The sequence below is a fragment of the Cucumis sativus genome, chromosome 3, assembly GCF_000004075.3.
Source record: "Cucumis sativus cultivar 9930 chromosome 3, Cucumber_9930_V3, whole genome shotgun sequence".
In the NCBI taxonomy this organism is placed as follows: domain Eukaryota; kingdom Viridiplantae; phylum Streptophyta; class Magnoliopsida; order Cucurbitales; family Cucurbitaceae; genus Cucumis; species Cucumis sativus.
The window spans coordinates 5,785,239-5,929,417 of NC_026657.2; the positions used below are offsets into that span (position 1 = coordinate 5,785,239).

General features: G+C 32.8%; 9 protein-coding genes and 1 non-coding gene across 15 annotated transcripts in view; 7 read left to right on the top strand and 3 right to left on the bottom strand.

The window, feature by feature from the left end:
- The first annotated feature begins 5,192 nt into the window (after positions 1-5,192).
- LOC101216050 (zinc finger CCCH domain-containing protein 5) lies at positions 5,193-13,409 on the top strand. Of its 3 annotated transcripts, none has more exons than XM_031882215.1 (9): positions 5,193-5,767; positions 6,046-6,195; positions 6,336-6,470; positions 6,601-6,759; positions 9,380-9,508; positions 9,658-9,774; positions 10,675-10,749; positions 10,849-11,072; positions 11,768-13,409. In XM_031882215.1, exons 1-9 carry the CDS (start codon positions 5,405-5,407, stop codon positions 13,053-13,055), a joined length of 2,640 nt encoding a protein of 879 aa, XP_031738075.1. In that variant the 5' UTR covers positions 5,193-5,404; the 3' UTR covers positions 13,056-13,409. The 3 variants fall into 3 exon arrangements, with proteins under 3 accessions (XP_031738075.1, XP_004134259.1, XP_031738076.1); XM_004134211.3 differs by having other exon boundaries at positions 9,380-9,472; XM_031882216.1 differs by having other exon boundaries at positions 9,380-9,472; positions 9,767-9,774; positions 10,704-10,749.
- Positions 7,970-8,108, top strand: LOC116402990. The gene has a single exon (XR_004215721.1). It is a non-coding gene; the product is annotated as a small nucleolar RNA snoR136 (small nucleolar RNA).
- A 22,262-nt stretch (positions 13,410-35,671) lies between the features above and the next one.
- LOC101210886 (protein NRT1/ PTR FAMILY 4.3) lies at positions 35,672-40,555 on the top strand. The gene is made up of 5 exons (XM_004133686.3): positions 35,672-35,914; positions 36,598-36,815; positions 37,592-38,047; positions 39,073-39,197; positions 39,402-40,555. The coding sequence occupies exons 1-5, from the start codon at positions 35,770-35,772 to the stop codon at positions 40,297-40,299; spliced, it is 1,842 nt and encodes a 613-aa protein (XP_004133734.1). The 5' UTR covers positions 35,672-35,769; the 3' UTR covers positions 40,300-40,555.
- Positions 40,556-42,240: 1,685 nt separating this feature from the next.
- On the bottom strand, positions 42,241-77,498 carry LOC101211136 (cullin-associated NEDD8-dissociated protein 1). 2 transcript variants are annotated; one of them, XM_004133687.3, is made up of 29 exons: positions 77,339-77,498; positions 76,861-76,959; positions 76,579-76,748; positions 76,094-76,304; positions 72,001-72,166; positions 68,007-68,136; positions 61,539-61,653; positions 61,274-61,431; positions 60,811-60,934; positions 60,466-60,516; positions 60,308-60,390; positions 58,801-58,885; positions 58,627-58,728; positions 58,402-58,500; positions 53,801-53,911; positions 52,129-52,212; positions 51,656-51,796; positions 49,572-49,664; positions 49,326-49,447; positions 49,059-49,221; positions 48,732-48,971; positions 46,410-46,658; positions 46,152-46,328; positions 45,916-46,062; positions 45,658-45,774; positions 45,077-45,245; positions 44,665-44,742; positions 44,446-44,584; positions 42,241-42,972 (listed from the first exon to the last, which is right to left on the bottom strand). In XM_004133687.3, the coding sequence occupies exons 2-29, from the start codon at positions 76,894-76,896 to the stop codon at positions 42,876-42,878; spliced, it is 3,657 nt and encodes a 1,218-aa protein (XP_004133735.1). In that variant the 5' UTR covers positions 76,897-76,959; positions 77,339-77,498; the 3' UTR covers positions 42,241-42,875. The 2 variants fall into 2 exon arrangements, with proteins under 2 accessions (XP_004133735.1, XP_011650579.1); XM_011652277.2 differs by having other exon boundaries at positions 76,861-76,917; positions 77,339-77,449.
- Positions 77,499-84,510: 7,012 nt separating this feature from the next.
- LOC105434798 (60S ribosomal protein L15-1) lies at positions 84,511-86,587 on the top strand. Its single transcript, XM_011652278.2, has 4 exons — positions 84,511-84,679; positions 85,540-85,706; positions 85,870-86,067; positions 86,142-86,587. The coding sequence occupies exons 1-4, from the start codon at positions 84,676-84,678 to the stop codon at positions 86,385-86,387; spliced, it is 615 nt and encodes a 204-aa protein (XP_011650580.1). The 5' UTR covers positions 84,511-84,675; the 3' UTR covers positions 86,388-86,587.
- A 4,319-nt stretch (positions 86,588-90,906) lies between these two features.
- Positions 90,907-92,965, top strand: LOC105434799 (60S ribosomal protein L15-1). Its single transcript, XM_011652280.2, has 4 exons — positions 90,907-91,088; positions 91,919-92,085; positions 92,250-92,447; positions 92,522-92,965. The coding sequence occupies exons 1-4, from the start codon at positions 91,085-91,087 to the stop codon at positions 92,765-92,767; spliced, it is 615 nt and encodes a 204-aa protein (XP_011650582.1). The 5' UTR covers positions 90,907-91,084; the 3' UTR covers positions 92,768-92,965.
- A 9,750-nt stretch (positions 92,966-102,715) lies between these two features.
- On the top strand, positions 102,716-118,766 carry LOC101216287 (hypothetical protein). 3 transcript variants are annotated; one of them, XM_031882942.1, is made up of 13 exons: positions 102,716-103,015; positions 106,008-106,064; positions 106,271-106,640; positions 109,680-109,779; positions 109,909-110,191; positions 111,151-111,344; positions 112,563-112,733; positions 114,176-114,490; positions 116,224-116,382; positions 116,640-116,789; positions 116,875-117,081; positions 117,207-117,245; positions 117,369-118,766. In XM_031882942.1, the coding sequence occupies exons 3-13, from the start codon at positions 106,292-106,294 to the stop codon at positions 118,414-118,416; spliced, it is 3,015 nt and encodes a 1,004-aa protein (XP_031738802.1). In that variant the 5' UTR covers positions 102,716-103,015; positions 106,008-106,064; positions 106,271-106,291; the 3' UTR covers positions 118,417-118,766. The 3 variants fall into 3 exon arrangements, with proteins under 3 accessions (XP_031738802.1, XP_011650585.1, XP_011650584.1); XM_011652283.2 differs by lacking the exon at positions 106,008-106,064 and having other exon boundaries at positions 102,716-103,019; XM_011652282.2 differs by lacking the exon at positions 106,008-106,064 and having other exon boundaries at positions 102,717-103,015.
- Positions 118,767-124,373: 5,607 nt separating this feature from the next.
- Positions 124,374-131,757, top strand: LOC101211385 (protein root UVB sensitive 6). The gene is made up of 13 exons (XM_004133688.3): positions 124,374-124,920; positions 125,335-125,433; positions 125,910-126,023; positions 127,339-127,410; positions 127,514-127,624; positions 127,696-127,815; positions 129,153-129,254; positions 129,345-129,417; positions 129,596-129,679; positions 129,891-129,955; positions 130,041-130,142; positions 130,222-130,401; positions 131,046-131,757. The coding sequence occupies exons 1-13, from the start codon at positions 124,579-124,581 to the stop codon at positions 131,103-131,105; spliced, it is 1,524 nt and encodes a 507-aa protein (XP_004133736.1). The 5' UTR covers positions 124,374-124,578; the 3' UTR covers positions 131,106-131,757.
- A 5,025-nt stretch (positions 131,758-136,782) lies between these two features.
- On the bottom strand, positions 136,783-137,861 carry LOC101211633 (22.0 kDa class IV heat shock protein). Its single transcript, XM_004133689.3, has one exon. The coding sequence runs from the start codon at positions 137,534-137,536 to the stop codon at positions 136,955-136,957; it is 582 nt and encodes a 193-aa protein (XP_004133737.1). The 5' UTR covers positions 137,537-137,861; the 3' UTR covers positions 136,783-136,954.
- Positions 137,862-141,533: 3,672 nt separating this feature from the next.
- The window catches only part of LOC101211867 (methionine S-methyltransferase), an 8,062-nt gene continuing 5,416 nt past the window's right edge, over positions 141,534-144,179 (bottom strand). Inside the window, exons 11-12 of the mRNA XM_004133690.3 lie at positions 142,772-143,743; positions 141,534-142,137 (exon numbers count right to left, since the gene is read on the bottom strand). Coding sequence (XP_004133738.1) covers positions 141,838-142,137; positions 142,772-143,743 — 1,272 coding nt within the window. The 3' untranslated portion in view covers positions 141,534-141,837. The remainder of the gene's footprint in view (positions 142,138-142,771; positions 143,744-144,179) is intronic.

Here is a 144,179-nt window from a genome sequence, read left to right on the forward strand (position 1 = left end):
GAAGTACAAGGACTCATACAATATTTTAACCTAAAATTTATCGTATGTGGTAGAGATTTGTACACAACATTAAAACATTGTGTAGCCATAAAATATTATGTAAGATCTAAAGTGTAGCCTATAGAACTCTGTTATTAAATATAGTAGACAATATATTGAGGCAAGTGATAGATGAAACTATAGCTGAAGATGTGTGGAAATGATTACGAGCCTTATATGTAAGGAATGATGTTTCTAACAAGGTTTATCTAAAAGAAAAACTATTCTCATTCAAGATGATTGCTGCAAAAACAATGGATGAGAATCTATATGAATTTAAAAGATTTGACTTCCGAGATCATTAAAAAAAGTAGAAGTTAGGGAAAGAAAGTGAAGCTACTATCCTTCTAAATTATCTGCCAGATATTTATAAAGATGTAAAAATTGCTATGAAGTAAGGAAGAGATAGTTTATCTACAAACTCGGTAATTATTGTCATGAAGTGTAAAGAACTAGAATTAAAATCAGAAAACAAGACATCAGTTAGACCTTGTTTTCAAAAGGAAAAAGCAGTCACTTCAAGAAGAATAAATTTATCAAGGGGTAGAGGTTTCACGAACAAAAACCAGCATTTAAATGTTATCACTGCCATAAAAGAAGACCACATTAAAAGAAACTAACTTTATAAAAAGATCTTTAGATCAAGGGAACATGGAAAGGCAAATTTCTCGGGCAAATTTCTCTACTGGAGATAATACATTTGCTTATTCAGAAACCCTAGCTACAACTGATGGGAAGACCATGAATAAGACAATCGAGGATCAGGAAAACTGGGTAATTGACTCAGATTGTACCTTTCATATGACTTCTAACAAGAAGTGGTTCATATCTTATAAAGAATGAGATGGAAGCTCTGTGTTCATGGAAAATAATCATGGATGTAAAGTTATGGGAATAGGAATTGTGATGATAAAATTACAAGACAAAAAAGAAATATTTTGCTGAAGAGTGTAAGACATGTTTCAGAGATCAGAAGAAACTTAATTTTTGTGGGAATGCTTGATGATGTTTGTTGTATAGTTACTGTGAACGAAGGTTGTCTTAGAGTTCTAAGAAAATCAAGAATAGTAATTAAAACACCAAATTGTAATGGCTCGTACATTGTGAAGATTGTTCATCCTCTAGACCATGCTTTGTTAGCTCGATGTAGAGAAGATGAAGGGCTAGAGTTATGGCATAAAAGACTGTCTCATATCTGTGAAATGACTTTAATGAACTTCTAAAGCAAAGAGTAATCAAAACTAGAGGTACAAAGAGACTCAACTTTTGTGAACACCGTGTTAAAGTCAGAAGGTTGAAATTCACAAAAGGAGAACATACCACCAAGAACATCTTGGAATATGTGCATGCTTACTTATCGAGGCCCTCTAGAACTCCTCTTGTCCTTAATTAATGATTATTCAAGGAAAGTATGGACTTATATACTTAAATCAAAGGATCAAACAATTGAAAGATTCAAAGATTGAAAAATAAAAATAGAAAATTAGATAGAAAAAAGGGTGAAACAACTCATAACAAATAACGAGTTTTAGTTCCTTGGTGGCTCATTTAATCAGTTTTGTACTGAAAATGGAATTAGTAGACACATAATAACTCCTTATACTCTTCCGCATAAAGGAGTGGCTGAAAGATGAACAGAACAATATTAGAAAGAGTAAGATGCATGTTATCAAAAACCAACTTGCCTTGTGACTTTGGGGCAGAAGTTGTAGCTACTGCAACATACACGATCAATGGACACTACAAAAAAATGAGTATTTTTCAACGTACAGCACGAACGTTTGGATAAAAGACGTCGAAAGAAAAAGTTTCTTCCGACGTTATAGAAGCTTCATCGAAAAAGGTTGACAATTCTGACGCCATGCATAACGGCGTCGTGAAACATTTAAAATTAAAAAAATTTCAACCTTTTCCCGATGCCGTTAGTGAAACATCGAGAATGGAGGATACTTTTTCTGACGTTGTACTTTACAACGTTGGAAATAAGTAGATCATTTGACATTCACGAAGTGCTTCGGAAGATACCCTACGTATGTGAGTTTTGTATTCACAAAACACAGAACTCAAGTTGAAAGAAAAAGATGAAAAGACCGAGAAAGAGAGAGATTGTCCGCTCTGTCCGCCGTCGCCACTCCCTCCGTTTTCATCTCTTTCACAACTTCTTGGTTGGAGGTAATTCAAAGTTCCAAATTTTACATATAAACCCCTTTGAGTTTTTTCTTAATTTCCTTTTCTATCATTGGGTTTCTTTTATTCACGTATCCGAATATTTCTTGTTGATTTCTGTTTTTGTTATATTCAACAGTTTGTAATGTGTTGTAATTGCTCTTTATGTTCTTGGCAACCATGGTGAGTTTAGAAGGTAAAATATGATTTTATTTTTCTTATTGTTTACTTACTGTTTAGTGTGTCTTCATGGTTTGAACTTTTGCATATGTTTGTTTGCACTCAGCAGCTGCAAAAGAGGAGGAAGTTGAAGAAGATGATCAAATAGATGGTTACCAAAGCAGAAAGATGATGACGATGGAAATGTATTTTTTTTTAAAAAAATAGAGGATATCCCGTGCGTCGGTATGTCGAGGGTCTGCGGGGTAGAAATACAAGTTATTATAACCATTTTAAATAGAATGATGAGACCAAAATGCGTAGTAAATGTTCCAAAATGCGTAGCTTATGTTGTAAATTCATAAATATCCAAAAATACATTTTACATAAGCATCCATGCCTATTTCACTATGTTTTTAGTGTCTTAGCACAAGATTTGAACAAAAGAAGAAGTTAGCGAATTGTTGAGGAACTCGCATGAAGACTATGCAAGAAGACCTTATCAGCATGCGAGAAGAGGTTTACTAGAAGACAAAAGTGGTAGATGAAGTTGATGTGACTTGACACAGGCAGCTTTCAGCGCTGACATGTTCAGGAGAATAGAAGTTTCTCACCTGAATTTACGTATAAAAGGGACTCCATTCTCACCAAGAAAGGGAGGTCGACTTTGAGAGAAGCCAGATGAATGAACTGGTCATACACCTGAATGGGCCAAACCATAGAGAGAGGTGGAAAGAAACACCTTTCTACTGTTTGTAAAGTCTTCCTTCCTCTTCTCCGGTTAGTCATTGAGTGAAAGCTTGAGCTCGGAGTGAAGAAGATCCATCTCGTTCCATGTCCCCCTAATTTGTATTATTCATCTTTATTCTTTCCATTTTTATATTTCACTGTAATGTATTTGCTCATATTGTACAGTGGCCTAAGGCCTATATTCTTAACATTGCATATTTATACATTTTCAATCCACCATGTCTTTACTATTAATTTATTAATGTGTTATTTGTAGTTTAAGATCTATGATAGATTTCTGATAAGAAGCTTAGCTTATAATCTTATCGTGTTAGCTGAGCTATATTCATCGTCTGGCCAATGTTTATCGTCAACTACCCAAGAGGGCAAGTAACAAGGATATGGCTAATGCACGCGAGGAGAAGTTTGGAGACAAACTCCACCTTGGCGAGATAACTTTCATCATTTGTGTTCCAAAAGAAGAATAAGTATGAGTGTTTTGTGATCACCCTTAAAAGAGAAGCTCTATAAGTTTTGTAAATAAATTCTTCTAGATATACCTTGCTTGACTAAGCTTAGTCATTTAGATCCCAAGAGGTGAGCAAGTGTGGCGTTTAAAGACACTGAGACTGTGCTTGCCTTAATCATTAGCTAGTTAAGTAACTTATATCGCATCTAGACTTTTATATTGCTTAATCGCTTTGTAATGCATAGACATTCTTCACCCCTTTCTTACATACAAGTTAGTTCACAGATCCATTTCGCCTCCATCTTTACAGATTCTCTAGTGTAGATAAGTAGATATGGTTTAACTTACATTTACTTATACTGTATAGGTATTCTTTTATACCACCCAATTGAAGAGTAGACCCTAGAACTAAGATTTTGATATCAATTCTCTATGCTCGACCTTAGATTACCTAGAAAACCTATTGTTTTGCTTACACTTGGGCAAACAATGAGAAAACTTTACTTAACGAGCACTTAGTAATTACATGATGAAGACGTACATAGTGAGAATCTAGCATGCGATGACCTTGATCAACGACTCATCATGTAGAATTAAATACCAACATATGCAACAACATTATTTCCTAAGTGTGAAGTTAACCAACCAAGTCAAGTTTTTTGGTGCGGTTGAGTTGATTTCCCCACAACCAGTTGCAAGGAAGAAGTCCTTTGAATTGATTTTGGTTACAAGAGGCATGCAAAACACAAAAAGTTGAACAAAATAAGTATTTTGTGCGTTAATCTCGGGGCACTCTCGATCGAGATTACATGAATAAGCAATAGAACTTGGGCAATATTGCACCGAGATGCCGCTGGATTAAGGTTTTGCATGCATTCTGTACGGTAATCTCGATCCCAATCTTAGGCAAAATTGGTTTCGAGAATGCCTTACAAAATGCATGAGAAACTCATATGATCTTGAGACTTTTTCAACGAATCTTGGAAAAAATTCATGAATCTCGATTGAGATTCATCATTTGCACTTACCAAGATTCATGAAAAAATTGAAATTTTTGAAGGAGTTCATGATAAACAATAACATAAACTCATATTAACTCAACATCTCAATAATAACTACATCAGATTTCTATCCATCTTAGATTCCAAACTAAAAATCTAAAAACATAAATTAAACAACTAAGAACATAAACTAAAAAACTAAAAACAAAGTGACTAAACTTGACCGATTTGAATTTGAGGATGACTTCTTCAAATTTGGAGAAGCAAGAATCAGTAGAATTCAAAAGATTTTGGGAGTATTCTCGCCTAGTTCTCGGTCGAAATGGGAAAAGTTTTGCGGGTTTGGTTCATTTTGTGAGAATATCAAACCGTTAGTATTCTAGAAGTATTTCAGTCATTTGCTATATTCTTTTATTTTGAAATTTTTAATAAAAAACACATTATTCGGGTGACACACTCGATCCAGATAGATCGAGAAATTTCATTAAAATAGTTTATTAAAATTTGAAAAGAATCTCGGAGTCAAACTTGTTCGAGATTAATCGAAAAACAAAATTACATTGTTTTCAAAATTCTACTCATTTTCAAATATAAAATCAAAACGGTGCATTTTGTCAATTTCGGAAGAGTTCCCATTAATTAGTTCTCATCAATTGTAAAACAAAAGTGTTCCGAAATTTTTCATCACCATCGACGCTAGCAAGGTAGTCTCCACGGAGAGTGCTGGATAAATTGGAAGTTCCATCAACGAACACCCAATCAACACAACACAGCGATTGAATTCCTTCGAGGCGCCCTTTCGTTGCTCTGCTTTGATTTAGAGCTCCATTTTGTGAGCGTAATGGAGGAACTTGAACTCATAGGAGAAGAAGAAGAAGAAGTTAAGCCATGTTCGGTGGAGAATCTATGCAGGAAGGAGAAGAGGAAAGCGTTGAAGAAGATTAAACGGAAGCAATTAAGAAAAGAGTTGGCGCTAAAAAGGCTACAGGAAGAGGAGGTTCGGTTGAACGACCCTGAAGAGCAGAGAAGGATTCAGTTGATGGAGCTGGAGGAGGAGGAGAGGTCGGAGAGGGAGAGGAAGCTCTTTGAGGAGCGTGAAAGGGCTTGGATGGAAGCTATGGAGTTGAAGAAGAAGAAGATGGCTGAGGAGGAAGAAGAAGAGCAGCAAAGGAGAGCGCTGGAAGAAGAATCGACGCCGCGGGAGGTTTTCCATTCCTTTCCTTTCCTTTCTTGTGATTGATTCTCTGGTGGCTTTGTACTAGAACACTACTCATAGCCTGTTGATAGATTTCTAGTTAGATTTCAGCTTTATAATGCACTATACTGATTCAGTTTCTATCAATACATAAAAAAACATCATTTGAATTTTTTGTAAGGGAAACTGCAATCGCTTTCTATTACTATTTTATGGGTCAACATATCTCTTTTTGTTTAAGCTGGGGAAAATTGCTCACTCCACCAGTTTTCAACCTTCTTTTGTAGGCTGAAAATGAAAACGAGTTTAATGAGGAAGATGGTTGGGAATACATAGAAGGGCCTGCAGAAATCATTTGGAAAGGAGAAGAGATAATTTTGAAGAAGAAACTAATCAAGGTTCCTAAGAAGAGTGTTGAACCTGAGAAAAGCTTTGAGGTATTCATTCTGCAACCAGGCCAGGCTATTGCCATTGTTGTTTGCTAGATCATCGGTGTTTATGTTAAAAAATTCTTTTCCTGGAACACGTTGGAACCAAAATTATTACGATCATAGATATATTCATATTCATGGTGTAGGATGCTCATAGACCTACATCAAATCCTCTTCCTCCACAATCTGAAGCTTTTACAGATTATAAGAATACTCCCATTTCAACTAAACAAGTGATTGAGGATGTTGCAAGCCAAGTGCCAAACTTTGGAACGGAACAGGCATTTTTCCTTTTCTTCCTTTGTATATTTACTATCTGTACATACTTATTCCTTCTCCAGTAGTTTTATGGTTAATCAATTTTCATCTTAATAAATAACCTTTACCTCTTTTGTTTATTTATTACGACAGGATAAATCACATTGTCCGTTCCATCTTAAAACTGGAGCTTGTCGATTTGGTCAACGTTGTAGCAGAATTCACTTCTACCCTGAAAAATCGTGTACATTGCTTATCAAGAACATGTATAATGGTCCAGGCCTTGCTTGGGAGCAAGACGAGGGGCTGGAGGTCTGTTAATGATGCTCATACAATTATTGTATCCTCAAAATATCTTTGAATTAATTATCTCTGAAATTGTTTTGAAAGGTCTCAGTCTCATTTAGGAGACACCTAAATGTTTACCTGTATATATGCCTATTTAGGTATAATTTGTTTGAAAATGTCTATAATAATTTTTATGGTTGGATTAATGAGCATTAATGATTAGAATTAGATTAACTTGTTCTGGAACATTTTCTGACTCGAGAATCCACCAAACTCGATATAATGCTGTTACTTTTTTGGTCTTCACATGTTCATGTTTGAGTCATAGAAAAGAGAACAGGAGACTTGAGTTAGGAAAGAGAACATGAGACTTGAGTTAGGAGAGAGAACACGAGACTTGAGTTATCATCCTTTTACTGGTGTTCTTGGGTTAATATATTGTTCCTTTGTGAAAACATTTTGATTGAAGCTGTTAAAATTAAGAATGGATCTATCAGTTTATTGCAAACCTTGTATCCTAAATGGATTGACAAAATAACTGATGAAGCTTAGTTCTTGGCAGTTTGGCGACTGAAAAAATTTATCCTTAGAGTCGATTGCTTCCTTAGATGCCCAGTGCAACCATTATACTGAGATTCACCATGTTGTGATTGTTGGTGGTATTGATATTTAATATCCTCCATTTATTTTTATTTTGAATTTCTTGACCTACTTTATATCAGACTTACTGCGAGAATTGTGTCAATTTGTCATGGAGGGTTACAGTCCTGCTCTTGAGTCCCTTTGGAGTTGATAATACGAAAAACAAATTGTATCCTACTTGCATTATCTTTTTAACCATCACATGTAAATTCTTTTACTTGCAAGCTTGTTGTTAGTAATAGCATATTGCATTTTTCTTTTGCTACTCATCCCATTCTTTTTCTGTTGAAGGAGAAGTAGTCATTCTTATTTATTTTTATTATTTTTGCGAAATATATACATAAATACACACACGTTCTTTTCCGCATGGAGTCTGACATTTAACTTTAATTGCCGTACATTTTTTATGAACCAGAACAAGTTCCCAGTTTAGTTTTTCCCCAGAGCACTTGTTTTGCCCCAAATTACAAAGGACCTCCCACCCATACTATGGATGGCTATAATCTCTACTGTATCTGTGTGGGGTTTATTTTTTGGAGCTGGTGTGACTGTCAAAATTCGAAGGCTAATACTAACATTGTTCTGTTGCGCATCAGTTTCTGAACATTAATTTTGTATCTAATTTTACATTCAATGAAGTTTGATCCCATTGGGAGGCCTGCAGTTACATTCTCCTTGCTATCCAGAGTTTCATTTAACATGATCCATTTGGACGTCAGAAAACTACAGTTTTTCTTCTTTCAATGTTCAACTAACCCATTGTTGTGTGGTCATTCTTCAAGTGGAAAGCTAAGTTTGGGTGTGCTATAAGAGCCATCTTGTGGGTTCTTTGGAAGGAATGATAAATTAGCGTTTTAAAGATAAACATAGCACCTTTGTGGGTATCTGGTGTTCATATTACATCTTGGGGCCAGCCCTGGTGTTCTTTAGCCAGTAGTTTGTAGTTACTCTATGTCTTGATTCGGGCCAACTGAAGCGGTTGTTATGTAAGTTCTTTAGGTTGAGTTGGATGGTGGTTCATCTTCCTATCGTTTGAACATTTTTGTGCTTGATTGGGTGTTAGTTTCCTGAAAGAAAAGCCTAGAAATAAGCTTGACTGAAGTGGCAGTGGAGAACTCACTCTGAGATGAAAAAAGCCCATTGCATTACTTGAAATTTCTGTTTAACTTTACTTTTAAGTTCATGGCAAACTCTGGTTGCCCAAAGGAACAGTCATTCTCCTCAAATGTCACACAGGAGATACCTTAATCTGTAAAGAGCGATATTTAGATGTATGTGAAGAAAAATATCGTTCTTCTTAAACCACCCACACCTAGGCCTCCTATATTTGTGGCAGTGACTGCTTTCCAATTATCTAATTAGCTTTCTCTTTTGCTCCTTCCCAGATGAAATCCTTGATATTTATCTTTTTGTCAATGATCAAGCTCACTTTGCTAGGGATTCTGAAAATGGAGTGAAAGTATAAGAGATAACAGTTGAAGCCATTAGCATAGCAACACTCATTTTTTTACCGTTATAAGGGAAAATAAAAAATGATGAAAGAAGCCTACTTTTTGTTCACATATATTTTTATTTGTTCCTTTTCCTCCATCCGATGAATTTAAACAATTCTATGCACTTTGGTAGGATCTTCAAATCTCAATTGGTCATGCCACTCTTGTTTCTTATTTTTATGAATAAAACTAGAGATATATGGAATTTTTTTCAACAGTCTGGATGGACTGTTTAAATTCGTATTTCTTCCCTAGATATTTAAACTTTACGTTACCTTATTACATCTAGACTTTACTAAGCTCAGGTAGTGAGACACCATAATATGACCTATTTGGAGTGATCATGGATGGCATCTGGATTTGACATAGCATGTTTCATTTGGAGTTGTAGGGGGTTCTGAAATGGAAATTGATGGACTAAGATTTGACTTTTTCCCCTTACAATTATCTAATTGGAATTTCTCATAGTGAAGTGCATTCTAGATTGACTTTCCTATACCTTTTTTCAGTTTACAGATGAGGAAGTTGAACGCTGCTATGAAGAATTTTATGACGATGTGCATACTGAGTTTTTGAAGTACGGGGAAATTGTTAATTTCAAGGTCTCCTGCATTTGGTACCTTGTTTGTATGGTTTATGTATGCTTTTGCTTTGTTGTCATTTCTTTATCTAAGTAGTGAAAAAAATTCTAAACCTGAGTTTGGTTTTTGATATTTAACCTCAAATTGCATTTGCTTACAGCAAAGACTAGTTTATCATCAATCCTAAATATGGTATTTTTATTCAGGTGTGTAAAAATGGTTCTTTTCACTTAAGGGGGAACCTTTATGTGCACTATAAGTCAGTGGATTCAGCTGTGCTTGCTTATAATGCCAACAATGGCCGTTTCTATGCAGGGAAACAGGTACTGATTTTCTCAATTATCCTCACTAAGACTAAGAGTCAATGACTAGACGAAAGATATCTGTCCACAGTCCAAAACCTCCTTGCATATATTATCCGGTTGAAAGCAAGATATTTTGAACTTTTGTATTGTTTTCAAGTTATGAAGCTTACCACTGGCCTCGTTTTAGGTCAGAGCAAAGAAAGTTTTCTTGAGAGCAACCCAATTTTATTTAGACTTGTAAATAAGAATAAGATCGACTTCCTGTGGCCCTCATGGTGTTCTCAATCCAAAGCTTTTGCGAATTATTCTAATCAAAACATTTGTTTGAATTAGAGTGCTTTTATTTCCCAGGTTTAGTTATTGTATTACTTTTCTTTTGTTATGGTGCCTTGTATTTTTTAGCATCAAACTCCTTTCACTATAAAAATGAAAGTTTTGTTTCCTTTTTAGAAAAAAAAATCAAAAGTGGAGCCCATGGCTATAATACCAAGAATGGTAAGGAAATTCTGAAGTCATGAGCTTAAATTAATCCAGATCCTCCACGTTGTCATTGATTCAAAGAATTATGCCTTGAACGTGGGGTGCTCAATAAGCTTTATTTGACTGAGAAGATTATTAGGCTTGGTTGCGAACTAAAATTTTATGTGCAAATAACGAACGAACAAACAAGACTTCCCAATTCACGTTTATGGTTGCCCAATGACAAAATTATAAAACTGTTCTTCCAGATATCATTTTTGGATAGTATTGCGCGTAGCTCTGTTAGTAATTTCTCCTCCATCCTCCTACAATCTACAGTCTTCACTGTTGGTCTTTTGTTTGATTTTTTTTCTGTCTGGCTCACTTTGGTTCCCCCCCTTTCCAGCTGACTTTGAAGTGGTGTTTTGTTGTTCATTCTGGGGATTTTCTCTATGACAGATAATATGTGAATTCATAAATGTTACCAGATGGAAGATCGCTATATGTGGGGAATTTATGAAGACAAGGTACAAGGTAAGGAACTACAACCTTTTCCACTCCTTTAAAACTATTATCTTCATTGAAGTTCTTGTCACGATGCTGATGTTGATGGTTCCCATTGCTTCCTCTCAGACATGTTCTCATGGAACCGCTTGTAATTTCATTCATTGTTTTCGAAATCCTGGTGGGGATTATGAATGGGCTGACAGTGACAAATCACCCCCACGATATTGGTTGAAAAAGATGACTTCTCTGTTTGGTTATTTAGATGAATATGAGAATGAAACACATTCAGAGCTTGAACACTGGAACAAGTTTGGAAAATCTAGCAAGTCAATGACAATAGATGTCGACAGGTAATCATCTGGACTGACAATGTCTCTTCTTTTAACTGCCTTTCCGTTTTCTTAATTTTCAATTTTTACAAATCCTGCTGTTTACAATCATTCATTTTGATAACGTTTGAACGACTAATGGCCCGTTTCGTAATCTATTCATTTTTAATATTTTAAAATAGGGGTATGTTGGTAACTAATTCAAATTTTTTTTTAATAAACAAGAATTTGACAACAGGATTTAAAAGACAGAAAAAACAACAACTAAAAACTAAAATGGTTACCAAACTCCGCCTAAGTTTTCGTGTTAGCAAATTTTGTCCAGACAATTTCATCCCTTATAACTTGTGAACTTTAAAAGGGGTTAGCCTTTTGATCACTCATTGTTTAGGCTAACTATTATCATGTGCTGTAGTGTCTAGAGCAGTTCTTTCAGTTTTAGTTTTTCTCAATGAAAGTATTTTCTATAAAAAGAAAGTGTCTTGGTAGTACCAGAGATTCTTTTTCTTCACAAGCTGAAACATTTTATATTAACTAGAATGCCTGAGTTTCAGATTGAGACAATTTATCCATATCTCTGGGATAAAAAAATTGATGTACTTCTGTATTTTTATGTATATATATAAAATTTGTCACCATCACCAATAGTTTCATTTAGAGTACCATTATTGGAGGTTCTATCTCTTATCACTTCAATTTCTGATTCTTCATGATAGTTATCGTTCAAGAAGATCTAAATCTAGAAGTCTGGATCATGGCTCTAGAAGAAGTGACAACAACGAAAATGACTATAGATGGATCAGGCACTCTCGTAGGGAAAAAGTTCATGAGAAGCAGCAAAGTTTGGACAAAGAGGAATATGAGAAGAAAAAATATGACCAACAGAAAAAAAACAGATCTAATGATACAGATTCTGATGAATCTGTGGATAAGTTTGGAGAGAGAAGCAAAGATAGAAATCGTAGTAGGGAGAAGGAAAAGTATGATCGATGGCGAAAAAACAGATCTAATGATACAGATTCTGACGAATCAGTGGATGAGTTTGAAGAGAGAAGCAAAGATAGAGACCGTAGTAGGAGATCATCAAGACGGCCTAGAAAGCAGGAGAGCAACTGGAAAACTGATGGTCGAAATGTAGATCGTGATGACAATAAGAATGCAGCAAATGAAACTGATGAAGACTGGTCAAGTGGTGATGGGGACAAAGATGGACATCAACACAAAAGAAGGAAAAGCAATAGTCGTGCTTCTGAGACTTCTAGAAGCACAGATGTTTATCCAAGCAACAGCGTAATTAAGGATCGTGATACACATGAAGTTTCTTCTGAAAGAAACAAGGAAAGGCGTCTTACATATGGTGGGAAACCCAAGAAACACTGGGATGAGGTTACCAAAGACTCAGACGACCATTTGGAAAAGAAGTCTAACTTGAAGACTGATTACGAAAGCAAGAAGCCCAGCGCCGGAAAGTCCAGTAGTCATTACTTTGAATCAAGTTCTAGGGACGTGAACACAGAGGACGGTTACAGCATTGATTCCTTACATAATGATGTATTAGATGAGCGTTGGGAGCCGTCTTTTTCAGATAGATGTATTGAGAGATTCAAACCATTGGATCCTGACAAAGAACATTGTAACGAGCACAGCGACAAGGAAGGGCGATGGGATCCTGAAAGAAGTTATGATAAATTTGAGAAATGTAGGGAGACTGCAAGTGCCATGTGCTGTGAATCTGGCAGCTCTGTTTCCCAAATTGAAAGAAGTAAATCAGATGTTCTAGGTGCATTGAATAATCCTGTTCACAAAGTTAACAAGCGAAATCGTAGGAAACTTGGAAGTAATAATTCATATGAACACCAAAAATCTCGAAGAAAGTCTTCTCGGCACGACGATGATCAGGATTTCAGTGATTTAAAATCTGAGAAAACGAATTCTGAGGATGGTTATCTTCCTAAAAGTCATGACAAAGAGGCACAGACATGGCCAAGAGGAGGAAACCACTAGGAAAAATTCCATGTGATCAATTAGGACCTTTCATGTCATACAACATATGTTTACAAAAGCATGAACATATTTGGATAGAAGTTGATTGTATCTCGCACAAGGCTCACAAAAGAATTCAACTTGAAATGCTGGCTATTATCTATATGCTTATTGTAAAAAACAGAACTTGCTTCAGCATTTTCTTGAAAAGAACTGAAGAACTGTTGGGATATGTTCACTTAGAAATTATAATCAGGAATTGTTGATTCAAATGACATAGAAAAGGATGATGAAGAGAATTATGGAACTTGAACCAGGCTTTTGTTTGCCCTTTTCATATTGTCAAGTGTTTGTTAAAAGTCCATATTTTCCCTATGCATGTTCTTTGTTAGGCTCATGTTTGCAATATTTATGGGTCCATTTTTAGCATTTATAAGCATTGTGCAGAGTTTCAAATTGTTCGATAAAATTTAAGCTCAAAATTTCCTATTTACTTTACAGAGAAAAAAAAATAACTAATAGGTTTTTTTCACTAAAAGAATAAATTGATGAATGTATGTAGCCTAAAAAAGATGCTTACTATACCTTTTAACTTCAAACCAAAAGTTGCAATACTTTGTTCTTATGTCAACATTTTCAGCATTCAATATACGCTCTACTTGATCTTGAGAGACCAAAGCTATTATAACCCAAGTTCTTACACATCGGCTTAAAAGTATGTGTATGTTTGCAATGTAAAATTCTAAGCTCATATATTACATGTTAAAAAAGTCAAATTTTAGGGATTGGGTAAAAGGGTCTTTCTAGAAAGTAAATTTGAGAAAGGCAAACCATCCCATGAGAAATAAATCAACAATAACCCAATAAAAAAAAAAAGTGATGTGATTTGTATGAAAAAAACGGGACTAATTTGGCCTCATTTCATGGGCTATAATAATTGAGGAAAAGCAAGTTTTTGGCAGTCATTTCAAAGGGTCATATTACTCAAATTAGTGTTATCAAATCCCAAAATTCTAAAGGTAAGTGTATAATAATTCAATGGTTTTGTGTAAAAGACTAAAACCAAACGGAAAAAAAGGGAAGAGAGAATGAAGGGGAAAAAAGCATTGGTAGAGCGTAGTTTGGGCTTAGAGGGATTGATGATTAAACCTTAAAAAAGAAAAAGAAGAATGAGGAAGAAAAAAAGGTCAATTTATATGAAAAGTTTGAAACAGTGGTTCGTGGACATACGTTTATCAACCACCAACACTTTCCCTTCCTTTCCCTCACTCATATCCCTATAGCTATTTTAATATTCTCTATGTTGTAGGAATCTCATTATTTCCTTTCATTATCCTTTAATTTTGTAAGACTTCCTATTTGTTCCAACAATTATTTTAATAGATACGTATAAGTTGTTTATCTTTGTCTATCATGGTTTATTATAGACCACGTTTGAAAATAACTTTATTTGTTTTTTCATTATTTCGTATAAATCTTATAATTTCGTTTGAATTGGTGGACTGAGTTATTATAGCCTATTGGAGCTTCCAAAATACAGTAGTTGTGTTTGTCGTTGTTTAGTGAGATCTTCTCACTAATAGAATACTAAAAACCTTTTTTTGTTATAATATTTACTATTTTTCATTCATCTTTTACTTTTGTTACCGTGTTTACTATTTTTTACCTATACTAAAATAGTTTGCTCACAAATACAAACTCTTAGAATTCATATACTAAAATAATCTACAATCCAACCTAAACTAATATAATTCACAAACTAGGATAACTAACTCAATGCCTCGAATATCCCTTCTAGATAAGTTCCTAATATAGAAACAAGTTCTTAAAAAACCACCGTCTTTAGTTTTTATAGCTTGGTTAAGATCTAAAAAACACAGTTAAAATGTAGACAACCAAAACAAAAAATCAATAAACATATTGAAAGCTTAATTTTTAAGAAAAAATTGAACCAATAACTTCTTGGTTCTCGATACATTCATATACAAGTTGAGCTAAATTATTGTTTGACAAAGCTAATTTATTTCAATCTGGTGTTTAGAATTTAGAAAGTTTCATTCAAATCCATTGAACCTTCTCTCATTTTTTTTTTCCTTTAACTATTCGTCGATTTAACCTTTGTATATACTTTACACTTGTTGTCAATCACATCTCATCTGTTTGTCACATATACATAAAAAAATGTGGCATACAATATCTCAAACTTAGGATTTGGACTAAGATTTGAGATTCAAATTTGACATTTGACATCTTTGCCCTTTAGCCAACGTGGTCATTACTTGTCTTGACCTACTTCTAAAAGTGAAGACTGTCCCTTATAAACTGATGTGAATTCTTTCGACATATACTCTATCAACTTTTATATTCTTAAAATCATTCTCATTTAGATGCGCTCTCTGTTCATTTATAATCATTTTCTAACTATCAACCCATTATTAACATATTCTAAGAATCAAGAATTAAGATTCAATCATCTAACTTAAAATTATAGGTTTATATGAGGTTGAAATATGTTAATTGCAAAATGGAAATCCAACTATAGTTTGTCTATTTTAGAAGAGTCTCCTATCTCTCACTCATGTGTATGTGCATGGATGATGATGGAAAATGGTCATATATATTGGAAGAATTGAAGAGCATATAATAGCACTAGAAATCCCATGGCCTATTGGGAACCATTCAAGTAGCTCAAGGTGGACATGTCATCTCCACCATATTACAAAATATACACACACAAAAAAAGGAAAACAAAAAACTATTTGAAACCATTTTATTTGTTCAAAAAACACTTTCTATTCATTACTCACACTTACTATTCAAGTCTACGCCATCAATTGTACTACCCTTCTGAAAAGAGTCATTTTCATATTAACAAAATTACTTTATCATTTTCAAAACCATTCCAAACATATTCACACTCTCCAAATTTGACTCTTACTCCGACTCTCCAAATATTGATATGGATTGAGGTTGAAAGTGAATTAATTTGAAAACACAGCAGCACCAAATGAAGGTATATATTGAGTAGAAAGGTAATAATTTGAAAAGAAACATAAGAGTTTGGGTATTAGTGATGAAGAATTGTTCAAAAGTGGTGTACTTGGGGCTTAGTAAAGTAGATGTTGGAATAGTCCACATCCAATCAAATATATATAAATCTATTTCATTATTCCTAGTAGATCTCAGTGTCTCAATTCAATTCCCTATAACTAATTGCTACAATTTTGATTCAATTATTTATTTATTTCTGTCTTGTCTACATCAACCTAAGATTTCAAATAGTTTCCTATGCCTATGGGAAAGATTTCAAATTGCTCTCTCTCTCCCTTTGTTTATATCTTTTAAAACTTTAGACGTCACATAAAGATTTTAATAGTTTCTCATATGCCTACCAAAAGATTTCAATTGCTATCTCATCATCATCATCATCCTTATTATTGTTATTACATTTACAAGTTTTAGAATCTTTTATCTCATTTTAATTTCTTTGTGCGTATGGTATGCATAACATACACGTATGAATATACAAAATTTCATAAGTTAATCTTTAATTTTGTAGATAAAATTAGTAGTGTCTACCCTTGCTTGTATGAAAACGCACACACACATAATCAATCACACTTACATTTTAGGCTTGTCGAATTCATTTATATATAATGATTATTGATTGACATACCACACTTTCTAGGTTGTATTTTGTTTAAGGAAGATTGTACAACAATAAGTCATGCATGAATCATATTTAGTGGCATTTCCACTCATGGAATTGTTTGTCAATATAGATAAGAAAGATTGACATATCTGGTGAAAATCTAAACAAAGATCATATCAATTTTTATTGTGATTCATTTACCTATGTATATATGTTCAAATATAACAATAACTAAAGTTAGAATATGGAAAAATTAAAAAGATACGTAGTTGAAGTATCTTACCAAAACAGATGCAAATTAGGATATGATGTATATATATGTTTATATATATGTATAAATGTGACTATGGAGGAGGATTAGTTTCCTCTGTTACTTATCTTTTGGAACACAATTGTATTGATGGAGAGATGTTAGAATAGTAGAGGTGCAATTTTTTAACCAATGAGACTTAATTTTTTAACAAATTTATTAACTCTCCAAAATACAAAATAAATTTAAAGAAATATAAAAATTAAAATATGTGTCAAATCTAACTCAATTTCGTTGTTATTTGACTAAAATCAAACGTAACTCATTTAGATTGAAGAAACTAAAAATTTAACTTTTAAATTGGCTACATTTACAATTTAGAAGATATAATGATATGGGTCCTATGGAAAATTTAGTGGCATGAACCCTATGGAAAATATATTTTTCCAATTTAGAAAATATAGAGACAAGGTTTTCCTAAAACTATCACCATGGAAGGGAGTGATCAGGTTTGGAAGGAAGAGAAACTAAGTCCAAGGTATATAGCACCTTATGAGATTCTAGCACGCATGAGACTAGTAACTTATAAACTTGTGTGCAGAGTTGTCTGAGATTCATAACATCTTCCATGTTTTATTTGAAAACTTGATTAGATTGACTGCTAGGCATCGGGCTAATTTTATTTGAAAATGACAACATATAACCCTTGCATCAGTAGGTCGACGATTGATTTGACATTGTTGTCCATCCGAATCTAGGATAAGGATTTGGCAGAGATACACGACGCCTTGTAGTTGGATGTGAGACCCTAATCATGAATTATCTTACACAATATGACTCTACATGACGAAGTTGGCCTATGTGATAAAGAGACTATGCGAGGAACCCTTGTTGCGATATAAGCCTACTTCGTGAAGAAGTAATGATGTCCTTGCTCACGTAAGGAAGGCGATCAATGATTTGACCTTACCCCCCAATCTGAATCTGAGATATGGATATGGCAACGACACTCGGAGTTTTAGTATTTGACCTTTTATTGCCGTCGACAGAAGTAATCATTTCGACATGGAAAGACTTTAATAAAAAAAAGACTAAATTGAGGAATTTTAATAATTTTGAAGTGGTTTTGGCCCTTAGCTTCAATAAAAGAAAAAATAGAAGACTTCCACTTTTTAGAGGCCTGAAACTAGCAAAGATTGCAAGAAAGTACAAGGAAACTCTTGGCTAAGGGCTAGGTAGAAAAGCAAGCTAATTGTGATAGATAAGTGATTATTCTTATTAAATGCTTTCAAATAACAAAAATTTCCGAAGTATGTTTGAACTCTTAAATGTACTTTTATCGATACTATAACCTATATGATTTCTCGTATGTTTTCCAATTTGAAAATGCATAACTTATAAGTAAACTAAGCATTATGAACTGATATTTGATAAGGTTGAAGCAAGATAACCGTACAATGTGATATAAGTATGTGTTCAAAAAAACACATGATATTTGATAAGGTTGAAGCGAGATAACCGTACAATGTGATTTGAATTATAGCCAATGATTTAAAAAAATTACTTCATGAATGACTTTCTAAATAAAAAAAAGAGTGCTTTGGGGCGGGGCATGACAATCTCTCATCTTCTTTTTTTTCTTCTTGGTGCAAGATCTAAACTCTATCCCAGATAGATAAAGATAGACCACTATCACTAATAAATTGTTTAGATATGTTACAAGATCATTTAGATTTGATACAAGTTCGTTTAAATTGGGTACAATGGTACAAGACCGTTTAGATTGAGTACAAGGGTACGTAGAAGATTGTCTAAACTGAGTACAAGGGTACTAATAGACATGGTACAAGGATCGTTTATACTGGGTACAAAATTGTTTTTCACGTGTGTTTGACCGATTAATCACGAGATATTTTTGTTATTTCTCTTGTGACTTGTGTACTTTTTTCTTTTTCAAAATTGTTCTATATGGTGTAAATATTTTCGAATTCTAACTTTTTTAATATCATAGTTAAGAAAGTATGAAGTAATATAAATTAATCACAATAAATAATTAACTTGTTTTAAATGTTATATAAAGAAAAATTGTCAAAAGTAGAAAAAATGGCAAAATATTTACCCCTCATAGAAAAATTTTCAAGTATAATGAATTTTATCTTTGAGTATTTTTTTTTCCTATAGAGGGTAGGAAGTTTTTTTTTTTTTTTTTTTTTTTTTTGAAAAGACCCCTTATTAATCCAAAATTATTATGACTTTTTTCAAACAATAGAACAAAGCGTAAAAATATTTTCACCGTACAGAACAATTTTTAAAAAGGAAAAAACTCACAACGTGAAGTAACAAAAATACACCAACGATTAATCAGTCACACACGCGTGAAAAAATGATTTTCTACCCAATCAAAACAATCTCGTAGCAAGCTTAAATGATCTTGTATCATTGTACTTAGTCTAAACAATTTTGTACCCTTGTACACAGTCTAACCGATTTTGTACCAAATCAAAATGATCTAATAGTGACAACAATCTACCTTTATCTATCTGGAATAGATAATTGATCGCTTAGATATTGATACACGATCGTTTAGATTCAGTACCAAGAAGAAAAAGAAAAGAGAAATGAAGAAGAAGAAAGAAATTTTGGAATAAGGAATGAAGAAATGATAAATATTTACATAAATAACCATAATATTGTAAAATGAAGAAAGCAATAATAAGAAGAAATTAATAATACGAAGAGGATGATGAATAAATTGCAAAAAAAAAAAAAAAAGAAGAAAAAGAAGTGAAAAATCGTCAATATTATACAATGACAAATTTGAAATTTATAAAAATATTATGAACTTTTATTTTGAAAGTGTTATGCTATATTTATGAAAATTAACCCAGTTATTATTACGTGTTTCTATTAAATAATCAAATAAAAATTAATCTCAATAATTAATTGGTTGATTATTAAAAGATAAATTAACAAATTATTACTGAAAAACGAACTTTTTACTAACTAAATTTTCCAAATATTAGTTTACTAATAAAATATATTTAAGATATTATTAGGTATTTTAAGACATTATTAACTAATTAATTAATATTAGGCATTTAAGTTATTACAAGCTAATTAATTAATTAATAATAGGTAAAAAAAGTAATGACATGAATTTAATAACTTTTAATTGTAAAAGTTAGTTAACAAAAAAATATTTATATATATTATTATTGATTTATTAAAATAAACATTTACATTAATTTTGTTAAATCAAGATTTAATAATTAATTATTTTCCAAGTGAGATTATACGTAAATTTAAAAAAAGAACTTATAGGAAGGAAAAAGCGAAAACCATTCATTTTATAAGAAAATAGAAACTCATTCTATGTTAGAAGCAAGCACAATAATTAAACAAAAATAAATCTTATTTTGGGTCAGTTGGCAGTAAAGTTGAATGATGTAATTTTTCCTAAATTTATCAAGAAAAAAAAGAAGAGAAAATCATTGTGTTTCTCTAACATTATAAATTATAATATATATATATATAAGCTTTTTAGATCTTCCACTTCAATTTCATCTCCAAATTTCATTATATTTTATATATACACACACACATAAACAAAGGGTTTGGGAAATTTTTGTCCATTTTGATCCTCTTAATGTCAAAGTCTTTGACTTTGTGTTCATCAGCAATCTAAGCCTCAGTCTATTTGTAATAATATGTTTTCTTTCTCTTTCTCTTTCTCTCCATTTTCCACAATTGCCAAAAAAAAAAATGGAATTACAAAGTAAGTTGACAAAGCACTAACAATGCATTACAATGTTTCAAATAATAATAATAATAATGCATTACAAAGCTTTAGGTAAATGGGTTGCATGTGTGTGGTACAATCAATTAGACCCCAACCAATAACACAAGTTAATTAATGATGTCAATTTTTATATGGTATGCTAATAATTATTAAGTTCATATATGTGTGTGTATATATAATATGGAGTGGCATATGTCATATTTAACTATTATTGAAATTTGGTTTCCTATGTATAAGTTCTCTCTTTTCTTTATTTTTTGAGAGAGAAGTTGATTTCTTGTCTTTTTTACTTCGTTTTAGTGACCAAATTTTTACCATAAAGTTTTCATTTAACCAATATTTGGTCATTTTCATTTTTCACCCTCCTAATATGTTTGTCGGTAGTTACAAGCTATGAAACACCGATACTTCAAGTTAGACAAATAATCTGTGTCAAACTTTGATACTTTCATACTCTTCTTAGATATGTATCTAACACTCAGTTTGACGTATATGTTTTTATGTTGACCTGTATCTGACACACTATTCGATGTATCTATTTTTATGATGGATTTTTTCTAAAGAAAATAGATTAACAACTCATCTAATATTTTCCAACTTAAAACTAAACAACCTATTTCTCATCCAAAACTAAAGGGACAAAAATAAATAAAAGACTGAAAAAGGAAGTCACAATTAACATGATGACTTAAGTTAACACTCAAGTTAATAACTAGACTAACAACAAAAGTAACAGATAGTTTAGAACACTAGGAATTGGTAATTCAGTTCGATGACATAACATCTACATCTAGAGGGTCTTGACCTATAGAGAGAAATCATATATTATCAAACTTGAAAGGACATAGGAGTACACAATAATGGCCTACGGTACTAGACATTGACACAAAATACTTATCATGTAATTGTACATAGTGAAGCTTGATATACTGATGCATGATTCAGATCACTATAACTGCCATATGAACACTAAGAGGTAGCTTCCCCTAAATCTGAAGTCACTAGGCATTAATATTGTGAAGGGCTCACTTGACCATCTATGACCTCCTTAAGTAAAACCTCTTCAATGACAACCATAGAGAATCGGTGTCATGAGAGATGCACTAATAGTAATCTCCAATGCTCACCTTCAGTTTCTCAGTTTCTTTCTCAATCACTCTTTTTGCCTAACCCGCGAAGAACTAACTCGAACCAAATAAAATCCAAAGCCAACGACCCACCATAAAAGGTGCCAATCCTAAACCACAACAACCAAATCCAATAAATATAATTAATTAAATAAAGAAAAGCAAAACCAATAAACATAACAAAGACTAAATCTTAGAATCATTTTATCGTCATCATCACATTTAATTCTGTTGTGAAATATATTCGTCATGCATATCTTCAACAATTTTAACAAAAGTAGTTTTTTTGTTTATCTCCATACCATTTCTTTAATCTTATTTCTCTTCTCTGATCAATTCATGTCACTTTTCTGATACATTCTATTGATTACTGTACTTTCGTAATTTTGATGTTGTTTCTTCCATTGTACTTCAAATACTTGTATTGTATTTCTTATCATATTGTCCTTAATTTGACCTTTTATGATTTTTCGCGGATTCAGTGAATTACATTTAGTATCATTATGTTAAATTTACCTATATTCAAGATCTTTTCAAGGAAAAAAAATGTACCTTCAAAAGTATCAGTATCTTAGATTATTTGAAATTGAAGTATTAGTTTCTATTACCTAATAGATGCCAATAGTTTTTATTAGTCTTAAGAAAGGAAGAAAATTTTGATATAACTATCTATATATATATCAACACCACTAAAAACATTAAATGAATACATTAATTGAATGGTTGAGAGTGTTGGTTTAGATTAATTATTTCATTAAAAATGATTTAAAATATAGTTTAAATGCTATTTAAAATGGTTGGAAAACATTTAACAATGAGAATTTATAGGACGAGTAGTCAGAACATAATGTTTAGGGTGGAGTTTGACTAAATTTGAATAATTTTAATTAAAACTTAAACTAATGAAACACATACATATGGGATAAAGATGAGGCAATTAAGTAGTGTGGGAAAAGAGAGTTGGAAATGGACCTAAGTTTTTCAACAAATGCTTTGGAAAAGAGAGAGGAGAGAGAAGGGAAAGTGGGGAATTTAAAAGCAAAGGCAAAGGAGAAAGAAGTGGATAACAAAATATGAAAGAAGAAGAAAACTTTATGGTATATATATATATATATATTTGTATAGGGCTTAGGATACTTGGACAACACTTACCAACCCATATTCCCTATCCTTTTTGACCTAATTTTGATGAAATAGTAGTAAGTTTAGGACTTGTGGATTTTAAAATGGGTTGGTTTTATAATTCTTTGAATCCAAATAAATAAAAGAAAAGAAAAGAAAAACATGGTGCTTATATATATATTATGAATTATTATCAATGTATATGTCCAGGTTCAATTTATGAGATGGGGGAAAAGTGTTTATTTTCTTCAAAGGGTTGACCTTAATTTTTCATTTTTCTATGTGTTGGAAGCCACAAGTTTTCAAAAGTAAAGGAGAGAGGAGTTTTCTTTTTCTTTTTCTTTTTAAACCCCAAACTCCTTTATAAATATAATGCACATATATTCAAATCCAATAAAAGAGAAGAGATTTGTACTTTAAATTCTTATATTTTTAATAATTCAATTAAAAGTCTCACCATATTCTAAACATAATTTTAAATGTGTATATATGACACATGATCCAACTAGGACAACAATATATGATCATGTTTGTGTTCTATTTTTCATTCAATATTTTCTAATGTTTATTTTTTTCTTTAATAATAGTTTTGATTTTCTTCTTACAAATAACTAGGAAAATGAAGATAGCAACTTCAAGAATGACAAAAGGAAAAAAAACTAAGAAAAATAGCAAAACCATTGCACGCTTCATTTTTTAATTATATTAAACTCAAATCTATCCCTGGTTATAGAATAATTCATTGATTCAAAGTATAGTGTTTTGAATGGCTCCATGATGAGGTAGAATATCGTTGATTTCACAAGGATAATGTATTTTACAAACAACATTCAAATTTAGTAAATTCTAACTAAATATATTAGCTTGTTGCTAGACAATTGCAACAATCTCCCCTATAATAATGACAAATATATCTACAAGATTCTCGAGTTTGTTATATTTTAAATAATTTATTAACAATATCTATTATTATTAAATAATACATAATATATATTTTTAATAATTAACAATTTGAAATTATATTTCAGATTAGATTCCGAGTACAACTTAATTTGTATTCATATTTTTCTTTTGTTCTTTATTTTAAAATTTTCTATTTTGGTGGCAGTTACATATTTTTAAAACTAAATAGAAAATATGTATTGAAATCTATATGCATAATACATTCATATGTTCATGTTGTCAACATTCTCAAATGCACTAATCTAAAACAACCCATGTATATTTAATTAATCAAAAATACACTTTAATTCATTTTTTGAAAAATTACAATTGGTCAATACATAGAAATATATTTTAATTTACGTGTACTCCAATCAAATTTTAACAGTATCTTCTTTTTATTTCACTGTTTGAAGGAAACCTTCATATGCATAAGTGCACTGATAAGTTCTACTATGTTTAAAATTTGATAAACTTGTATAAAAAGAGAACACGTCTTATTGGTAGTGTAGACCAAATTAGGAATATATACCAAGATGGTGACGATGGACTCCTTCCACCTTGGGTTAAACATCCAGCTGGGGGGCCTAAAAAAAAGTTTTACTTCATTTTTAGAGGAAAACGTCATTGTTCGTTGTAGCATGTATGGTCAAAGAGGTCACAATTGTAGGTCTTGTAAAGAACTCGTACAACGTTAAGTTTCTGTTTTAGCATTTTCCTTAGTTCTTAGTTATTATTTTTAAATACTGGATTTTGTTCTGAAATTGTTAGTTCAAGTGTTCTCTGTTATAATTGGATTTGCTTGGTTGTATGAAAACAATATGTGCGAATGTTAATTAAAATACAATGTATTTCATATATTTTACAGTCACCTAAAGATATTGACTTTGCAATTATACTCTTGTAGGTTTTTTATATTAAATTCAAGTATTGTTCTTTTTAAATTAGATACATTCAGGTTGTCATAATTGAAAATTCATGTCCTATATTATCATTTAGGGTCAAGATACATTATGTATGGTTTCTAAACGTAGTTGCCTTACGGAACATTTGTCTTTATTGTATTTGTGTGTTCAATTATTGTAAATCTAATATATTGGTTATTTCAAACGGAAAGATTATACATTGGTACCTAAGTAATGTGTTGGAATTTAACACTCTTAAATACATTCTCATTATCTGGATTAAGTTGGGATATGCTCCTAATTACAGTATAGTTCGTATAAAAAAAATATACAAGGTAGTTTCGAGAACGACTTGTCATATGCATGATTTATTTATGTTAATCCTGACTCTACCCCTTATTAAATGATAATTTGTAGATTCAATGTACAGTGCATTTTAATGGCTCCAAACATGAGGCAGAATATCACGCAGACTTCACAAAAACAAAAACAGTGTATTATACAAACAACCTTCAACTTTAGTAAATCCTAACAAAATATGTGATTTTGTAGCTAGAGGATATTGCAAAAAAACTTCTCTATAATAATGGTAAATATATCTACAAGATTCTCGGTTAGTTATATTTTAAATCATTCATTAACAATATCAGTAATTATAATTAAATAATACATAATATATAATTTTAATAACAATTTGGAATTATATTGTTAAGTAAATATTATATTAGATTTCGAAAATTCAGCGTTCATTTGGTATGCAGAATACGTTCATTAATATTTTTTATTTTTTATTTTATTTTAGAATGTATATTTTTATGGTATTTATATCTATTTTTTAATATATATCTATTAAAATGTATATGTAGAATAAGTTTATTATTTTAAAATATATGTTATTTATATCTATCTTTCAAAAATATTCCAAAAATATGAATTCTTAATAATATTTTGAAATATAATTATTCATGTTATTTGTTTTTATTATTTTAAATGTTGTTTTTTAGGGGGTGTTATCAAGCATCAATTTCACTAAGCATCAGGAACTCAAGCGAACAAAAGAAGAATGAGGAAAACAAGCTTTTTTTTTTTTTTTTTTCTGCAGATGACAAAGCTAGAATCGTTTTGAAGAATAAGCTCATCCGCAAGAAGAAAAACATGAATACTTCTCTGCCTTATGCTAAATGTATGAAGAGATTGATGAGATGGAAGTTGAAAGCTAGAATCGTTTCAGCAGATTACGAAGCTGGAATCATTTTGAGTTTGAAGAGTTTGAAGAATCTTTATCGGTGAACCTCTTTTCGTTCAACATTTGAATGCTTGAATGGTTTGAAAAGGTGTGAAAGATTTGATGAATTTGATAACGTATGATAACGTTATTTCACACGCGATTAAGATACGAAACAATTGTCCAAATTCTGTTTTGAATTTGAAGTTTTAATGGAGATAAATTTCGACTTTTGGGGAAAAATTAGAATTTTGATAGGTTTTAATTGATTTGATTGTGTTGCTTGGAAAAAATTGGGGGATAGATGTTTTTTGGGAGTTTGAGTCAATAATGAGATATTTGTGGTTTGTGGAATAATTGTATTTGTGGTGCTAATTTTTTCACTAGATTGGGGGCATTTAAAACATTGTTGCAACAATTTTTTTTTCATATTTTTCGATTTTTCCATTTTATCAATTTAAATTAAATTTTACTATCAATGCAAAGTAAGTCTTTCATTTTGTTGTTCTTTCTAGTCGGTCCTTATTTTTAAAGGTATAATAAGATTAACTCTTTGAAATAAATACTATACAAAGTTATCTTAAAATAAATAGCGAAGCTTTGAAGGTCTCAAAGTTGATTTTCCTTTTTTTTTTTAGAAAATGATACTGAAAAATTAATTTTCTTTTAAAAAAGATTGAGCACAGAGAGTGTCTTCTCAAGACCAGAACAAAGAATTTTAATCAACCAGCAAGATCCAAATCTTTAGCAAGCACAGATAAAAGATCTTTATGTAATTGATGTGAACGATTTTACCGAGGTTAATGTCTAGTTGGAGCAGACATCTGTTATTAGTGCAAGCAACCGAGACATTTTAGAAGGGACTATCCTCAATTGAATTTGAAGGGCAGGTGGATTCATAAGTTCAATCACAGACTGTTAATCAACAAAAAATGGCAACCATTGTAGAAGGAACGAGTGATGTCAAGCAAAAAAAAAGTTGTTGGTAGGCCACGACAACAGGGAAGGATGTATGCCCTAGGTCAACAAGAAGCCGAAGAAACACATGACATCATTACGGTAAGTTCTTTATTTAAAGTTGTTATTTAAAGTTAAGTAGAATGTTCTGAGTTGGAAATTTTGAGGACAAAATTTCTTAAGGGGGAGAGAAATTGTAAACCTCGAACTCTAAGGAACTTCGATTTTCCAAAGAATTTGAAAGGTTGATTTTAGATGAAGTTAAGATGAAAAATTAGGCTTGAGAAGTGTCGTGCAAGTATGTCATGGTAGGTGGAGAAAAGGAAAGTTAAGTAGAAATGGTTTTAAAATTAAAGAGGAGTTAAGTTCGAAAAAAGGAAAAATTTGACTAAGTCCAAGGTGCAGGCGTTTTGGACTTGGTGGGCAGTCAAGAAAAGGAAAAATAACCTCTAAAGAGGTTATCTTTGGTGTTTTGGCTTGGCGAGAAGGCTTTCATAGAGGTTAGTACAATATGACCATGCAAAATGAGGTTAGCGGCTACACAAAGTGAGGTTAGCAAGGCGTTTAGTTTAATGTTTGACACTTTGGCATTTTGGTTAGGTAAGATGATGAAGATATGGAGTCGGTGGAGTACTTTACAGGTGTCCTTGCATGCTTAAGTTGGATTTTGGCTAGTAAGAGGTGTCGATAAAAACTCATGCAATGATCAGTATAAATAGGTCACTACAGATGAACATTTCTTCCAAACTACTTGTGTGTTTTGGTTGAAATTAGTCTCAAACATTTCCAAATTGAGTCTATTTTCTATATTAAGGCTTCTAATTTAATTCGGTGAGAGAAAGATTGAGTTTGAGTTGGAACAAGAGAGAAAGGTTGTTCTCGAGAGAAATCTAAGCAGTTTTTACTTCAAGGAGGCTACAGAAATCATGGCGAGAAGTTTTTGACTGAAAGTTTGAGGTAAGAAAGATAAGACAATTTTCAACAACTTTATAAAAGAAAGTATTTTCATTTGAGCTCTAGAATTTAAGATATTAAGCTTTAAAGTGAAGGTAAGGTTCTGACCAAAAAAGTAAGTTCTGGGTAGTGTGGGTGGTTGGCCGAATGTCACAAGTTGCTAGGCGAGATGAACATGAATTGTGGTTGAAAGAGGTTAGAGAGGATAGTTGAGCATGTGTTAGATGCACGATATGCACGCAAGGCAAGCCACGCACATGGGCGTATAACCAGGCAAGCCCTGAGTGCGCAAAGACCATGTGAGATGCGTTGAGCACGTGAGATGGCGAGGCGAGATGCAGGAGGTGCACGGGGATAAGGCCCCTTGCGAGGTTAGCATACGACTGGCCTATCCATACCATGCGCACGCGTGCTAGCCTTGTCGCCCAATCAAGCCAAATGGGTGCTTTAGGTTGTTTTTGATATTTTGGAAAATTTTAAGTAAAGTTATGAGGTTTTGATGATAAAAGGAAATTAATTGGAGTTATTTCCCGTTATTTTAGGACAAGAAGAGATTGGGTAAGTCTACAAACCCAGGGTTTGAGTTGCTTTTTGTGAGCTAATGATAAAACGACTTTAAAGATGATTTCTAAATATGATTTATTATCAAATGTTTTAAGCATGCTTTGATGTATGACTATTTGAGTATACTGATTTAGAAAGTCTTTCCAAAGGAATATTTGATATAAGCATGTATTTCTTGATGATTTCTGATGAGATTTACATGTAAGTATATTTTGATAAGTATTTAAGTTAAAGAATGGTTTTAGAATGTTTTAGACTACACGGTCCGATATAGATAGCAATTCTTCGGAAGATATAGCTTATGGACAGAAGTTCATTTGATGAAGGTATTCAATAGTTACCTAGATTTCTATAACTATAACAGATTAATGAGACGAAGATTCTACAAATAAATATCTAATTTGCCATCTCTCGAGATGAAGGTCTGTAGGTTTCCCACCTCATTGTAGCTATAACAAGATGGGGCACTACCGATGCCTGTATTTTGCCTCATAAATATCATATTTCATGTGGTATAGCAACTGAAAAATATAGAAAGAAGTTTTCTAAAATACTTTATTATCGATATTATGTTTATGACTTATTCTTGCAAAGTATGAACTTTAAAGTTAAATTGTTTTAAAAGCACGATGTACAAAATTATCACTCACTTGGCTATTTAGCTCATCCTTTCCAAATGTTTTCTCTCTTTCTAAGTAGAGGTCGTGATCCAAAAGTCTAACCATTTTCTGCGAGTTTGCTGTGCAAGCTAAGGTTATAGATAATCTTGTTGTAAAGAGTCAGTTTTTGTGTAATCCTTATCATGTACGTAGTCTTGGCTTAAGGTTAAGATAGTCAAGTTCTTTATCTTTCTTTTAATCAGAGTGTTATCTATAAACATTGGCAATTAGCTTTAGCTAGTTTTGTGTTTATGTAATAAAATGTGCTTATCAATTTAGTCTGTTGCATAAGTTTTTACTCTGCATAATCAATTGTTCATAAGTGGAATGACGTCGATTGGCTTCATGCCACATCTTAGATCAAGCGGGCAGGTGTTTGGGGTGGGGTGTGACAAGATGAAACGCCTCAAGCTTAACATTCAAAATTCGAATTCGATAACTGACGACTCTATCATTATTCCCTTACATCTCCTGTGACTGCTACATCGCATCCATCATCAGTTGAATGCTTGATCACCATATTTAAGTGAATTTAAGTTTTTTATTCTACCTGTAAAAGAGAGTTTAAAACCGAAACTAACACATTAAATATCATGGCATAATTAGATTGTAGTACATGAGAATGATGTACAAATTAAACGATATTGAAAAGCATACATAACAAGTCCCTAGCTACATCAATACACATTTATTTATGGTCAAGTCACCTTAGCTCAAAACAAACGAACTCTATCTTTTTTCCTACTCTCATGGTGAAGAAGTTTTACTTAAAATGAATCAAATAATAATAAATAAAAAAAAGTCACTTAGGATTATGTAGAAATTAGGTTTTTGGAAGAGAGAATCACATATATATTGAATATGTTGTTGTATACATCGTAAGGGCTATGGATAGAGAGGAAAATAAAAAGGTTCCAATTAGGACTAAAATGTTATGTCGCCACTTTGTCTCCCACATTACACATCAGCATTTTCTTAATATTATTATTATTATATATTATTATTATTATTATTATTATTATTATTATTATTATTATTATTATTATTATTATTATTATTATTTTAGTTTGTACTTTACAAAATTTCAAACCCAAAATGTACAAATTCTTGACTCTCTCTGCCGACAACCCAATGCTTTCTTGCCACGTGTCAACATCTTTCCCTACTAAACCTAAAGCTATTGGTTTTAGCCTTTTCTCTCTCTCCAATGAGAGAGATTTTTTTCCCTTTTAATTAAGTTTAATCCTTCTATTCTTCTTTTTCTTTTCTTTTTTTAATTATAATTCTAAGTTTATAAGTGGGAAACTTTTCTTTATGATAATGATTTTCCATTTTGAAATTAAATTGCATTTAGAGGAGAAATGTTTGGAGGATGGGAAGTATATGATGACATACACATGTTTTTAGGATTTAATTTATTCCTTGTTACTTCCATTATTTCAAGATTTAATCATTATATCATTTCCTAAACTTCTTCCATTCATTTTTTTTTTAAAAACTTCTTCCATTGATCTTTTTTTTTTTTTTGTAAAATTTGCTAAAATAATTTGAATGGTTAGGTTAGTTATTAATTGATTCACCGACTTATATAATTCACTTGAGATAAATACGCAAGCTTAAATTTTAATTATCAACATTAATTTATTCAACCGTTTGGTTAATATTTTAGCTAACTAGTTATGCGTATTATTATATATATATAATATATATATATATATATATATATATATATATATATATATATATATATATCGGGTGTAATCATACTTTTACAAAGTTACTATTTAGCTTAAAAAAAATTCTTTTTGAAAGAACAAACAATTACAGAAAAAAATCCCTCCAATAATTCAACGATCTTTATTTTTTTTAATTTACAAATTTTATGGGCAAAAAACTAAAGATTTTAGTGTCTCACTAGAAAATGATTAATTTTTCTAAAAAATCTAATATCTCAAGAACCTCTAGGATAAACTTAGTGAAAGGAACATATTATATATCTTTAAAATTAAAAATCGAAGTAGAACAATCACATGTGTTATATTTTCGATGTAAGATACTCAATACGGCCATTATTCTTTGGGTTATTCACCCTTCTAGGACCAAATCTCTCTATTAATTGAGTAAAATCTTTGGATTTCGTACATAAATTAAAACATACTGTGAATTAATAATACTTTGATTACTTTTAGTTTCTTTATTCAATATAAATAGTGAACAAAATGTTCCAATTTTTGAAAAGTTAATGAGTGATTCATAATGTACTAAGTTTAGATTGGCCATATATGGTTAATGGAACAAGATTGATAAATTAAGATATAATATCAAAATCAAATTGCATGTAAGAAAAAAAAAAAAAAAAAACTATTATGTAATCCTATTACCAACTATGAATTTTAGATTATATACACATTTATTCCATTCCAAACTATCAAATACTCTCTTAATCTAATCTATATATAAATAAAGTATATATTGATATCCATTTTAATTTTTACCTTGATCATGGGGAGCCTAGGGAGCACTTATTTTCTACCAACCCCCATAATTTCCACCCTCTTTCCTTTTTTTTTTATTATTATTTCTTTTAATTTAAAGATGAATGGAACTAATTAAGGCATGTTTCCCGTTTCAATTTTAATTTTAAAATAATAATACACATGTTAGGAATAACCGACATTTTTTCTTTTTCTTTTTCTTTTTTGGCAACAACTAAACCGACATGCTTTTAATCAAACACAAAATATGAATATATATATATATATATAGCTCAATTATGATGAAATTCTTCGAGTGTGTGAACAAAATTTTATATATTAGTTAGGCAATGAGATTCAAAGTGTAGTATTTTTGTTTGAGGGCACGATTAGATTGTTATGATTGAGAACAATATCTGAAAAAGATCATCGTTTTATATAAACAAGCACAATTACTTCCATTAATATGAGATATTTAATATGAGATATTTTTGAATAAAATAAAAAATAAAAGTTAAGAGTATATGTTAAAAAATGACATTATCGTACTATTGTGAATATTGAAACCACGTAGTAATCGTATATTATTAGTTGAAGGATCACTTTAGTAGTTGAATTAAATAGCAAGAAGAATAATCCGTTTTTGTATTTTGATATTTATTAATTTGGTGAGTTGTAATGGAAAAGGTTTTGATTTAGGGATGTGAAATTTTGTTTTATTATTATGGTTAAGCATCAATTAATTTGAGGTTTTGGTTAATATTTGATTTCCTGAAAAAAAATTAGTATAATGATTAGACTAATACAGTTTTTAATAAATTAATCACCATGCTATGGTATAAACAAAAGTTTTAAAATATTTTATAACTTTTGTATGGACAAGAGAAATACAGCCTTTTGAAAAGTTAAAAGATTATTTTTTAAATAAAGTTTTTATATATTTTTCCTTTTTCTAACGATAAGGTAATTTTGATTTTTTTTTTTATAGAATTTTAAAATATTATTTAAATTATTATTGAAACTTTAAATAAAGTTTATGAATATTTCTTAATATACATAAAGTAAAGTAAAGTAGAATAAGGTATTTTCTGTTTTAGCCTAAAAATATAATTAAAATATGTGTAACTTTTAAAATTTAAAATCTTCCCTTCTTCTCAAAACTTTTCTAAAAAGAAAGATTTTATTTTTAATTGATTTGTTAAATAACATCTCTCTCTGCCGTCACTATTTTCAAATATTAAAACTTTGAAGCGATCATGGAGACAAGAATTCTCTATTTTGGTAGACCCATTTGATCATAATACATTAATCACATATAAATATATCCAATAATCTAACACATGCATACATATATATACTTAATACTTGAGCTTTTATATATATGTGTGTGTGAACTGCTATAACGCAATTGTAGAGATGACGAGGGTTCTTATCTGTTATTTTCGAATTAAACATATATAAAAGAAGAACGGGGGAGTAATAAATAAGTAAGTGATTTCATAAACATCCTATTTCTTTCCATTTGAAAACACTTTTAATCATAAAAAAAAAAATGGTTCCAAATAGTTTGTTAATCTGCTTATATACACTTAATTCGCCAGGATTATTGTAAATTTTGTATAAAAATTACATTTATTTGCAGTTTATTAAAAAAAATGATAACATGTATAGTGTAGAAAATATTAAGAATGATGCTCACACATATAATTGAAATAATATTAAGAATGATCCATAAGGTTGAAATGAACCTATGTTACACACCAAACCTTCATTCAATCCATACATTGTCTCATATTAATTAGAAATGATTGGAGATTAATTCTGAGATAAGTAGAGATCATGTGTGTTATGGTTGATAGTAGAAAAATGTGTGCTTTATTTATATCCAACTAATGAAAGGATTAGAGTCATTGCAGTGACTTAACTGTGTTCAAGTTCTATAGGTTTGTATATTGTGTGTGTGGTCGAGAATAATAGGGTCTAAATAGACTCAATTATTTTAACATATTCTAAAGTTTGTGCATGTCTTGATTATACGGTCTTAAAGCAAGTAGTTGATATATATACTTTAAAAAATGATTTGATTTACAAAATAGGAATTGTATTAAAATATTAATGTTAGGAGAGGCTCAATTAGTGAATGTATGTTGAAATGGTGGGATTGTTAAAGGTACAACAAACAGAAAGTAGATATGAGTCATGCTTGGCTATTTTAAAATATAAAAAATCAAGGTATAACAAAATCTTCTTCTTTCCTCAATATAGATTTCAAAAACTTAGAATATAATAATCCAAAAAATAAGGAATATTGTAGAACTTGAGAGAAATATCATATCCACTTAATTATTTTATGTAATTATAAACATCAAGCACCATCAATTAGTACAATAAATTAACTAATAATTCTCTTGGAATTTCAAGTCATAAATGCACAAAGTTGATCTATATGCTCTATAAGTAGAGAAAGAGAGTATATATATATATATATTAATATATATATTAACACCTAGGGACCTCAACATAATGTTGAGCAAAAACAATTTTTTTATAGTACAATAACATATGGGTTTGAGACTTTATTCAATTAACCTCTTAGTTATAAAAAAAGTATATATTAATAAATTAAATCATGCTTAGGTTAGCACTTAGGTTAAGACTTGGAGAATACAACTTTATTTGCTTCAAAGTATTTTCACAGAGATGGGGTATATTGTCTTTTGCTATATTGTATCAAGATCTCATCTGATTTTCTTCATATGGAAATTAAATCAATTTGTCTTTCTTAACTATGTTTTTAAAGGTATGACCAACTAGGATAATTAAACTTTAACATATATCTATTCTCTCAAATGAAGAAAATCAAATACCTCTATTAAGGTCCTAATTGGATATTATTTAGTAGCGCTTATAAATACAATAATAGAGGTCATTTGGGGTAAGGATTAAACTATAATAACCACTCCTAACAATATTAAACACTTTTCTAAAAAAAAATCAAATTAAAAATTATTCCAAAACCAATTTGGTGCAATATTTACTATTTCTTATAGCTTTTAATTTACTACTTGACCTTCATCCTTTTTTTTCTTTTAGCAAGAGTACAAACAATTGTAACTGGCTTGTAATAAACTATTATGCAAGGATTATAATAAGGAAATAGTATCACATGAGAAAAGCATAACAAATTACCAATATCCATAAATTTAATTAATAAAAAATTTAAATGCTAAATTTAATTTTGGAAAATAGATCAAAAGTACCAAACTTCACACTTTTGTTAGAAAAAAAAAGATAATGAAGAAGTTTAAGGAGTGTTTGGAAAGCAAGGTGAATAGAAGTTTATCAACTCCACTCCTGCATGCTTAGTCTGATTTATAATTAACTGCTTACAGAATACGTTATATGACGGAATAATTCTATGAACATTATATTGTTCCTTCATATTTGGATATATATGTATGTGTATGTGTATATATAGGTATGGAATAAAAGAAAAGGTATAGTGTGTGTATATGAGCATATAAAAATGAAAGGTAAGGCGTTAAAGAGAGATGTCAACCCAATTGTAAAAAAGAGGGCCACAACAAACACACACACATACCTCTCTCATGACTGTGGGGGAGAGAAAGAGAAGGAGTTTTCAAATTGTATTCACAAACAATACACAACAGAAAACCTCACTATCTTTTCTTTCTAAGAAAAAGAAAAAGAAGAAAGAAAAATATAGAATTTGGTTGCGTGAGATTGTTATCCACATATTGTTTGTAGTGCGTGTGGGTAAATGGTACTAATTTTCCCATTATATTCATACTTCAATGGGCAAACAATTTATGAAAAAAAAAAAAGAAAAAAAGATAAGACTTTGATTTTTATAATATAAAAAAAAATAAAATGGAATTGTGGGAAATAAAATGTGGAATATGGGTGGAGAGGTGGAGAGGTGGAGAGGTGGAGAGGTGGGGAGGTGGGGGCCTTTGCAGTTTATTTTGGCTTTATAAATTGAGAGCCAACTACAAGTTTTCCCTCAGAGTCAGCTTAAACAATTCAAAAGCTCTCTTTACATTATTTCCCATACAACAAAACCTTTACTTTTGCTTTCTAAAATATGGAAATGGAAAGGCAAAAAATGAGAGATTTGAAGGGGGAGAATCATCCCATCCCATCTGATCAAGATGTCTCTGTTGATTGGAGAGGAAGACCTTCCAACCCGACCTCCCACGGCGGAATGCGAGCAGCCGTCTTTGTTCTCGGTATTTCTCTTACAAGAATTACTTCTTACGTAGTTACGTAGGTACACCATATCACTTATTAAATTTTGTTCACGTAGTTGAACATTAACGAAAGTAGTATGGAATATTTCTCTTATTTTCTTTTCCTATTCTGGATTTGTTTTCTTCTCTTTGTTTTCCTTATTTGGAAGTTCTCTTCGAATGAAACCACACACGCACACACACAAAATAAATAAATAAATAATAAATAAGAAAAGACACTAAAGGGTATGGCTTGAATCCTGTAAGGGAGTATATTAAAGTTTTTTAAAAAGTTTTCCTCTAAATTAAACAATGGCTTGAAGTTAAAGAGAAGTGGCTTTCTAGCTACCAGTTTGGTTCAAAGTCAATGGTTTTGGCTTAAATATAATATACAATAGTAAGGCAATATATATAGAGAGAGAGAGACTTAACAAAAGTTAATAAAAATAACATATGGAAAAAGTGAGTCAGTTTTGCTTAATAATATGATATGGAACAATTTAGTAAACCTGAGCTTATGAGATTGAGAATGGTACAGATGTGTAAACGATATCTTGGCGTACCTTTTAATCACATCTTAGTTTCTTGTTTTGCTCTAAAGAAATAATATCTTTATGTCGTATTTGGTTCGAAGAAATGTGATATAATAGAGTAACTAGCTAATTATGAAAAGTGGTGGGCAGGGATGCAAACGTTCGAAATAATGGCGATCGCGGCGGTGGGGAACAATCTGATAACATATTTGATAAATGAGATGCACTTTTCACTGTCAAAATCTGCAAACATAGTGACAAACTTTGTTGGGACAGTGTTTCTTTTGGCACTTCTTGGTGGTTTCCTTTCTGATTCTTATCTTGGGAGCTTTTGGACCCTTCTTATCTTTGGCTTTGTTGAACTTTCTGTAAGTATTTACCTTCCTCCTCCATCACCATTCATTTCTATCCAAATTGATCTATTTTCTTTTATTGTTATATATATATATGTATTTCTGTTTACGAATGTAAAATGAAATGCTAAATCTATGCGGTAATTACTTATTAGGGTTTAGGTGTTCTTAACTTTGATAGTTATTTTTTTAAAAAAATATATTGATCCGTATATTTCGACATGATATCTACAGAAGTTCTGGTGCTCAAACTTCTGTAATATCATTTTCTCTATAAACATCCATAATTCACCTATTAGGTAAGGTAGGTCTTGTGCTAAGTTTCAAGTTTTAAATAACGTACCAAATATATATACTACTCCTGGGCACATGCATATAATTATTTTTTCTTTTCTTTTCTTTTTTCATAAGAAACAATTTCACTGATGGTATGAATTTTTTATTTAAAAAAAAGATCACACATGTCCAGTTTGAAAGGAGAATAGTATATAGATGTAGTGTTTGAATAAAGGAATAACTCGTTAATCACATGCATGTTATCTCATCCAAAGACAAAGATTCTAGATGTGCATGCATACAAAAAATGTTACAAATATAACAATCAAATTCAAAGTATTAGAAATCACAAGAAAATTATGCAAGTATAGCAAAATTTATATCAACTTTTCAGGCCTCTTAATTGTAGAGTGCTATAGATGAAAAATGTTATTATACACGTTGCTATTAGCCCTAGAAGTGTTATTCCTGTGTTGCAATCAATTACCGAAACTTATATATATATGGCATGGCAGGGATTCATATTGCTATCAGTTCAAGCTCATGTGCCACAATTGAAGCCACCACAATGCAATATGTTATTGATAAAGAACAATAATGAACATGAATGTGTGGAAGCAAAAGGAGTAAAGGCGTTGATATTCTTTGTAGCATTATATTTAGTGGCAATTGGGAGTGGCTGTGTGAAGCCAAACTTAATTGCTCATGGAGCTGATCAATTCAGTACTTCACAAAATCCAAGTCACTCAAAATCACTTTCAAAATATTTCAACACAGCTTATTTGGCGTTCTCAATTGGAGAACTCATTGCTCTTACTCTTATTGTTTGGATTCAAACTCACTCTGGAATGGATGTTGGATTTGGAGTTTCTGCTGCTGTTATGGCTTTTGGTTTGATCATTTTGGTAGCTGGTATTTTCTACTACAAGAACAAACCTCCTCAAGGACCTATTTTCATCCCTATCCTTCAAGTAATTAATTCTTCTACTTTTTTAACCTTTTTTTTTCCCTCAACTTTTTCTTTACTATTTTTACATTATTTCATCCATTCTTAAAGGCTTTATCTTTTGTGTCTCAAGTATATGTTTTCTCAATATTACCTTATGGCTTCTCACTTTTCTTTTCCTTTTTTCTAATACTTTCTAACTAGTCCTTATGTCTCTTTTGGGTCCTTTTTGGTACCCTATCTATTTGGTTTTTTATTTTAGTTTGTGAAGTTAAAAGCTATAAACACCTCTTTTCACTTGTAAATTTTAAAAGCCTAACAAAGTTAAGATTTTGAAAACTAAAGAAAATAGTTTTAGAAAACTTGTTTTTGGATTTTGATTATAAGCTCAAATTTTTAAGAAACATGCAAATTATAGTAAGAAAATTAAAGAAAGCAAGCTTAATGTTTTTAAAAACAAACAAAAAAACTAAATAGTTCCAAATGGGGCTAAAATATTTAACATTTGTTTTCTGTTGTTTATCATTTTCATTTGCATGTTTAGTACTTTCCATACTTAGTTTTCCATAAGAATCTTACAATCTTATTTTCATGGTTGGGAATACAAAACTATAATTAATAACATCTATTATATATAATACATGAATTTATCTCAAACAACAAAAGTAGATTATATATAAATATTGAGAGTAAAGCCAGTACGTTTATTTAGACCATTTATTTTGTCATAGTTGTCACATAACAAGTTCTTGCATACCATAATGAATATATTTCAAGTATGAAACAAGTTGGGTAGACTGTTTGAAAATGCTGTTTAGGCTGTTCAGAACTTTTTTGGCAATGTGATTTTTTCTTTTTTTCCATTTTTATTAGGGTACAAAAAAAAGGAGTAACATATATGTATGGATTGGATGCATATAATGGAAATGAAAAGACATAAAAGTTAGTGCTGTCTGCTGAGTCATATTGTCCACATAAAGTTGAAATGAAAGTTCTTTTTATTTTTATCTGTGTCATTGTAATCCAATTAATTGCTGTAAAATTCTTCAGGTCTTTGTTGCTGCTCTTTTGAAAAGAAAGCAAGTTTGTCCTTCCAACTCTCATACCATTCATCATAAAGTTGCCTTATCCTCTCAATCTCATTCTCCCAACCACATTCCCACTCAAAAGTTCAGGCAAGTTTACTTCATAATTTCCCCATTTTTAAAAAACTTGACTTCTCAAAACCTTTTCAAAATAAAAAAAAAACAATCACTCTTTGTTAAGGAATATAGTAACTATGCTCAAAGTAATATCAGCAGATAGTAACAATTTTGTTATACACTTAAAAGTCCTATCCTCGACAATAATCATGAATGATTGGAATATGATATTTTCAGGTTCTTGGACAAGGCTTGTATCAAAAGCCAAGATGGGGAAACAAAAGAAAGCCCATGGAGACTGTGTACTCCAAATCAAGTTGAGCAAGTGAAGATATTAGTTTCACTTGTCCCAATATTTGCTTGCACAATAATATTCAATACAATATTGGCTCAACTCCAAACATTTTCAGTTCAACAAGGAAGTCTTATGAATACCCAACTTACTAAATCCTTCCACATTCCTCCAGCCTCACTCCAATCCATTCCTTACATTATGCTCCTTTTCATTGTCCCTTTGTATGATACTTTCTTTGTCCCATTTGCTAGAAAGTTTACTGGTCACACCTCCGGGATCTCTCCGTTAAAACGTATCGGTTTCGGTCTCTTTCTCTCCACTTTTTCAATGGTTGCGGCAGCCTTAATGGAGAAAAGGAGAAGAGATTTAGCCGTGAATTCGAATGAGATGATATCGATCTTTTGGATCACACCACAATTCCTTATCTTTGGGTTATCTGAGATGTTTACAGCAGTTGGACTTATTGAGTTCTTTTATAAACAATCTGTAAAAGGAATGCAAGCATTTTTAACAGCCATGACATATTGTTCATACTCATTTGGATTCTATTTAAGCTCATTGCTGGTGTCATTGGTGAATAAGATCACATCAAGCTCCTCTAATGGAGGTTGGCTCCATGAAAATAACCTAAACAAAGATAGGCTTGACCTATTCTACTGGTTGCTGGCTGCACTTAGCTTACTCAATTTCTTTAACTATCTCTTCTGGTCGACATGGTTCGACGAACATCCATCTCTGTTAGAAAAGCTACAACATGATGACAATCAACGAGACGAAGAAGACCATCACATATATAATTTCAATTCGTCCAAGAACAATGTTGATGATTATGTACCTTGATTAAGTTATTTTTTAGTCTACCTTTCTTTTCTAAAAATTAATTGAACAATGTGATCTAGGTCAGTTGGAGTTGATAGAAGAAACATAAATAGTCTATTTGCTGTGTGTTTAGGGTTTAGGGTTTGTGTAATATTTGTGTACTTAGTTGTGTAGAGAAGAAACTAAATAATATTAAAAGTATAAATCCATGTAAATGTCCCATTACTTGACTTGTCATATTATCCCCAATGAATGACAAAAGTTGCTTTCTCCTCCACAGAAAAAGTATCATTCTATTATTCTATGAGAAGTTGGAATCTAAAATTAACTTGACTCTCCAATTGGTTTAATGGTTTTTCAATAAGAAATAATTGGTTTTATTAAATAATTAAGGGAATTGAGTAGTAGAAAGATAAAATAGCCTTTATCCAAAAGCTATAGAAACTTTCTTTACAAAGTGTAGCACCATTTAATATTCCACTACAAGAATATCATTTTCTTTTTATCTCAATGGACAGAAAATGGAGTATTGAATTGGATAAAGGTTAAAAAAAGGTAAGCTTTTACAGAAGTTGGTAAGGATGGTAAGAAAAGAAAGATATATTAGGCAAAAGTCCATTGATAACATTCAATGCATTCTCCATCTCCTTCCCACAATTGCATATCAACTTCATTCCCTAATTTTTGGGGGGCAAACCATAACCTTCATTAAAATATGAATTGACAGAAAAGGAATAACTAAGTGGAGGGTTGGTGCTATTCTTCCTAGAGAAAGGAAAAAAAAAAAAAGAGGGGCCCCAAAGAGATCTAGCCAATGTGATGTGATGCATGAACAAGGGACATAATAAAATCCCCTATAGAACTGAAGTCAAAAAGGAAAGGAAAAAAAAAATAGATTTCTAGAGGGGGAGAGAGAGTTATGCAGTAAAAACACTGCAAAGAAGTATGTGTACTAAGCTTTTTAGTTGTCAATCATATAACTTTATGCAAGGAAACATGTCCCAAACATGTTTTGTTGTCTAAGCTTGGCTCCCCATGATGGGGAAAGGCCCTTTCCTCAAAACTCCTTTTGGCAAAAACAAACATCATATTGGTTGGAGAAAGATTGGCCATGGCCCCCCAATCCCTAAACCAAAGCAATAAAAAACCTAAACAGTCTAAAAAACTACAACCTGATTCATGTTCATACTCCTGGTTTTTGATAATATCTACCTCCACTATTACCAATCTAAATTCATAGCTTTTATGTATATACAGAGAAATTGGCTCTAGTTTCAACACTGGTGGGTTATGACAAGTAAAATAAAATGGTAGATTTGTGTTCTTAAAATTCTACTCCAAAATATGAGATGCAAGTCAAATTGGACAGTCCATTTCCCATTTCCACCACCATCAGATCCATGTTGGTGTTTCGTCACCTGTCACTTGCAATTTACATTGCTTACCTGTCAAAGACTGATGTGTCTTCCCTTCAGTGAAGTTGGGGAAGTTGGCTATGACAATAATCTGGTTTTCCCTGTTAAATCAGCTGAGTATCTTTCACCTTGGACATGAAATAATAATAGTAGTAATAAGGTAGCCATCGTCAAACCGCGAAAGTATTTGCAGTTATAGCAAAATGCAAAAGAATTTGGGCAAAATTAAATTCAACTCTTGAATCTAAACCATATCACCAGTCAGAGTCAATCAACGATAGAATCTATTACTGATAAAAGTTACTATATTTGCAATTCCTTGTAAACGTTGTTATATCTCTAAAAGTGTTACTCAATTCAATTATCTCAACCATAATAATAATAAAAATAAAAGATAATGCTTTATTCAGGCTTGCACGACCCATTTATTGTTCCATTGTAAAGGGCTTGGCTGTCTATGTACGGTTTTCTTGAAAAATTAAATTCTAGTCTTGGTGTGCTTGAACCCAAATTAAATATCATGAGGGGGTGGGGTGAAGAACACAAGTCACCTGAAAATTCACTTCTTGTTCTGATTATAATTTTGTAACCACACCAGAGTTTAGATAACAAAACTATCAATCACAAAGCATCGACAGCATCCATTATCACGTTTGTCATCTACTACAGTAGACATCAACTTCTGACCTCACCTACCTATATCACAAAACCAAATTATGTATCTAATCCAATCCCCCATCCGATCCAACCAAGAAGAAATGTGTTTTTTTCCATTTTGACCCCCCAACCCATGAAGAGAGCAACCTTCTTCTTTATTGGAAGGTCTATCGACATATGATTTCATATGGTCACATGAGATAATCAGGACTCAAAACGAATGAAAGTATACAACAGAAAAAGAGAAAAAAGAAAATGTAATATTGTTCAAAACAATATCATGCACGTTTCCCCCCGCATCCCCCCCTCCTATGCTCGATTGTTACTTTCCAGACCTCCAAACCTACCGTATATGTCCATGTGACTACAAGCTCTTCCACTACCATTCTTAAACGGATGGTGTACCTTATCTCATCTTACCCAAGAAGGCTTATGCTGCAGAGAGACCAAAATGACAACATAATCTTCCTCGCTACTTGGGGAACTTCAATATTACACAATGATGCCTCATCATTCCGACTTCTTTCACTCATTTCGGATAGAGTAGTATTTCTCTGAGAGTGCTGGAGACTTTGAAATTTCATTCATAAGATTCTTGAACTTAAGGCTGCAATCTCCTCCACTGCAAGAATAATAAAAGCACGCGTTACACACAGAAATCAGATAGTAAAAGTTCCAAAATTATATTAGCATGCATACTATCCATTTACATTGACCAAATTTATTTATCTGAGGATAATGTAGAAAAACTAACAATCCATGTAATGACAGGAGTCAGAACCTTCTCTTGTGTGAAGCTCACAAAGGGATAAAAGTTTTGGTTTAGTATTTTATTATTTAATAAAAGTTGACTGAAATCAGTTTTGTATTTGCTTTTTCTTCATGTGCCATTTAAATTCTCCAAATCAAACTCTGTGGAGACCACCAAAGTGGCATTCATTCAAATTAGACTTGGTGAAGATCTTCCAAGTCATCCCATCCATTCTGCTCTCCTCTCCCCAACCTAGCAAGGTTCCTCCTCCCCAGCTCTCCCAACCTCTCAAGACTCACAATATCAGGTACTTGGCCAAGCAATTATTGACTGACGCCAATCCTCAGTCCCCTCTTAGTTCTTTGTTGGTTCCTCATCTAGAATCTCAACCCCTCAGCCAACACCCGCACCCGGCACATCCTTCCATTGTCCTCTAGCATCCATCAGATTCAACCTTTATCTACCTCACTAATTCTTGGCCTCAGTTTTAACCCACAAGGAAAATGGTCAGTTGATTTTTATGAGCTTTCAGAAATTGTTAATTTCCAGCCAACATAAATTGAATGGTAGGTAAAGTTTAACTAGTTTGTGCCCAAAACCAACATTGACCAGCTATAAGAACCCCTATCTAGCATACTCAATTCTAGTCTTTTTTAATGGCTCAAGGTACGCATACAAAAAATAATTTAATATCAATCTCCTATATGTTGGAGAGATCTTCTGTACTCCTCGCAAATGATGTAGTCTTTCTTATGGCCTGGCTATCAAAACTTTTGTATAACTACACCTCCTTTTCGTTGATCAGATGAATAGATTTTCGTGAGTCTCTAAACTTTGATCATCATCCCAATAATATCCTTTTCCACTACTTTTCAGTATCTTCGTGCAAATTTTTCTTCTTTATCAGATTTTTTTTTCCATTATGGACTTAACTGTTATTAGGCTAATATGTCATATTTATATATTTTTTGATAGCCACGCAATTTATGCACACTTGAATTATTCAATCAAGATTGCTGTCTACCCATGCGATATTTGAAGTTTAGAAATATATAACATATTCATACTTTAGGTAATTGCCAACACTCGACCTTTTTTTTTCAGCATTTAGTGGTTGCACTAAATTAGTTATTTGGTGTCACCTTGAGATAAATATTGTCTCCTTCAGCATACCAAGTAGAATTGACTAGGAAGGAAAATATCTACAAAATATGTGCTATGCATGTTGATAAGAGTTCAGGTTCTTTTGTGCCATTCTAACGGTTTTTGTTCCAAGGACCATCCACATTGTAAACTCAACAGGGGAAAAGAAAAGGAAAGACCCAATACATTTGAAAAGCAAACCTTATCCGATTTAGAGATGCTATTGCTCGAAGAGCACTGCGAATCATGTCCTCATTACGATCTACTTCTTGTTTAACAGCATCTTGCTTTGGCTTGAAGTTAATAGTCTTTTGAAGAGGATCGACCAGAGAGTCCAAAACTGGAAAAATAGCAAAAATACATCACCAGAAAATCTTACAGAGCAAAATTTTATGTGACTTGATTGAAGTATCAACCAACCTGCCAATACAGCTGATGGGCACTTATCAGCAAGTTTTGATAGAATCAGATGGCATGGCATTTTAACGTCGTAGTGATCTATGACAAAAAGTACCAACAGTTCAAATTTTCACAAGGACAGATTGCAATCATTATAAACCTTCCAAAAACATCAAACAGCATAAGAGATAAAATAATTCTTTCAACTACAGCATGACAAGTTGCTTGAGTAAGAATAAATCTAAGTATAACGAAGAAAATTGGGGTAACACAAAATTTCAACAAAATTCACAGCAAAAGTTGAGAAAGTAAAGAGTGACAAAACAGGTTAATACAAAGAAATTATCCACACTAAACCAGACCATGCCAACAAAGATAAAGTTGAAGTTGAAATTGTGTTGATAAAAATTATGATGATGAGTTGGTAACTCACCATCCAAACCAGATTTAAGATAAGGAACAATAAATGATGATGGGTTCACTTGGTCGAGACAACTATCCAGCAACGTATCCACACATTCAAAGGCAGCCTTCCGCAACTCAAGCCCATCATCCACAACATGCTTAAAGGGACCAAGATCAACAGTTCTTATCAACTCTTGCTGCATCAAGGTTCAAGACAGTATCAACATGAATATCCTTTGTGTTGAAATCTTAAAGATAAGGCAGGAAATAAGGACAAAGGAATAACATAATTTCTACTGTCGAAATTCTCTTAATATGACTTGACATGAAAAATGTAATTGGAGAGAAAAACCATACTACGAGGACAAAAGATATTAAAAAGCCAATAGATATGGTCTCTAAAAAAATCTCAGCTGTTTGTCTACAGTAGCATATCATCTGTCATATAGTCTGGCTTCAATATACAGAATCTATGTCTAACTTAGGATGCTATCTTGTTAAATACAGATATATAATTAAACAAACGTTCAAGGATAAAATAGAAGCCACAATAACTCGAAGCAAGCCCAACTTAACTTCATGCATAACAGACCTAACTGATTAACTTACCTTCACAATTGTTTGATCATAAAGAAGCGGCAATAACTTGGGAAGAAGCCCCTTTACAAGATTAGGCTTATTGTGGGCAAATGTACTCAAGGCCAAGACAGCTGCACGTCTAACATGCTGTCATACATTCAAAATCACGTTAAATTAAGACTTGGCCCATTGGACCACCAACAACAGTTACTTGATAAATTAAATAGAGACAGAAAAAAACTACTAAAAGATGTGGCAAATATCTTTAGATGAATATTTGGTACTTACACGATCATGATCCTTTATAAGCATTAGGAACGATGAGATCTCAGGATATATTATCTCGTCTATTTTCTCTGGTCGCTCAACTATGGAATACTTGACAGCAATTACAACAGTTGCTCGGGTGAATGCTGCTGGACTTGTTGTCCTTACCTAAAGAAGCCATTACGACACAACATGCTATGTAAAAATTCAGAGTCATAGCCCACAGTAAAGTGGTAAATCGTAAATTGATTAGATACCTTGAGAGCAGGAACAAGTTTTCCAGGTTCTATTAGTGCAATTTTACCGAGGCACTCTGCTACAACATTCCTGACTCCCTCTTCCTCACTCTCACAGTGATTAAAGAGTAGATTAAGTATCTTCTCAACACTCGAGTCTTGAAACTCAGCTTTATCCACAGATTGCCTAACTATAACCTGTAATAAAGAGTAAAGTTTGCACAAACTTACAACTGGAAAATAAATTCAGCGAAATCTGGCTCAGGCTGCTGTACAAACCTCCTTCAGTGAATGAAGCAAGAGATATTGTTTCTTCTGCTGGTTATCGATCTGGTCCAGTATAAAAGGCAAGTATTTGGATAGATTACCAACAGCAATATTACCAAGAGCATAAGAGGCAGCAGATTTGATCTCTTCAAAGGGAGATTGAAATGACTCAATAACAATATTCTCTATGTGAGCATGTGAGCTCAAGTCCTTCCTTCTCCCAATCTCCCCCAGACAGAGTAATGCAAGGTGTTGCTTGGCCTGAATTTTGCAAAACTAAAAATTAGACACCAGGACAATTGCGTAGGCATAACATAAACAGCCATGACGTACGAAATTGAATAATTGAGTCAGATTCTCAAGATGAAAGTGGGCTCCTCCCAAAGATTCAAGAAACATACACACATAAAGATATTACAAAACAATACTTTAAAAGAAATTTGCTCCCACAACAATGGTATACGACAGTACTCCTTAGGGAATTACACAGGGAACAACGAAAAATTAGACACCAGGACAATTGTGTAGGCATAACATAAACAGCCATGAAGTACGAAATTGAATAATTGAGTCAGATTTTCAAGATGAAAGTGAGCTCCTTCCAAAGATTCAAGAAATATGCACACATAGAGATGAGTCAGATTCTCAAGATGAAAGTGAGCTCCTTCCAAAGATTCAAGAAATATACACACATAAAGATATTACAAAACAACACTTCAAAAGAAATTTACTCCCGCAAAAATGGCATATGACAATAGTCCTTTGGGACTTGCACAAGGAACAACCAAAAAAACGTCTTCTTATAGGTACAATAGAAAAATGTAAAGTAATTTTTTATATCGCAAACATATATAGTCTAAGAATATGAATTTTTTTTGGATAAAATAGGGTTCATAGAATATTGCTTAATTTCATAATCAAAAAATCTAAAAAGACACCAAACACATGCACTGGCATAAAGGCATATATTTCAGTAAGGGCATAGGGAGGCACTTTGAACAAAATATGTCATTTCACACAACTTTTTATAATTATAAATAATAAAAGAATTCAAGACTTAATAATATTTCTATTTAAGTTATAACATCTAGAGTAAGATAATTCAGAATTTATTTTCCCAACACTATAACCAATTTGTTTAGGCCTAGCATTAGTCTCTTTTCATTTCATTGATGAAAATTTTTGTTTAAAAAAAAAGTAAAAGTAAATCTAAAATTTATCAAACACCTGTATCTTTCAAATTAGGGTTGATTTTACCGAAAGCACAATTGCCAATAATTATTTTTAAAGCTACAGCAATGCCAAATTAAACCCAAGTCCCGTTGAGGCACAAATCCTCCCTCTCGGCTTACCATTAACAAGAATGAAGGACCTAGTACCTCACCAATCTATCTAAGTCAACTTTAAATCCACGACCTATCACTGATCAATAATTTCGGTCTACCATTAACAAGGACTGAGTTACTCTGTTAGACCCTCTATTGTGTTTAAATATAGTAGGAGAGAGAAACATAACAGTGCACATGCGAGTGCGCCAGTGAACAATAGGGAGAGGGACCACAGTTAGAGAAAATGATTGAAATAAGAAAATTATGGGGAAGAGAAAGGGGAGTTCATTTTTGGTGAGAAAAGGTCTGCAAGTTTCCTTGAGAGAGAGGAAAGGCAGAGAGGGAGGTTTCCTTTTTTAGTGCTCTTGATTTCTGCATTGTTCCTAGTTTGTTCTGTACTTTTCTTTCAAGAATTGAGATCATCAATTCTATAGTGTAATTCGCAAGTCTATATCAATATATACGAACACACCTATTGGTGTTCTATCATACTCATCAAGCTAATGTAGCTCCAAGTTCACAACCTTCATATATACCCTAGACCTTTCTTAGCTAAGTACTATACCAGTACCACCCAATAAGCATTTTTTTATAAGCACATCAAAGTGCACTTTTCAAAATATTATTCAAATGAACATTTCAATAAAAAGCAAAATGAAGAATATTTTAGCAAAAAGTAAAGGACGCATGCATGGCATTGGCACTCGTCAAATTTTGGACAGAAAAGTAAATCGATCTTAAAACTCTATTTTCCTCAAAACAGAACAAAAAAGAAATAAGCTGTGCAACAAATACTATACAACACAATTACAATAAATTACATTCAAAACATTTATCTTTCCACGTGACAGATACTACACATATGACATACCTAAGAAACACCAATTCAGCAGGCTGCAAACCAATAAACTAAGTATTGCTCCAATGATACCACACATGTTTCACATGAAATAATGACTAATAATTGTAATAATTTAGAATATAAAAGACAGAAATACACACTTACAGAATTTGTACTGCTATCATCTTTCAGAATTTCCGTTAGCATTTTTACTGTTGAAGAATACTTTTGATCACCAGCAGAAAGACACAAAACTGCAACACATTGTGCAATCGAAAACAAAGCTTGTTTTGCAACACCGCCTGATTGAGGCGATGGTTTAGCACATGAAAGAAGAGAGTCTAGCAAGGCATCAAAGCTTGTATTTTCCGAAAACACCAATGCTGCAAAAAAGCTCTGTAAAGCCTGCAATTCATAATATCATAGTTCTTAATGTGAAGCGTGATAAATCAGGGTATAATGATAAGTAAACATTCCCAGAAATCTGAATACCATAAGTGCCTGCCCCTGCAGAAGTGAACTTTTAATTAGTAGAAGTGCTTGAGGAAGGACTTTGTTCCTAACAGCTAAACCAATACTTGAGCCTGATCTCCTGTCACCCATCAAGGTGCAGCACAATTCCAATGCAAGAGCAGTCATATGCAAGTCTGAATCACTGCCAAAAGGATGTAAAATTCAAACATGAGCAGAACAAACAGCAAACAGGAGGAAGGTTTGAGAATGGAGGGAGAGGGGAAGAGTGGCCTAAGAGATTAAAACCTTATCAAAGTCGAAAGTTCCACAATAATGACTTCATATGCTGAAGGGCCAATTTTATCACCATAAGCAGCTATAAGTGAATTTAGAGTCCCCAAAGTTGCCTGTCTCAATGCCCGATTGGCCTGTTTTTCCTCAAAACAAACAAAAGAACCCACATGTACATATATTGCCAAAAATAACAAGAAACAAGTGCCTGCAAGTGCAAGCATAATAATCATCACTGAGTACACTCAATAGTGTTTATACCTTCCGGAGGAATGCTGTCAACTCTGATATGACATGCTCTAAAACACAAGACAGGTCTATTTGAAGTGGAAAAGCAGCAATGACAGCAAATGCCTGGGACCAAATATTCGAGTTTAAGCCAGGACCATATTTAATACAAAACAGAGAAACGCTTTTGTTGGATAAGAAAAGACATAATACTACCATCTAAATTCACCATAAGCCAGAGCTTTTATGAAATATTTGGGTTACAATAAAGAAAGAGAAAAGTAATTCCTAAACACTAGCAACATATAACAAACTTGCTGAAAATAATACTGTTTTTTATTTTCTTTGAGAAGAAAATGATTTCTTAAATACAAAATACAAAATCAATAAAAAAATTTTAAATCCCTCAATACAAATAACTAAATAAGGAAAATATAAAACCAATAAATAACAATACAACAAATACAGAAAATATATAAATAATCAACACTCCTCCTCAAGTTGGTGTGAAGATATCATTCATGGTTAGCTTGTCAATTAAATTGTTGAAGTGCCCCTTTGGTAGACCTTCAGTTAACAGATCAGCAATTTGCTCTATTGTCGGAAGGTAGGACATGCAGATTACTCCAGGATCAATCTTCTCTTTTATAAAGTGTCTATCACCTTCAATATGTTTTTCTATCGTGAAGGACTTGTTGTGGGCAATGGAGATTGTTGTCTTGTCGTCTCAATAACCTTTGTTGACAGAAGGTAGGGAATGCAAATTACTGATGTTACCATCCTTAACAACAATATTTGTTGGAAGGAAGCCACAAATGTTTTTTTTAACTTCAAATAGTCATAGAACACTATGAGATTAAAGGGTTTGGGAGGCAATGTTGACCAAAGCACCTAGTTTTGCCCCATACCCCCTCAAAGACAAATCATTTCCGATATCCAAGGGTAAGTTACCTTTGGCATCGTTCTAAATTGGATCCTCTTTTCGTAGGCTATAACATTGGCCCTTTTTTCAATATTTTGGGGCGAAAATAAAAACCGACTCTCGGGCATATTTTTTTCGGCCTTTATGGGCAAAAAACTTTAATATCACTCAAAATAATTGATATCCAACCTTCATAACGTTAATGAACTCCAAAAGAGAGTGATTCTTATTAGACCAATGCTCAACATTTAGATGAAGGTGGCCGAAATCATCCTTAAATTTCTCATGACAGAAGGAATGAACAGGAAGTTGGAGTAATTCAACCACACCACTTTTGAACCAATGAAGAAGAGGAGTTGAAAGAGAAAAATGTTGGTTTTTTCACATTTCTTTCATAGAAATCATATCTTTTCACCAAAATATTGAAGGTAAAATTAGACCTGAAATGAGCATAAAAGTCCCAATTAAAACAAAAAAATATAACAAGAGAAATTGAAAATCAATTAGAACGAATGTCGATGAAGGGCAGCGGCGAAGACAATGAATGATAGTAGATGGACAAAAGGCAAGAGGGAGAAATTGTGATGGAGGACGGTGGTCAGAGACAAGAATTGAAATCGCAAAGCTGAGAAGCTGCGATGGATGAAAACAATAAGCTAAAATGAAGGGAGAGCAAAGACAGAGATTAAAAGGATCGACTCACATCGGTGCTGATGATGCAACTATATCCGACTACAAAGGCAGCTAGGGTTAGGTTGATTGACAGTAGTTAGAGTTGAAACTGAAAATTTCCTGTCTTACCAAAAGGATATCCCCACCTACTTCATCTTCCACGTTTTTCTTGTTCTTCTCATCATTTGCAAATTGACATGCTCTGAAGTCTGACTCTATCATAGCAAAAATTATCTAACACCACAAAAGAACATACATCTCCACATCTTTCTAACCTTTCATATTATCTATTTCTATCCTTTCATATTATGAACCGAACCCAGTTTTTTGTGTTCACTTTAATTACTACTGAATGACATTGCCACAAACATGAAAAAAAACCATCTTTCTGGCATTTCAAATAATTTTAAATGGATGGTGAAATAGCATACTAATGACAATAAAAGGAAAACAAAAGACTGAAAGATAAATCTAGAACTAAACAAAGCTGCATTTCATGTAAACTGGAAAGCAACAAACTAACCTTAACAGCTGTAAGTCGGGTAATCTCATTTCCCATCCGATCAACAAGAACTGGAAGGCAGGTTGCTAACTCTGCTTTGAGGTTGTCACCAAATGTAGACACCACAAGCCCCATGCAAGAGATGGCACATTCCTTGACTTCCTGAAATGTCACATTAGAAGTTACACTATGATGTAATCCAACATCCCAATTTGTAAGCCCAATGAGGCCTATCGGTGCATCCTTCGTCAGAAGCGTTATGAAGATGCCAACCAATTGGCAACACTTTGAGTCTCCAATTCTAAGATAAAATCTGAAGCTATAAAAACTGAAACTTTAATTATTTCTAAAAGAAAACCAGAAAATGCCAATGAATTCCCCGTACTTTAAGAACCTATTTTTTTAAAGAAAAAATTCAAGATCAAATATAAAAACGAGCAGTAGTTGTAGATCGATGGAGCAAAATGTTGTTCAAACTTGGAGGTTTAGCACACCTGATCTTGATCTTGATTAGTCAGGCGTGACATTATAGCATTATATATGGGATGCACATACTGTTTGAAGTCGAAACCTTGCCCCTGGAAAAGGAAAAGGATGTTGTGAAAAAAAAAGAGAGAAATTATTTAAAGCACTATGAGTATCCATTGTATTCTTTATTTTCTAATTTCTATTATTTGAAATATAAGCTTGTTTAGTATCTTACTCACACTTTCAATCGTTCTTAAATATTTTATAAGCCTCCAAATTCCAAAAATTTATGAGCTTGTTTGATATACAATTTGAATATTGTTTCTTATATTTAGATTCATTGAATAAAATAGAATTAGTGAATGTCTGTTATGTAGGTTTCTTTTTAGTGTTTCCAAATCTTAAATTTAAAAATTTGAAGATATAGAATCACACTAAAAAAGAAATAAAAAACGTGATTAATATACTATTCCTAAACCCTAAACTACTACCAAAAACATCTAAAAGCACAAAATACAACTCTATGTTCATTGACTCTTTTGTATTTAGAAGGGTGATGCCTAAGTATTTCTTTGTATTTGCATATGTTATTGTTATTGTTCCCATGTACTTTAAGCATGTCTCTTCACATTTCTGCAATGAAAAGATTTATTTTCGATTAAAAAAAATTCACAAAATTCTACTTTTGATCACTAACGAAGCAAAACCTATGATCTCTTTGAAACGTATTTTCTGATTTTGTTTTTAAGATTAAGCTAATTAAGCAACCTTTTGTTTGTATAGAAGAATACTGCTGAAGCAAAATCTATATATTTAGCAACCTCTTTCAAATTTTAAGATTTTTTTTTTTTCACTCTCAAAAGAATAATTTTGAAATTTTGGCCAAATTTTAAAAATAAAAGTACATATACTTTCAGAAATTTAATCAGGTTTTCTAAAATGTGGTTAAAGAATTTAAATATATATTTAGAAATAGATTATGAGAGTAAAGATAGCTTATGTAGTAGGATTATGGTAAATATCGGTATCTTGTTCAATCCTCAATTGACTAGGATTAAATTATTTACCTTGATAAATTAGGGTTAGGGTCATTTGGATATCTTGGTCAATCCTTAATCGACTAGGATGAGCATCCTTGATTGATTAGGATTAGGACTGGTCTCCTTGATTTATTAAAGTTTTTTGTGTTTCCTATAAAAACAATAGCTTTTATATTAATTAGGATTAGGATTAATTTGTTTTTCAATTCTCCATAAATATAGAGTTGTCTTCTAGTATTCATGACTTTTAATTGATAATAAAAACTTTGACTTGATTCTTACAAAGAGTTCTCTTTTTGTCTCTTAGATTACAACGATACCATTAGTAAACCTATATATACTTCTATTGGTTTCTTTTTTTAAGAAGATAAACAAATTACTTTAATGAATGAAATAAAGCCAGCACAATTATAAAGAAATGAAACCGAAAAACATCATCTCAAATACTTGAAAACATTTTTTTCTTTGGGAGGGGGTATTGTTTCTGGTTTCAAATACGGTTTCTGATCAGACATCAAATAAAAGAATAAATAAAAAGGACAAATAACATTCTTAGTAAAAATGAAAACTTGTATTTTGAAAAATATGAAAAAGTATTTAATTATCAAATGGACCCAAAGAACTAAAATTTGATATGTAAAAGGGAACTTAAACTCACCTCAATACCAGGCCGAACAACCCGAACAAGTTCCCCACATACCCTCAATGCTTCAGCAGTAACCTTGTAATAACGCTCTCCAACAGCAGACAAAACAGGACTAGAGAGATCCTAGATCAACACAAAGATTAAGCTATTAATGCAGTAATCACATCCAATCTCAATTGCTTACAAATGGGAAAATATGTTTATATATTTAACGGTTAAGTTTCATATACACCCTGGCCCAACTATTGACGGCTGCATCTACACAGCGTTAAAGGTGATCCATCTTTTTATTTCAAAAAAAGAACAGGATAACAATTGCTATCCTCCTTCACTTGTTATCTGTCTGATAGAGTCTTTAGATATTGCTTGTCTCCTATCTGTCCTCCAAAATCCACAGGTGTTCCCATGGGGAGGAGATTTAAAGTTGTGGACACCATCCTTCTAGGAGGTTCTCTTGCAGCACAAACAGCCTCTCTTTCACTACCATCTAGAAATTTGTTCATGTGTCAAATTTTAATGTTCTTTGATCTTTGCAGAAGTCTATTCAAAAACATTTATAATTTCTACACCAACACTGAATGGTTGGAGGGAATAAGGGAAGAAGCAACCAACACTAAATGGTTGGAGGGAATAACGGAAGAAGCGGCCAATATCCAGCAAATATTTGAAAAAATGGCTCAAAACCCGATCAAATTCATAACTTTTTTAAACGTAAACACAACTCTTCATTAATGAAATGAAAGAGGCTAATGCTCAAAGTACACAAAGACAAAAGGACAAAAATACAGCAAAACATAGAGTGAAGATCAGGAGGTGCACCGAACATTTCAATTAGGTTGACACATCCATAGCACCCTCGACACATTCCTATACAAAAGATATCAACTTAAAATAACTTCTGAATGCACACAGAAAAAACAAAAGTGCTCCAATAAAGACAAATATCTTAAATAGAGTAATTAGCAAAAGGTTTCGATTGGGTACTCCATGAAGAAGCTAGAAGATTGGTAGAACAAAGAAGATACGTCCAGTCCAAGGGCTTATCAAGAAAAACTCTGATTTTGTTCAGACAAAATTTCTGAAATTAAAGCTTTAACTGCATTAGACCAAAGAATCTAAGCTTTCGGAGAGAGTAGAAGACCAATCAAAATTTGAGAAATATTATCTCTAGTTAGCTTCTCAAAAACCCATGATAAATTGAAGGAAAATAACTTCCATCACCATTTGCTTGTGTATGAACACTCAAACAGTAGGTGTTGCAAGTCTTCACAATTGGCTTGACACAACGGTAACATAGAAGAAAATAAGCATTGATCCCAAAATTCGTATCTTTGGGTGGCAGACTTTTGTACCAATGGCAAGAGCTCAAAAAGGAAATAAATCGACAAAATTAAAAAAATCATTCAAAAAAATTGAAAGGTACATGGTCGAAATTCTCGAGTGAAATACAAAAATATTTGGTGAAGAAAAAACGAGTAGAGATAAAGAAGAAAAGGCGTGTGTTTAAGATGAAGATAGAAGCACGAAAGAAGAAAAGCTGACAGCACTTCAAACCCTAACCTAAATGAGGAAGAGGAAGTTGCATGTGAGGAGAAAAGATCATGATTTGAATGAAGAAGACACGATCGGAAAAAAAAAGTGTGAAAGATGAGTTCGACACAACAGCTCAGCAACTTGATTTGAAGTGAGAGGACCTCATTGCCTTCAAAGTTGCCGACTTTGTGGAAATGAAAGAAACAAACAATGAAGATTTTCAAGTTAATAGAATCGAAGAAATAGAGGTCGTTGCGTTCAACAAAATCTAACTACTAAATCAACCATACCAATCCAGAAATAAATTGTTCATAAAGAGAAAATACAACACAAAGAAAACATTAAGCTGGATAAAAAAAGAACTCCAATTTAAGCATATAGATCTTAAATGGAAAAGTCTGTAAAAGACTAGAAAAGACTACACCAGGAAGAAGCATGTCCTACAAATTTCAAAACGATCCATCCAAGAGATCGATTTATTGTGAAAGACCCTTTTGTTTCTTTCAAACCAGATTTCAGTAAGCAAGGCTTTAAGCGCATTAGATCAATTCAGCTGAGAGCCAGGCTTCAAAGCTGGACCGACCAAAATCTGCACCACATTTTCCCGAAAATTACCACCAAACACCCAACCGATGTTGAAGAAAGAGAATAAATGCCTCCAGCAATGTTTTACATAAAAGCAACGAAAGAAAAGAAGTTGCAAATCTTGATTTTTGGCCATACAAAGATTAAAATATAAGAAGACAAGTAATAAAAGTGAAGTTTCCATTGCATTCCTGAAGAACAATTCAAATAACCAAAAATCATTATTTAAGCAAGTAAATAAACACGCCTCGGGAATTTTGTCTTCCATAAAGATTTAAACAACACCTTATCCAAAGGACAAGCAGTCAAGTGTTCAGAAAGAGACTTAACCAAGAACATCCCAGAAGCTTCTAAAGACCAAATTTGTCAATTTGAGCTTCCAAAACTCCTTGTGTCTGAAATCAGACAGAAAATTCTGAAATTCGGTAATCTCATCCTCTATCAATAGTCAACAGAAAGAGAGACCATAAGGAGAGGGTATCATTCCTCGACTACTCTCATTAGAGAACAATCTACACTTGGTTGCCTAAGTAGAATGTAGAGATTTTTTTTTTAAAGAGAAACATTCTATTAATTAAGATAATGAAATGAGACAAAAGCTCAAAGTACAATATGTAAACAAAAAGAAAAAGAACCTAAGGATCAGCAGGTACACAGGGCCATCTCAACTAGGTCGACACTCCAATAGAACTAGTTTGGTCTATCATGCTACCCCGTTAATCTTCTTTTTTAAACGGAGACAAACTACTTTATTAATAATAACTCCTCAAAGTACAAGAGAGTTATACAATTAGTGTAATAAAGAAGCCTAGAGAGCAATAAGTGAAGGGAAGGTGCACTCGAACATCTCAACCAGATTGACACCCCTTAGCAATAAAACAACATATCCCAATAAAAATTAGAAAATAAAATATGTCAAATACAATGGAGACATAGTCCAGCCTAATAAAGACAGCTGAGACAGAGAAATAAAGAAAATAAAGAAAGGGAAATGGGGCAAACAAAGCAGTACAAAGGCTGAGCCTAAAGACAAAAGCTGCTCCTGTGTAAATTAAACCAAAAGAAAATATAAACTATGCTCCAATGAAGGCTGGCAAGAGAAGTGAAAACGAAGCTGTCAAAATGCAAAACAAAGTCACCAAAATAGAACAGGGCCTGGGGGCGAGTTGAGAGACAAAGATTGCCCAGTTGAGACAAAGAACTTGAGTGGAGTAATTCACAAACTGACTGTTTAGAGAGCACCAAGCCGTATGTTGCATTCTTTTCAAAGACACAAATTACGGAACTTCCACCAAAAGAGGAATACCCAAAACTCTTCTCCTATCTTTACATTATCTCCCTACCCTTTTTTTTTAAGGTTAAGCTGCCAACCAAGGTATTTCCAATTGCAACAAAAGAAACCTTGCCAAAAACGGAGGTTGAAATTCCAAGGGTACTTTGAGAGGATTGGTGACGGCTTCATCAAATAAGGAAGTGAGGTCTATCCCTTCAAGTTCTAAAAGGTCTTCGTTCCTTCGTACCGTTATTCCCCTCTCAAGAAAGCATGGATGCAATTTACACCCCCAATTTATGGCCAGATTAAAATCAACATCAGAATGAACCTCAAAGTGCGAAAAGTCGAGTAGAAAACAAAAGCAAGCACACCTGACATAGCTTGCAAAAGTATGTAGATATTGTTCATGCTTTCATGCTTGGTTTCAATGTTGCTAATACCATTGCACTCTTATGGGGTGGTTGAACTCTATTTGAGGCCAGAATTCTCGTCGTTGAATACCTAAAAAAGGTGTAATATAGGACAACCTAACTTTGGTGTTCTCTTTCCAATTCATGAGCCTTGGCGTGTGGGAGTGACTTTAACATCACAAGATGGGCAAATGAACATTCAGTTGGACATACTTCGAAATGTATTAAAAGATAAGACAACCAGAAGGACTTTGGGATTCCATAATACTCCATGCTTCCATCTGGTATTCTCTTTCCAATTATTTTTGTAATTATGATCTTGTACATATTACGGATAATTGAAAGTCCTTTCTGTAGCCCTTGAGCCATGTAGATATCTCATCTCTCCTTGTTTTGTATGATCTCTTTCAATTCATTGTAATTATCAAGATGTAGACAAGTTTGGAAGACAGTGTACTCAATAATGCTTCTTAAGTTTGCTGTAGGGATCTCCTCCATAACAGCTGAAAATGACTACCAGCTCTGTAATTTGTTTTCATTGCACCTAATCTTGATAGTAACACTCCTACACTACTCGCAGAAATGCAAGTTTAACTAGGGAAAAGAAACTATACTCACTGGGAAAGAAAAAAAGTTAAAATAACATTTTGAAACCTGCATTTTAGGTTTCGTTAGTAGAAACGTATTGAAGAGTCCTAAAAAATAAATAAGCCCCCAAATGCAAGAACCAAAATGGTACTTTTAACCCAGAAAAAGTACAAATTTCCAAATTCTACAATGTATTTTAGCCAGGTCACTTGTTTTCTTGTTACCTTGATATAAGGATGGAAAACCGATGGAGAATTTGAAGCCAACACCAATCTAGTGAAAATAAGAGCTTCTATCTTCAAATTTGAGGTAGCTGATTTATCCTGCAAAGTTCAGAAAGGAAAGCCACGATAGATTAAGGGAAAGGAAAGAATATAGGCATCACAATGGATAAGAATCGATTGCTAGAAAATATATGCAAAGCAAAAGAAGATGACAACGGTGCATACACTTAATGCTTTTTCAATTCCTGGGATAAGTGATCCTATGTGATCAGCAAGACAATCAGGTAACACAACCACAAGCTCTTTCAAGACGGAAAATGCGCCAACCTACAGGTTACCAGAGCATAAAAATTAAATGGACCATACAAAATCCATAACTGCCACCAACAATTTCTTTACCTTTGTCTTGATAGATTTCTCCCGTAGCTGCCTATTTATAGACTTCACAACCTTTGGCACTTCCTGATTTAACAACCACCTAGGACTGCATATAATTGCCAATAAATCAATAGAAATACCTTTTTATCAATTATAGAAACTAAATATAAATAACAAATAGAGAAAAAAACTAATCAAGGACCATATTATGAACTAAAATGAAGAAAATCAGAATTGAACTTTACTAATATTGATTATCAATTCAGAATCAAGATGTGAGTCCTATAGAATAAAAAAATTGATGAAATAAATAAATATACACATAAAAAAGATGTGCAAACAAGTAAAAATAGATTCCCTCAACATGAAAATTTTGGAAACCCATTGAGGAGGGCATCAAAAGCTCTTGATATGCCTCCAGTATGGAATCCAAGAATGGGACTTCTGGGTATCCTATGTTCAAACAGAACAAACAAAGTAAATTTAAATGTCCATCCGAGGGAAATCTTGGATTCCTACCAAGCAATCAATCGAACAACCTCTAAAACATGAATTCTGAAACCCTATTGCACCCTAGACCTGTATATATAATTTTTGGATTGAATTATTTTAACGAGAAAGAAATTTTTCATTAATAGATGAAAAGAAGAAAGAAAAAGTCATAAAGACAACCCCCCACCCTCCGGAAGGGTAGAAATGAAAAACAAATACCCAATCAAATAAGAAAACACAAAATCTACAAGAGCCAAGAGAAACACTACTGCATAGTGCCATCGAAGTATTGAACAAAATCATTCTTTTCTAAAATAATTTCTAGGGTATCCAGTATCTCCGAAAAACTTTAAATTCATCCCGAAATAGAAATAACATCCCAGTGAAGAACCATTCTAAACTAGAATTTTTCTTCAGAGTTTTAGCTTTTAATGATGAAATTTGGTTCTAGGCTTGTCTTGGCAAGTTAGTAATCCTTATTTTGTTTCTTCTCATGTACTTTGAGCATTAGATTCGTTCATTATATCAATTAACAATCTTGTTTCTGTTTCAAAAAATAAAATTAACCCAAAGAAGAATCAACAATAACAAAACATTATCCTCGTTAAAAAATTGCAACTTTAGCCCGACTTTATGAGTGTTGGTTTCATTGTTTTAAAGAAAAAAAGAATGGTGGGATCACTATCATTGAGTTCTTCCTAAAACATATGAACAATATTATATCTTTCTGTCTCTGGTAGACGTTGATGCCTTCCTTTGGGTGTCCTTGACCAGTTTGTATTTATCGTTGTCCCTTTTCCTCAACAATTAGAGCCTTTTTAGTAGAATTTTCAGGCTCTTGCCTTCGTTGTTTGTTCTTTTAGTTCTTACTTCCAGTCTTTTTCTTTGTTTTGCTCGTTATAGTATCTTTTTATTTGCACCATGAAAACATTTCTTTGTACCAAATATTAAATCATCACAGACAATGCACCAAAAGAAACACGCACACACAAAGGCGCAAATGAATAAAAAATAATTATAGAACAAAAGAACTTGCCTCAATTCATTCATGTCAACCTGCCCTTTTGTTACATTTCCAGTTTGGCGCAACAGTTCAATAAAAGTACTAAATACATCCATCTGCATACACACAATAACCATCCATTACAGGTGCAAGTGAATATTTGAATCTGAATTATATAACATGCCTACTACCTTGACATTTTCTTCCCTCTCTTTAAATCTATCAATCAATTTTGGACAAGCCTGCCAAGTAAGAATGACTTGAAACATTAGCGGACAGTAGAAAAATTAAATTATAAATTGAAAAAAATAAAACAACCTAATTCAAGAACAAATTACTTCTCTAGACGTCAGAACTAGATCAAGATAGCTATAGTTTTTTTTTCAGATCAAGGTAGCTATAGTTAGTTCAAAGTTGAGAAAAAACACCATAGTCAAAGCCTATAGGTCAATTGGAGATCCGTTGAAAAATATCAAATGAAATAAGATGAGAACAGAGAATTTAGCCTCCAAAAAAAAAGAAGTTAAAGTAAGTACCTCCTCATACAGTCTTGAAAGCATCTCTGGTCGTGATACAATTAAAGCTGATAAGCATTTAGCAGCTGCTCGTCGAACTTTCCAGCTGAGATCTTCGTCATCCGTATACTCATTGGCACTCTCACTGCAACGTTGTATCAGTTATAGATCAAATATTACCAGTCAAGACTTATGTCTAAATTGGAATGCTTTTAACTATCCTATATAATGTTATTATTTTTTTCTATAAGAAACAGATATTATCTAATGTTATTATCTTCTGTTTTCTAGTTTTTATGCTTTCTGATTTCTTTTCCTTCAATACTTGTATTATTTAGGATTAGCATATTTTCACTATTTCAATGAAAATTTTGTTTCTTCCTGAAAAAAAAAAGTTATACATCAAATATGCAACTCCATCACAAATGGACTATATGTACATTAACAGAATTAGAAACAAAAATCCAAAAAGAATATATATTACTCCTCTTCCTCTTCTTCATGAATCTCATCGTCAGTATCTTCTTCCATATTATCAGTGAAATTTGGATCATAACTTAAATACTCCAAGGTAAGATGAAGAATGTCATCACAATAGGATGAAATATCCCTAGGGCACCTTAGAAGAAAACTTTCTAGAGCCTGCAATCAAAATTCCAGTCTAGCAATATAAGAGAAGCACCAAAGTTTTAATTATAAAAACTGAAAATGATAGTGACGTTTTTAACAAACAAAAGTTAGAAGATTACCTGTAAACTGTACTCACGAAGCTCTTCATCACTCTCAGAAGCACTTGTGCAATAATTGATAAGCACAGGAAAAGTGTCCCCAAGATGTGGTCCAAAGCGATATCCAACTGCACGGCTATGATGCCAAGAAATATTAATCATTAGCTTATTCCTGAAACTACTGATTTTAGTTTGTCTCACAATTGAGAACCTTAAAAAAGGAAACACCTACACTTGAAAAACGGAAAAACAAAAAACAAAAACAGAAAACAATGATTTTTGAACCTGGCAAGACTTCGTACAAATATGACTTCACTGTAATAGGCTGGATCTTGTTCTCATTGTTGCAATAGGCTAGTTTTAGTTGGGATATGATGTTTTGGTCCTAAGGGGGTCAACCTAGTTGAGATGTCTGAGTGCACCTTTTGATCTTTGTTCTTCTTTCGCTTGTTTAGACTTCTTTATTTAGCTCTTTGTAAAATTCTCTTGTACACTGAGTTCTTAGTATTAATAAAGACGTTTGTCCCCGTTTCAAAAATAAAAGGAATTAAACTAATCACAGAACTAATGAAATGTAGAAATATTAGAAGTTTGAGAACTTATTATAACATGGGGCCTCAGTTACTCAACGAATAACCTATTCAAAATCTTCACTTACATCACATTCTAACATTTTTTATAAGAAACAATTTCATTGATAAATGAAATATCCAAAGAGCACCACAAATATCAAATATAAATAGAAATAAGATGAACCAAGGGGATAAATCCAACAATAAAGATTTTTTTAAAACAAAAACAACAGCTTTCATTGAGATCCCTGGGCTTTTTCGCTACATGCTCTTTTTTTTAAACGGAGACAAGTCTTAAACTATTATTAATAAAAGAGCCTTAAGCTCAAAGTACAAGAGTACTATACTACTAAGAGCAAGAGAAAATAGAAAATTCAGTCTACCTCTACAACAAAAGCTACAAAACAAATTCCAAATAGAAGAGATCAAGCTAAACAAAGAAGAGAACAAGCTACACAAAACCATATCCAATGAAATCTAATTACATATGTGTGTGTGTGTATGTAAATAAACCAGACCGTCAAATTTGGAGTTCAGATCCTTCAGTGAAGTTCTCAGTCAAATCCATATCAAAGCATTCAGTTGCCTCTGACGCTATAAAAACGTTCATATATAATGCATTACGTTCATATATAATGCATTGAGGAAGTCTAAATGCCCAAGATGGCTAATATTCTTATTTAGGAAATGATGCTTGGGTCTTTAAATTACTTTTCCACCCAACAAAGGGAAGCTTCAATCTCACTGCTTGTCTTCTTCAAAGTGCCCGTTTTGTTTTTTTGAAATGGAGACAAACTACTTTATTAGTAATAACAACTCAAAGTACAAGAGAGTTATACAATGAACGTAATAAAGAAGCCTATAGAGCAATAAGTGAGGGGGATTGACACCCCTTAGCACCAAAACAACATATCCCAATTAAAACTAGAAAATAAAATATGCCAAAATACAATGGAGACATAGTCCAGCCTAATGTAGAGAGCTGAGACAGAGAAATAAAGAAAATAAAGAAAGGGAAATGGGGCAAACACAGCAGTACAAAGGCTGAGCCTATAGACAAAAGCAAAAGCTGCTACTGTGGAAACTAGACCAAACGAAAATATAAGCTATGCTCCAAAGAAGGCCGGCCAGAAAACGAAGTAGTCACCAAAACAGAACAGGCCCTACAGGGCTGGTTGAGAGATAAAGACTGCCCAGTTGAGACAAAGAACTTGAGTGGAGTAATTCACAAACTGATTGTTTAGAGAGGCGAGAGCACCAAGCTGCTGCGTTGCAATCTTTTCAAAGACACAAACTACAGAAGCTCCACCAAAAGAGAAATACCCAAAACTCTTCTCCTTTCTTTACTGTATCTCCCTACCCTTTCTTTTGAAGGTTAAGCTGCCAACCAAGGTATTTCCCATTGCAACAAAAGCAACCTTGCCGAAATCGGACATTAAAATTATAGCTACTGAATGCTTATTCTCTGTGAAGACATTGCAATACTTGCTATTGACAGCAATTGGATTAACAAAATACAAGCATCCAGGTATGTCTACAATTTGTTCAATGAAACCAGAGACTGGAAAATGAAAGCGATGAAAGTTTTGTGGTGCCAATTGAAATATCACCAACGACCCATCCTTAAAAGCACTTGCACTTATATTTTTCCTTAAAGGACCTTTGACTGAAAAGTTCCACCCCTTAGGCTGTCATCAAATAACTTAAATGCCATTAGTCAGCAAACAGCAGCACAAACTGCAACATCACCACATTCCACGTGTACAATTGGTCTAACACCAGGCTTCAACTCTCTTATAAAGAAATTATTAAATATCTTGAAATAATCCGAAGGGTGTTTCACCTCAATCATAATGATTTGATCCTTGAAAGATAAAATGAAACGTGGAATATCTTTTGCAGATTCCACAGAATCCATTTGCCTTCTTTGCTTTTCAGAAATGCTATGTAAGGTTCCTTCACCCTTTTATCCATAAGATGTCCCTCGTCAACAAAACAATCTTTCCATCGATTATCTCTACCACTAGCCTTTTTTCTGACGATCATACACAACAGTATGAGATGCACTCGAACCAGAGTTTGCACCAACATCATAAGATGAAAAATGCGCCCATTCGCTTAATTTAAACATCTACCCATATGCAGCCCGTTTATCAGTCAAGAACCCTCCAGTCAGCTGTATCTTTAAACCAAAATGATGCCACAATCATTGACCAAGGACAGCAGATCTTTAGGCAATTGAAATTCCGAGGGTACTTTGAGAGGATGGGTGATGGCTTCATCCAAATAAGGCAGTGAGGTCTGCCCCTTCAATTTCTGCATTACACTTGTAGTCAAAACCATTAAGGAAACCCAAAGACTCCTCATTGCTGACACTAAAAGGTGAATCCAAGCCCATGATGGGAAGCTTTTCAGAGGAATTGGCAGCAAGAAAAGGAGAGTCTCAAATCAAATTTACTTTAGAGTTAGAGTTGGGAAATTTCGAATAATTGAATTGCTTGGTAGGAGAAACTGAGTTTGACCTGATGAGGCAATTAGAGGTCTGCATTTTGGAGCTGCATACCTCCAAAAGGTCTGGATTACATTCTGAAATAGATGGCTCAGAACGGTGAATCCAAGAAGGGGCTGAAATTAGAACTTTGAGAGCAGAACCATCATTCAACTCAGATTTTAATAAGGATGTCCATAAGTTGTTGAAGGATGTTTACTACCGAATATAATGATTGAGGATTTTCGGAGCTTGAAAAAATTTGCTACCTTTTGCAGATTTAGGCCTTTTGCAGATTCCTGAAACTAAAGGGAGTGGAGGAGAAGTGTTGGCCAGAAATGGAGAGTCGCTGGGTGGAAGGGGAAAAGTTTTCTTTAATTACTTTGGCGGATATAACATAATTATTCATGAAAGTAATTAAAGAAACCTTATCCTTTTTTCTCTCTCAATAAATCTTCAGCAGCCGAATTAAAATTACTCTTAATAGTAATTAAGTTGGCCTTTTTTTCTTTATTCCTCTCACTTGTGGGCCCCGCTGCCAATTTGCAACAGCTGTTTATCTTGGGTTCGGCAACATTCAAAGAGGGAGGCTGTTCAGATGCCCACGCAATTAATTCACTATCAACCTGATTGTCGGCCTTTGTCTTCTTCTCCAACGCCAGTGGGATGGCCGGAAAGGGCTTCAGAATTTCAAAAAGATTTCTACTCTTAGGAAGTGCTGCAAAAACTGATTTTGGAACATTCACTACAGATGGAAAGGAGGAAAGATCAAAATTTTCCTCTAACAAGAAATCTCTAATTCTCAAATGATCAATTGTATTTTTAAAATCATCCAACAAAAAAGGAACTTTGGAAGGTCTAGGAGGATTTAGAAACTCAAAGTCACTAAAATGTAGATAAATATTTACCCTCTTTAGATCTGTAATTCTGATCAAAACCACATAAGTTTACTTGAATCCGGGCTTCACTACAATTTGTTAAATTCAGAGTTTCAACGACTATGTCAATAAGACCTCCAAAGTGATCCCCAATAACCTCAAAAGTGCTTCTACACCAATAATCCAGAGGAAAGATTTTCATTTTGAGCCAACCACCATAGCCTTTAAAACAAGTGGCCGACTGTGTTCGATGTCGTCCCATCCTTCGAATTTGAGGTGGAAATTCCCCCCCCCCCCCCCCCCCCCCATTTTCCTTCCTCACCAACAAAGTCAATGATTGATCGATCCTTGATCAATACTAACGAGGGCGTTCTCATCAAATAGAGGATTTATTACAATTTTCGTTCGAAAAATTTCTTCCAGCCTCTTATGGATCAATCTCCAGTCATCTGAAGCAAATAATTTTGATATAATCCAAAGGTTTTCAAAGTTAACCTTAGCAACTTCATGATTCTTGATCAACCACTGCTTCTGTTTTGGAGGGGAAGGATGACTGTCCGCTTCTAGCTTCCTTTTTTTACTAAAATCCCGACTAACTTCCATTTTTTCAGACCTTGGAGCTGGGAGTTTAGGGTTACTGATCTTAGTCTTATCAACATAACTTAACTTTTCTACCATTTGCGGAGAAGGAAAACTGGAGATACTACAAGAGTACCATTTAAAATAGTCCAATTTTTCTACAAATTTTTCCAGCATCTTGCAAAACGACTTCCATCCTTGCTAATCTTTTCATGAGCAAACTTTAATAGTGAAAATACCCCATGAATATGGCTAGTGATCGCAGCTTAGGACCCATCCGGACTTTGCTTGAAACTTTGAAATTCTCAATCTTCCTCTATCAATGTCCCTGAATTTTTTGAAATAATTATCCACCGAAGTTCTGAGTAAATCAGAGATTACTGACTAAGTCCATCTGAGTTGGCTAATGGAAATAGAAATGCTTTTGCAGGCTTCCACATCTTCAATGAAACAACTATCTTCCTCTTTCCAAATGTAGTAGTGGGACTGATTGATTTTGCAACTGACAACCTCCATACTGTGCTTTGAGACTTGTCGGAAAAGACTGATGAAGAAACCAGCCACTAGAAAAGGGGAGGAGAAGGGAGAGAGGAGAGAACTTACCTTAAGGCAGGATGATTAATTTGCCCGTTTTGTTTGGCTATTATTCAAGACCTTCAACACCTTTTCTTTGAATCCATATTCTCAAAGTTTTGTTGGGGGCATTTGTTCTCTATCATTAGCATAGATTGAGTGTCTGGCATCTCGTTTAATGACACTGTAATTCATTTATTGGTAGGACATTTCTTGAAGTCTCAATCTCAGTGGCTATGGACAAATGTAGTTGAAGTTATCCTCACGGAGATTTGATTTGAAAAAAACCAACATGCTTTTCATGCCAAGTCACTTCTTTGCTTTGTGATCAGTTAGAGTGCGCTTCTATCCATGTCTCTTCTTAGTGCTCTCTCTCAAGTCTTTTGTAGGATTCTCTATTGAAGATATTTGTTTAAATTGGAATGTTTTTGTTTTTCCTGCATAGTCTTTTGAATTATGGTAGAATGGTTACTTTTTGTCGTCTTTTTATTATCTTTGTATTTTGAGCATTAGCAAGCCCCTAATAATAAACTTTGTTCTTATTAAAATAGGAAATAAAAGAAGGATAGCATTAGCATCAAACAGCACAAATTTGCACCAAAAGCAAAAATCACTTTTTTATAAACGAAGACAGGCTTCTTTATTATAAAACAAGAGAATCATACAATGTGTAATAGAGAAGCCTAATAAGGGAGAGAGGGGGATCAGGAGGCGCACCCGAATATCTCAACTAGGTTGACTACTCCTTAGCACCATCATCATATCTCATAGAACATCCAAAAAACACATAAATTCCAAATAAACGAGAACAAAACAACCAAAAAAGGCAAATACGAAACAGAAAGTAAAGAAACATAGAAGGAGATAAACAGCTCCAGAAAACTCCTATAGCTATCACAATCAAAAATAGGAGGTCTTCCACTAAAAAGCAAACAAAATCACTCGTTTTTTATAAATCAATATGTCCATTTTCCAAATTTGGTCACAATGGTATATTGCATGTAGAGTGTCTAAGAATTTTGGCCATATCTTCTCGTCATAATTCTCATTAGAACTCGAATCATTTCTGAAGTCGGTCGGCATTTGCTTGATGTGGCATTAAGACTATTATTCAATGATGGACAAGGTTTTGAAGCATCATCCTGCTTTTCCAAGCGGCTCGAGGGAAATGGTAGGAATGTAAAAGGGTAAAGAGATCTTCACTCTCACTCTCTCTCTCCCTGAAGTGTTGTATGTGGGTTATGACTATAAATGTCACAGCACAGTCATATTGTCCATTTGACTGAACAATCTAAAATATTAGAGGCATTAAAATATGCTTATCTTTCATTTCGTACAGGACATGGCATGAAGAATGCAATACACATCTTACATAGAAAGTTTTTGTCATAAATCTTACCTCAAAGCACCAATCATTTGGATGTTTGTGCGTGTCATCTCAGCTTTTGCACTCTTAATTCTTAAGCATCGAACAACCTCAGTTGTTGCTTTTGCCAATAAATCATCTGACAAGCTTGAAGATAGAGAAGCTGAAGGCAATAAAATCATAAATTCAAGAAACGTCTATTAGCAGCTCAAAAGTTGAACAAGTACAATAGATGACATTTCAATATATTCTTTACAATAAATGTTGTGATTTAAATGATATAAATGTTCTTTTTAAGTTTAACAATATATACGATGGAGATTCAAACCTCAGACCTCTTGGTCTAGGAAATACGTTGAAACGTCCAACTATGCTCAAGTTTTCAAAGTTGATTGATTACCATCATTGGTATCACCAAACTATCAAGTTCCACATAACTAAAATAACAAAACAAAACCTACGGTACTCAACAATCCCACCTTTATATTTTTTACACAAAAAACTTAGCTTCCATTGAGAAAAAATGAAAGAATACAAAAGCATAGATAGTGGAAACGCGTAGCAAATATTTACAAAAGCGCCTAAAAATAGAGACCAAAAATAAAATAAGAATCTAGCAAGGGACCAAACCTTGCTATAAGAACTCTCTCATCTTATGAAGATTATGTTTTTTTTTAAAGGAGACAAGTTCCTTTTATTATTAATAAACTCAAAGTACAAGAGAGTTATACAATGAGAATAATAGAGAAGCCTAGAAATGGAGGGAGAGAGGATCAATAGGTGCACCCGGACATCTCAACTAGGCTGACACCCCATAGCACCCTTATCATATGAAGATTATGTTGCAACATCACCATATCATTCAAGGCCCCTTTGTTTTTTGGAAAATGTAGATAACCAAAATCTTTAGTTGCCCAATATTATAGATGCTCAGAACTACAAATGCCCAAAATCCTTAGATAACCATGTTTTTCTTGAAAGAATATTTTTAAATATATTTAGGAACATTTGGATAATGGTGTTTGTTTTATAGAATTTTTACTTGGAAATGTTTAAAATTTACATGATGTTCCAAGAATGCCCTTACGACTATCCATTAGTTTATAATTAATTTAATATGATTTGAACTTGTATAACATATTTGTTCTTTTAATTTTTTCTTGAAAACCAAGGCTCGATTCTCTACTTGGAACGGACAGGCCAGAAATTATCTCGGAAAAACCCTACTTTGGGGACTAGACCAACCTCCAACCACTTTAACGCCCTTGTTTGGGTTACAAGGTCACACTACTGAGCTCTAATATTTGTTTTTATTAATGTAAATCTCTTTTTAATTATATAGCTGTATTATTTTATTTGTTATATTTTTCAACAATATAATATATATTAATTTAATATTTGTATGAAATATATATAAATTTGAATATATTTCTAAAAAATAAAAACAACTACAATATAGCCATGGAGAGTGAGAAATAGATAGTTGACAATATTTATTTTAATTATAAAATGGAAATAAAGAAGAGTGACTTATATACATATATGTGTGTGTGTATGTAAATAAAAGAAAAAAGATAAGAGAGAAGGGAAAAATAGTAGAAGAAAGATGTCCTTAACACCGGAATCTAGAAAACCAATGTTTCATCCAAAACCCTTGAGATACCTTCCATACGAGCATCTTAGGATGCCCAGGAAACTCCAAATTTACATGACTGCAAAACAAACACGATAATCCAGATCCCCACCCCATGCAACATCACCATATCATTCACATATGAAACCATTAACATATCCTGTCGTAGGTACTTTAACATATCCCATCATAGGTACTTTAACATATCCCATCGTAGGTACTTTAACATACCCCATCGTAGGTACTACGGTATCACGACCGAGATCTAAGATTGTGAGTAAATGTTTTTCAATCAATAAATGTTTTTCAATCCAATCCACAAATTCCTTCACACAACCAATACTCATTTTACATTATAAAAGAAATAACTTAATGTGGATTCCAATAAAATGAAATTAAAAATAATAATAACCTATTTATAGGAAATGGTGTAGTTTTCTTTATTATATTTATTTCTATTAAAAGAAAGTTTTTTATCCCTAGTTGAAATCTTCGGGGAGTTCTTTTGGAATCAGATTCTATTTGTTTTGGAAGATTTTTTCAAGTTACTCTGGGTTTTGGATGGCATTGCAAGACACTGTTGAGGCAGCCGATTGCTTCTCCTTGGCGCTTCTCTTTCTCCGTTCATCTTGAGGATTTGGGCGTGCAAGTTTTTATATTCGAATGGTCTCCTCTTGAGAGAGTTTTTAAGTTTTGCTTTGTATTTAGCTTTTTACAGATGTTTCGTCTTGGAAAGGCTTTGTTTTTCTCGTTACTTTTCTGTTTGAATTCGTTTTTTAGGTTGCCATCTTTTTGTTGCCTAAGTTTTAACTTAGACTATATTCCTCCCTAGTTCTTTTGCCTTTAGTATAATACTCTTCTACTTTGAGCTTAAATCTCATTTATTATCATTAATAAAGAGGCTTGTTTCTGTTTCAAAAAAAATAAGTTTTTTTATAAGAAACAATTTTGTTGATCAATAAAATTTATTTTAAAAAAAGGAGGAAGAGAAACGCTCTACTTCAATAGCATTACAATAAATAACTCCAATCAGACAACAGAGAAGTTAAACCATGCGAAGAAAAATGGGGATTCAATATACACTAAAAGATAAAGAATAGAAAATAGCACCATCTAAGAAAACAGGGTAGGTTCTTTCCTTTGAATTAAAAGTCCATAGATTTCTTACTAACCAAACTGACCACGAAAATGCACGAACAAGATTCATCCAAAAGATTTCTTCTCCTTGAAAGGATAGCCCAAGGATAGGTTGAGAAGATTGTAGGGATTGCTAAGTAAGATCACTTGCCAACTAAAAACAGCATCGTGCCATTCCAGAACTCTTTGATAAATGGACATTAATAAATATAGGTGATTGGGATTTCCATTTGCAAACGACACATCTATAAGGTGAAACGACCATGTAAAGAAGCTGTAATTGAAGATTGTCCAGATTGCTGAAACCCTGTCAGCTAGATCTCAAATGGATAAATGGGTCTTCTTTTGAAAGATTAGAAAAACCCATTAAAATAATAAATTCGAAAGACAGAGTTACAAAACTCACTGCCCACATGCAAAAGCATGAGTGAAATAACCCCAACGAAAAGCTACAAAACTTAGTTCCACATGTCTTGAATAAAAAACAGGGAAATCTCCAGACATTCTAGAAATGAAGGCCCAGTCCCTACCCTTCCTCCCCAAAATCCAAGAAAACCATGGTGGAGATCAAGATTCAGTTTTGTCAAGCCAGCACTAACCTACTTAAGACATCCACCACTAACAGATAGTGGAAACGCGTCAATGAATATCCTTATCTAAGACTTGTCATAGCCAATACCCCTAGTCCTCCAGTTGACAAAATAGGAAAGTTTATCAATTTGAGATAATTCCACATCCCAGTTCTCCACTTAACCCCACTTCTTCCCCAAAATTATATAAAAACAGTTTCAATCAACACGATCGTAAGGCCAATGTCAGTCTTAAAGATAACCCCTCCTCTTTCCTCTCTTTGTAGTCCTTGAACTCTCAACCAGACTAAACTACATCATATTTGAAGGTGGTTGTCATCTTCCTCGCCATCAAGCCCTGGCCTGTCACAAGGTTGTTCTGATACCAATTTGATGGAAACAAGCATCAAAGAAAAACATCTCCAAGATCCTCAAAGGAGCGTTTATTAAGAATGAAGATGTAAATGACCAACAAATAATTAATCGTCTACATTTAGAAGACTAATGAGGTAACCTACAACCTACTAACTATGTAAACAACTAATTACTAGCTAAAACAATTAAATTCAAATGAAAAATTACAAAATAATTAATTACTAGTTACTCTACATTAAAATTAGAAAAAACAGTCAACAAAAATTAAAAAGAAAATGGGACATAATGAATGCATTTATCAATTAAGTCTTACCAATACATGACACGGTCTTCTTCCTAACACTGGCTTGATTGGAACCCAACTGGGATAATAACGCACTTAACAGAAGTTCATGATCATTTGCCATGAGGTTTCCAAATTTGTGGAGAACATCACATAAAATATCAAGAGACTCACATTTTATCTCTGTGCTCATTCCCTGCATAATAAAACATGCAAATCTATCGGCCTAAACTTAAGCTTTTACTGCTTGGAACCTTAGAACAGTAAAACAATAAGGAAATATTAAGTTTAGAAATATTCTTCAGGAAACAAAATCAGAAGCTAATTAACTTGTAGGTAATAGATAGACGATGATTTTCAAGTCTATTTATCTATAGAAAAATAATTATCATGCTTTATTTGCCACAGATTCTGTTTGTTTTTTTTTAATGAAAACCACTTTTATTGAGAAAAAATGAAAGAATATACAGGCTTCTCCCCTTTTCCAACTATACAAAATCGAATTCAAATCGAAACCCAATGGGAAATCAGCCAGCCAAAGCATAACTTGGTGGTTTTGTCCTGCAATTGAACTAATTTAGAAGTTTTCTAGGGTTTAAGCACCTTGGTCTTACTGCTTTGCTCTTATGAAGTTGTGTTTTTCTCCTAGTAGTGTACCTAGGAAGCAACATTAGATTTGTGGTTTGATCCTCTCTCTTTCAACCTTATTGGACTTCTTACCTCATCTGCTTATTGGACTTTTGTTGGTTTTGGATTTTAGCTCAAGTGCAATCTAGTTTTGGTTTCATTTCAGGAGCTAGTTTGTTAGGTTTTAAGTGTTTACTTGTGGTGTCACATCCTCTTTGATCTCAATAGTTTTGCTTCTTTTTTTTTGTAACCAACCTATCCTCTTGAAGGTTATTTTATCATTTAGCCAGTGTTTTTAAAGGCTCAAGGCGCACTAAGGCGCATTGGTCCTCTGGAGCCTAGGCGCAAGGCGCAAAAAAAAGCGCGAGCTTTTTTTCATAAGGCGCACTATATATAAAAAGAGAAGAAAATATATCAATGTATAAAATATAGGTACCCAATATAAGTTGTTATAAATGGAGGATTGGAGGGGAGTGTGTTGTGAGATGGATGGGATGAAGGTTGAGTTTGTTGGGTTATCGAAGGAAGTTGAAGTCGAGAAGTATAAGAAGAAGAAGATGTAGACTTTAGAGAGTTTTTTCTAACTCAATGGGTATACCATGCTATGAAAACAAAAAACAATGGAGTTTGATGTTCTTGTCAAAGAGTTACAGAAGAAGGAGAAAGCAATGCAGATGTTAACTGAACGATTGAGATACTCACCCGTGATAAAGCTGAGATGGAGGATGCGAAAACTGAAGCACAGAATATTATTGTCTTCTCTTTTCCTCTGTTTTTGCACCAAAAAACAGAGTAATGGCAGCCGCAGCACCCGTTTTGTGTGAAGAAGGGTGGCCGGAACGGAAGGGTGGAAAAGGAAGCAAAAAGTTTTTGAAGTAGAAGCAGAACGGAAGACGAAGAACTGAAGAAGTAGATGAAGAGTCGTGTTGAAGAAACTTCAGGCGCGAAAGGAGAAGGGTTCTTTCTTCACGTTTACGTAATAGGTTTAAAAAACCTAGATAATAATAGTTTTTTATAATTAAAGCCCAGCCCATAACTTATAAAAAAAAAGCCCACGCCTAATTCGACTTGCGCCTAGGCGCGCCTCACCTTGAGGCGCGCGCCTAATATGGGCCTTTTATAATTCGCTGCGCCTCCTCACAAATAAGCCCCAAGTGGGCGCCTTGAGCCTAGGCGCGCCTAGGCGCGCGCCTTAGGGCGCTTTTTAAAACACTGCATTTAGCATTAGCCTCTTTTCATTTTATCAACGAAAAATTATGTTTCCTTTTCAAAAAAAGGGAAAAAGAAGCCCACAAGGAAACATGAAAGCAGACAAGGGACCATAACTACCTAGGATCCCTCAATACCCCTAAAAACTTAGTCGCTCCTCTCTCCCCACCGAAAACAATAAAATCGCACTCACACTACCTTGCCAAAGAAACCGGCCTCTCTCCCCAAACGGCAAGTTAAGGAGGAGATCCTGGATCATAACCCTAAGTCTATGACGAGCACACATCAAACCAAACGTTTGGAAAAAAGAACCCCAAATACCACTCGCAATGTTACAACACCAAAGAATATGGTCCAAGTCTTCCTCCACCTTCTGACAAAGGAAGAGGAAATTTCATAATTTTCAGATATGATTCGTAAAATTACAGTAAGGAGGGTTTCTGATGCACTTGATAAAAGAACATGAACTTTAGTGGGTAATGGAAGCTTTTCAGTAAAGTCTCTAACAACTCATCTTTCTCCATCTTCCCCATTAGATAAGGTGTTGCATATGGCTTTATGCAAGACTACCAGTCCTAGAAGAGTAAACATTATGGTTTGGGTTTTGTTGGTTCGCCATTTAAATGTCTTATCAGTTTTTTTTTAAAGGAGACAAGCTTTTTTATTATTAAAAACTCAAAGTACAAGAGAAGTGAGAACAATAGAGAAGCCTAGAAATGGGGAGAGAGAGAGGATCAATAACTCGGACAACTCAACTAGGTTGACAGTTAGAGAAGCCTAGAAATGGGGAGAGAGAGAGGATCAATAACCCGGACAACTCAACTAGGTTGACAGTTGACACTCCCTTAGCAAGCTCATCATATCCAAAATACAAGAACAGTATTGTCTTATCAGTTTTGTAGCATAAATTGCCTTCAAGTTGCCTATATCCATCCATTTGCCCGTTTTGCCTTCAACACGGAGAAGATCTGATTCATCTTTTTCTCTTGTGCTCGTATTCAACCAAGTGTTGGGAGAATTTGTTCTCCTTCTTCAATCTATCTTGGGTGTTCAGTAATGATTGTAGAGAAACAATACAAAAGCTTTTAGAAGGACCGTGTTTCAACAAAACCTCTCGTTTACTTGGGTCTAACGCAGTAGAAGCAATATTGGCGAAATTATGATTTGAATTTGAAAGGAATCAAAGGGTTTTTCACTACAAATTCTCGACCGGATGGATCATTATGAAGTCGCTCATAGAAACGCTTCATCGTGGTGCATGCTTTCTAAGGAGTTTGACAGTTGCAGTATTTTGGAGTTCAATTGGTATTGGCGAGCTTTTATTTTCTCAGCCTAATTTTGGGCATGATGCTGAATGGCCTTTTTGTTATTTTTTGTTTTCCTTTGTCATTTAGACATTTTTATTCAAGTAAGGATTGCCCCACTAGATTTCCTTGTATTAGTAATCAATGTTGTATAGGCTTTATGTTAGGTCTGATGGGTAAGTTTCAATAGTTTTATTGCATATGATGAGAGCACTAAGAACCTTGTTGAGATGTTCAAGAGCGCCTGCTGATCGTTCAGTTATTAGCTCATTGTATAATTCTTGTCCAGAAAGGGTAAAATTCCTTCTCCAGGAAGTGACTAACTCGTCTTAATACCATGCACAGATTACAGAAACATTGTCCTTGGCTCTTTATCACCTTCATGGTGCTGTCTTGCCAATCCAACAATGAATCTGTCGAACACTTATTCTTCATTGTCCCACTACAAGAGGCATCTGGTCAAATTTTTTATTGCTTTCACTGGTCAGTGGTTCTCCCGAACTGACACTTAGAATTGGCTCCATTTGCTGCCCAATGATCTACCATTCAAAGACTAAAGAGTTTTTACAGATTTGCATTATCTGTACAAATTTGTGGAAGATTTTGGATGAAAGAAATGCAAGAATCTTCCAAAAAACAAGCAAGACTAAAGAAGACAATATTCATTCCGCCATCTTCAATGCATTTTTTTGGTATAAAGCAATAACAGCTTTAGAAAGCTATAGTTTTCTCTTTCCTCACTACAAATTGGAAACATCTATTGTACTCCCTTTAGTATGGGTATCTTTGTATCTGTGGATATCCTTGGATGTCTCATTTAGTCAATGAGATTGTTTCTTATTAAAAATGAATATAAAAAAAATAGACTGAAAACTAAGAAGCTAAAAATTGTTGGCATGAAAGCCAATAGAATACTCAGCTGTTTCAAATTCTCTTAGCTTGGACACTATGAACCGAATTAAATGACTGTTTCAGACACTCACCGCGGTTGTGATCCCCTTTATCAATTGGGGTGAAAGAGAGCTGAGAATAGATTGAGCAAGAGATGAGACAGAAACTTCAGCTACAACTGTCTTCAAGGCTATGCTGGCAACATCACGGTGCTGGTCCTTTCCATTAAGCAATTTGTCACAAAGTTTATTTGTCATCTCCACAACTCGTGTTTCGCTAACCTTCTTCACTAATGGAGCAAGACTGAAATTCCAATTGACGAAAGAGTTCAAAAGAAATGGTTAAGAATTACAATACCACGTCAATACTCTTATTAACTTGACCAATCCTATCTCTCCATCCTTTCGTTTCACATACATGCATAATGTCATAACTCATAAGAATAGGTTCCTTTGAAGAAAAAGACAGTCTACAAGATCACAAGAAAATAATCATCTATTGGAATTGCCATTGCATCGAAAGCAATGAGTATTGACGCCAATGGTCTACAGGGAGAAAAGGTAAAATCCGAACATACCATTTCACAGCCAGCCCAGAAACATCACCAGCTGCATCATCAAGCTGTTGTATGATGATGTTGGATAGTTTAATCTCCAGGTCAGTATCAGCTTTAAAAGTCTCTTTGTTTAATTCGTTTAATAGATCAGAGGTTGCCATGTATCTGTAATCTTTATCTTTGCCTGTCATCTAATGAAACACTCGTACAAGTCAAACCAACCATAAGCAGCAAAAATGTCAGAGAAATAAAAATGTAATAGATATATAGTCTAACTCCTCAAGCAATCCGGTAAAAGAGTACCTTCTCTAGGATACCCGTCATCGCTAAATTCGCCATTAGTGAACTCTTTGTTTGGGCCTGAAAGAATGCCGCTAGCCTTAAATTTAGAATGTGAATGATCTGTAAAGTCACAACCCAGAAAACAGAAAACAAAGAAAAAGAAAATGTATTTGTTAACAAGTTATAGATTCTCCAGACTGAAATTAACAACCTCGAAAAGAGTAATATCCAAAATGAAGGTGCAGGTAAAGAAAGAAACCCTAAAAAACAAAACCAGACCGCAACATCATCGCACGTACTCTTAAGAAAATAGGATTGGATTGAAGAGGGAAAATCGTAACAGAGAAAGCAACAACAAAGCAATAGAAAGTACAACAATGGTGGTTCATACATCAACGGGGATCGAAATGGAGGGGATTGAAAGTTGGAAAACAAAAAATCCAGACATGGGAATAGGGAATGGAGGAGAAAATAATCCAAGAGGAAAGAAGTGACCTACCAAGAAAGGCCGGCGTTGGCCGGAAGGAAGCAGTTGATATAGCTCGTTGTCGGAAGTTCAGGAGTCAGAGTGTAGATCAGATGAAAGCATCTGAGTAGGGGACTCGTTTGTGTTCTTTGCTTCTTTTATTTTAATCTTTTTCTTTTCTTTTAATTTTAAAATAACTTAAAATGCTTATGGTTAAGATTGGGTTAGCGGCAAATATTCTTAAAAATACCTTCGTTTTTCTTTCCCTATTTTCAGATTAATTCAATAAATATAACCTTAGTTTTAGCTTGGTAATTTTAGGGGAATTGTCACAAAATATAACCAAATAAATTTTAATAGAATATAGAAATTTGTATAGAATTTGCTATATTTTGTAAACCGTTTTAATATTTTGCTACGTTCCAAAATGTTTCTAATTTTAAAAGGAAAATTATTTTAAATAATAATATTTTTTAAAATATTTATAAATATACTAAGATTTTAGTTGGCATCTGATCTTATTTTGTTATACTCTATAAATATTGAGTGAAAATGACATTTTTTTAAAAAATTATTTTTAGATTTTGTTATTTAAGTAATGCAAACTTTGCCAACGATATTTTTGTTTTTCTTGTTACATTGATATTTTGAATTTTAAAATGTTGAATCATGTATATTAAAGATAAAAATTATGTAATTATCAAAATTTGCAAGTTTAATAAAATATTTGCAAAATAAAGTAAATTTTAAATTCTATTAATGATAGATATTGATAGACAATTGTAGAAGTTTATGAGTATCTATCATTGATAAAATCTAAAATTTTGATATTTTTAAAATATTCTAGTTTATTTTACCATATTTGAAAATGTCCCTTAAAATGCAATATAATATGTTTGTAAAAGGGGCATTTTTAAAAATAGAAAAAAAATTAAAATATTTACAAGCTATAGCAAAATTTTAGATTATATCAATGACTATCACTATAGCGTATCGACTCCCAAGATAGTGTAGTTTTCTATCAATATAACATATCAATAACTATCGATTATATAATTTGCTATACGTTATAAATATCATGTCAAATTTGCTATTTCTGAAAAATTCCCTTTATAAAATATAGCATGTATTATGTAACATACTATAAATTGTATGATATTACACATAATAAATATATGGCCAACAAGAGCTAAGCTCAATTGGCATTCGCGTCTATTTGTAACCATTAAGTCTAATAAAATAATAATTATTGTATGAATTTTTAACATGAATCATATTTGTAATTAAATTGTTGATAGTTTGTTGTCAACTAAATATAGTGAGTAACTACAACTAATGCTATAATTAGTAAGTATACATTGTCAAACACATGTAAAGTTGTAGGTAAATTTTAGTCTACTCAAGATAACTAACGAGAGAGCCTAAGCAAGCTTAGTAAGAGTTTGATGGACCCATGAGGGTCAACTCTAAATAACGAATAAAACTAGCTCGCATTTTGAGAAGTTTAGAAATGCAAGGAGGAAGGTAAATCTTAGAAGAGGAATTGTGCTTGGAGACAAGCATAATATAAAGTGATGCTGAGGACAAGCTTATTCTAAATTTTGGAGTGGGATAACTTGTAGAAATACATGTTATTATAGTCTTTTAGATAGAATAACGAGACCAAAACGTGTAGTAAGTGTGTGTCAAAACACATAACTCGTGTTGTAAACTCATAAATATTCAGAAATACACTCTAATAAGTCCCTATGTCTATTTCATCTTGTTTTTAGTGTCTTAACGTAATATATGAACAAAAAAAAAAATAAGCTAGTGAATCGTAGAGGAACTCACATGAAGATTACGCGAGAATATCTTACCTAGCAAGTTCAATTTATAGCGAGATCTACATAAACATGCGAGAAAAGGTTCTTTAGAAAAGACAAAAGTGGTAGATAGAGTTTATGTGACTTGACAAAGGCAGTTTTCAATCTTGACATGTTCAAAAGAAAATAAGTTTTTCGCTTGAATTGCCTATAAAAAGTACTCAATCCCTACCAATTAAAGTGAGAGCCTAAATGGGCCAAGTAAAGGCCAACTTTGAGAGAAGTCAGATGTCTGAACGGACCGACCATATGCCTAAATAAGAAAAAGCCTACATAGAGGTGGAAAAGATTAGCCTTTTCACCGTCTATAAGAGTCATTCTCCTTCTCCGGTCAATCTATAAGTGAAAGCTTAGAGTCCGAATAGAGAAGATGACATATTTTCATCTTTCCCCTAACTTGTAATGTCATTTATGTACTTTCCATTTTTGTTTTTTTCTTTTTTTTTGCAATGTATTTGTTTATAATGTGCAGTGGCCTAAGACCTATATTCTTTAATTCACTGCATGTTTGTACCTTCTCAATTCATCACATCTTTACTATTCATCTACCAATGTGTTATTTGTGGTTTAGGGTATGTGATAAGTTCTTTAATTAGTTGAATTGAAAGTTTGTAATTTAGGATTTTTAAAATTTGTAGAAGTTGTAGAAGTTGAACAACATAAACTTATCTCAACCGACACCTATATGTACCTATAGACAAGAGATCCTAAGTTCAAATCCCCACTCCTGCGTTGTTCATAAATTTGGATTTCAACGTTTACAAGAACTATTGAGGAGACAAACAATATCAAAATATCATTAAGATGCTAATTAACATGGATCTAAGGTGAGATTTAAACTGGCTTTCTTGATGTTTGATATTGTACAATGATTGTTAGTGAGAACAAAACTAAAAAGAAAGAAGAGTGGAAAAATATTACAAGTTAGGGGGAAACGGGGGAATTCTAAGCTTTCACGTTACAATCTGGTTGGAGAAGATGAAGGAGTGTTGTATATATGGTGGTTAAGCTAATCTCTACCACCATCTATTTAGGTTTTGGCCCATGCATGCTCCCTTGCCTATACAGGCGTGTGTTCCTTGATGAAGGAGAATGGTTTATATACACAACTTTTGGGCGAGAAACTTTTATTCCTCTAAGATCGTTAGTGTTAACTTCAGTCCTATGAGGTCACATCACTCCAACTACTATTCTTATGCTCTAGTGAGCCTTCCTTCCGTGATGACGTGGTTTCTTGCTTGGAGATGTTAATCGTCTGATGAGTTTCCTTCACGTGCTCTTGCGCGAGATGTTTTCTCATGTTCACTAGTTTCTTTCTTTGTTCATTATCCTGCATTTAAACATGTCAATGGCGTAAAACATGCATAACACTTATGTAAAACGTATTTCTAAATGTTTATGTATCTACAACATAAGTTATGCGTTCTGACCATCTTCTTATGTGTTTTAACCTTATTATACTAATAAAATAAGTTATAATAATGTGTATATTTGCATGTTATCAGTTGCTTCAGGCCTGCGTTCTTCAATATATTGCATGTTTATACTTTTTTAATCCATCATTTATTTTATTCATTCGTTAATGTGTTATCCGTATTTGGGGTTTGTGATAAGTTCTTGATAAGAAGCTTAGCTTATAACATTTATCATGTTAATTGAGCTTTAATAATCACTTAGCCAGTCTAAATCGCTAACTACTAAAGATAGCAAGTAGCAGGAATATGACTAACACATGCAAGGAGGAGCTTGGAGACAAACTCCACACCTCGACGAGATAATTTCCATCATTTATATGCGATGATAAGATACATAGTGAGCATTATGCATACAATAATCATGATCAATGACTCACACATACATTTAGATATACACATACAGAATACTACACACACTCAGTCTAAAAACAACCCAACTAGGATAACTAGTAATACACGATGAGATCACAACTCTCCCTCTCCAAATAACCTGAATGCAATGATGATTTTGTAACGTATAAACATGATCAATGACTCACACATACAACATGCTTGTAATTAATTAATACTTATAATTACTTTATAGTTATAGTTTTGATAGTTTGTAGATTAGCATTCTTGACAAGTTGGGGCACGTGAGTCATATCTCATAAACAATAGGCAAATTAAACAGAGATTTTCACAATGAAACCATTCTTTGAGAAGAGTTTAGAACAAAATGCATAAAGTGTTTTGGTCTACTCGCAAGATGAGTTGAGCTGAGGGTTTTTCCCATAATGATTAGGGTTTTAGGGAATTTCAAATGTTTCATTTCTTTTAAAAATCAAATTTAAGAGTAATGATTGCGTCGTGCAACGAGAACTAAATGTCTATGTCAAAACGTCACATTACATTTAAAATGCATGAAGCAAGCAAGGTGACCTAACCCTGACCACGATTAACCCAACCTTTATAAACCCTAATCACAATCTTTTCATTATCTCGCCATGCTCATCTTGTACCTTCAAGCACCTTAGTGTAAATAGTTAGGGTAAAAATATATTATGCATGATCTTTACTGTATAGTTATACAACATGATTTAGTTAAGCAATAAGATAATTAGGAGTTTAAATTCCTTGTGTTCAACTTTGGACTTACCAAGAAACCTTTCGTCGCTTACACTTAGACGATAGAGAGGAAAACTTGCACGACATGAATATCTTTAGCAAGTTAGCAACACATGAATAAGAATGCATCTTTTAACGCATAACTCTATTTAATCGCCTAATAGTCGCTCACTTAAAGTCTAACATGATAAATCCATGATATAACTTATGCATAAAGAGTATAAACCAAGCAGGGGTTGCATCTAAATTTGTGGGGCTGCCTCACAATTTTGTGAAGCCCAAGCTAGGTGGAAAAAAGGAAGAACTAAGTCAAGCACGAGGTGCTTAGAATTTACAGTGTAAGTTTTATTGTAGTTGTAAAGTTTGAACTCCATTTACATGCGATATAAAATGTTAAGTTAATAAAGAGAAGTTATATCTTTATTTTATTTTGACATATCGCATAGTAAATAAAGAATTGATTTGAGCTAAGTGTTGAAGACTAGGCGACATAGGCAAGTCTAGAAAGTTAAGTCTTTCCCGTTACGATGATTTGTCAAGGACTCTTAAAAACCAAAGTTGAAGTTTTACGACGAGACAAGTTAAGATGTTCCACTTTCTAGGCGTTTTACGTGTCATTTCGCGATGAGATACGCGAAGAAAGTATAGGCAGAACATCCAATATGGTCGGATGTAGCGGCAATTTGGGACGGGGCATGACAGAGGGATCATTCTCATAGTGGAAAAAGTGGGAGGATGGTGAAGAGAGAAAGAAAAAAATCGTGCGAGAGAAAATGGAGGAAGTAGTCTAAATGAAAAAGTCCACAGGCCTACAACGTGAAATAACAACAATATCTCCGCAATTAATTGGTCACACACTCGTGAAAAATGGTTTCATACTCAATCTAAACTATATCGCACCCAGTCTAAACGATCTTGTACCCTTTGTACATAGTATAAACGATCTTGTACCCTTTGTACATAGTATAAACGATCTTGTACTTTGTCTAAACGATCTCATAGTAAGTCTAAACGATCTCGTGGCAAGTCTAAACGCTCTTGTATCCTTATACAAAGTGTAAACGATCTTGTATCCAATCTAAATGATCTTGTACCTAGTCTAAACATTCTTGCACCCAGTCTAAATGTTGTACCAAATCTAAACGATCTATTAGTAATAGTGGTTTATCTCTGTTTATTTGAGATAAACAACTAATAGTTTAAATATTGGTACATGATCGTTTAAATCCTGTACCAATATCATATAAATCTTCTATCAAGAAGAAAAAAAGAATATGAGAAATGAAGAAGGAATAAATTTTGGAAGAGAAAACGAAGAAATTGGTAAAAAAAATAATATTGTAATCTGAAAAAGAAATAATAATATGGAGAAATTAATAATAAGAAGAGAAGACGAATAAATCACAAAAAAAAAAAAATCATCCACATTATTCAAAGGCAAACAAGAAATTTATAAAAATATTATGAATTTTTTTATTTTGTTACACATACCATAAATATTTATTTTGGTGTTAGGTTATATTTATGAAAATTAACCTCCTACTAATAATAATAATAATAATAATTTATTATTATTATTATTATTATTAATAAGATCATCATCTTTAATATATAAAAAAGCAAGATGTTGGAAAAAAAATTTAGAACAAATTTACCCTTTAATTTTTTTTAAAAATTTCATCTATACCCTCATCCACGGAATGTAATTATTGCAAAATTCAATATTATGAAATTTCGTTATCTAAATTCACTACACTAAATTAAATAAAATAATAGTTGTTACTAATTTAATTACTAATCAAAATTGAATGCGATAAATTAAATAACAGTGGTTATAAATTTAATTATTACTCATTAATATTAAAATGAAACTTATATGTTCCTCTTTTGAAATTCTATCGAAATATATATATGTATATATATTTGAAGGTTTAACATGCTTTCGAATTGTACAAGCTCTTAAAGTAATTGAGAAAATTGAAATACAACTAGGTTATCGTCATTTGGGTTTTTATATTTTACATTTATTATATATAACTTCAAGGTTGGTTTTTTGCGGTGAACTTTGGTAAAAGCCCTCATCTCTTACCAAACAATGGACTTTGACAACCAACTAGGCAAAATCAGTTATTTAAGTCTAAAAGATTTGGGATGTGAACAACATTTATCTCTATTTTGGAGTTGAATTAATGTGATATTTCTCTGCCTTGTGAACTATGTATAAAGTATAACTAAAGGAGAAAAACATACGAATGTCAAACAATTATTAGAATTTATAAAATGAGTGTTTTAACGGAGAATTTTTAAAAACAATAAATTTTATAAAATATTTATCATCTATAACAAATTTTATGATTAATAGTCATCGATAATATTATAGGGATAGAATTTAAATTTTTTCTAAAACTGGTAAATATTTTAATTTAATTGTAACTAAAAATTGAAATATAAGAATATTTTATTTTGTAATATATATTTTAATATTTTAAGATTAACAAATTTACAAACTGGAGGGAATTTTATTTTATTGATCAAAATTTTATAAGAACGAAAAAAAGTGTACAAAAACATATAAAAAACTTATATTAATTGGTAAAAATTATGAACCATCATCGTACAACTATTATATACCAAATTTCATTAAAATTAAGTTTATAGCAAATAAATTATGTGATATAAATATATTCAAATAAACTAAATAAAATAATAATATATGAAAATATTAAAATTTATTATACATTTTAATATTTTAAAGGACCCTCTGCTTTGAAAACCAACCTCATCTTCTTCCTCACGTTTAACCTAGCTGCACAGAAACCTCGTCGCCGCCATCAGTCGAGTCCGCCGCTCACCCTCCATCGATCTCCAGTCGCAGCCGTTCGGTCCACATTCAGCGTAGTCGAGCCAAAGCGTTTCCGTTCCGATGGGTATGTTACTGAGCTTTAGATTGTTTAGGGAGGAGGTTAGATTGGATTGTAAATGTTTTTGTTTGATGTAATCAAAATAGTTTCTTTTCTCATAGTGATATTTTTAGCTTCTATGTGGTATTTTGAATAATGTGGTATTTTCTTTTAACACTTTGAACGGTTATAGGTGTTTTTTTTTTTAACTGTTTTTAATTATTATTATTTTTTTTTTTTTGGTATTTTGATACTTCCTAAGTTTAGATTGATTATAGAATAGATTGGATTAGATTAATTGGAAAAAGCTTCTTCTATTTTTCTAGAACTTATGGATACAGTTTTACAACCTATAGCACAGATCCTGTTCAAGTAAGGTCGTCTATTTTTCTCATTGTTGTCTGTTATTTTTTTTATGAAATCGATGTAACTTTTGAAAGTAAGCTTTTCTATAAAAGAAATTAAGTCCTTTGCTTCATTTTAGATTTTTCCTTCATTTAGTTTCAATGTTACAAGTTTTGTTTCAATTTGGTTCTCATCGTGCTAAAACTTTCAATTTAGTCATTCTGCAAGTTCACACAATTTCCTTTACTATTTTTATGAAAATAAGTGTACTATCTTTATCTTGGTCTCATGGGTCCTCTAGAACATTGGACTATTCTTGCCTTTTCATTTCATTTTGCAGTGAATTATAATAAGATTTTTTAGTTTTAGAATCAGAATTTTTTCTTTTGTTACATTTTATTTTCAAAGTCTTTCAGTTTAGATTGTTTGTGCGGGAGCGTAGATGAGATTGTTGCATGTTTATGATTGATGAAATTGAAATAGTTTCTTCTTTCAACGTTTTTTTTTTCCTTGGTTCCCACCATTTGTATTTGAAAAAATAGGGGCGTACAAGTACGTGTCAGAGCTATGGAGGAAGAAACAGTCCGATGTGATGAGGTTTCTACAGAGGGTGAGATGCTGGGAATATCGCCAACATCCATCAATTGTTCGAGTCAATCATCCCACTCGCCCAGATAAAGCTCGACGTCTTGGTTACAAGGCCAAGCAGGTAAGAAAATATGCAAAGATTTCCTTATAAAGTGTTTTATATCTAAGCTTTCCTGAGTCTTTCCCTTGGGTGATTCGGTTAGCATATGTTCATTTTTTTCCCCGGTGTAGTGTGGATATCATTGGCTTCAGGCACAATAATGAGTTCAACGTTTTTGTTGCAGGGGTATGTGGTTTACAGGGTCCGAGTGCGACGTGGTGGTAGGAAGAGGCCTGTTCCGAAGGGTATTGTGTATGGAAAACCAACCAACCAGGGTGTAACCCAGTTGAAGTTCCAGCGCAGCAAGCGATCAGTTGCAGAAGAACGGGCGGGGCGAAAGTTAGGTGGTTTGAGAGTTGTTAATTCATACTGGATTAACGAGGTAATTCTCTATTGAGCGTAGAAGATATTAAATCCTTGCATATCGTTTTTTGACTGTGCCTGAAATTATAATAGGATTCTACCTACAAATACTATGAGGTGATTTTGGTTGATGTTGCCCATAATGCGGTTCGCAATGACCCGAGAATCAACTGGATCTGCAATCCAGTCCACAAACACAGGGAGCTCAGAGGACTCACATCAGCTGGTAAGAAGTACAGGGGTCTTCGAGGAAAAGGGCACTTGCACCACAAAGCCAGGCCTTCCCGCCGAGCAACCTGGAAGAGGAACAACACTCTCTCCCTGCGTCGATATCGATGATTTTGGTATTACTTTTCTCTGTTTTGGTATTTTTGCTATGAGCATTCTGTTCGTGGTTGGAGAATGTAGTGGAAGTTACTTCCATCCAAAAAGTTTTGAACTTCGTAATTTACATAGAGAATTGTGAGGATGTTTACAAACTAAACTAATTAGCAACTTTTGTCTGGATTGAAATCAATTTGTCCTTTTTTCTCTCGATACAACGATAGGTTTGTTTATGCGTTTAGGAAAACTTATGGAGTTATATCTAGGACATTTTCATTTAGGAAGTACTTGGGTTACGGTGGTCTTCAGCTAGTCCAAAAATGTATCAAAAGTAGTTTTGTAATTATTTTCAAAATTAACCGATATTTTACCTATTTTTAAAAATGTCTGGTTAAAAAAAATCAAGCAATAACTGAAAATGAAATTGGCTTTAATAATTTAAATAAACAAAAACAAAGCTTTTAAGAATTTTATTTGTTTTTGGAAATGTGAAAAGTTACCAAAATCTTGTTAAAAAAAATAAATTGGTTAAGAATTTAAGTTTTGTTTTAATTTGAGTTTTTTAAAAATAAATGTACAAAAATTGTAGCTTGAATGAAGTTGGGGCTATTAAAAATATAATAAAGTGACAAAATATTTACATTGTAGAATAGTTTTGAAAACGAATATTTACAAAATATTTACATTGTAGAATAGTTTTGAAAACGAATATTTACAAAATATTTACATTGTACAAAAAGCTCATCTAAACGAGTCTCCTACGCAACTCAAAGTGTAGACAAAGATACAACTTATACATGATCTTGTTGATTACCATAGATATAAACACTAAATGATGGCGAAAAAATTAGATTTAAATAATCGCATAGAGAGTACATTTAACGATCGTTGCATATAACGATCGTTGCATAGATACGTATAATCGTGTATGTAAGTATAAACGATCATTTACACAAGCAAAACTCGCTCATTATTACAAACATAAGAATTACAAAAATAACATCGAAATCAAAGCACTACAAAAAGGAGAAGACATTTGTTCAGACTTTTCCTCTTCTTTATGCCCTTCGTGTTCTTTACATCATTTTTGTCGTACATCTTCTTTATCAATCATTTATTTCCTCGTGCCTTCTTCAACAAAACTTTTGAAATTCTTCTTAGTCTTGTTCTTTACCTTCCATTCTCATCAATCTTCGAAAATATTTTTTCGGCATTCTGGTCGTTGCTCAATATTTTGGTTCCACAACCAAATCTATGTCCATTTATCTCAATCTATTTCCATCATCTATCACAATCTATCTCCCATACAAAGAGGTTTGAATGTATATTCGTTATATTTAATTGAATAATCATTCTTGTTCAATGTATAACACCTCGGCGCAAAGAGCGACACCTTGTTGGAAAGAAAAAAAATGTGAGAAAACCAGAGTTGGTTTATTTTATGCAAAGCAAAGTGTAATTTGTACTTTTATAAGCATTAAGTTAATAAACAGAAGGAGTTTAAGCTATTCGCTGTAAAGGTGGTGAAAGTCTCTAAGGCTCAAATGGAAGAGCTTCACGAAGAGACGAGAGAAATAGTTGTTCTGCTTACTGTGTGTTTAATGTGTTATCTCGCGAAAAGGTATGCGTTGAATGTCTAGGTGACACGTCCTCCATTTGGTCTCATGGCATGAAATTTGGGACGGGTCATGACAACTCACTAAATTTACTTCAAACCATATCGAAAGTTTATCAAAATTGCCTTGACAACACATTAACGACTTTGTAAATTCTAATCTAGTACCTAAAACCATTTTCTGTTTCGAGCTTATGGAGGTAACACCCAAGCAAACTGCAAAGTTAATGAAAGTCCATTTTGACCTTTCAACTTTATGACCTGAGTATCATATGTAATTTCATTTTAATGCTTACACTTAATAGGCATTCAAGAACTCTAAAAAAACTCAACAAAATTACTTCAAAACTTACCAAGTGCTTGGCAAAGTAACCTTAACTTCAATAAACAATCTTTTGATGGTCTTCAACTATCGAATCCTAGCATCTAAAAACTATGAGTTGTTTAATAATAACAACGAAACTCAATGGGCACGGAAGAACTACTCGAAAAAGCTTAGAATCTTACCCAATATATGCCAAAACGCCCAACTTCGAGCCATCAACGGGCTGGACAAAGGTTCAAATCTTCCAAGAATCCAAAACTAACATCAAAATGTAATGCTTATTGATTTTTCTCCAAACACATAATTGATATTCAAAACTTTTCATTGAAAGCCCAAAAACTCACCAAGATTTTGACAAATCAAACTCCAAACATTGGACAGCGCTTCAACAACTCTAGAATTGGCCAAAACATGCGTCTGATGAGTACCAACACTCACAGGGGTGGATCCATAGTGACAACGAAGCGGAATCATGCTGATTATAGACTAGGTACGCATGGAACAACCAAATCTTGTTAAACAAGGCTCAAAATATATTTACCCCTCAATTCCAACACAAAAGAAAGTGGACAACTCAAGTCGAACTTGTTTAGGGTGTTGGTCATTATAGCTTGACAAACATCAATAGAATTGAAAGCAAACCAAAGGAAAATTAGCTACTTACCCACATGTGACATCAAATGAACAGTGGCTGATTGAAAGGCGATGAGCAGACACAATGGATACAATAGTAGAGCTCACGAAAAACATTACCAAACGGTCTCTAAGTTTCCACATGCAACACCTCCGCTTCTTAAAAAAATGGAAACAAAAACAGAAAACATGGAACGAAAACATTACAAAATGCGCTCTAAGCTTCCATGTGCACCACTATGAGTAAAAACAGGCATAATAACAAGAGTTTAGGTGACTAAGTTATTTTGGAACTAGTATAAATAGAGATCTTCAGCCAAATTATGGAGTATTGTTACTCTGACAATCAAAATAGAAAATTAAAGTGTTGGAGTGTTACCAAAATAGCTACGCCCGAAGAAGAAGAAGAGGAGGAGAAGCAACTAAAATTTGAGTCACCAAATGTTGTGAGTGTTTTTCTTGAAAGTGATTTGATGTTAAAAGCTTTCTTATAAAGTTTCTATTGATTTTAAATGATGAATTCAATATGAATATTTCTAAAGAGATTCTTATGAAAAGCATATATTATGTTCTTAATGTATATTTGTGTAAATTAAATGATTACGAAATAGTGTTCAAACCACTTGTTTCTTCCCATAAATGAGTTGACTATTATGTGCACATAAAAAGTAAAGACAACCACGTAGAAAATGATTGCATGGTATAGTGAAGTTGACCAATGTAGAAAAGTATTGCATTGTGTTTAGTGGCTTGAGCAACAGAATGAATCAGGATATTCCTAGATGTTGTTGATGAAAATGACATCTCACTAGTCTAAACACGAGATGACGAGTCTTCGTGTTGGGAATGATTCATGTTCTTGGCGAAAAGATTGTGTGAGACTAATGTGTTTTATGATGTTTATGTGAAATGTGTGTGTGTTACGTGAATTGACATGTGTGTGATTTGATTTGTTTTCTAAATTGATGTTTATGAATGATATTTCATAGAAAAGTTCTCTTAAAACCTTACGAGTCTTTTCACTTATATTTTAAAGTTTTAACCTCACAAGTCTTTTCACTTATGTTTTAAAGTTTTCATTTACAGGCTTTAGGCGTTAAGTCCAAATAAGAAAAGGGTAAAAAGCTGCTAGGTGAGATGAGCTGCAGATGTTTTATTATTAAGTTTAAGAGTTGTATTATGTAATATGTATTAAGCTGTGTAGAACGCCTTATTTTTTGTTAAGTTGTTTATCGCCTAAAGTACGAGTTGTAGTTTGAGAAAGAAGTGTAGGTGATTAAGCAAAGCTTAAGTACCTTAACCCAAGTGTTTTGACATCAAATGTATCAAAATACTCAAAATCATATCGCTTCTCCCATAGTGAATCAAGTTGCATGCATGGCACGATGTGACATTTCTCCTTTTCATATTATTAATTTCTTCGTATAATTAATTTAGTTTTTTCATACTCTCACTTCCTATTATATGCGATTTATTCTTTCTTACATTTTTTTTCATCTAAGCTAATATAAAAATTAGCATTACCTTAAACGGTGTTTGGAGAAAAAAAACTTACAATGAAGTAAATAATTCTCATATAGTTCATCTGATTTCGTTAATGGAGGAAGGAAAAAGAAAATTTTGATCTATAGTAAGTCTAATATTTATCTAAGATTAAAAAAATCATCCAAAATCCGACGAACTATGCAATAAAATGTAAATATTAGCATTACCCTTGGGTTGATTCAAGAAGAAAAGAAATGTTAGAAAAGGAAAGGTCAAATCAAATGAACTTTCACAAAAATGTAATTTTGGGATATAAACTTCCCTTGGTTTTCTCCTTACGAATTAGTGACAGCCAAATGACTTTCCTTTATACATGAAAGTGTAAAAGTAATTATATTATTGGTAAAAATATAATTATTATGAAAATATGTTTATTTATTTTTATATATAATAATAATTATTGTATTATTATAATTAACAATGGCCCTCTTTCTGCATATGATAATCAATCTCACCTTCTTCCTCCACGTTTAACCTAGCCGCACAGGAACCTCGTCACCGCCATCAGTCGAGTCCGCTGCTCACCGTCCATCGATCTCCGGTCGCAGCCGTTCCGTCCACGCTCATCGTAGTAGACAAAGCGTCTCCATTCCAATGGGTATGTTCCTGAGCTTTAGATTGTTTAGGGAGGAGGTTAGATTAGATTGTAAATGTTTTTGTTTGATGTAATCAAAATAGTTTATTTTCTCATTGTGATTTTTTTAGATTCTTTGTGGTATTTGGAATAATGGGGTCTTTTCTTTTAACACTTTGAACGGGTATAGGTGTTTTTTTTTTTTTTTTTTTTTTGTATTTTGATACTTCCTACGTTTAGATTGATTATAGAATAGATTGGATTAGATTATTATTTGTTTTCGATTGACGAATTGGAAAAGCTTCTTCTATTTTTCTAGAACTTAAGGATACAGTTTTACAACCTATAGAACAGATCCTGTTCAAGTAAGGTCGTCTATTTTTCTCATTGTTGTCTGTTATTTTTTGATGAAATCGATATAACTTGTCAAGTAAGCTTTTCTATAAAAGAAATTAAGTCTTTTGCTTCATTTAGTTTCAATGTTACAAGTTTTGTTTCAATTTGGTTCGTGCTAAAACTTTCAATTTAGTCATTCTGCCAGTTCACACAATTTCCTTTACTATTTTTATGAAAATAAGTGTACTATCTTTATCTTGGTCTCATGGATCCTCTAGAACATTGGACTATTCTTGCCTTTTCATTTCATTTTGCAGTGAATTATAAGGAGATTTTTTAGGTTTAGAATCACATTTTTTGCTTTTTGTTACTTTTCATTTTCAAAATCTTTCAGTTTAGATTGTTTGTGCGGGAGCCTAGATGAGATTGTTGCATGTTTATTATTGATGAAATTGTAATAGTTTCTTCTTTTAACGTTTCTTTTCCTGGATTCCCACCATTTGTATTTGAAAAAATAGGGGCGTACAAGTACGTGTCAGAGCTATGGAGGAAGAAACAGTCCGATGTGATGAGGTTTCTACAGAGGGTGAGATGCTGGGAATATCGACAACATCCATCAATTGTTCGTGTCAATCATCCCACTCGCCCAGATAAAGCTCGACGTCTTGGTTACAAGGCCAAGCAGGTAAGAAAATATGCAAAGATTTCCTTATCAAGTGTTTTACATCTAAGCTTTCCTGAGTCTTTTCCCTTGGGTTATTCGGTTAGCATATGTTCGATTTTTTCCCCGGTGTAGTGTGGATATCATTGGCTTCAGGCACAACAATGAATTCAACGTTTTTGTTGCAGGGGTATGTGGTTTACAGGGTCCGAGTGCGACGTGGTGGTAGGAAGAGGCCTGTTCCGAAGGGTATTGTGTATGGAAAACCAACCAACCAGGGTGTAACCCAGTTGAAGTTCCAGCGCAGCAAGCGATCAGTTGCAGAAGAACGGGCGGGGCGAAAGTTAGGTGGTTTGAGAGTTGTTAATTCATACTGGATTAACGAGGTAATTCTCTATTGAGCGTAGAAGATATTAAATCCTTGCATATCATTTTTTGACTGTGCCTGAAATTATAATAGGATTCTACCTACAAATACTATGAGGTGATTTTGGTTGATGTTGCCCATAATGCGGTTCGCAATGACCCGAGAATCAACTGGATCTGCAATCCAGTCCACAAACACAGGGAGCTCAGAGGACTCACATCAGCTGGTAAGAAGTACAGGGGTCTTCGAGGAAAAGGGCACTTGCACCACAAAGCCAGGCCTTCCCGCCGAGCAACCTGGAAGAGGAACAACACTCTCTCCCTGCGTCGATATCGATGATTTTGGTATTACTTTTCTCTGTTTTGGTATTTTTGCTATGAGCATTCTGTTCGTGGTTGGAGAATGTAGTGGAAGTTACTTCAATCCAAAAAGTTTTGAACTTCATAATTTACATAGAGAATTGTGAGGATGTTTCCAAACTAAACTAATTAGCAACTTCTGTCTTTATTGAAATCAATTTGTCTTTTTTTCTCTCGATGCAATGTGTTTGTTCGATAGGTTTGGATGGTTGAAACAGTATCTGTTAGTTTTATTTGTTTGTTTATGCGTTTAGGAAAACTTGTGGAGATGTATTTAAAACATTTTCATTTTCATAGAGGAAGTACTTTGGTTTCGGATGTCTTCAGTCCAAAAATGTATGACATTTAGTTTTGTAATTATTTTCAAAATTAAGCAATATGTTACATATTTTTAAACATGTCTGGTTTAAAAAAACCAAGCAAAAACTGAAAATGAAATTGGCATTATAGATGTATAGATGTTCATTGTCTGAATGAGGTGTAGCTTAGGGTTTAGGTTAGGTATGTTAGTGGTTATCTAATGTCACATCTTACTTGTCAAATTGTCATCCTATTTGCTAAATTTGTTCTACAAGTAGTGGTATTTGGTAGAGTTATGATGTACCCAAAGTGGAGAATGGAGAAAATTCAATTTTCTAATTTTCTTTATTGGGATTTTTTTTTAAAAATAATGTAAAGTTTGAAACATATTTCAAAAATATGGTAGATGCAAAACTATTTTCAAAAATAGGTGTTTTGAGGTGAAGTGTACAGGGTACATGACTTCCATGCAGTGGACTCCACATACTCTATTTTTTCCTTATTTTTATATTTATACTATACTGGGTTCCACACTTTTTAATTTTCTCATTATTTATATACGTGGGTCCCACACACTTCACTTTTTCTCATTATTTATATATACATACTCACATATAATATAATATATATATTATACATTCAAATTCTAAAAATATCTTTCTTTATTAAATTAATTTATTTTTTTTTATTTTTTTCTTTATATATATTTAAATATCACAATCTTCAATCTTCAATTTTTTTTATTAAATTCATTTTTCTAATTTAATTTAATTCTTTCTTAATCAAAATTATACATATATTTTTTTCCAATTTTCAATTTTTTAAAAAAAATCTCATTTATTAACAAAAACATGTTATTAAAAATATATTAAACAAATTAAAAGAGTAATAATAATAATTGAGATAAGTTAAAATTACTAAAAAAAATAATAATAATAACACTTGAAGCCACACACATTGATAATTGAATAAAAAGAAATTCATGTTTATGGTAAAAGGAAAAAAACAAGAATTGGTTCGATTACAAATTAAATTTAAAAACTTAATGGATAATTTTGAATTGCAAATTTATTGTTATTATTATTTTTAGAGTACGTTTCAACTTCTTTCAATTACTATTATTATTTTTATTTGTTTAATGTATTTTTTAATAACATATTTGGTTAATATATGTGTTTTTTTAAACAGAAAATTAGAAAAAGATATATATAATTTTGGTTAAGAAATAATTAAATTAAATTAGAAAAGATGAATTAATAAGAAAATTTGAAGATTGAGATATTAAATAAATAAATTTATAAATATATATATATATATATATATATATATATATAAATTATTATTATTACTCTTTTAATTTGTTTAATATATTTTTAATAACATGTTTTGTTAATATATGAGATTTTTTTTTAAAAAAATTGAAAATTGGAAAAAAAATATATGTATAATTTTGATTAAGAAAGAATTAAATTAAATTAGAAAAATGAATTTAATAAAAAAAATTGAAGATTGAAGATTGTGATATTTAAATATATATAAAGAAAAAAATAAAAAAATAAATTAATTTAATAAAGAAAGATATTTTTAGAATTTGAATGTATAATATATATATTATATTATATGTGAGTATGTATATATAAATAATGAGAAAAAGTGAAGTGTGTGGGACCCACGTATATAAATAATGAGAAAATTAAAAAATGTGGGGTCCAGTGTAGTATAAATATAAAAATAAGGAAAAAATAGAGTATGTGGGGTCCACCGCATGGAAGTCGTGTACCCCGTACACGACTTCACCTCAAAACACCTATTTTTGAAAATAGTTTTGCATCTACCCTATTTTTGAAATATGTTTCAAATTTTACATTATTTTAAAAAAAAATCCTCTTTATTGTTTATTTATATATTATTATTTTAATATTTTCTCGATTTTCGTATTCCAATTGTGTCTCATTTTCACAACATGCTATTAGCACGAGCTTCGGTCGTCTCTTCCAGTCGTTCTTACGTTATGTCAATTTTCTCCTACACGTTATAATTAATAAAAATAAATATTACTTTGTATGTTTGGTATAGATTAAATTTATATTATTTGATTCTAATAGGAAAAGTTTGATACATTAAAATATCATTAAGAATATGATCATTGAAAACAATTATCTTATATTTCGGATATGCTCTTGCAGTAGCAATACCGAGAAAAATATTTTGAAGAATATTTTCTTAATTTCTTCTCATGCTAAAATGAGATAACGAGTTACTGGTTGAAAAATAATAAACATCAGTCGACTAAAGAAACAAAATTTTCCTCGAGTGAGTGTTGTAAATTTGACAATTGTTATAAGAAGTAATTATTTTACGTGGTTGATCTTTATAATCATCCAAATCTTAAAAGAACCACATGAAATGATCATAAAAAGAAAAAGAAAAAAACGTGAAAATAGATTTTGCATATCAAATTGATAATATATTTGGCTGAACCTGTAAGACAAATTTGGATGGGGTAAAATTTTGAATCTTCTAAAGATATTGATATATTTGATTAAAAAAATTGTTTTATTTATGAATTAATGATTAATGTTTTTTTCCCCTCATTTTAATATATATTCTAAGTTTTCTTCGTATTGTAATTATTTTGTTTAATGAAGAAGTATGAATAATTTTCTTGTGCTCAATAACTTAAAATTGAGCAATGAAGTTATATCTTTGACAAACATTGCAACGCACACAATACTAACAAGTAAAAAATATTTTTTTCAGCTGAAAGCAAAAGTCAATACAATATCAGATTTGTTCTGCAAATCTGTTGATGGTTTTGGAAAAGCAAATATTGTTTTTTTCTAGAGGAACAAAAGTTGTAATTGATAATACATTGTTCTCTAGTCAATCAAAGAGAAATCTATTGAGTTTTAATGATATATGTTGCAATGGTTATAATATTGACACTAACAGAAAGAATGAGATAGAATATCTTAATATTATACCTACTGTCTCAAATGAAATATGTATATTAGAAAAGTTGTCTGCTTTATCTTCTGGATTATATTATACTCATATAAGACTAATTAAAACATATTCAACAATGAACTTAAAATTCATGAATCCAGACATATTTGCAATTTGACACAATCAATTGGGTCATCTAGGATCCATAATGATGAGAAGAATTATTAAAAATCCACATGGACATCCATTGAAGAACCTACTGAATTATCATGTGATGCTTGCTTTCAAGGAAAATTAATAATTAGATCATCACCAACTATATAAAGTGGGAATCGAATCATCTACATTTTTTGAATGAATTCATGCTTATATTTGTGGATCGATTAAACCACCAAGTGAACAATTTAAGTATTGTGATGGTCTTAATAGACACATCCAACAGATGGTCGCATATGTGTTTATTATCAAGTCGAAATCTTGCATTTGCAAAATTATTTGCTTAAATATTTGAGTTAAGAGCACAATTTTTTCATTATACAATTAAGAATATTCAACTTAATAATGCACGAATTTACATCCCAAGCATTTGATAATTATTGTGTGTCTATTGGAATCAACGTCGAATATCCTGTAGCTCATGTTCATACACAAAATGGTTTAATAGAATCATTTATAAAACGTTTGCAATTAATTGCTAGACTATTACTTATTAGAGCAAAACTTTCTACATTTGTATGAAGACGTGTTATTTTGCATGTTGCATCACTTGTGCGTATTAAGCCAACAACTTATCACAAATACTCGCCATTACAATCAGTATATAGTTATGAGCCAAATATTTCTCATTTGAGAAGTTTTGGAGGTGCAATATATGTTTCAATTGCTTAACCACAACATACTAAGATGAGTCCTCTAAGGAGGCTAGAAATATAGGTTGGTTTTGATTCCTCATCAATTATTAAATATATTGAATCCCTGACAAATGGCCTGTTTACTGCACGATTTGTTGATTATCATTTTAATGAGAGAAAATTTTCCAATAGGAGGATGAATTAAGAACTTGGAAAAAGAAATTACATAGAATATATCATTATTGTCTCATTTAGATCATCGTACAGATCAATGTGAACTTGAAGTTAAAAAATAATTAATTTGCAAAATATTGCAAATCAGTCACTAAAAGAATTTTCGTCTTTGCTAATGCAGAAGAACGTGGGCAAAGCTTCTGTCGACGTATCTTTTTGCGTGGACGCGTTGCATGACCGAAATACAGTTGTCTTTTCCTTTACCCACATTTTTTATGTGGCGTCGGCAGAAATGGTCATGCAAATTAAAATCATGGGAAAAAAAGATATTTCTAGCCATGAAAAAAACATGGCAGAAAGGTATTTTTGTCCACGATCATCATCGCGTTGGCAAAAATATATTTTATGGCCACGAAAAAAACATCGGTCGTAGAAAGGTATTTTTACCCACGATCATCATCACGTCGAAAAAAAATGAACTTTATGGCCACGTTTGTTTCGTGGGTAGAAACTGTTCTTGCCAACGAAAAGATTTTTGTCAACAAAAACAAAATTTCTCCCAACACTAAATTTGTCGGTAAATAATATTTGTTTCTTTTTCTTCGACGCACCGAACGTTGCTAAAGCTTTCTAATTGCCAACATATTTCTAGCCACACACAAAGAATGTGTGGCAAAAACGATTTTAATTTTTTTCACATTTATTATTAATATTGTATGTTTCTAAATTAAATTCAAATATAGAATGAATTTTCTATCTACAGCAAAATACAATGAACACTGTAATGAAAAATTAAAAATAAAAATATTTTCAACCATTAATATTTTGTCAAAATATGACAAATCATAATTCAATAATTTGTCAAAATATGACCAACAATAATTCTACAGTGTGTCAAGGTTCATGAGTTAAAATAAATTTCACTTTGGATTACCAAAATGGCAAAAAAAATCTTAAATAAACAAAAAAAAAAAGGTTAACTCAGTCTATAAAGTCTTCAAAAAGATAGTCATTCCCTTCTCTTTCAAACTATATAAATCTGAAAAAGGTATATTAAAATGAATAAGTTCTAAGTGCAACTTTGAAATTAAAGTCTAACAAAAAATGTGCGAAGTGTCTTAACTCTCAAAGTCGACCTACAAAACAAGTTTCAAATACCTAAGTTTACTAGGATTTTTTTTCTAGTAAGATTTTAACGAGACATATTTCATATATGTAATGGATATATAGATGTCTATTATCTCATCATGCCATGTGTCTTATGAGTGTAGATACTTAGTGTACACCATGTATCAAACAAATATGCTATCTTAGTGGCCATCTAATGTCACATCCTACTTGTCAAATTGCCTATAAATTGTGGCATTTGGTGGAGTTGTAAGTTGTACCCACATGTTGGAGAGAATTCCGTTGAAAGAGGGAGAAAGTGGAGAAAATAAATTTTCTATTTTTCGTAATTTTGTTAATTTCTTAATTTATTTATGTATTATATTTTAATATTTTCTCAATTTTCATATTCCGGTTGTGCCATGTTTTCACAACGTATACTTCGTATTTTAATTTTAATTTCATTTATATGTAGATCTATATATTCTATATATTTGGTCATATATATATATATATATATATATATTTGATATTGAATTGTAAATTTCACAAACTTTGTCACATACAAATGTATGTGATTTATGCTATTCATATTTTTAAAATTTTATTTTATAAGAAACATGTATATTCATATAACAAAAGAGAACAACTTAAGGACAAAGGATAAGAGAGCCCAAAAATGATGACCTTCCAATTGTTGAATATCATAGAAAGACTATAATTACAAAAGTATTTGGTGTAATTGGTAATCCACCAAGAAGTTGTGTGTTGCAACATAGTCTAAAAGAATCAAAATAATTTTAGCTATCTTAAAAAAATTATACTATTCATTTCTTTCCAAATGCACCACGAAAAGGACTGAGTAGCACATCTCCATAAGATGTTTCCTTTCGAACTATAACCTCTAATGTTGAACACTTCAATCAACCAACTATCAACCTTGCTAGGAAGACAAAACTTCAAATAAAAAATTCTAAACAAAGTGTTCCAAGCTTTTTTAGTAAAGAGACGGTACAAAGATAAGTGGTCTAGAGTCTCTTATTCTTTGAATCAAAGGAACAACAATGGATGTGGATCTCTTAGTTAAATTGTGAAAAATATACTTCTTAGTAAAGCTGCCATTAACATTAGGAGTTCATTTAAAATTGTCGCCACCATTTGAGGAGGTCTAAGAATTAAGAATTTTTAGAATTGAGGCCACATTGTCAAGCTCGTTATCGAACATATTTCTTCTAAGGTCCAAGTTCCATGAATGAGTAACAATACACCAATAAACATCCTTATTCAAAGACAATGATAACAAATCAGAAAATTTCTCTGCAAATGGCTCCACACCACACCAATTGTCCTTCCAATATGATCTTGGTTCCTTTTCCCAACACAAAAGCTGAGAATTTAAAGGTCTCTTTGTGCTTCAAAATATTAGCTCATAATTTGTAAGACTTTCCTATGTTCAGATTTTTAGTAGACCACACATTCTTCTCTAAGTCGTAAATGACCACAATTAAGTGCCTCCAAAATGATTGTTTGATCCATGTACCTTTGACTTGATTACGATTTAGTCTCTGCTATAAAAGTTATCGTTGATATTTAACAAAATTTGAGGTGGATGTTATCTAGATCCATGTCTACAACTTTTTGCCTTGGTTTAGGTGTTGGTTCAAAATTGAACCATTCAAATCAAGAAAATAAAACAACAAATTAGGATAAATCAAGAGATAAGTTTCGGGGGTTGTTTGGCCAATGAGTTTTGACACTTGGAATAAAATTTCATGGGATTAAGAAACTAAACCCATGTTTGGGCACTTGGAATAAACTTTTGAGGATTAAAAAACTAAACATATAAGTTTGGAATATGTTATTATTTTAAATTTTATTGAATGTCATATGTTTTAGAAAATTTTTCACTTCAACCTCTTATCAATGATCATTGATGACATTTGACAACATAGGTTAGCCAACTTCATGATCAACCATGAAGCCTGATCATGATTGATCAACGGTCACGACCACTTGTCGCCTTAACCATAGGCTCTGGATCATCTTGATTGTCTAGACTATTGATCATCGATTGTCGGTGACTAATCATCTTGATTGTTGGTGACCTACAATTTTAGACGTTACTGTCATCATCAAGTGCACATCTTGATTGACGACGATCAATTGTTATCGTTAATTATCAATGTTGTGCCTATTAACAAATGATCGTAGTGATGGTAATGCCAATAGCCATGACCCTTGGCGATCAATTGTCATGATGGTTGGCGACCAACCAATCGTCTTAAACACATTGGCGACCGTTGACCGTCTTCACCAAGACTTTCTACACCATTTCCCATGGCTTTGAATAGTAAACACTATTCAAGCCCATTAATTACTTTTTTAAAAAAAAAATTATTCTTTTTCTAATTCAATCTAGAAATTTTGTGGGCCAACTTTAAATACAACCCCTGCCGACCATTGCGTGTCATTTCTGACAACTTCGCTGGCGAACTTCCGCCTACCAACTTTGACAGCCACCAAAAACCTTGAAAAATTCATAAAAATAAAAAATTATGAATCATTCCAAATACGCATTTGATTTATTCACAGTAACATTTTTTCAAATACACATTTTTTTCATTTTCTATTTTCTTTTCCTCAAAAGTTTTTTTTAATAATAATAATTATTAGACCACCCTCTTAATTATATCTTTTTATATTCTTTGTTTAAAATTAATTTTTCTTTCATTTTATGATATTTTTCCTCGGTGAAAATTGGTGAACTATCTATTGTGATCTCAATTATAAATCAAACATTAATACATTGATAATATAGTATAAATTATAAATATATATCACATATACCATGGTTTATTGTTAGTTTAATAACATTTTTCATTTTTTTCGTTAGCCAGTTTACTAAGACTTGTATGGATTGACTTAAGAAAAAACTATGTTTTTAAAACTCATTTTTATTTAATTTTTTTAAATAAAAGTAGTTTAAAATACATTGTGGGTGTATCTTAAGAAGACAACCATAACCCTGACTAATTGTAGCTCTATTTGACTTTCGCTTTTGCATAACCCTTTTGTTTATGTCTATTTTAAAACTTTTTGAACCCTTTTTAACGTTGCTTAACTGAAACTTTCACAAAACTCATTCAAATTCCCGACTTACTATATTTTGTGAATGGTTTGTAACATTTTTTATTAGACCATTGATATTAATACTATTTTAATAAAAATTATTGTTATTGAATATTAAAATTTCTCATTTTTACATTGTTGTCATGAAAATCAATAGAGTCAATAAATTAAATTAGAGATACAAAATATGAAGAAAAAACAATAAAAAAATTAAATACATGATAAATTTAAGACGTACAATTTTAAAAAAACAAATGAGTTAAACTCACAAAATCAAAACTAATACCTAACACTAACATATGTAATCTCCATGCATTAGAACTCTATCAAATAAGTCAATAGACATTCAATTTCCAGGCATTTTATTCAAAACCTACGTGTCAAACGCTCGTTAGAATATAAACGCATGGTTTTTCGCGAGATGGTTTTCAACTTTTTGGTCATATAGGTTTAAGTTAACTGTAAGTTTGAATTTGGAAGAGATAAGTTTCAGTTTTTTAGCTTGTTTAATGATTATAAGAAAATTTAGTATATGCTTTAAAAAGAAGTGGATCTATGAATATTTTTTTGTGGTTTTTGTTTAGTACGCAATTAAACTCGTCCCATTTTTATGGGTAGTAGCTAGCCAAAGTAGCTAAATCCATTATTCCAATTTTGGGGATGAAAAGTGAAAATTATAGACTATGAAAAGTGAAAATTATAGACTAACATACCATTGTTTGATCACAGTAAGTTTCTTCTAATTTCAATCCACTAACCCTAACCCCAATAATGGTTAGGTTAGGATTGAAATCCGAACGAATCAAGAATCGATGTCATTGGTGTAGAGATATATGAATATGAAATGAATTAAGATTGAAATCATAATGAGAACTAACATCTATCAATGTAAAGATATATAAATATGAAATAGGAACCGATACAAAATTGTTTGTGTATTGTCCAATCTGACATCCCTCGATACAAAATTGTTTATTAATTTATGTACATGGAAGTTTGGAACCCAGATGACAACTACCTCAAATTCATGTTAATCTTAATATCAACTTTTAAATCATAATCAATTTTAAAATACATGAACCAAATTATTTTTAAAATTATAGGAACCGAATCGATATTGAATGAATGTAGTAAATTTTAACGTTGAATAAAATATAATAATTACATTTTTAAAAGTAGTAAAATATTAAAACTATTTAATATACTAAAATTGATCCATAATATTTAATACAGTAAAATTGATCCAATTTTTTAAAAAGTAATTTTCTTTGCTATATATAAAAATTCCCCATAAATGAACCTAATTAAGAAAAGGTAAAAATGATAAATACATAAATATTTAATTATTTCTATAGGAAAACATAATTATTCAAAATTAATAGTTAATTCATTAATTATTTCTTCCTCAAACCCTACGCACAAAAACTCCTTCCCGTTAGTTTTGCGTCTTTAGCCCCTTGGCCTACGCTCCAAGCACCTGTTGCCGCCAGCAACGCATCGCGCCACCGACTGGCTCTGCCTCTGTTCGATCCTGGGCCATCCAAGCGTATCCGGAAAGTTGCCCGAAACTTCACTCTCCATCTCTCTCTACGATCCGTTCCATCACAGCCGCGCGTCGCCAATCTCCATCCAGCCATCGCCACCACTACCATTCGCCGGATTCCGCGTTCGCCTGCCGTCGTCCACGTTCGTTGCCTCTATCGCCGGGTTCTTTGGTTTTGGTAGGTTAGTTCCTTTTGAAATGGAGTTTTTGAGTTTTCTTGAGGTTTTTGGAATACCTATTTAGTTTTGACATGAAATTTATACCACCCACAGTGTCTTAGTCTGTTTTCCAGCAGACTCAGAAGTTGTTTCAAAGGAATTTTAGTAAGTGTTAAGGTTTTGAAACCCTTTTTGGTTGATTATTATTGCTGGAAATTTGTTCTATAATCCTTAATTAAGACTTATGCATAGGTTGGAGTCTTTTTGTGTAGTAATAAATTGGATTTGGATTAAGCTCCGATTTTAGGTATGTCATTTCGAGACTCTTTGGAATGAAGTTGTGTTTGGACTTAGACCCTAAGTGGTTAAATTTTAAATCTAGTCCATGCTCTAGCCTAAAACAGAGTTTGTTTTGCTTGAATTGAATGTTCGGGCTTACCCTCAAGATAAGTAGTACTGGAAACACCTTGCGCCAGACAAGTTAAGTTTAAAATGTTAATTTTGGCTTTGGCAAACATTTTTTAGAAAATTCCATGTTATGCTTTCTTCATGATTGAAGAGATTTTATAAGCATGTTATAGATTTATATGAGCTATTATGACACGATCTTACGATATAGGACACATTTATTGTATGTTTCATGCTAGTTCAGTTTATTGACAATTGCCCTCCTACCCGTAGCTATGTACACCTCAGATTCAGTTTGTGTGCGCCTTTGGGTCGACCAGTTATGTGTGCCTTTGGGTCCAGTAGATTTAGATTATGTTCCGTTGGATTCACTAGTTTGTGTTTCTACAGGTTCATCAATTACCACGTACATCTCACCTACAATATGACAATTTAAATTGTTCACTTAGATAACAGTCCAGCTCAACTTTAATACCTCAGATTAGGTCCCACCATTCAGAAAATACAGTTCATGTTTGTGCTTGCATACCATGACCCCGATAGTGAAATAGTGAAGTTACTTATTGAGTATTTTAAATACTCAACCTTTTCTCTCAAATGGGACTGGCAGAGCTGCAGAGTGAGTGCACGTCCTAGAGGTGTTAGAGACATGATCGAGTATTACCTTCTCAACCCATTTGTGGAAGAGAAAGCCAGGTTTCTTTGGAATGCCCGTACATGTGCGATATTATGGAGCTTGTGGAGGGAACAAAATAATAGAATTTTTAGGGGTACTGAGAGGGATTCTAGAGATCTTTGGTTCCTCGTTCATCATTATGTCTCACTTTGGGCTTCAACTTGGAAGCTTTTTGCTAACTACTCTTTGGGATTTATTTTTATTAGTTGGGATCCTTTTTTGTTATGGGGTTTTTTCCAGGGTTGGTATAGGCCGACCCTGTTCTTGTACTTTTTCATTGTTCTCAATGAAGCGTTTCTCTCTTTAAAAAAATACTCACCTTTTCTTAAAATGTTCATCCTGTAAAGACAAGAACATACTAGATGCTTGACGAGGAGGTTTGTCGAAGGTGCCATATGGGACTAGAGAGTTGCTTTCGCTCAGTGTCATTTCATGAAAAAGTTTTAAATTTAAATGTTTTAATTAAATTAAATTATTTATTTTAATCAACGTTTTACGGATCCCAAAACTTTTATTTGCAAATTATGTTATTTTGCGATGGTTTACTTATTTATAAAAGTTTTTACTTTTTAGTTAAATAGTCAACTAGTTTTGGTTTAAAATCTCTTGCATGGTTGTGATGACCCAATAATAGTTCCTAGAAAGTTGGATCATTACCAATAGTGGGGTTACTTACTGGGTGTTCTTAATATTCATTATTTTCCTAAAATTACTGCTCTCAGGTCATGGCAAGGTGGACCTAAGCAATCAACATGGTTTTGTTGAAGTGCGGCCGTGACTGACTTAGAGTAGTTTAACTATTTTCGAAGCCTGAAAAGGTTGGATTGTGGTTATGTAAATGGTTTTTGTCACTGATGTTGAGGCAACCCCAGATGTGCCCTAGGCGAGGCGTCTGGGGTCTTTCGGCCTTCCTGTAAGTCAAGGTGAGTGCCTTCAATCAGGTGCTCATCTTACTGGGTCTTGTGCACTTACTGGCTCCCGATAAATGCACATTTGTTTTATTTTATAAATTTAATAATAATAACAATAATAGAAAGAAAAATACTCAGAGGTACACAAAATCTGATCCCTAAATACCCACAAAAGGGTCAATGAAATGCCATGCAACAAACGTCAATTTGATTTTCAAACTCTTCTTAGACAGTCTGTGATTTTGCATGCTTTTCAATCGAACTCTTCATCTTCCTCGTTTGACTTCACGTTCAAAAACTTTTGTTCCCAACTTCTTCTTCAATTCACGTTCTTCCTATGTGCAATTCACGTTCTTCCTATGTGCTTCTACTAACATGATTTGGAGCTTCAGAATTTTTTCTTCAGTAGCTTTTGTCTTCGTTTGACTGCATATTCATTATTTGATTGATTTGTCTCTTTCTTCTTCATCTTCCTTCTTTTTTGACTTCTTGCCGAGTAGTTGGTTCAGAAGTGGGGTCTAATGAAATCTTTAACTTTTAAATCATTTTTCCTTTCTTTAATCGAGTCTTCAATTTAAATAATTAAAACATAAAATAATAATTATATTATTATTTAATCTATTGTATTATAAATCTGAAACTTGTATTATTTTCATTCATACTTAATTATATTATTATATAATCTTTATTGGACGAAGAAGAGAAGAATAGCAAAGTAGGAATACTAGATGAGGCCTTAAGTTGAGATATAGATGATGGCAATAATTATTTAATCTTAATTGAACATTATGTTTTACGTTTGTTTATTTTTTTGGTTCATTGTTGTTACTTTGTGACTTAATGGTGTTTTGTAAGTACTAGGAGTCTAGGACTGGACTATTATTGAATTTTTTTTGACATGTTTAAGTTTTTTCTATTTGGTATTGATAGGGCTTTGGTATTTGGATATTCCAAATATAGGCTCTCTATATATATAACTTATTTTTTTATTTATCCATTGCGTTTTGCTTCACTCAGACCTTGCCTTTTCGTCACCTTAGGCATTGATGCGATTACAGTGCTTATCGCCTTGAGGTGCGCCTTGTGCTTTGAAAACATTGATTTTTGTGTTGGGTTATTTGTCTATTCTATAGAATCTGTCTTATTTCCAGGTTTTCCTTTGCTTTGCTTTTGTAAAGCAAAATTTTATTTCTTTCAAATCTAATAGCCTTATATGGTTTTTGGTTCGTTCTTTGGAAATTGAGCTATTCTAGTTCTTGTCTAATGTTGGGTTGTTTCAGGTATGTTTTGCTCACACAGCCATGTCTCTCCGCAACCATGTTGATGAAATTGACGTTGAGCATCCTGCTGACAAGGAAGATGGTGTGGTTGATGAGGACATGGAAGTTCTTCAGAGAGCCTATAGGCTTGCTGGTGTTAATCCTGAGGATTATATTAATCCCAGGTTGTCATCACCTGCTGCCGGAGATGCTGATCCTGGTTCTGATTCTGATGATGTTGATGATTTCGAACTTCTTCGAGATATTCAGAATCGGTTCTCGATTTTGGCTGATGAGCAGCCGCAGAGTACACCAGTGTCTGCAGACGAGGAGGAAGATGAATTTGAGATGCTTCGTTCAATACAGCGGCGCTTTGCAGCGTATGAAAGTGGTAAGTTATTCGTAATTGTAAATATTGATCTATAACTGTCTTGTTTTATTGGCTTATATGACTTGTTCTTGAAGTTCCTTGCTTGTGATATTAATCACTCATTCCGAGCTGCCCACTTTATATGGCATTTTCCAGTGGCTTTGGGTTACTCGGGAAGAATTGTACGTTCCTTCCCCAATCTAGGTTTAGTTCATGTTTCTTCACTGCAAGTCTTCTGACTTGTTGATTGATGTTTCATATTACTTTCTTGTGATCTGATTACAGATATTTTCTCTAATATTCTTTTACAATTCTTGTTTTATCTCTATTTCTTGCAAGTTTTCTTTTGGTAAAAGTAAAATTTCATTGACAAATGAAATCAAGGTAGAACCCCAAACACCAAAAGATCTTGTATTTTTCGTTTTTTAGTTTACTAGAGGTTACTATTATTTACTCTTTTGATTGAATGGGTGAAATTAGTTCAAAATTACTTCGGTTAGTCATACGTCTTGCGCGAATTGTGGCATTTACGTGGTAGCTTCCTAAGCACCTTCACTCCTAAGATGGCCAAGTGCTAGTGTCAGACACGTTTCGGATACCAACATGCCCCAGACACATCTCCGACATGCTAACTGGCATGTCAATTGTTTTATTATTATTTTCTTAATTTCCGACACGGCCTTGACATGCCAATGACATAGGTGACACACAACTGAAAAAAGATAATTAAAGCTGATTAGAAAAAGCCCAAATAAGCACGACCCACCATATTAGGCCCTTTTTTCTTAATTCTATTTTTTGTTTTGAACCCTTCAACATTTTGCTCCATTTCTCCACCTTTTTCATGCTCTCCTTTTTCTTGCGGCCCAAACTCTGCCGCCCTATTCTGCTTTCTGGTTGTTGGCCCACCCTCTTGCCACTGGCGAGAACATCCATCGGCAGTGACTCCCTTGAGCTCCCCAAAGTTGTCGTGCTCCTTGCTGGTTTTTTACTCTCCTTCATTTTTATTTTATATTAATTTTTATTTTTCATGCTGTGTTGAGTCCAAAACTCATTTTTTTCGACAAAATATTTTTTGGCTGACCACTGGTTTTTTCTACCCTTTTATTTATTTTTTTTAGTCCACAACTCATTTTTTCTTTCAACAAAATATTTGTGAGCCTCACCTCCTAGGCGAGGCACTAGGCCTACCTCTTGAGTCTAGGTGCACGCTCGAGAGGGTTTTTAAAATACTGATAACAACATACAAACAAAAAGAGACATTAAGGGTGTGCTTGACCCAAGAAGTTGAGAAGTAGGAGTTGTTCACCCCAGTCCTTGTTTGGCCCAAAGAGTTTGTGGGCCCACCACAAAAAAATATCAATTTTATACCTTATCAACTCCTTACATTGTGGACCTTAGAGTTCACAACTCTCCAGAGTCACAACTCCTTAGAACTGACTATTCTATCCCTTGCCCCAAACATTCCCTAAGTTCTAGTTACATTTCTTCCCAAAATCCTAGGGGGTGTTTGGGGTATTGAGTTGAGTTATGAAATTTGGAATTCATATGTTGAAGATAGGAAGTTTATGTTGGAGTGAAGAGTTGTAAAATGAAGTTTCTTGATAAACGTGAAAAATAGAGAAAGAGAGGAAGATGGAGTTCCTCAATAAATGTGCTAACTTTCAATAGTATTTATTTTTAATATTTGGTTGTTTAACATTGTCTTATGAAAGTCTTATTTTTTTTTGGGATAAGAATTAATATTGGCATGTTTAATATTACCTTATGAACATAAGTTAGTGGACCAAACACCTCCTTGCTTTGCCTTTCAATTTCCAAGCGTTTAGACCTTCAAAGTGCCAATCTTCTCTCGTCCAAGGAAGACAAGTCACAGTCCCCAACTTCTAAAAGAAAAATTACAATCTATAGCTACAGGTGGTCAATGTCTTCCACCACTCCCAAACACAATCTATAGCTAGATGGAGTGAAGGCTCAAGATCTAAAACTTTCTTTGGAGCTTATCATTTGTCATAAAGGCTTCTCAAAGCCATTGACTAGGGAGGATTTTTATTTTCTTCAGGCATTTGTTTCTCCAAACCAACTTAATTTGGTGGATTTAAGCCTTGCTAGGGATGTTGGAAAGACTTGAGAAAATCAAACTTGTTGAATAATTTCCATATCCATGGAGGGATCACAAATCACATATAGATCTGGAAAGCAAGATTGTGTGGAGGCTCAATCAATCCATGTCTTCCCAAAAATGTATTTGATTAGTACCCATGCCAACTTGCACTTTAGCAAACCAAAGAAAGAAAGAAAGATTGTTGTCAATGTCCACCTGTGGTCTGTTTTTTTTCTCTTCTTAATCACTCCGTAGCCATATGCATGATGGGATTTTCGTTCTCCTTAGGAGGTCTTGTGAAAGAAACTTTAGAATCTTCCATGATAAAGAAACTAACAACGATTTTTCTAATTGGTTGCCCTTTTTGTTTCTACTTGGTTCTATACCTCTAAATTTTTTCGTAATTATGGCCTAACCCGAATTTATATTAGTTGGGCTCTTATTTGTAAGCTGTTATGTGGGATACCTTATTTCCCCCTCTTTGTGTGTCTTTTCTCTTTGACAATGAAGGTTATGTTACGAAAAAAAAGAAAAAAAATCTCCATGGTCATGTCCGTTGGAGTTCACTCCATAAATACTAGATATAACATTCTTCAAAAGGGGTTTCTGTTCTTGTGTGAGCCTCCAAATCCACTTGGTGAGCATAGAAGAGCTTTGGTGATTGATAAAAAATCCACTTCCAGGCCCCCGAAGCAACATATCCAAAGTTGCCCATCTCCTTTTGACCAGGTTGCAATGTGACCGCACCCTCTTTTGAAGGAAGGAGGCTCCTTATATGCATTGTTTTATCTATTCTGCAACTTGTTTCACTTAAGCTCTAAATATTTTTTGTTCTTTAAGAAAAGTCATGGAATTAGAAAATTTTGATTTAACTATTTCTCAATATGTATTGGAAGTTTCCTTTTAAGGGTCTTTTTCCCTCTTACCATTTCTCAAGATATGTAACTTATTTGCAGATACTTTGAGCAATAAACCCAATCAGTCTCGTGACTATGTTGGATCTCTGAAGTTGGATTCTGACGACATAGCTGTTGAGAGCCAGACATCCTCAAAACGGTACTAACATATTGAATAACATGCAATACTAATACTTCTTAGCAATATTTTGGTGCAAAATAGCTTCTTCCTAATGATAGTGTTGTATGTCTCTAAGGAATTACTGTCTTGTGAATACCAATTTTGTAGGCCATCCATGCTAGCCTTTGAAAAGGGAAGCTTGCCAAAGGCCGCGTTGGCATTTGTTGATGCCATCAAGAAGAATAGGTCCCAGCAGAAGTTTATTCGTAGTAAGATGATTCATCTTGAAGCTAGAATTGAGGAGAACAAAAAGCTCAGAAAACGTTGCAAAATTCTCAAAGATTTCCAGGGTTCATGTAAGCGAAGAACAAGTTGTGCACTGTCTCAAATGATAGATCCTCGAGTCCAGTTAATTTCAGCTGCAAAACCACAAGCAAAGGATTCATCAAAGGTTAGTTAATATTTTATGCTCATGAGTCTATTACTTTTGAATTATTTGTACTTCCACATTTACAAGTATGGATTTGTTTATTATTTGTTTACAGCTTTGATAAATATGTATATCAACAGTTTTCATTAATTTGATAGGAGTCATGTAGGCAATCTTATCATCTCAAGGCACCCTGTTTGAGTTTCATAGCCAAAAGACTATTGGAAAGAGCTAGATGAGCACTGGGATAGACTCATTGATTTTGTGCCATTGGTTTTTCATTTAGGGTGTTCGGCAACTTGAGTAATTTGGGAGAGTTGGGTTGTGTGGGTAAAAAAAAAAAACCAACCCCCTGTTTGGTTGACCAATAGTTAAAGATGTTTACTACTTCGTTATTCACATCAACTCAAATTTCTCACCAAAATACTCACATTTCTCACATCGTTATTCGTGTCAACTCACCTGATAATTTTCTTATAATTATTACCAACTCAACTTAACTCTTTCTTTTTATCACTAACCAAACGTCCCCTTAATAGAAAGCCTGCCCTATAACTATAACATTGCAAGAAATCTTTTCAAACAAGTATACAAATCAAAGTATTGTGGAATTGAAATATTGACAAAAAAAAAAAAAGAAAAGAAAAGAAAAGAAAGAAAGCTACCCCAGGCAAATCCTAAATTCTTTAGAAGGATGTTTAATCCTTTCAAATATTTCTCTGCATGGAACTTGCTTTTCATAAAATTGTTTTAGCTTTTATCTATTCAAAACCCCAGAAGCTAGTTGAATAAATTTTTTTTAGCTTTCTTCTTCAGCTCCCTGCCATATGCCGCAAAGCAGCTTTAAAGTGTTGTTTTTTGCTAATAAATTGAGAGTCCGTGCCGTGAAGCCACCTGAATCCCATAGTTCTCTTTTTTTCTTTTGCACCTGTTTGTGCTTCTCCTTTTGACTCTTATGTGTTATTATTTTGTTTCTGCAGAAGGACAAACGACTATCTGGAATGTATTATGGCCCGGATGAGAATTCTCATGTTGCGTGTTACAGAATGGGATTGGCAAAGTTCCCCCCTGTTGATCGAAAGAAATGGTCCATTGTAGAAAGGGAGAATCTAGGGAAGGGAATAAGACAGCAGTTTCAGGAGATGGTGCTTCAGATTTCAGTGGATCAAATCAGGTAACTTTTTGTCTATTGTGTTTGCTCATGCACCAATTTTTAGCAGTTGGATGGATAGGTAATGAATATGTATTACCATGATGCTATGTGAGTCTTTCATTCTTATTATTATTTAAATTTTATTTATTTTGATACTTAACTAAATGCCAAACCACTCTAAAAATTTTATATGTTCAGAGATCCCTTGATTCTCCATTTGGAAGGGTGGATAGGGACCTTAGTGAGATTTGGTTCTTCGTTTAATTTTATTTACTTTGTTGGGTTCAATTTCAAAGATATTTTGTAAATATTTTAGAGGTATTATTTTTCATAGTTGGAGTCTCTTTTTGTAGGCAGAGCTCCCTTCTTTTGTGGGTTTTTCTAAGCCCTCTATCTTTATTTTTCCTCAAGGGAAGTTGTTTTTATTGAATAAATCAATGAAAGCTGCAAAAAAAAAAAAAAGGTTTCTTTGGGTTACCACTGAGAGGCATGCCTAAATACTCAGGACGCTAGATGTAGTAAACGAAACAACCCGACATGTGTTCCACTGCTGAAACCTCAGAACTGCAGTTATTAAGCCGAATTATGATAGATTTAAAAATATCAAACTTTTAATCTCGACAGTAAATTTGAACTGAAATTGTTTTCCAAATGGTTGCATTCCATTCTAAAATTTCAAAACTTCACATCCTAGATAGTGGTGTTTGAAGACATTGTTTCTATGTTATGTATATCTATTTTCCTGCTCACAAAGACAATAAGATTATAGAGAAGTTTAGGAAACTGTGTTTTTTCTCGAGGCTAAATGTGGATGGAGAGAATTTTTTTTTTTTTCAAGTAGTAGAAGGGTTATGACTGGAGATTGGGGTGTAATTGTTATTTGTCTTTTGCTTGATACTATTGCAAATATGATTGGAGAGTAGGAAAAATTTTCATGGGGGGAAAGGGTTGTGGCTGCAGATTTGGGATGCAATTGTTCTTGGAGTGTTGTATCCATTTTATTATTATTTGCTGGATAAGAAGTTGCATCTAATTCTTTTTGTAACTAGTTATCATCTTTCCTGCAAGCTTGTTGGCTATTTGTGACTCTTTGCTGTTTTGGGATGATTGTTTCTACTCATCGTATGTAATCTATATATTTGTTTTTACTGAGATAGAGAGGGACGGTTGCTGATTTGTCTTTCCCTTTTTGTTCTCCTGTTTTCAGAAGCCTTACTAAAATTTTATGGTATTTGGCAGTGGGCCACAAGGAATTTCTGGAGATTCAGATGATTTGGATAACATTCTTGCATCAATAAAAGACCTTGACATCGCTCCTGACAAGATTAGGGAATTTCTGCCAAAAGTTAATTGGGACAAATTGGCTTCCATGTATCTTCAGGGTCGCTCAGGTGCAGAATGTGAAGCAAGGTATGTACTTCCGGACTTCTTCTTTCTTTCTCCTTTTTTTTTTTTTTTTTTTTTTTTGTACAACAAGATTTTCTTTAAAACTCTACAATTTTAGTTTGCCTTTGCTTTACTTAGAAGAAATGTGGTTGAAATACTTTTTTTTTTACCTATCTTTCTATAATTAATCTCTAGTCATTTATGTATACATACATAACATATTATTTTATAAATCTAGTCTAGTTTTCCATAAATTTCAATTTAATCCTGTGTAAGTTCATTTGACTGATCTTTGATTAATTCCTTTATGTCAAAATTAATTCGTTTCTTTCTTATTTGAAATGGCCTTCCTCTTATTTAGAAAACCTTATTAAAATCTTAACAATACAATTTTAAAATAAATATCTAGACGATTACTTTTAATATTTATGGATAGCTTGGTCTCGCACTCACTTGTAAAACCTAATAAAAGAATAAAGGATGAAGTTGAGACCTATATTTATATTTCCAGTTTAATTGTGTTGTAGTATTCTTGTTTGTTTTTGTTTTGTTGATAGGGTTCAAATTGAAAATGAGATATATGTAGCCTTTTTTTGGTGTAAAGTCCTTGTACTTTTGGTTTTGGTTCAACTTGGTCTCTATACGTTAAAAATGTTCATTTTGGTTCCTATACTTTTAAAAAATGACTATTTTGTTCCATTCACTTATTTTTTGCTTCATTTTTAAGAGATAAAAATGGTTAATTTTTGAAAGTCCAAGGACCAGAAAATGAACCGATCATTTTGAGAGTAGAGGGACTAAGATGAACCAAAGTTGAGAGTATAGGGACCAACACGAACATTTTGAACATCGAGGGAGAAAGATGAACCAAAGCCAAAAGTAGACGGACCAAACTAGTATTCAACCCTTTCTTTTTGTTCTTTTTAGAAAGAAATTTTATGGAACAAAAAGTTCTGTAGAAAATCCTTTCTCAAGAAGTTAGGCGCTTAAATAATATTTTAGCTGTTAACCACACGAATTTGAGACTAATTTGTATGTCACAGATTTCCTCAACCAGACTTTAAGGAAATTGTGTATTGGTGACGGTATTACTTTACCTTTAATTTGGTAGATTATTTATTTTTTAAATACAGAGGGTTTTGCTATTGGTATAAATCTGTTCAGTTCTTGACCTAGTCCATATTGATTTTCTTTGAAGATGTCAACTACAATCAGCATCGCAGAGGTCTATGACAATCATCATCACAGATATATTGACCATAACTGGTTTTGAATAATAGTGGAAGGCCTTCATATTATAGTACAGGTGGGACCAACTTGTAACAAATGCCTTATTCAGACAGTGGTCATTATTATGTCTGTGATGACAATCGTCACAGACAACTGTGATGTCTTGTATTTCCTTGAATGACATGTTTTTGCTATATAGTTTCTGACTTAATGATTGTATTTGCTAATCCATGTAGATGGTTGAATTTTGAAGACCCCCTAATTAATCGAGATCCATGGACTACAAGTGAGGATAAAAGTCTTTTGTTTACTATCCAACAGAAGGGGTTGAATAACTGGATTGAGATGGCAGTTTCATTGGGCACAAACAGAACTCCTTTTCAGTGCCTGTCTCGGTATCAAAGAAGTTTAAATGCTTCCATATTAAAGAGGGAGTGGACCAAAGAGGAGGATGATAGACTTCGATCTGCTGTTGCTACATTTGGCGTGAGAGATTGGCAGGCAGTAGCTTCTACTTTGGAAGGACGAGCTGGCACACAGTGCTCTAATAGGTTGATCTTATTTACAATATCTGACTGGTTCATTTTTGCCTGTATTACTTTAATCTTTTCTCTTAGTGAAATAAAATGTTCATAGAATGGGCTTGAGATGTTTAGAGAGTTTTGACCATGTCAATAGGCTTAAGTTTTCAATTTAACCCAACTACATTGAAATATAAAAGATCAAAAAGTAAATAATTAGAAAATAAGAACTTTCCAATTCAAACTAAAAGATGTGAAAGTTTCCTTAATCCCTCTATTTTTTTTGCTTAGCTTCGACTTATTTTTTTTTATTGTACTTTTAGTTTTTATTTTGAGTTTCTTGTATTTTGATCATTAACCTTTTTTCACTATATCAATAAAAGGTCTCATTTCCATTTTAGAAAAGATAAGAGTTGCAAGAGGTATTTGGAATCTCCCTTCTTGTGATTATACTAACTCAAGCCTAAAACAATCTGAAGTATTCTACATCCTCCTTTGTCCTCCCCTCTATTCATAACTAAAATACTAAGAACCTCTCTAACTAATCACGAATATGTAAGTATCTTGTATCCCAATGATACTCTAATAACAGATCCTCTAACTATTTAGAAGGGGTTCTGTTAGATACCTAGATTAGTACAGGGTTAGGAGTATAAGGGTAATTGGATAAGATAGGAAGTTACTAGTAGTTATTGTGTAAAGGTGGTTACTAGTAGTTATTCTGTAAGTGGTTACTAGGGTGATTACAACTTGTTATAAATCAGGGAGTGTAAGTGAAAGGGGGTGGAGTGATCTAGGGCTTGAGTGAGAGTACTCAAGAGGGAGGTTCCATGTGCCATAATAATAAATTCAGATCTTGTTCTAGTTAGGAAGTATCCTGATAGGTTCATGAATGACCTAAATCATATCTGAATAGGACACCTTGAGGATATGATGGTTTAGTTAAGAAAGGCTATTAATAGAGTTGATAATTACTGCCTATACTCACAAGATGCACTTTCCATTTTGTTGGCTCAGTCATAAGCTCCAAAGTTAAGTGTGCTGCCTTAGAGCAATTCTATGTTAGGTCACCTTATGAGAATTTTTCTAGGATGCATGTGAGAGGGCAAAACATGTTGAAATAATATGTGTTGGTCCATGGCGATGGTTTTCACTCTTAGAAGAAGCACTTGAAAGGACTCATGTTGGTATGTGAGGATATACTTCACTCTTCGGAGCACTTCAAGTCAAGTAATGGTGTTGGTGGGTCTTTGCAAGGAAATCCTCAGCCATTAGGTTCTAAATATGGATTATGAATCATGGTTCCAATTCTGAGTGTGGGGAATTACACTTTTTTGTTGTTTGTTTGAATACAACAATTGTGAGGAGGAGGGATTGGACCTCTTGCCTTTAGGATGACATTTCATGTCGTTACGCTTTAGCTAAGCTCACTTTGCATGGTGCGCTACACCTAATATTCCAATAATGCTTTGATACTATAACCACACGTCTAACTAATTGTTAATTTTTTTATAAGAACTCTAACTATTTATTGATATACCATTAATATCTCAAAAATACTGTAATAGCGTTTCTATAATAATCTTTCCCATTATATTTTATTCACTTTCAGTTGTATCTTTGGGTGAAAAAAAAAACGTGTATGGAAACACCAAGTTATTTGAATACTGTGGTCTCAATCGGAGTGTTGCTCTGTGTCATATGGTTGGTTTTATATCGCAGTCATTCAATTGCTATAATGAATTATTTCTTCTGTTATGCAGGTGGAAAAAATCCCTTGACCCAGCTAGGACAAGAAAAGGTTATTTCACTCCAGATGAAGACATTCGCTTGAAAATTGCTGTACTGCTCTTTGGGCCCAAAAATTGGAACAAGAAAGCAGAGTTTTTGCCTGGTCGGAATCAAGTTCAATGCAGAGAAAGGTGTGTTAAGTTGACCTATTTTATGCCTTGTTTTTATCTTTTATTATTATTTTGGGGCGAGATTCCAGAAACTAGACACCCTGGAATCGGCTTTTTGATTTATATGGATGGTTCAGCCAAATAACCAACAATCTTTTCCACTCCACCATCTTTAATTATTTTAACGTCTCCCTAACCATAGTATAAAAGATGCTTAATGCACTAACTAGTAACAAGTTATTTGCTCCTATTTGACTTATTATTCATTGTGATGGCAGATGGTTTAATTGTTTAGATCCTTCCTTGAGAAGATGTGAGTGGACAGAAGAGGAGGATTTAAGGCTGGAGATAGCAATTCAGGAACATGGATATAGCTGGGCTAAGGTAGCTGCATGTGTGCCATCACGTACAGATAATGAGTGTCGGAGGTATTGGTGTACGGATTAGTTTGATAATTCCTGTGATTTGAAAGCCTGTTATCTTGTTTCTAAATCATATTGTTCTTCGTAACAGGAGATGGAAGAAGTTATTTCCCGATGAAGTTCCTTTGCTCCAGGAAGCTAGAAAGATTCAGAAGGCTGCTCTTATTAGCAACTTTGTTGATAGGGAAACAGAGCGTCCTGCTCTTGGTCCTGCTGACTTTCGACCCAGGCCAAATACAGATTCATTATGTAACACTGATGGTCCAATACCTGCCCCAAAAAGAAATGTGAAAACAAGGTTAGTTTGAAAGTGACCCTTTAATTTATGTCTTCTACTCAAAATCTTTTTTCTCTCTCTCTCTCTATATTTGTTCGTTTTGATTTTAAGATGCTGGTTTTGACTTGCAATACCTTGGTCTACAGAAAGATGCCAGTGTCAAGGAATGAAAAGAGTGCTACTGGGTAGGTTATGACTTTCCTTGATCTATCGTCCTGCTGTCTTATTCTTTTCGGTTTGTTTTTTCCTAAAAGAAATCTAAGCAGGGATTGAAGCTCTTTTTAATTCTTTCTTCATTTTTGCTACAGTGATGCTCCAAAGAAGAGGAAATCAAATTATCAAAGGTTTCAGACTGATGCAACTGCTCAGGTGGGTATTGCATATAATACCTCTTTTGTCCCAGAAGAGGTTCAATCTTCAAAGCCTCAAAGAAAACGAAATAGACGTGGAGCTTATACTGCAAAGAGAATAGGGGTACCGGAACTACGTTCTGACAGCGAGTGGTGTGCTAAACAGAATTTGGACACTGAGAGCCTTGGGTTGCAGCTGAATAGTAAGGAATCTGAGAGGAGCAACAGTAACTGTACCGAGACTGTTGATGAGAATATTATGGAAGTTCTTGAGAACAAAGTTGCAGAGAAGCTTACTGAAGAAAATGCATGCTTCTCAGAACCAGAAAAAAATCAAAACTCAACCGGATCTTCTGGAGTCTCAGTATTGTCAGAAATGACTAACGACTTGGTTGACTATAATCCCTCTATCCTCACAGATACAACATTGTTTGCTAGTACTACTGTGGATGATATTGAAGAATTGAAGGGGAAGAGTGCTGCAGACAGGGATTTGGATGACAGTAATAGTTTCTCGTTAGCACACAGTTGCTTAGAACTCCGGACAGTTGACAGTGAAGGCGTAGACAGTTATTCTGTGGACGAATATACAGCTAAGAGCAATGGGGTTTGTAATCCCACCCAAGGCAGAAGGAAGAAAAATAGCAAAACATCAAATAACAGCCATGATAATTTGCTTATTCCTCGTCAACAAATTGTGCAAGAGACATTGGGAACGAAGAAGCCTCTTCATCATAATCAATCAAAGAAGAGAAAACATAGCAATACAGGTCCAAGTACGTTAAAAACATCGGAGGCAGTTGAGGAGGTTGATGACTGCACTCTCGTGGGGTTCTTGCAAAAAAGATTGAAGAGGACGGCAATGACACATAACGAGACAGTTGATTGCAGTTCTAATGCTCCTTTAAAAGTTGATAATGACGATAATGAGCCTACCATTGCCTCGTTTCTTAATAAATTGAAGAGAAAAAAGCATCAGCGGCCTAGTGGTGATGAGTTAAATTAAGGTAGGATTACATAGTTTTGTTGCATTTTTGGGATGCCTCAGCAACATCACATTGAATCTCGGAAGAAGGTTGATGGAAGGCTCTGTACAAATGAAGCTTCCAGGGCTGCAAATGGCTAAATGCTCAACCGTACGTTTGATTCTATGGTTGACACATTTTTGTTTCATGATTTAGCTAAGAGGGCTTTAGCAATTTTGTTTTGTTATGGTTGATTTCATCTTTTTTTTTCCCTCTTCTAATTTGTTCATTTTTTTTGAGAAGGTTGGATAATCTTCTCTTTGTACATTCATATCACAATCTTAATGAAATTATGAGGTATGAATAGGTTTGAGTTATTTTCTTTCTTTTTCATTTTTCATAGTTGTCCATGCTTATAAAGTTTAGATAATTGGACTGTATAGCTGTTTCTAAGGTTTCCTATTTTGATAGAAAATCTTTTAACTCTCCAACATACACATAGGAACCAAATTTTCTTTTACTAGATTTAAATCTTTAAATATCTGTTTTTTAATGTATTGTAATGAACTAAATAGTTACTGGTAATGATATTTGTAAACATTTTTAGTAGCTTTTTTACTGTGTTCTTTTTAAAGTATCATGTTTTTATTTTTAACAGATTCCGAAAGGTTCAAGTATATAATATGAATTTTTACATTCATTTTTTATATTTAAAAATGTTCTAAAAATTAATTTTGAATCTTCAATTCAAATATAATTTAAAATGTGAAACCAGTTCAACCCTAATCTACTAAATAATTACATAAACCAATGTCAACTAACAACGGTGATGGTGAATGTCACTTCACCCCAAAAAACCACTTTTCTCAAAACTCGGAGAAGCCTACCTCTCTCCCAAGGTACTTGGGATTAGTAACGAAGAAGACGTAGATAATTATTAGATGATTATTGTAGGTAACTAAAACGTGGTTACTAAATAAATATGATAAGACATTAGATATTTATTATCGTTATTTTATTTATTCAATAACTTACTTTTATTTACTTGATCCAACTTAATCTATAAATCATGCCTAGGAGAAAAATATTCTTCATGCAAACGTGTCAAAAAAGTTGACAAAACATTATGTCTAGAGACAAAAAGTGCTTTCTCGATTGTTCTTGTTAATATGGCCCAACAAAAAACAATGAATGAAAGAAAGAAAGGTTAAATTTGTAAGCATAGATATTGGATATCCATATAGATTATTTAATATGGATATGAGTACGGATTTCACTAGAAACTTAGCATAGAAAGAGAAAAATGTGAACTTTTTAATTACAAATATCAACCTAAATAGCGATATAGATTATTGACATTGATGATAACTATAGATATTTATTATTAATATAAACATATGGGTGTGAAACTGGTTCTAGAGTCACAATTTAGGCTAAATTCTCCAAGTAAATACATAGTTAAACCTTTAGTTTGTTGCAACTTTCATTTCTAATTTAAGTATTAAAGTTTGTGAGATCTTCCTCTTTATTGTTGGTGTTCAATGAAATGTTAGGTGGTATGTCATTGTCATTCAAAATTTTTCCAACCACCGCTATCATAAAGTTTCAAACAAAGTTGTGAAGGAAAAAAGAAAAAGAGAAAAAAGTTAGAATAATGAACACGAAACGTACATATAAACTAGGAGGAAATTCCTTATAAGATATGATATTAAATTAAACAAGAAAAATGACATTCTTACTTACATAGTGGAATTTTATGATAATGTTGGCACATTCGTTCTATATATCTTTGAATATTTTTTCAAAGGAATAAACGAATAAGAAACAAATGCAACCATAAATCACTTTTGTTTATTACAATACTTAAGAAATAACGTTATTTAACATTATCATATTGTTTGAACTAAACTTACTTTAGCAAGATCATGACAACTCAGTACATCGTCCTATATATAAAAAATATTTTTCTATATGATATAAAAATTAAATATTTCATCCTTACATATATTAATTTTCATTTGGTTGAAAAACCTAAATTGTTAGAATGAATTTAAATCCATCTTGTTATACAAAACTCATGTTACTATAAAATCATAGATGTGGAAAGAAACTTTTTATTTCAATTATGTCATTTTTTTCATTACTATTATAGTGGTGATTTGTGTACTTTAAACACAAAAACTAATACTAATGTAGTTAATTACTAAATTAAATTAATTTTTTTAGTTGTTTTACTAATAAAATGGTTGAGTGAAATTTCATTATAAAGTAGTTAGAGGTACACAAATAACTCTCCTCTAGTTAGGAAGGAACTCACATTTTTCTCTAATTAATTCTCTTATTAAAACCTTTCTCTTCCTCTTCCACTCTTTTCATCTTTCTCTTAACTTTTATCTCCCAACCATTTACTCATTTATTGATTCTTCTCTATCTCCCAACCGTTCAATTTCATCTGCTTTGAAAATTTTGAGTATTAATGTCTTGTTCTTTTCTTTCATTCATGCTTATAAGTCAAAAAAAAAAAAAAAAATTGGGAAGAAGAAATCCAAAGTACATTTTCTCATGTTCCTTTTTAATTTTTAATTTTTGTTATATATATATATTTATTTCTATATATAAATATGTTTTTGCATGTATTTCTTGGTAGATGTTTAAATTAAGTAACCTTAATTTTTGTTGTTGTTAGAATGTAAACTTTTTGTTGTTAGAACGTAACCATGATAATCTTGTATACATTGTAAAAGGATGGATACGTTCTTTGCTCATGTTTTTTTTTATAATTAATTTTTTTTATTAGAGTTGCTTTATTAATAAAATGGTAAAGTGTGCGTTTGCATGAGATTTCCAGAGAAATTTGATTCGTAAACTTGAACTTGTGTTGATGTTGTATTTTTATTGATTTGATACGATGTGGTTCGACCTTTAGAATTTGATCATTTAATTCTCTCTCGATTGAATGTTTACATTTGATTTGAGGAAACGAAACACGTGATGTTCTTGAAGTTCAAATGGGTTTCAATCTTCGAGGGCGGGTTTCAATCTTCGAGGGCGATTGACTTCAGGAGTTAGGAGTCTTCTAACTTTTGGGAGAATTCTCTCTCGACATTATGGAGTAAAAGATTTCCAAAACCCTTACAAATGTGGAGGAACCCTCTATTTATAGAGTTTCATGGTGGGGTTTATGGACTTGGGTCATACTCATGAGCACATGGATTTGGGTCATATTTAGCCTTTGTGTTCAACTAAGTTTATTTTTGGTTTCAATTGGACTTAGTCCAAGTAAATAATATTTAATTAAACAAAAAATTATTAACTTGATTCAACGGTTAGAAAGAAAATAGGAGACATTGACCAATTTATGTTTTCAATTTTAATTTCGAATACATGTGAATTTTTTAAAATTAGTCTTAAATTCAGTTATTTGTAATTTTCATCATTAATTTAGTAAATGATGCGGCAATTTGTGATTGATCTAAAAAATTTTCTATTCAACAACTACCCCTTTTCAAGGTTTATGCACGTATATGGGTGAATGAATCTCGAAAAAGATAATTATGAAGTCAAAATACGAACATTTTTTGCTCGATTCAACATATCAAAGTAATCAAACTATGAATTTAGTATATGAGTTTGATTCAAATTTGAAACAAGGGTTGTCTTGAGGATGCACAAGAATTCAGAATGACCAATTTTAATATGAGATAAAAAGTAGGCCCTCAATCTTCTTATTTTCATGTTTCCTTAAATGTCTTGATAATTTGTCCTATATTTCTAGGACTAATTAAACCTAAGAAGGTTTAGTGCATTTTTTGTGGTTCTACTATGTGCCTTATGTCTAAAGTCTTATTACGACGTATGTTTAGGCTTTTAATCCCATGTATGTTAGTGAGATTCATTTTTAACTTTAACTTTTTCAACCTTGAAACTTTACAAACATACTAACTTAAATGATCAACTCAAATTAGGAAGATAATATAAGTTTCAACAGAAAAAACAGATAAAATTGATCCGATATAGTTATATTAGTTAAGCCAAAAACACACAATTGAATCAAATGCCATGAGTTACAATGTAACAAAATAATGAAAATGAAGAAAATAACACAAGGAAAAATAGAGAGAAATCTAGAAAATTGTAACCTTGTGTGCTTGTACAAAATTCACATGGTGTAGGAGCAAGGTCACATGATCCTCTCACTCTACCTATGTCACTATTAAATGCACCTACACTCACACATCAAACCCTTTCTAAAGTTAGAAGGCCAACCCCAAATCCCCTCAAAGTGAAGGAAATCATCCAACATTCACATCAACATAACCATTCATATTCAAAATAAACTCAAATACTAAACTCTTTGAGGGTATTACCCCTTCCAATCAATAGCCATACCAAAAGTTAACTAGACAACGCTACTCATATCTAACCGGAAAATGTGTCAAGGGTCTTAAGCAATTTCCACTACTACAAATTTGATATTTCTTGCGGCATACAAATTATGATTTTTTTGATGATCATGACAAAGGTCCGTCAAGAAAAATATTTTTCTTGATACAATGTTTACCTTGACAATCGTGTACGTTAAGAAAAGTCTCATTATTTTCTTTGATGGATAATAAACATCACAGATAATATATTGGTTGATTGATAATGCATATCAAGTTAGATTTTCTTAGATGAACTATGATGAATTTTCTTGATTTTCAATGGCCATCATCGAAAAAAATTAATATATTTGTTTTGGATTTCTGGATGGATTTAGAATTTTTTTGATGGGTCCAGGGTTTCTTAATAAAGACCAAAGTCAAGGTCCATAAACAAAAATGATATCTTAATGAACATTGTCCATTAAGAAAAAACTATTTTTCTGGAATCATGAAATTTAGACCGTCGTTAACCAACTCAGTAAACACGATATTCATCAATAATATTCTTAAATTTTTACTATTTTTTTCAATTATTACTTCCTATTCATCGATAATATAATATTAATTTTTTAAAAGTTAACTATTGTAATTATGATTAGATTGAAATAAAGGATTTTATCAAAATTAAATTAGTTATTGTGTTCAACTTTAATGAGTTAATTGAAAGTTTGTAATTTAAGATTTTTAAAATTTGTAGAAGCTGATCAACATGAGCTTATAATAGGTTTTTGATGGTATATTTTGGTCATCAAGAAAATCATTTTCTTGATGGACTTTTAGTTTTCTTGATAGGCAAAAAAATCTGGAAGTTTTCTTTTTCTATGACTAATATCATCAAGAAAGAATTTTTGATGATTAGTTTTTTTAATAGTTGAACTTTCTTGATGTCTACCTACTTGACGAGCAAAGATCATCAAAGAAAAAAGACCAAATTTACGGTAGTATCCAAACTGAGTCAATAATATAAGGCATAAATACATGCCTACTATTACAAATTAAATTGATGCATGCACTTAAATTAATGTACCCCTCAGATTGAAGGGTGTAAATTAAAGGATAATTTTGCGTTAAGTCTAAAATGGGGTTATTACTGTAACTTTCTCAAAAGTTGTAATTAATGAGATAAACGCAAAAATTAATAGTAAAGCAAAGAAAATAAAAAAAAGGAAGGGATTATTATTAGGGTTAACTTTTATACAAACCACCAATATATTTATTGATGGATTGTATTATAAATTGAAAAAGTTAATTTATCATTGTCTTCCTTCCATTTTTTCGAACTCTTATTTAGTAAGATCTGGTGAAAAATATAAAAAATCAGTATGTACCAAATCTAAAAAACAGCAAAGAAAAAAAGAATCATTTAGATTTAAGTAGATAGTACCAAATCTAACCGATTTAAATAATTGAATTAACAAACAAATAAAAATCATTCCAAATGTAAAGGATTAAATATTTTTTGGAATTATTAATTAGAAATTAAAGAGAGAAAATGGCCCCACAATTGCCACTAGTAAACAGCGAAGAACAAGTACCACATGGTAGAGGATAGCAATTTATGCCATTTGACAACGATGGACAAAATAAAAAGTTCTCTCTTTCTAGCTCAGTTGCCAATTGTAACTTTGTAGGCCACCGTCCTCCCCAATTCTCTCATGCTTTCCTCCGTCAATTCCAATGCTTCCCCTTTGAATTCCTTCCTTCTTCTTTCTTTCCCTTCTTCCCCATCATCCTTCCATCTACTTTTTCTCATTTTTCATTCCTGAATTTCTTCTCTCAATGGCTCCCATCAATCTCAAGCAGTCCCCTAATTCCGCTGCCAAATCTGTTGCTTCTTCCACTGAAGCTCGCATTCTTGTTCGGGAAACTCTCCGCGTTACTGCTAACTTGGCTTCTCCTCCTCTTGATTCTCTCCCCCCGACTACATCCCCCGCTGCCCCACACGCCACCAATCTTCCTATTCTGGACAATCACTTTCTTGATTCCACCTCCAGGTTGATTTGTTGCGAGGAAATTGATGGTCGCAGGTGGAATTATGTTGCTGATATTCAGCCTTCCGGAAAGTTGAAGAATGCCTCGATCCGTGCTCTTTGTTTGCAAACACCACAAGCTCCTATTGATGTTTGTATTTGCATTGTGTTTCTATTACCAATTAAGTGCCTACTTGTGTTTCTCTCTGATGATTGACTGAGAATTGTGCTTAAAATGGATTCTGCCTGCTCTCCATATTTGTTTATGTGGGTCTTGGTGGGATGGGTTTGTCTGGAATTTCTATCGAGGAAACAAGAAATTGGTTGTTGCTGTTGTTATTTCTTTTCTACTTCCTACAACATGCATAATTGTTTTACTTCATTAAGTACTTCTATTCTTCTAATTCTGTTCTGTTTCATATATTCACACTATTCTTCGAAGCAACTGCAGAAGTTTTTGTGATGGTTAATCAGTTTACAGTATTTGCTTCTCTTTTTTTAATCAAGAGGTAGTTAAACTTCTTCCAAATTTGTTGCTGTTGTGATCGGGTACTTTGTGATACAGGAGATGATGTCCTTCATAAGATCGTATGTAGTCCCAGAAGGCTTCCCCGATAGTGTTACGCCTTCATATGTACCATACATGACGTGGAGAGCTTTGAAGGTATGAGTCTACACTCCAAATTCAGAAAAATAATGTAGGTCTGTAATTATCTTATATTCAGCCGGTCAGTTCAAAAAAGTTAGTTTATTAATTATTACTTATTAGATAAGGTTAATTATTTCAGTAGTTAAGCTAAATGACATGATCTTCTTTCCTTAAGATTGAAGGTTGGATCCCCCACCCCAGCCATTGTTGTACTAAAAAAATTAGAAAAACTATTAGGTTAGATACCTTTGGTATTTCGTAACTAATTTTCCAATCAATTCCAACAAGCTCTATCAAGAAATTACCCAAAACCTGTCCTTTTCCCTTGGAGATGTGGTTGAAGAAGGCTTTGTTTCTTGTGTGTGTGTGTGGGTGGGTGGGTGGGGAGCTAGCACCAATTTTTCTTGTAAGAAAACAGAAGAGAAATATTCAACTTCTTTCCATACTCATAAATCAGAATGCTAAGGTAATGATGGCTTCATTTATTGCAGCACTTCTTTGGTGGAGCAATGGGTGTTTTCACAACACAGACACTATTAAACTCTGTTGGGGTCGCCAGAAATAAAGCCACTCCTGGTGCCATTGCTATTAACTGGATTCTTAAGGTAATAATATCTGTGAATGCTGTTGCAATTTCCTGATTAGAAACATAGTTTTGTTTCTTCAACGTATATATGGTCTAAAGTAGATCAATATATCTAAGTGGGCATAATTATCGGCAGAAGTGGTTTTGTTTTTTTCATATAGCTTTTATAAGTACTAAGTATTCTTCAGATGGTTCAATGATAAATACTTATACTTTATACAATAAATGGTTAAAACTTTCTGAACTGCTATGTATTCCATTTGTTGTGGTAAAAATTTTCCGACTTCCAGTGGTGCTGGTCATTGGCCAATGACATTTGACATTTAGTGTATTTTTCCCTCCTGGTTTAACTTTCTCAAAAGATAGCTAATGTCTGTCCATGCTATGGTATTGACCTTGGATAGTTTGTGCTATCACTCATTGTGTATACATGCATCAAGTTTGTGCTATCATTTATTGACCTTGGATAGTTTGTGCTATCATTATGTGTATACATGCATCAAATTTGTGCTATCATTTATTGACCTTTGATAGTTTGTGCTATCATTCATTGTGTATACATGTGGCACAAGTAGCACTCTAATTATGCATGGACCAGCTTGCGATCATAGTTGGAAAAAATAACTGTGACATGGAGTAGCTGATGGTGGCCAGTGTTATCTTGCTGCCTGACTATGAGTAAAGATATAACTGTAGTTCCAATTTTTATGTGAAAATTTTCTCAATGAAGCAATTGACGTTTTAGGTTGTAATCAAAATACTAAAAAGTTTTAAATGTTTTCAAAGGTCAGAAGCAACGCTGAATGTGGTTGGTTAAGATCTACTTCTTTTCTCTGTCCATTGAGAGTTTTTCTTTCAAATTCGTTCTGGGGTGGTTAGAATTTCTCTCAAATGACATCCACTTGTCAGAGAGAAGAATTGTTTCCTGTGGGTTGTCAGGGTATGTGCTCTGTTATTAGATCTTTGGGGAGACAGAAATATCAAAGTTTTTAGAGGTGTGGAGAATGACCCTACTGATTTTGGTAAAGTTTCATGTCCCGTTTGGGCTTAGATTTTGAAGACATTTTGTAATTACATTTTATACAACATTTTACTTAGTTGTTGGACATGGACTCCCTTTCTTTTGTGGAGTCTTTTGTGGGGTTATTTTTTTATGTGCCCTTGTATTCTTTATTTTTTCTCATTGAAAGCCATTGTTTCAATTTTTTTTTTCAAAAGTAAAGGGTGCCTGCTCACAGCACTTCATAATCTTGTCTTGCTATTCATTATATCTTTTTCACAATTTATTTGTGCAGAAATGGATGAACTAACAAAGTTGTAGCATTTCTTTGCAGGATGGGGCTGGTCGTGTTGGTAAAATGCTATTTGCTCGGCAGGGGAAAAAGTTTGATTATGATCTCAAGCAGGTAAGCTTTATTTACTAGTTTCCATAGAAAAGCTTGCTCATTATAGTTACTAAATTAATTTTTTTGTTAACGATCTGTCTTCTGAACACTGCGAGGGTTGCAGCTACGTTTTGCAGGTGATCTCCTTATGGAGTTGGGTGCTGGGGTAGAGCTGGCAACTGCAGCTGCACCACACCTTTTTCTTCCTTTGGCTTGTGCTGCTAATGTTGCAAAGGTTTGACTATTTCTTTGTAAGGTACACTATCTTAGCTGTTATGAAATCTCACTTTGTTACTTGCTTTATAGAACGTTTCAGCTGTAACATCAACATCGACCCGCACTCCAATCTACAAAGCCTTTGCAAAAGGAGAAAACATTGGAGATGTCACTGCTAAAGGAGAATGCGTAGGAAATATAGCAGATCTGGTATAGTTGGTCCCTCTCCTTATACGCTGAAAAATAGATAGTTTGTGATTGACAGAATTTTGCTAATCCTTAAGAAAATTGATCATTTTCCTCCTAAAGCTGAAATTATAGAAGATGCAAGTTCTCAAACAAAAAGTTTCTTCTTTCTTATTCTTTTAAACTTCAATTCCTCCAATCTTTGATTTGATATTAGTTGTCTTTGTTCGATTCCAGTTCATCCAATCTATTCTGAAGAATAACAAAAGAATTTGCTTGGAAAAAAATTCCCATTCATCATAAAATGACAACCTACTCAAAACCAAACTTACTTCAGTAGTCTCAAAACCATTGGCCCCATATCTTCGTAGCTGAATGCCATCCCCAAAGAATGTATCAAAATCCTTATGTGCTTATTGAAGCAAAACTTACCTTTCCCAAGACCATGGAGCAACTCTTAATCAATGTTAATGGTGTTAATGCTCCCACATGCAAGTAGCGAAGGAAAAGTCTGACTGCTTTTTCTGATTTAACCTTCCAGAGCTTGACAGAGGAAAGGGATAGGGACACAGTTGAAAAGAGAACAAACATATGAGAAAATAGTAACATGCCGGATAACTCTTCTGAAAACTCAATATACATAAGGATTTCAGTGAAGATGAAGACTTCGTAAAAGGATAACAATGTTCCATCGAAGACATCAATGAGCTTTTATTATTATTCTCTCTCTCTCTTTAAGCAATACTCTACTAAGACCAAGTTTTAAGTTTGGATGCATCATGATAAAACAAGAGCAGAAGCATGCATATTTTACAGACGAGAGATAATAAGAACTAGGGAAATAGAATAGATTGGACCATCACTGATTACATGAACCTTTTAGATGTGGACACGAGACTCTTTCCCATGAGGAGAATCAAATCATTTCACCAACTTTTTATGGATTCCTGAAAGTGTCCTAGTCACCAGAAGAAAGACTTCAATATCTTCCTTGCCATTCTTTAGCACTTTTATATAAAAAACTTAAAGTGGCATGATATTGTTTTGAAATGCTAGTTTTTTTTTGTTTTCCAAAATGATGGTTTATTTGTTTGCCCCACCCTCCAACAAAATATAAAATAAAATAAAAAAGAGGGTTTACTCAACAAGCGTTGAAGAATAAAAAGAGAAATAGTCCAGATATTGCTATGATTATTTTTTCACTTCTAATAATGTTGTAATGCGCAGAGGTTTATCTTATCTCTTCTGTATGTTTAGCTTTATGTATTGTTGCTGCATGCTTTACGTTGGTTTATGTCATATGAGATGATTAATTAAGTTTCATATGAAGCTGATGGAAGTTTTAATTATGTCTTGTGAAGCTAGGAACTGGCCTAAGCATAATGATTTCAAAAAGAAATCCATCTTTGGTTACAACTTTTGGTCTCCTTTCATGCGGTTATATTTTCAGCTCTTATCAAGAGGTAAATTGATTTGTCTTTTTTCACTTCTTATTTCTCTTGATTATGGAATTTCTTTTAGTCATTCTACTTTACATATGCAATATTTTTCAGGTCAGATCCGTTGTGTTACATACATTGAACAGAGCGAGATTTAACGTAGCAGTAGAGACATTCCTCAAGACAGGTGCTTTAAGTGTTATCTGATATTTCATAAAGAGTTTAGAGAAAGAGAGATGTTCTCAATCCTTAAATTACTTTTCTATTGGCCTAAACTGTAGCCAAAAGAATAAATCAACTTTTATTATTATTATTTTATTTATTTAGACATGCATATAAAACTGTGTCCTTTGTTTTGTTTGCAGGGCGAGTACCCTCATTGCAGAAGGGGAATATGAATGAAAGAATATTAAGTTTCCCCTGGCTGAAGGAGAATCCTATAGTTCTTGGTAAATATTTCATCCTCGTGCATTTATTTCTTTCTTCTGAATTGAAGTTACTTCTCATTAAGAAAAATGCGGCATGAATGTTTATGTTCAATCACATAAAATGCAAACAAGGAAAGTTCAAGTTAGTAGATCAAAGTTGTATGTGCATTGGCTATACTTGCCTTCTTTTCACGGGGTTGAAGCACGTAAAACTATTTGCAATTATTGGCAGGACCAAGATTCAAAGATGCATTCCAAGATGCTGGTTCATTTCTTGCCATAGAGCCCTTGTTTGATGTATGTATAATATCTCATCTCATTACTGGAGCAGTATTATTCTTTCATTTTAATTTTCTGACATTTTTCTCTTGATACGCAATAGAGAGAAAAATACCTTGTGACATACAATCAAACCAAGGGCAAGGTATATGCATTACTCAAAGATCAAGCGAAGTCTGATGATATCATAAAAGCTGCTTTCCATGTAAGATCATGATTTGTTTTTGTTGTAGATTTTTGCCTCCCAAAATTTTCATCTTTTGATGTAAGTTACTTTTCTACAGGCTCATGTGCTGTTACATTTTATACGCTCATCAAGTGGGGCTCAGAACTCTAACCAAAAGCAAGTTGATGCCTTTTCAAGTTCTGTGCCCACAACGACCAATCTTGAGGCAGAAATTGCTGCATCATGTAAAATGGTTTCGAACTCGTATGAGATTTTCAAGAGTAAAGCTTCAGAGCAGGTAGGAAAATGAACATGTTTCTATTTCGGCTTGTCCTGCATTACTTGCACCTATTATTAGAGTAATAGAATCTAGAATGTTCTTGCAGGATTTTTTTCCTGATGATCTGGTGATTGTATAGCAGTTTTATAGATAATATTCAGTTCTCGGATTTGTTTGACATGCCTACTAATTTAAACACTTGTTAAAATAATATGTATATATTTTTTGGAACACTTTTTCATTAAAATGACCATTATTTACATACTTGTGCGTTTGGTTACAACTTAAAAGTGATCTGAATCAATGTTTTGTTTGGTTACTCAACATGGTTCCACAAATGTCAAATTAGCATAAAGTCAATCTAAACACACTCATTAGTCCCAGTTGTACTTTTTACACATACAAAACGAAATACTTGAATGGCTAATGTACTCTTGTTACAGCAAACCTACTTTGTTCGATTTTTTCTCCAGTTGAATCATGTTTCTGAGAACTCTTACAGTTCTTTAGATCCTTATTAGCTTCAGTCAATACAATCCAAATAAACATATTCTATGTTGTCTGTTAGTTTCTCAGGTATTTACTGAGTACCGTCGTTGCTTTCATGAGTAACATATCTATCAAGTGATTTTCTGTCATTATAATTATTTGTGTCTTGGCAGGGATGGGTGATGGCAGAATCGCTTCTCAATCCTGGTAAAGCTCGTTTATGCCACAGATAAAAAAGAAAAAAATGGGCAACATGCATGGTTTCATCATCGTGAAATACAATCAGTTAATATATGTATCTCAAAGATACAAATGGCTTGCACCGGATAGCCATTGATAGGAGGATGGGGAACATCAAGTCTCTTTGATTCTTGAAGATCCTTGTTAGAAACCAGCGAGTTGCTTTCCAGTTGACAGGTAAAAGAAAAAAAATGGTCTGATCAAGGGTTCGTGTTTATTGAAATGGTAACAACTTCAGTTCTAAGTGCAACGATAGGTAAGTTTAATTAACGTATATGCGCCTTACCCCCATCTTTTTATCCATTTCTAGGTATCTCGTTGTTTGTTGTTAGTTATGGTTATTGTCATAAAATTTTGTTGCAACTATGTTTTTCCCACCGAGTATTTTTGCGTAGTACATATACCTTTAGGCCCCATACATGATGCCTTAAACTCTCTCCTTCTCACTTGTCATAAAGTTTATGATAGTTGGAGGATTTGGTAATCAGCTATACTTTTTTTTTTTTTTAATAATTTTTTTAGTACAATAGATATGGGGTAGGGATTTTTCTGTAATTAGCTCTACTTGTCAGCTCCCATGCTGATTACAAATTTCAGAACATTTAGAAAATTTATTTCATAATCTTTGATTACGACTTTCAAGAATTTCTGCCTCTAAACAAGATTATTTACCTAATGAATTTGAATCCAGCCTCTGATTGAAGTGGAATGATAATATATGAGCTGTCCTCAATAAAGGTGAAAAACAAAACAAGATCCAATATCATCCTGATCTTTGATTCTATTCGACCCAACCTTGATTTGATTCAAATGGAAGGTGAAAATTTTCCATCGTTCTCAAACCAATATGCCAAATTTATTTATCTGACTTGTCCAATGGAAGAACATTAGCATCCAGATTCTCTTCCTTGAGCTCTTTAGGTGAGCTCGAGTAACTAGTAGACTTCAAAGATAATGCATTTGCTTTTAAATTCTATTTGAGGCACTGGGTTGATTGATGATAGATACCTGGAGTCTATTTGGAAAGTTCATGTCCGTGGAGTTCATATGTTTATGAGTTTAGTTCATATGATGTTAGGTATCTAGTACAATGTCTTTTGTTCTAAAATAACATTTTTTGCTTTGAAACTTTTTATTCAATAATTGTTCTTTTTTTCTCTAGAATTTGAATAAAAGGATCTTTTTTGTTTTGAAATTTTTTATGCAACCATTTTATCTTCTTTTTGCTCTAAAATAATTTCTTATATGATGTCTAAATCTTTTTTGTTTTGAAAATTTTGTATTCAATCATTTTACTTTTTTTTTTTTCGTTGAATTTGATAATAGCCATGATTCATTGAATAAAAGGATCATTTTACAACTTTAATTACTATTAATTGATCTGTGAAGTTAGAAGCAATTATTTGGATTCATTTGGTAATGCTTACATACTTTATTAGCTAGTTAGACATTTTTTAAATTTAATAAAGAAGAATTGAAAAGTACATGGAAATAATGGTTTAGCCTAAAAAGTTATTATTTTCTCCCATTCTCACCCCTTCTGCCATCACTTCTAGCATTTAACAACCCATCTCCCTAACTGCCAATATATATTTCTTTACCAAACAACTACAAAAATATCAATAGATCAATATCCTCTAATTTCAGAAACAAAGAGCAAAAAGCAGAGCAATCTGTTTGTGCTTAAAATCTTAAAAAACAGGGCAAAAAAGAAGAATTTCCCCATAAAACAGATAGGGATTTTTCGAAAATGATTTGAGAATTGGTATCGAGGAGAAAATATTTAATCCAACCAACATGGTCGTTTGACCCAATTCTTTTACTGTAGTATCCAAAGGGGTCTGGTGGCCCTGCTTTTTGCCCTTTCAATTGAGAGAAATAGAAGAATTAAGCTTGGGTTTTCGCTGGTGCCAATGAGGTCAGACGCCATGCTCAAAATCCTCGTACAAATAGTCCCTTTTCAGAGGCCCAATCGAGAAATAAACACTTTTTGTTTCTCAATGAAATATGGCATTCACAGCACTGTGAAGTTACCTATTTGTCCACTTGCTACTCGATTCTCGCCTACCCGATCCTCAATGCTTGATAAACACTTTCTCGTTTCACAAGTTTACCGCAAAAAGATAAATACATTTTTAAGTACTCGATACACGTTGTACTTGATGTATGTTACCATATTGCTCGCTACTCTTTGATTTCATCCAATTAATGCGAGTAGACGTAGGACTGCAATTTAGGAAAAATGACTGAAAATGGGTACAATCTGGTCTCATCATATTAATGAAAAATCATTTTGCTTAATACAGAACACTCTTTGATTATTAAATGCTTCAAAACTCCAATTTTTATCCAAAAATATGAAATCAATGAAGGAAACGAAGCCCAAGTAGAACTCCCAAGTGGAACCTTTTGTAGGAAGGAAATTAGGAATACTTATTCAACTAAATCACTTAAGTTGCACTCAAACACTAGTTTGGACTACTCACCAGGTTATACAATAATTAGCTTATGTATAGGTCAGTTGAATATATTCAATGAGTGCATTTAGAGGGTATTTAGTGTGTGACCAATATGGGTTACATGGTAAGCATATAGTTAGCGAGTTTTGCATGTCATGTAAATTGTGAATTGTATCATGTAGCATGTAGCATGTAGCTAGTAACAAGTATTTTACAGAACTGTTAAATTTTTGCATGTGGAAATAGTTTTACTAATTTATTTTGTTTGCATTGAAGAATGGAAAAGAAGCAAATATTCATACAAATAGGCGATATATAGGATGACGAGAAACACTGGTATAATCAAGGTTGCTTGAAGGGTGTCCAAGTCCTAAGAACAATGATATATAATACATTAAGAGAGAACTGATATACAAAGTGTGCATATATAGTTGTGTGGGTCAAATATAAGTTAGTTTTCGATTCTCCTATTAGATTAATAAAGGATGACGATGATGTTCAATTCTTGCTTGACGAAATACCCACAATAGACCTTAGATATATATAGGTCTTGAAAAGATCCAACAAGAAAGAATAGTGGCAAATACTCAAAATAATAATCCTTCAAAGATTTTTTTCAACAACAGTTCCTAGAGAATGACATGAAAAACACATGGCAATATTATGATAATGAATACCAGAATGTTACAGTAAAGAAAGGATGATAATGGTATCGGGTTGATACGGAACCAAGATGGTGCAAGCAGTGGTGCTTTTTTAATTGGGGAGGAACACGCAACTCGAAACATAACTTTTCCAGTGGGTTTGTAGAATAATTCAACATGTTTGGAGCACAATTTGATGGTTTAGACCATAGTGTTGAAAATGCTACTTGTTTGACTCAACAAACCTAATTTTTAATAGTAGTTGTAAATATGGGGACTTGGTACTCCAACCGTCCACTGGATTACCATTGGACACAAATGTTAAGGGCAAATTTTATTTAGTAAAATTGATGTAAAGATGAGACTGTCGTTGTTGGCTCTTAAGAACAATTTCGAGTTGTGAATTCCAAAATCTAACAAAAACCTATATAGTGTGCAATGTATCCATCCTTCTTGCAAATGGGTTGTTCGTGCAACTAGAATGAAAGGATGTTGAATATTTATGATTAGTAGGTGTATGATTGAGCATACATGTTTAGTTGAGGTTTTGAATCTTGATCGTAGACGAACCAGTGAATTTGTAATTGAAAATTTAATTAAATATAAATTTGGAGTTGGTCCGGACGATTGTTTACACTATATTGTGGACGATATGCGATGAAATTTTGGTGTATGTTAACATCAGTTACATAAGGCATGACAAGCTTGGGAAACTGCCTTAGCCCTTGCAAGGAGAACTCCGGAGGAATCATATGCATTGTTGCATGCTTATGGAGAAGCAATGAAGATAGAAACTCCTAGGGACTTTATTTGATATTTAGCTTGAGGACAATGAATACTTCAAGTACATTTTCATGACATTGGACCTGAGCTAGCATGGTTTAAAAGTTGTTATCCCGTTATTACTGTGGGTGTTACCAATTTGAAGGTAAGTACCAATAAACCATGTTGGTCGGTGTTGCTATGGACAACAATAACATTTTGTATCCATTGACAAATGGCATGGTTAATAGTGAGAATAACGGTTCTTGGACGTGGTTCATGTCAAATTTGAAATCAGCCATTAGAGAATGTCCAAATCTTGTTTTTGTTTCAGACCAACATCAATTCATATCACATTCCATTAAGACCATATTCCCCACATCATACCACCTAATCTGTCTTTACCATCTTAAAATAAATGTGAAAAAATAGTTGAAGGATGCACAGTTAGAAGACTATTTTATGACGCAGTTAGCGTATTTCGGGAATTTGATTCAAAAGATGTTGGGAGCAAATAGTTAACTATGGTATTGATGGCTCATTTGCACAGTATTTGAAGGATGCTGGTGTTGAATATTGAGCAAGGTGTTATTAATGCAAGACAATACGACAACATGACTAGTAATGGCAGCAAGGACTTCAATTAACTGGATCGATGGATATTGACCCCCGTTTCCATAACAATGCAACCTCTTTTTTATTTTGCCGAATATCTCAACAAACGGACTAATACACTTACTATAATTCAGATGAATCTATAATCAAGAAAAGAAAAGATACGTGTTTGTTAAATGCATGATGAATAAAAAAACTAACAAAACGTTAAATCTCCAATATCAATTATAACTAGTAGAAATAAAAGTTATTATACCTTTTTAGATAGAATAATGAAGCGCTGATGGGAGAAAAAAGGAAGAAAATATAATGAGATGATTACGCATAACAAGTGTCAAAAGAGTAAAACGCCTATTTATCACAATTTTTATATCTACATGCAAGAGTTTTAGGTGAAAGAAAGAGGAGTATCCAAACGAAAAACGTTAGGCAATAAGACAGGACACAACTAGACGATAAACAAAATAATGCTAAGCGATTTACATTCCTGCGTCGGCATTACTTCTTACGACGCTCTAGTTAACGTGTCCTTTTGTATCGTAGTAGCGTTCGCCGAGCATTATGGCTTTCTGGCGACGCGCAGTTGCGTCAATAGATCCCCAAATTCGTAGTGATGGCATTGATAGTCAGTGATAGAAAGATATCACTTACTATCAATGATAGAATCAACAAAATTTACTATTACTTATAAATATTTTAATTTATTTTTTATTTTTAAAATGTCCAAGTAATAAATAATGTCAGCAGATATTACATAATTGGAAGTATGCTATGTGTGAGTTGTACTAACATATCAACTTCAATGATACCAACATAATAATACGTTGGATCAAACCATATTCTATCTAAATAAACATAACATAATAGCATTCAACTATAACTAGAAAGTGATGTTGGATGTTGAATGTTGTTTAGAAGAGGGATCTCCCAAAGAGGAAAGAGTGGAAAATGGTTTTCAAGTAAGACCAAGGTCGTCTACATTTTTCTTTAGATAATCAAATTTGAGAGAAACCAAATTTAGGGAGAATTTCCTAAATTTGTACAATACCAAATTTAATGGATTTTTTTAGTCTCATCTAACTTTTAAAGACCTCTTTGTGTGTAACAGATTATAGATGAATTACAAGAATTGGTTAATTTTAGCCATTTTTAACGGAAAAAACAAAGGAGGAAGTTCATGGTATTTTAGATTCAACTGAACAACAAAAACACAGTTTCACTCCAAAATACTTGATTAATTACAAATCTCACATCATCACAACACAAAACTCAGTACATTTTATACATCAGATTCAATAAAGCACCCTTTTGCAACATACCATACATAATTTCAACCATTTTGGTATGATCTCTCTTACATCATCACATCTCATCTTTAGAGACTTTGATATCAGTTTCTCCAACAGAAGGCCTTTCCCCCACCACACTTATAATCTTAGGCTGCCTCCTCCTCTCTTCCACTAATTTAGGCACTCTAATTATGAGTACCCCATCTTCAAGACTTGCCTTAATTCCATCCAAATTTACATTTCCAGGCATTCTAAATTGCCTCCAAAATTTCCCATTTACCCTCTCTGCTCTGTGCCACTTCTCTCCTTCCTCGGTCGCCATCGCCACCTCCGTCTCCGCCTTCCGTTCGCCGCTGATCCTTAATACTCTGTTCTCCTCCACCTCCACTTTCACATCTTCCTTCTTCATCCCTGGAATGTCTATCAAGATCTTGTGCTCAAATGGTGTCTCTTTCCAATCCACTTGTGCCAATGCCATTGTTTCCATTCCCCTTGGGACTGTTAGAGGCATTTGTTCAAGGATTCTAAATGGGTCGTCGGACGGCACCACCGTGCCCCACGGCGCTCCAGTGTACGGCATGAAGCTCTCAGTTCGCTGCGCTGCCAAGAACGCCACCGTGAGGAGGCAGAGGATGGCTGGAATTAGATTGCCCATTTGAGAGTTCGGATATATAGAAAAATGAAGGTTGATTTGTTGTAGGCTAAGTTGATGTTTCAAGACTGTTGTAGTTGTAGGGTAAGGGTGTTGGTTTGATGGGATTATATAGAGAAGGGTTTGTTGGATTGGAAAAATGAATGGGTATTTGGAGTTATTATTTTGATTGGAAGTTTGTAGATTGTTCTTGTAATCTGGAGTTATTATTTTGATTGGAAGTTTGTAGATTGTTCTTGTAATTTGGAGTTATTATTTTGATTGGAATGTTCGAGATTGATCAGGATATTGGATGGTGTATGGTGGATGGTAAGGGTCACCCCTACTAGTTGTAGACTGTAGTGTGGAGCTGGGGGGGCTTCTACAAAGAGCTTCCGAATTTACATTTTATTAAATTACTTCTTTGGTGTGTTTGGAAGAGAAATACTTAAATCCCGCGTTTGGCCTATCAGTTTCGCATTTGAAGTTAAATTTATGTTTGTTCAACTACAATCAAATTCTTGAGATTAATGGTTTGGAATATGTTTGTTTTCTTTTTATTATTATTGAATGTCATGTTTTTTAAAAATTTTGACTTCAACATCTTGTAAATGATCGTTGTCAACACTTGTTAGCTAACTTCACGATTAACTACGATAATTGTCATGATCGATCGGCGATTATAACAACCGATCATTTTAACCATCGCTCCAGATCTTGATCGTTGGCTTCAGATCATCTTGATTGCTTGTGACCTACAACTTTGGATGTTATTATGGTGAGGTGAACATCTTGATCGTTGGCACCAGATCGTCTTGATTAAGTGAACATCTTGATCGACGATAGCGAATCATTATTGTTAAGTATTGATCTCATGTCTATTAACGTAGTGATGGTCAATGATCAATAATCATCCAATCGTCTTAAAATTGGCAACCGCGGTCTTCACCAAGGCTTCCTACACTTTTTTCCATTGGATTGAATAGTAAACACTATTCAAGTCCATGAATTACATTTTTTTTCTAATTCAATATAGAAAATTCATCAATCTAGAAACTTTGTTGATGAACTTTTGACCACTACTTTTGCAACGGCTACAAACCTTGAAAAATTAATAAAAATGAATTTTGGAAAAACTTTTTTTTCTGAGTGATTCCATATATGTGTTTGATTTAATTACGTACATATTTTTTCATTCTTCTATTTTCTTTTCTTCTAGAGTTTTTTTATAACTATTATTATTAGATAATTTTCTTTAATTATCTCTTTTATAGTCTTTATTTAAAACTAAATCTTTTGTTTAGAAGATTTTATTTATTTTGTTATATTTTTTTCAAAGTGAAATTTGATAATCTATCTATTGTGATCTCGTGTATAAATCAAATATTAATATATTGATAATATAGTAAAAATTGTAATTATATATCACATATATACAATGATTTATTTTTAGTTTAGTAACATTTTTCATTTGTTTCGTTAGTCACTTTAACTAGAAAACTTAAGACTTACTTGGATTGACTTAAGAAAAATTATTTTTAAAAAAAGAAAAACTCTTTTTATTTAGATATTTTTGATAAAAGTGGTTTAAAATATATTGACTAGTGTGTGATTGATGTATTTGTTTTATGCTCATATTTATTTCAAGTATTCTTACAATGCATTCAAGATAGACTTTTTCATCTTTAAATCTTTTCGTGTGTCGCATTACACTTTATTACTTTATTGGGATGGATGCAATAGTTCAAACCTTATTCGGATTGTTGAAAACAAAAGGTTTATTGGCTTATGTTGATTATGTCGAAATTCTCTAACAATGATTTTGTTGTGGTTGTTGATTATGGGTCGATAAAAAATACATCGTATTTGAAGAATGAAGTAAATACACAACAACCTACACACAATGTATCATAATTTTTTTATTTTTTAAACCCATTTATACAATTTATGTAGGATAATACGTGTTTGACAGATACAGTATATTTACATGCAAATAATGAGGTCAAATATCACATATAGTGTATTTGCAAACTACAATCAGTTTTGGAAAATATTAACTATGATATTTTCGAGTTTGACAAGATTTTTCAAATATCTCCTAAATATATGCTTATAATTTATAATTTTTTTTTTATTTTTAGTATTTAAAGCAAACTAATTAACATTTATATATTTAATTCATAAAATGTTTAATAAAGATTTTCTCTAAAAAATTGTTAAAAGATTTTCAACATTTATTCATTAGATTTCATAATATTTTGAATTTAAATATTATGAAATCTAATTCCTAAAATAATGACAATCACTAATTCGGTATTTTTCATAAAAAAATAATTATTTTTTCACCTTGTACATTTTAATTACGTTAATATTTATATTTATTTTAATTAGACGTTTTATTTTGTTTGTGACGTTTTATTTCCAACCATTCTTCCTATGCATATCTAAATCAAGAAGTTTAATACGTGTTTATACCTTTTTATGTAGGATAATACGTGTTTTACATCTACAATGTATTTGCATGATACAAATAGTGAGACCAAATATCATATAGTCACAAATACAATGTATTTGCAAACTGTAATCGGTTTTGAAAAATATTAACTAATTTATTATTATTTTTGGATTGACAAGATTTTTCCAATATATCCTAAATATAGGTCTATAATTCATAACCAATTTTTGGGTTTTTAGTATTTAAATTGAATTAATTGATATTTATTTATTTATTTCATAAAACTTAAATTTAATAAATATTTTCCCTAAAAAATTGAGGGATTTTCAATCATTCCTCAATCTAATACCTAAAATAATGGCAATCACTAATTTGAATTTGTTATATTTTAAACCATTGACAATCACTAATTTGAATTCGTTATATTTTAAACCATTTATTATATACGATATTTTTAACTTTGTCTGATTTTAAATCATTTATTAAATAATACCTAATATATATTTTTAATAATAATTTGAATTAAAATTTTATAATTTAATTATGCACATTTTTTTTACCATTATTTGAATCTTCATCTTTTAAGATTTATTAGGAAAAAGAAAAGTGATTGAGAGAGGGGTAGCCGACTATAGACAAACACAACGTTTTTTTTTTTTTTTTTTTTTTTTTTTGCAAATGAGAGTGGAGAAAAAGCTCAAATGAATCTCAAATGTACGAAGAACTTGAAAAACTCACCAATTTGAGTGAACGAACTCAACTCACCGATGCGTATCTTAGTATCTTGCTAAGATGTATATAAGTTTTGAATTCTATGGTATAATTTCATGATTTTATCTATATTATAATATCAACCATGCTCCCATTTTGAATTCTTTGATGAATTGATGGTTTCAAATGGTTTTCAAACTTGAAGTAAGTGGCCAAAATCCAAGAAAAAAAATGATGAAGAGATTTTAAATTTTGAGCTTTCCAATTAATTAATGACAACTTTTCTAATATTTATGTTTTTAGTTGACAACTTTTATAATCTTTATGATTTTAGGTAGAAATTTTTATGTAGAATATATGTTATTTCAATTACAATGTACATAAGGTTTAGGTGAACAATTGTATTTATTTTACATATTGGTTCGAGGAATTATTTCATTTATTTATTTTTCTAATTTTTATATTTTGTTATTTTCCAGAGTAAAAGTCATAAGTTGTTATTCTTCCTGACCACCCATCAAACAATGATAGTTGTGAACTTTATTTAACTATTTACTTGTGGAAAAACACATTTGATTGAGAAGTTTGAGGCCAAGTCTATGGGAAACAAAACATACATTCATTTTGCAAAAGTTGATTAAAAGATGACTAGCCAGCCAAAAATTAGGGGGCGAGGACAAAATTATGCAACACAAAGAAACCAAGAAGGTTATTTTCTTTTTCTTTTATTTTTTTTCTCTATTTATTTACTAGAAAGTAATTTTGGAGTTTGTAGTGATTAAGAGTGGCAGAGTATAATTTAGAAATCACTTATCCAAACAAAATGACTTTCACCCACCAAAGAAAGTAGATTGACTAAAAGGATGAAATTCAAATATTTGGAAAGTTTTGAGGAATGGTATTTACATTAGAGAGAGGAAAAGAAAAGGCGATAAAATTCAAGGCACCAACAAAGATACTAACTACAGTTATAGAATTCTAGAAGCGGAGAATAAGAAGAGGGCCTTTCATTGAATATCAAGGATTTCAGCATCATAATTAAATACCTTTTTTAATGTCAATCAACTCGAAGGAAAGGACCAACTAGAGAATGGAAGAAATATGAGAACGCAATTGAAAAAAGAAAAGAAAAGAAAAGAAAAGAAAAAAGAGGAAGCACCTACGAGGAGCACGCAATTCTTTTGAAGTCGGCAATGCAATCCAGAGCCTTTTGAAACTCACTTTCCTCCAATGCAATTGTGAACCGGCAGTACCCAGGGATTCCTGTCCATAAGCTGCTGTTGATGCATAAACCAGTGGCCTTCAGAATTGCTTCTCTGATATTTGAGTCGTTAAGTTTTACTTCGTAATCAATGGCGTTTTTCACTCGGACTGTCTTGCTCATATAAAGTGTGGGCTTGGCTACTACGGAGACACCGGCATGGCACTCAATCACATCCCATCCACAGCTCTCAAGTGTCTGTCTCAGTGGGGGTGAGAGAATAGTAGTCAGCAACTTACGACATGTTTAGAAGTAATTCTGATCACTTTTGTCATTTTAATTTAAGTAGAGCAAAAGTTGTGTTTAAAAGTGTATCATTAAACATTAATTTGATTTTGAACCAAACAAAAATGATTTAAAGCATTTCAAAATCACTCTCACGCGTTTACAAAAAAAATTAAATGATCTTTAGTAAAATGAAGCAACTATAAGTAGAAGCAAGAAATTATAAGCAAATTTCTTCTTTGTTATTGTAGTCAGTAGTTTTTCTTTCTGATCTACTACTGAAAAGCAAACGCAGAAAAACTATAGGACTAGTTCATGGAAAGCAATATAACAAAAAATTTAGGCTAAATCATACGTAATACTCTTGAACTCTAAGATGAAATAAGCAGTAACAAAGATACTAATCTTGTATATAGTTGTAAATAGTATTATGTATGGCTTCTAGTTCTTAGACTTGAACTATCAAGTAAAAGTTTAAAATATGTTTTAGATTGAATTTTAAAGTTCCGTGGTAAAATGAAACTTTTCAAAATCTTGGGTCATAATTGAAACCAACCTTTAAATTTAAGAAATATTTCATATAATTTGTTAAAAAAATTATGATTACCTCTTTCAGACGCTTGGATCTACTTCTCAGGTCCTTAATCTGTCTGGTTACAGCATCCCACATGTCTCCTGATTTCCTCACTCTTAGTCCTAGCAACTTCTTTATAGCATATTTCACTGTGCTATGAGGTCTACTTAATCCTGAGAAGCTATGGAACAATTCAATCAAAGGCGGTTGGTTCAAAACCAGGAAACCAAATTTGAGGGCATCTGTTAGCATCATTGGTGATAGTCCTCCAAGCAGACATACAGAAAACGATGGATTGTTAGATTGGCAAAGCCTCGATAGAACCCCTTCCAGATTCCAGCCACTCCAACTCTCATAATCAAATTCCAATCCTGAAAATGAAGTATCAATGATGACCCTAGCCCCAAATTTAGAACAAGCAGTTAATAAATTCTCTATTTCTTTCTGGTCATAAATCAGACCAGTTGGGTTAATTGTTGGTCCAGATATGTATACCCATGCGTTTTTCACATTATTGAGTACTTGATTAAGTGCATTCTCTGTTAACTTGAATCCGTCTTCAGATCTGGTAGGTATGTTTACAACTTTTGCCTTCAAAAATTTGGCACTGTGAACATAGTTACCATTGGTCCCAACTGGAAAACATATTGTTCCACCTTCTTGGATGCAACAGAGAACCATCTTATTAAACAATGTCAGTGCACTATCAGCATATATGAAGTCTGAATTGTTTTCGATTGGGAACCCATAATTGCTTTTGACAAATTGCTTGACGCTAGTTGTGACATCTATTTCTGACTCAGACATGTTCTGTCTTGAAAAACTTTCAAAAATAGCAGCTTTGACTGAAATTGGTGTAGGCAAGAAAATCTCATCAACATCCATATGAATCAGGGAAGAATTATCTGTCTGATCAATCGACAGCTCAGCATTATTGAGAACTGAGATGGCAGAACTGGAAAACCCAATTATCTCTCTTGAGCTTGCACTTTTGTCACATTCTCTCTGAGGACATGAATGATGAATCAATTAAAACTAAGGGTAAACATTACATAACAAACAATACAATGACACTCAACTCCAAATTTAGAAGCAAATAATATTTTTAAAAAAAAAATTAAAGTAAAAACTGTGAGAAAAAATGTCAGTAGTAAACACTTCTGTGTTCTCCCATGTCAAATGGCCTATATGTGACTGACTGAACAAATTCATTATCCAACTTGGTTGTGACAGTGCAACATGGGAAACAAACATTTTACAAATTTCTGTTGTCAACATCGTCATACTTGAATGTTTTTATAAGAGGTAACCACCAAAATATACTCTAAATGCAAGCATGTCCCAATACACAATACACAACCCACCCAACATACTCCTTAGGAAACGAACGGGTCAATGACATTGTGCTGTAATGCAGAAAAGCTAATTAAAACTTAAAATT

Bases quoted from the DNA above. Each gene is read 5' to 3' on its own strand.
- LOC101216050 (XM_031882215.1), top strand. From the start codon at position 5,405: ATGGAGGAACTTGAACTCATAGGAGAAGAAGAAGAAGAAGTTAAGCCA. The intron at 9,509-9,657 runs GTATGCTTTTGC...ATTTTTATTCAG, and splicing joins ACCTTGTTTGTATGGTTTAT to GTGTGTAAAAATGGTTCTTT. The intron at 10,750-10,848 runs GTAAGGAACTAC...GCTTCCTCTCAG, and splicing joins TTATGAAGACAAGGTACAAG to ACATGTTCTCATGGAACCGC.
- LOC101210886 (XM_004133686.3), top strand. From the start codon at position 35,770: ATGGAAATGGAAAGGCAAAAAATGAGAGATTTGAAGGGGGAGAATCAT. The intron at 38,048-39,072 runs GTAATTAATTCT...AAAATTCTTCAG, and splicing joins TTTTCATCCCTATCCTTCAA to GTCTTTGTTGCTGCTCTTTT. The intron at 39,198-39,401 runs GCAAGTTTACTT...TGATATTTTCAG, and splicing joins ATTCCCACTCAAAAGTTCAG to GTTCTTGGACAAGGCTTGTA.
- LOC101211136 (XM_004133687.3), bottom strand. From the start codon at position 76,896: ATGGCGAATTTAGCGATGACGGGTATCCTAGAGAAG. The intron at 58,501-58,626 runs GTATGCACCGTT...TGAACTTTGCAG, and splicing joins GAATTGAAAAAGCATTAAGT to GATAAATCAGCTACCTCAAA. The intron at 42,973-44,445 runs GTTTGCTTTTCA...TTATTCTTGCAG, and splicing joins GCATCTCTAAATCGGATAAG to TGGAGGAGATTGCAGCCTTA.
- LOC105434798 (XM_011652278.2), top strand. The intron at 85,707-85,869 runs GTAAGAAAATAT...TTTTTGTTGCAG, and splicing joins TTGGTTACAAGGCCAAGCAG to GGGTATGTGGTTTACAGGGT. The intron at 86,068-86,141 runs GTAATTCTCTAT...AAATTATAATAG, and splicing joins ATTCATACTGGATTAACGAG to GATTCTACCTACAAATACTA.
- LOC105434799 (XM_011652280.2), top strand. The intron at 92,086-92,249 runs GTAAGAAAATAT...TTTTTGTTGCAG, and splicing joins TTGGTTACAAGGCCAAGCAG to GGGTATGTGGTTTACAGGGT. The intron at 92,448-92,521 runs GTAATTCTCTAT...AAATTATAATAG, and splicing joins ATTCATACTGGATTAACGAG to GATTCTACCTACAAATACTA.
- LOC101216287 (XM_011652283.2), top strand. From the start codon at position 106,292: ATGTCTCTCCGCAACCATGTTGATGAAATTGACGTTGAGCATCCTGCT. The intron at 109,780-109,908 runs GTACTAACATAT...CCAATTTTGTAG, and splicing joins AGCCAGACATCCTCAAAACG to GCCATCCATGCTAGCCTTTG. The intron at 114,491-116,223 runs GTTGATCTTATT...TCTGTTATGCAG, and splicing joins GGCACACAGTGCTCTAATAG to GTGGAAAAAATCCCTTGACC.
- LOC101211385 (XM_004133688.3), top strand. From the start codon at position 124,579: ATGGCTCCCATCAATCTCAAGCAGTCCCCTAATTCCGCTGCCAAATCT. The intron at 125,434-125,909 runs GTATGAGTCTAC...CATTTATTGCAG, and splicing joins TGACGTGGAGAGCTTTGAAG to CACTTCTTTGGTGGAGCAAT. The intron at 127,816-129,152 runs GTATAGTTGGTC...TGTCTTGTGAAG, and splicing joins TAGGAAATATAGCAGATCTG to CTAGGAACTGGCCTAAGCAT.
- LOC101211633 (XM_004133689.3), bottom strand. From the start codon at position 137,536: ATGGGCAATCTAATTCCAGCCATCCTCTGCCTCCTCACGGTGGCGTTC.